This window comes from Nelumbo lutea, chromosome 5 (assembly GCF_056320005.1).
Source record: "Nelumbo lutea isolate HS-2025 chromosome 5, American lotus-T2T, whole genome shotgun sequence".
Taxonomy (NCBI): domain Eukaryota; kingdom Viridiplantae; phylum Streptophyta; class Magnoliopsida; order Proteales; family Nelumbonaceae; genus Nelumbo; species Nelumbo lutea.
In genome coordinates, this window is record NC_142688.1 from 12,641,183 (window position 1) to 12,785,361 (window position 144,179).

The window sequence follows — 144,179 nt, forward strand, 5'->3', positions numbered from 1 at the left end:
TGCTAGGTCGGTAATACTCTATATGAACTATAGAAGTCTGATGCAAAAACAATCATGTATTCATGTATAAGCTTTCATGTTTAAAGTGTCACATTTATTGTTGATGTTATTGATTTTCTATCAAATAATCATATCTGCCCCATAAACGTTGATATTGATTTTCTAGTTCATAGGAATAAATGGTTGTTTAAAGGCTTTGTTCAATTGATATTGTGTAGGGACAAGCTCACTTGCATGCTAGAAAACTATATATAAATTATACGTGCATCTCTAACAACCTCACATGCTAGGACTTAATTAAGCATAGACTGAGTGTGAAATTCCAGTAATAATCAAACCAAAATTTTATTCAGAGGACTTGTTGGTTTATTGCTAACATCTTAAGATCCGTTTTGCCATTATGTCAAGGAGCAACATAGCACTGGGTAAAAAGAACAGGGGAGTGTCATGACACAAATGGATACTGAATCTATGTTTACAGAGATACAAGTGATTGAAAAAATGGATGGAAAGTCACAATCTAGGGATTTAACTGAAAATCTAGAGGAACAAGAATCTGATGTGAAATAAACAAACACCAAGAAATATGAACAAGTCATTAAACAATAGAGATTATATATTGATCAAGCATTTTGCATTTTTTTCAAAATGAAAAAAAAAAAAAGGAGAAGATATTGCTTTCGAGTGATAGCATACACAGACATAGCATACACAAAGATACCATAAACAAAAGGAGAAGAAGGTAAAAATGAATGGAAAAAAAAAACAAGATCTGTTATAGCATCTACAAATAGGTATGACAACGAGTCTATTCGTTTCAACATTCAAATTAAAAAGAAAAACAAAGAAGAAGAAAAATCATGAGAGAGACGAAGAATGTTTAATTTGGAATGGTAAAGGTAAAAACTTGAGAGAGACGAAGGAGAAAAAGGGAGATGGCATACCGGTTGGTGGAGCAAATCAACGGATAATCTTCTTCTTTCCTTGCGGTAGAGCACAACAACAAAGAGCTTCAACGAAGAGCACAGGGCATAGGTGGTGGAGAATAGCAACGGTAAAATGTTTAGGGTAAAAGAAGAAGCATGTGATGCATATTATCAATAAAAAATTGCATAATAGCTGGGGACCAAATTCAACCACAATAAAAATGCGTTGACGAGTTACTGAGTCGTGGCCAGGGCCGGTCCATGATATATTGTGGACTGGTCCCATCCACACCAAACCAAACTCTGTGTTTAGCCCATGGCATGGGCTGAAACGGTCCATCCATGAGATGAACACAGTATTGAATACCACCTTAAATATTCTTTTGGCCAAAAAGATAGGCAGGGAATTGAATGGATTAACTTGTCATACAAAAGTAGCTCTCCCACAACCCAAGCAGTTGGAACCCATCATGAAAGTGGGACTCGCTATGTATGAGATGTGCAATGGGAGATCATGTTGGTAGAGGGTTGGAACATGTTTTATTGGCAGGTGATCCGAATTCTAAGCATTTGGCCCCAATAGTCTATTTATTTGGGGAGGGTGGGAGCCTGGAGTCTGATGAGAAAATGATGGTGGAATAAGACCTCCCTTCTTCAAACTTTCTTCAAAACTCTTGATAATCAACTCCCTGTGTTATGATACCGAAAAATCTTTAACTTTGTTCGAATGGTATGCATTTCCTTGTCAAAATCTTAGAGAATAAGTTGTTTAATCTTTGTTTTGTACAGTGTATTATGTATATTAATCTTATTAATCTGAATAATTTCATGTATCAAGATTAGATGTTGTCAAATTGTACCTTTTATATTCCATCTTTGACTTTTTAGGTATGGATATATAAGGATATGGCAGTCTTTTGGATTTCTCCTCTGTTAGCTTCGTTCGCAGCCTGTGGCAGATTGGTGGTTTAGAGATGTGTTTGTTTTCTTCTGTTAGTGATTTGACCTCACCGTTTTCTCATTTGCTGAAGATCTTTTGATCCTCCTTCATCCATCATCTTATTTTGTTCTCTTGAGAAATAGTTCATGGGTTTTCTGATTGATTTCATTGGCCTTTTTTTGTATCAATTTCTTGATTGAATGAAATACAATGCTTATGAGCGACTTCAAAAAAAAAATTTATTACAATCCTCTAAGCTTTCTGTTGTATATTAATTACTCTCTACTCTTTAGATGGATAGCTAATAAACACTATCCGGTGGCATCCTTCATAGGTGGATAACTGACACTATCATTACATCTTTTTAATTAAGAGATTAATACACTACACAGTGTCTTCGCTACCCTTGAATAATTATATAAGAACTTTGCTTACCACAAAAGGAAAAAAAAAAAAAAACACAAGTACATAAGAACACAAAATACCAAAGAGGGTAGTCTAGTTGGGCAAATTTGTTTTTTCCAAATTTAAAATCAGAAAAAAAATCATATATTGTATTAGGCTATAAGTTGATCACTGAATACAAGCACATAAGTTTCATCTATGCCCTTCTAAATGAAGACTTTCTACTTTTTTCAAATATATATATATATATATATATATATATATATATATATTAAATAAAAAAGAAAAGTAATTGCATTAAAAAAAGAAAAGGGTACAAAAGGCCTAGTGTTAGAGACGAAAACCAGGTTCACCAAAAAGACCGCACCAAGACCGAACACAGGCTAGCAACTAACATACCCACCAAACCATGATCAAGCACCCTCTGACCCCGAAGGACCAACGCCAGAAGACAGGCAACAGCCCGCTACTAAGCCCAACACTCCAAAAGGAAGCAATATAAAAGGCCGAGACCAGTGCCCAAAACTAAGGCCCAGGCCCAATAATTTTATTTTATTTATTTATTGGTTTTGTTGATTTTCTTTCTGTTTGGGCCTGGGATATGTCAGCCCAGATGTGTGATTGACTTTCATTGCCATCCACACATGGGGCCCACTTTTAAATTACCTGAAGAGTCAAAACACGCCAAGATTGTACTTTGGGGTGTTAGAAAATGAGGACGATGATGAAAGTATTCTCTATCTTCAGTCATTGGTGTTGGTGGATTACGGACTGGAAAAAAAAAAAGGAATAAGAACTAAGCTTAACAAGGTTGTCGATGCTTGATGTAATCGTAGGAAAATTGAAAAGTTGAAATCTTCTTGTTGAATTGAATTATTAAGCTTAGTTCCATCTAAGTTGACTGAAACTACAATCAGAGTTGATAGTCCTTTTTGACTATCTCCAGTCAAAAGTGTGCCCTAGAGTTCAGTAACAATTAAACCTCTTCGTGTTTTTCTTTCATTTCTCCGTTGTTTGGTTCATGATAAAAGACGTCATAAGGCAACTATTTTCCAAGACTGAATTGAAAAGGTTTGGAGAGAATAGAAATCAACCTGCTAATAATGCTAGTTTGATTGCATCGAGCTTCTTAGGTTATATTTGGTATCATTGTCGTTTTTACCTACAACGTTTTAGGTTAGTTAAATTAAATTTTAGGAGATTATTTTTTCTACCACAAATTATTTGAATTATTAATACAATATTTGGTATTAGTATTATTTCTTTAGGAAAAGTCAAATTTAGTATTTCTCCTATAAATGTTAACACTCAATCCAATGTCTAAAACATTGCAAGTAGAAGTGGTGGCAATAGTACCAAATGCAACCTTGGTTTCTCTACTATCTGGGCTCATCTTACTAATTTGAACAAAATTTAAACCAGCCCGGCCCATAAACCCAGGTCCGACTTGCACCCCTACTACAAATGGGCCCAGACCAGAGACAGCCCATATTCAGAGCCTATGCCCAAATAATCCCAAACACGCCAAACCACAGAGCTCAGACAAACGCCAAGAACAACAAGAAACACAAACTAACTATATCAAGATGAATCAGACTAATCCCTATTGAAGCCCACCGACAACTTAGATTTTCTGCTGCAGCTTGGAAGATGGTCTAGACTGTCAGAAAAGAAACCAGAAAATGAGATGTTTTAATATTTCATTTCCCAAATTTTACATTTTCTCTTGCCTTTTATTTTGCTCCCATAATTATTGTTACTGATGTAGCTTGATCCATTGGCAACAAGTTTAGAGAAAAGAAGGTTGCTCCACCCTGTTATGAAATTGGGAACTCGAACTTGAGAGCTCAAAGAGGTGAATGGTTTTGGGAGGAAAAGAAAGTTCTTGTGGGGTTGGTTAGAAGGAAGGTTTTCTAAGTTTTTATGGTGCTCGCTTGAAGTTGTTAGGATGCTCAGTGTTTCAGAAGCCGGAGAAGCCTCCGTAAGAGTTTCAAAGGCTGGTGCTTACGTGAGGGTGGAAGGTTCGGGAGTGAAGGAAAGAGAAGTGTGGCTTAGAAAGTATTTGGTGGGGGAGTTCGAGGGAGGAACACCGATGGTTTTGGATCCGTAGAGGGGCGTTAGCAACAATATGGCAGTACAGACAGGACAGAGAAGTTAGACGTTTAGACGAGGGTCGTTGGTTGTTCATCCTAGAGTCCGAGCCAGAGACTAGATGTCTTACAGATCTGGTTTCGATCTGTCTGGGAGGCAGACTTTTACACCTCTTTAGGTGGTCACCAAGTTTGGAGAAGAATTACAGAAACAGGGGAGAGCATTGGTGGAAAGTTCGCTACTATGGCCATCTCTCCATGTCTGGTGTTTTGGGACTTTCAAAGAGATCAGTAACGTCTTAGGAGTTTCCATTGGACTGGCGGAGGAAAATCTATCGTGGAAGGAGATTGAAGCAGTGAAAATGGTGGTCTGGGTTGCTACGCCTCACGAGATCCCCAAAAGGATAACAGTGGAGATCCAAGAAGATCTCTACTTGGTGCAGGTAGTGGTAGAAGGCACGGTGTCTCTAGTCAGTTGACCAAATAGGGATATCCGATGGGCTGCAGTCGAGCAGGATTGTGGGTCAGAAAGGGTGTCGTTAGGGGAGAAAGTTATAAAAGCTCCGAAGAGCAGAGACACACCCCAAATAAGGAGGCACGTCAAGCTTTGAGACAGACCCCAAGAGGTAGATCTCCGTCGATTCGAAGGGGATGATCTCACAGAAAGAAATCTCTGCTGGGGTGGCAAATCTCCCCATCCCGGCCGCCAGAGGGAGATGGGGATTTGACTTTGGTCCCCTTGGAGTCGAAGGAAGACGAAAGGGTGGGTCCCGCTGATGTGTCAGTTTCGATTTTTAATCCTAGCACCGCAGCACGTAGAAGTTTGGGCGGCTTCATGGGCCGGTTGGTTTTGGGGTTTTTGAGCCGGTGTCTGGAGTTTCTGCAGTCTTTAGAGAGAGGGGCCTAGAAGGAGGAGAGTAGAGATAGTTCCTACTAATAATAATCAACCACGTCTCTCTTTTCTGTAAATTTCAAAATTAACGGAGTCCAGACCTTAACGGCAGTTGGACTCCAAAACTTGTCAATTTTCTTTTTACCGCTCTTTTGGGATCCCACTTTCCAAGTTTCTCTTCTCCATTTTCGTTCTACTTTCTCTACTCTCCTTCACAACGAAAGTTCTGCACCAACGTCATCGCGCACTGCCATTGCAATTGAGCCACCGTCATTTGTTTGCGGCAACACCCAGAGTCTTTCTCGACCACTGCTCAATCCCGTTGCCGGAGATCATCATAGGAGAACACTGCCTCTGCGAGCCGAGATACAGGAGTTCGTCCGCTGCAAGCTTTCGGAATCATTCCACCGTTCATTATCGACGTTTATTTCAGCAGTATTTTGACTTAAAGTTTATATATATATATATTCAAAATTTCTTCCTTTTTCCCTCTAACTTCTTGTCTGGAAAAATCTTGCACTGTAAGGTTGTTTTTTTCTTCTAAAATTCCTCATAAATTAAATGATTTATAGACACAAGAATCTTCCATATATGGCGTCTTTTTATAAATGGAAGAAGAAAGTTATATGACTCTCTCTCTCTCTCTGATATATGAGTTGCAAGCACAATGGGTCGGTGGACATTGGAGATGATATTCCATGGCTTGCTAATAATAGAGAGAAGCTTCCCCTAAAACTTGTAATTTGAAGCTGCAAAGGTGTGGTGAGGTTTTGCATTCGATCTTATTATCCCTATTTCTTTCAAAAAGACTTCATTCAACTATGTCTACCTCAATCTAACTCCCTCTTGGGACTTTTACCCAACAATTGAGATGAACTTTGAGATCCAATATAATCATATCGATGTTAAGCACATCTACAAAAACCAGAGGCACTGTAACAACAAGGTAATTTGTGTATATACATCATTCAATTGCTTTTCTTTACAATACTTGAATCCACGAAAATTTGTTAGTGACATTGTGTATTAATAACCAAAAGGTCAATTCATCAGATATTTTTATCTTTATAGTGCCACTAGGTAATTTAGATATTGTTAAGCCTTAACAGGACAAAACATTGCAGAGTGTTTGTTTTTTTATTGAATGACAAAATTTTAAGCTAAGATTTTTTGAATTGGTTACTTATCTAAATAATCAAAAACTTGTTTCCCTTTCCCATGTTTAATCCGCAAACTGCAATATGCCAACAACAACAACAAATATACCAAGTTTTTAAATCCTGTAGAACAGACAATAGAGCTTGTATTATTTGAAGAATAAATTGCAGAAACTAATGAATTCAGAATGGCATCTGTTTCGTTACCCTCTTTCATGGGGTGTTGAATTTTGTATTAAAATGCATATTAAATGGTGTATTGTATAGACACATATAAAAAAAATAAAGAAGTGAAACTCAAAACTCCAGGATTTGAAATTTTGAAATTAAAGAGAGGACGAGGTATAGCAGGAGCAATTGGGATTATGTATGGCCTTCCTTCCGCTAATGTCTAGTTTAGAACAGAACAGACAGAATAGGCCATGCCACCACCTATCCCTATCTTCCTCTTCATCATCGTCAGAGTCACCTGTCATCTCCGTAAGCTCTTCTTCCATGCTCTCCTCCGCCTGGATCCTCCCATCATTACAATTGGCAAAAACCGATCCCAACAATGAAAGAATAATGAAAAAGAAGCCAGTGATCTCCGACGAGGGGAATGAGCGGTGGTCAAGAAAGACTCCGGTTGTTTCTGCAGATGAATGATGGTGTCTCGATTGCATTAGCGGTATGTGATAGTGTTGGTACAGGCGAACTTTGGATGTGAGGAAGAGGGAGAGAGCAGAACAAAAATGAAAATGAAGAAAAACTTGGAAAGCAGGATCCCAAAAGGGCGGTTAAACCAAAATTAATAAGTTTTGAGTCCAGCTGCCGTTAAGGTCTGGACTCCGTTAATTTTGAAATTTACAGAAAAGAGAGACGTGGTTTGTTATCATTGGTAGGGACAGAAAAGTTTCTGTCCCCTGGGGACAGACGATCTCTACTTGAGGCTTTGGGCCCAAGTGTGGAGTCGAGTGATGGACCGGTTTAAAAGATTGGGTGGTCAGGTTCAGAAGGTTGCCCAATCCCGATATCTACAATTTGGAATCGTTTGAGAGAGACCACGGCTCCTAGATGAGCCAAGTTGCACTTCACATTGGCCAGAAACCTGAGAACCATAATTTTAGCTAAGGGAAACGCAAAAAAAGGCAGGGCTGAGGATTTTGTGCAAGAAACATGCTGACTAGAGAGTGTGGTTCTCAGTGGAGTTGGTGAAAAAATCTTTGGGGAATTAGGAGTCAAACTCTTTCCCAACCTTGGAAAAAGGAGAATTGGAGGCGGTCGCCCCAATACTAGTTGAGAGATCAGGAGAGAAATCGATAAAGCCCATGATTATGAGTTTGTGACAGAAGAAGCTTCCCCAGGGCAAAGGGAAGAGTTTGAGTCGCCTGTAGCGGAAAGAGATCTCAGTTCAATAGAATTTTAGGCAGAGAAGGATCTCCAAGTGGCTAAGTCGTTGGGTCTACACGTATGGGACGGGGAAAAGTTTGCGAGAGAGGTTTCCGAAGATTCAAAGAAGAAGTCGAAAAGATACGAGAGAGTAGCAGAAAATTACGAAGGGGCAGACGTTATACCTTAACGGCAGAAGTCGGTAAGGGGCAGAGGGATGGGAGGAAGGGGTAAGGTCAGTGTTTACTTTTGTTTGTAGATGGAAGGCTTGGTTGTTCAATGTATCCATTGATGCTTTACGGGTTTCGAAAGGCTTGATCTTGATGATTTACATGGTGTTTGGAAGTGTGAGTTTTTTTGGGACTGATTTTTAAGAAAAAATGTCCATATTTTCAAGACCCGTTATTTACAAAAAAATGTTTCTGCCATGTAGGCAGTGAATAATACTATGCTATTTGGTAAGGTGATTTTCATCACCGTTTTTCATATATGTGCTAATAAGTAAGCACCACATAGGATATATATCAGTCATGCATTAGTGGGGTCTCGATTTTCGAAACATGCTCGATTTTTTAATAATCGGCTGAACCAAATAATGAGATACATGGGCGTTTGTTGAAACACCTATATAGATCCAACGTGGCACCGTTACTTTTGTAAAACGGCCACAGTTCCAAACATCCCCTTAATTGTTCTTGTTTTTGGTTTTTATTAGTTTCGGAACAGACCTGTTCATGAACCAGGCTCGCGCTGGGCATTTATCAAAATTTGAATGGGCCCAGATCAAAGCCTGAGCCTGATACAGTGTAAATCAGGCCCAAACCCTGTCGCATGAACAAGTCTATTGGGGAGGTTGGTGAAAGGTTCTTGGGTGGTTTCAGATTTGTTGTACCTTTTTTACAGTTCAACCTCGTTTATAAGATACTATTTTCTTTTAATAAATTTTTATTTTGATTCTTCAAAAAAAAAAAACAAGTTTGGAGAAAATGTATGGGAGATGCAGCAATGCATTGTGCTGGCAGCGTGGCATTGCTTGGAACATATTCAAAATTCGGAGGGCCATCAATCTTGCTTCTTTTGTTCCCTCATCAATTCATCAATACTAAAGAGTGCAGTAACAAAGAGGAGACAATAGATTGTTCAAACAGCCCAACCTATTATATTTGGTCTACCCATCTGACCACACCATTCAAACAGACATCGGTCTCACTTGCATCACCATAGTTGGTGATATAAACTCCATGAATTAGTTGCCTATAATAATAGTTGAGTAAGGAAATTAATTGTTGTTTCATGTGTTCGCCAGAATTTACCAAAAAAGTTAGGTGTTTCCTTGGCCGCATCATTTCATTTGTCAGTACTTGATTTACTTTTGTTCCTGATGATATAAGCTTAAATGTGCTTGCATATTTTCTATTAGATATTTCACTAAATCATAATTGGAATTAGGGGTGGTCATGAGTCAAACTTTTCATGAGTTATTTGAATTCAGTTTGTGAAAAACTTGATTCAGCTTGGTTTAAACTGAGCTTTGAACCAAGCTCAATCTAAATAAAACTCGACTCATGAACCTAATCAAACTTTTACATATATACATACATAATATATACTAAATAAAAAAATATTAAACATATAATATATTTATTTTATATTTAATAACTAATTTTTATAATTCTTAATTTTTTATATGTCAAATAAAAAAATATATGTATATTTGTTATTTTTATAAAATGTTTGGCTCACAATTGAGCTCGAGCTCAAACTTATGAGCTTGAACTCGAGCCTAATGGTTTTTTGGTGAGCCGAATTCAAATAACTAGATATTTGGCTCGATTCAGCTCAAATCCACCCCAATCCTTGGGAATAAAAAATAAGCATGAAATAAGAGGTTATTGTAGCCTATAGCATCTAAGTCTAATAGATGTTGAGTTTTATTTTGAAATTTTGAAAAATAAAGAGGGGTAAAATCTACCACAAAAGAGTAATATTGGGTTTTAAAAAATTTTTGTCACATAAAACTTTAACTGACATTAACAGCAAGGGAGGATCCCATCCGTTAATTCTCTGTCCATATATGTTAAAAGCTGACATCATGTGCAGTTCAAGTTTCTTAAAATTTTAATCTTTCCATCTATTACCTCTTTTTTCATATTTGGTTGTGTCTTATACGGAATAAAAGCCTCCCTTCACAGAGTAAACACAATCTTGAACAGATATTCCGATTGTCGACGTCTAACTCACCACTGCAATGGTGTTTCAAAGTGATATGAGACAAAAACCAAACCCGAAGCTATCCGTCGTTGAGATGAAGAAAAGTGGAGGTGCATTTCATTCATTTGAGTAGAAGTCATCAGTCGTTGCAACGACAACACCATCTATTGCTGAAATCATCAATAACGACAATAGAAGAGATGAAAAAGGACAGTCGACGCACAAGAAGCCCAGGATTGTTGATTGTCGGAGCTAAACCGATGGTTCTTGAAATAATAAGAATTCAGTAATAAAAGATTGCTTAACAGAAAATTAAAGCACCATTATTTGTTCATTTGATCATTTGGATCACAAGATGAGCATTGGTTTTCGGAGAGAAGAAAAGTGCCCTTGTGAGATGTTGATCGAGCTCCAATGGCGGCAATTGGATGCAACGGTGATATGAACAACAGTCAAGGTTGAAGATGATGTTTTTGACAGATCTTCTTGTAGCTCTGACAGTCAAAAGACGTATTGAGCTTTTGACATAAGATCTAGGCAGCTCGAAGACAGTTTGGCAGACATATGCCTTTCCATATATTTTTTCGCATCTTTCCATGTGAGATTAAAGCGCGAAAGATGCAGGAAGTTTCATTTGAAGCTTTCCGAAATCAACTCGAAATGGGCTTCTTGCGTTTTTTCAGCACACCATCTTTTGGTGGCTAGATCTTCCATGAGTCAAACGGAAATAGACCAAAAATCGATATTCCCAACTTATAAACAGCCGAAAGTCCGTGCAAAAAAATGCACCAAAAAGGCCCTTAGTCTTTTACCCTAAAAAAATGGTACTTGATCAAACTTTGTAAGGTTTTTTTTTTAATCAAATGATAAAAAGACCAATAATTGATGATGATTTTTTAATTGTCCGGTCTCCGGTGCAGTAACAACGCTAGTGTCTAGTGATGCTCCTCTCTTTCATTCATAAGGTGAGGAAATTGCTTCAATGGATAGGTGTTATGGGCCTAATCTTGTGGAACGCTTAACATCCTCCCAGTCAATTTTAGGGCTATATTCATAGACAGACTCAGATACATGAAATAAATAGAAATTAAGTTACAGTTCTACGAACAATTATAGAGCAGTTAATCTGATTAATTAAATATCCACACACAGACACCAAAAACTGTGCAATCTGACAATAGAACAGAGACACACACTATTTCAAGTTTTAGTATTGAGTGATCTTTCCTGCCGAAGTTTTCTTTCATCAGAGAGCAGTTTAGCGAACCTAGAAGAAATTGAAAAAGAAAAATGATCATTGTTAAAATTCTCTACACATCTCTGAGGTAGCATGCAGAATAAAATAAAGACAAGAGATTGGTCTTACTTCTTGAGAGCTTCCTCATTAGTGCCACCATTTGCAACAGGTTCAGAAAGACCAGTCTCCAAATTGATCCTAGAAACTGGTTTCTTCAACAGTTCCTCTCCCACCTTCACAAGATTCCCCAAGTTTTTCTTGGTAGCAATGTCAACTGAAGCTACAGCACCTGTTAATGTGTCATCCTGGTTTTTCGCATTCAATTAATTAAGAATAACATAATCATCAACTGTCAATGCCAATGACTCTATAAGCCGGATTTATGCAGAAAGAACGTCTATGTGATTAATTACCTGAATCCTAAGATAGTTGCTTTCGGATTTAAGGGCTTGAAAGACCACGGCGATATGAAAATCAACCATATCTGCACCTGCTTGAGTAAACACATCCACTAATGGAGTTGAGCTACCATTAAGAAGCCATCCCATAACGCCCCACTTAGCTGCCATTTTAGCATTGTATTTCATTTCTTTCTTTGGTGAACCAGTCCCTAATGAGATAACTAGAAATCTACAATAGTCCATAGGCTTAATCGGGAAGAAATCTGGATTTTCTCCAAACACCCGTTTGGTCAATTCTCTGATTGCAATCAAAGCCTTAAAGATCGAATTGGGCAAATGTGTTAGTTTAATTAGTACTTGGTCATTTCATTAATAATAAAAACTCTTGCAGTGCGATTACCGGATTATTTGCAGCAACACCACCATCAATAAGGTTGAATTCTCGCACATCCCCATCTTCACCTTCGCTCTTGAAATAATAGGCAGGAAGGTAGGTTGGAGCTGCAGAGGTGGCAATGCAGATGTCTGAGAGTCGAGCATCCATGGCTGATGTTGTCTTGGCCTGCATATGAAAATGCACAATGCCATTTAATTAATGCAAATTTGTGACTATTAACTATTCTCTTCCAGTCTTCCCCTCTCATGCATTTTTTTAAAATATTTAATTTTTTTTTTCCGGACTTAATATAGGGTTACAAGTCGGGTTGCCTGGCTTTAAGAATTTCAATTACATCGGGCTCGGGTTAGGATTTAGGCCCATTGAAAATTTAACAAATTCGCAACCCAACCAATTGCACCCCTAAACTTTATATATAGGAATTGAAACATCCCATGGATGGTTGTTGGTTGACATGGCATTCTTGCCAATCCTTCCTGGATCCCCTGGCCTTGATTGACCGTGTCCATGGTATAACTTTTTGCTCAAACCAGTCCCATGGCCATTTCGTATTTAATTTCTTTTATTTTCTTTGTTTCTATGTTGCATTTGGTTGCACATAAAATAAACCAAAACGAATGGTATCCTTTGAGTATGATATATAATAGGAAAACAAAAGGTTTTCTCAAATTTTCTGATGTTTGGAAATGTCATTTTTTTACAACTAACTCGCATTTAGGACAATGTTTCCAAACATTTCTTATGATGTCATACGCGAAAGGTTCTTAATGTTTCATTAATGAAGGGTATATTTAAGTCCAATGACATCAGTGGACAAAGTATGATGAAGTTTGAATAAGTGGATTTAGAAACCTGAGGATTAAAAGTTAATAATCACTATAATTAGTAAGGTGGATAATGTTATACAAAATATCTAGGTTTTTAACTACATCACATGATCATAACAAAAAAAAAAAGAAATCCATGGCATGTTACAAAATCAATTATTCTCGCCTTCAGTACCAATCAAGGTTTTTAAAACTGAATTGGACAATGAACCGGTTAGGGGTCCGGTTTTCGGGTCGAAGGGTCTGACTGTTTGAACCGAACGAATGGTCTGTTTTGACAAAAAACTAAGAAAATTAAAAAAATATAAACCGGCCAAACTGTTGAACGGTTCAACCGCCTGACTCAACGATTTGCTGACCAAATCAACAGTTTTTGGGGAATTAAACGGTTTGGGGGTAAAACGCCTGATCGGTTCCCTTTTTTGGTCCAACCGTCCGGTCTGGTCCGATTTTGAAAACCATATTACCAACCAACCAAAAAAACCAAGTACATGTTATTGCTAATCTAGTTTGTATATTGCCACTCTCTTAGTATTTTTTCTATCTTAATGAAAATAATATTGACAAACAATTTAGAAGCTATATTCCCCCTTGTCTCTGCAATAAAAGGCTCCGCTTGTAAAGATTGCAAATACAAAACGCTGTGATTTTAATGAACCTTGCATGTTTGTATTTGAACTGAACTTTGTTTGCGTTTGCATTCTTTCCAAGGGAGCCAAAATATATTAAAAGGACATCTGCAACAACCATATCGTGAACATAATCTTCACGTATGAGAGAGAGAGAGAACCTCAAAAGAGGAGAAGATGATTGGCTGGAGTTGCTTGACATCGAAGGTGGGAATGACAACATTGGTGAGGGCTTGGTGCAACCTTGTCTCCCCGAGCTTTTCTCTTAATATGCCATGGAGATACTTCCCATTATATGTGGGCCCTACAAATATTGATCTGAGCGTCTTTGCAACGGAACCAAATATTCCACTGTACGTTGTTTGTGCATAAATCAAAAGAAAGAAACATACAATATATTAGTCATTTCTTTGATCAGTGTTTGATGAATGGATTGAAATAATCTTAGTAGGTGTTGGCACCAGAAGAAGAAGTCTCTCAAAAAACGGCCTCTTATTTGGTATCTTTTTTCCATAAAAAAGTTGCTTCAGCCTATGTCTTAAAAATCGAGAAAGTACGGTCTGAAGCAGTGTATGTTTTCTCATAAAACTACACAGCATTAGTACCAAATAAAGCTATGTAGCAACACCACTTCTAAATAAAAAATAAATGCAGTTTTCTCAAAAAAAACTTTGCTTACAACTCACACATGCCCAACAATGTTTTTATGAGAAAACAGTGTAATGTTCACAATACTGATCCCCAACACCTATATAGCGCTACCTTTAGTACAGCTGAGTACTGACCACATCCGTGGGAAAATTTTAGGGCAGTTGTCAAGGTAGAAGGCTGTGATATCTTGAGCAGCAAATAGAGGACGATTGTTTTCGTTTGGTGCAGTTAACATGGCTGTTATCAGACCCCCTGTGCTCGTCCCTCCAATAACGTCAAAGAAGTCTGCAATTCTTGCATCCTCGCCATCCAATTCCTACAACAAACATACTCGACCGATTAGTTTGCGTTTTCAAACCAATTAAGCTCTCTGCTCATTAATCTCTCTGTAAACTATACCTGAAGTTGTGATTCAAGGAAGGCAAGAATTGTTCCGGGGATGATTCCTCTGATCCCACCTCCATCGATGCTGAGGACGGTGATTAGGTTTCCATAGGTTGGTGGTCGTTGTATCTGAGGAAGGGACGACGTTGTTCTGTCCATATGAGAACGAGATGAAAGACGTGTAAACAGCTAGGCCGAGATATGTGAAGTAATCAGAAAGATGAGATTCCACCAAATTAAAGTGCTGACTATGTTTGCTGCTTAATTTGATCATTTTGATTCATGAACCAACTGCATATTTATAGAGTTGAACAGAAACAATCCCAAACGAACTCTGAGTTGCTGACTACTTATAACGAAATTGGGTTATTTTTTAATGTAATATTAGCTTTGATTAAGATCAAGTTCTTTTGCGTGAGAACTTGTGCTTGCTGGTTTGAAAAGAGTGTAAATATAAATATATATAAATCCATATAAAACATATAAATTAAAATACATAGTTTTGCATTCTACAAATTTATATTTATCCTCCTTTTAAATTGAGCTTAGTACAAATACAAATATATATATTATATAAATATATACAAAAAACAAGGTTTTGCACCTTATATATTTGTATTTATACTCTTTTCAGAATAAGCCTAAATTGCTAATGAACTGACTCATTAATTCTGAGACGTTGCTTTCATGATTCCGTTCATATTTCACTGAACACGATTTCTAGTTCTAGAATCGATCAAATGGCCTTTTCTTTAATTAACACAACTTTTTTCTCCTAATTAACATTCCCAACCAAGGAATATATGACGGTTACATATTTACTTTCCAATATGGCTCCAATCATAATGTATTTAATTATTTGATGATGTTCCAGCCTCAAAAGTTTATAGTGGAAGTAATATATACATGAATCATGCAAAATGCTCACATGCCACAGGATTCGATTCAGTTCTCATAAGACTGTGTTTTTATCATTTGCATAGTTCTTTGTAACCTTGCATTCGGAATATTTCTCTACTTATATGTTATTATTTATGGAAAAATATTTCCAATGCAACTCTGTAAGGAACTGGACTGTGAATACAGTCTTGTGAGGACCAAATCTGATTTCACATGCCACATGTTATATTATGGTGCAAAAAATGGTAATGGAATTTTCCCCAGGCAAAAACTCTTCAATCATGAACATTCAGCCGCACATTAAGAATATCTCCCAATTAATGCATGGAACTATTTCCAATGTGAGGTTGCGTTCAGGACTCCAAGAAAAAAACAACATGAATAGAACAGTGTCTAAATAAAAAGTAAAAAAGGAACGAAGGATTTATCTGAATTCAAACTCCTACCCCTACATTGAGCCAGCTAGAGATAACAAATGTTCTAAGCTTTTTTTAATCCCCTTTTGAATAGCGCATGCAGTACTACACTAATAACCCCATTCTCAAAATCGGTGGTTGTGAGATTCAAATCCGAGTCTAAACCAATTAATATACCAACTGAGCCGGTCATTCTTCCGTTTACCAATACTAGCTGTTATATGTATAAATTTATTAAGGCTCAGTTTGAAAAAAAATACAAATACAAATATATAATATAAATATAATATATATATATATATATAATACAAGATTTTACACTTTTATATTTATATTTACTGAGCCTTTAAGGATTTATTCAGCTGAACTCAAAACCCGATTAAGCCAGACCTAACACCAACCGATGGGGTTGGGTTGAAGCGGGTCCAACCCAATACTGCAGGAAGCATCATATATAGAAGTTGTGTCTGCCTAGAAAAATGGCACGTGGGATAAAGTGGCATACTGGCTAGGAATGCACTGATGACAGTCAGATTATTTCTCCGACCCTAAGCCACGTCTGCTTACTTTCATCTATTTGAAATTTTAAAAGATATACGTCAGATGTCTAACGGCTCGTTTGATATATTTTTTTGAGAAAATCTTCTTGTAGCTCTAATAGTTAAATGGCGCATTAAGTTTTTGATATAAGATCAGGGCAGCCTGAAGATAGTTTGGTAGATGTGCGTCGTTCTATGCATCTGCCTATATCTTTCTACACGAAATTAAAACATGAAAGACACAGAAAACTTCATTTGAAGCTTCTCGAAATGGACTTCTCACATATTTTCGATGCACCGTCTTTTAGTAGCTAAATCTTCCATACCAAATGAAAATATATAAAAAATCAATCTTCTCGATTTGTAAACAACCAAAATACCTTACAAAAAATGCGCCAAACGGGCTTATATCTTTACCAAACTCATTACCCAACTGAAATTCATATTGCACGGAACCTCTAAATCCTAGCAACCTTCTTCTCTTCGTCAACACTTATCTTCATTAATTCTCGTGAAAAGCATGCCTTTGCGCGCTTGCTTACTTTAGTTTCATACGGCACAATGCTTTCTTTAATCTCAGACAAATCATGACACGTGGCAAAGCTGACCACGAGCTATCAGGGTCCAAGTAAAAAATTGATATGATGCATTTACGAATTAAGGAGGTTTTCTTTAATATGAATTGTTTTTCTTGTCGTGAGTTTCAGTGTTTCTTAAAACAAGACAAAAATAATTTGAAAAGCATGTTCTTAGTTAGCTGTAAAATGTGCTTTTTGTAATATGCTTTTTGTCTTCAAAATTAAAACAAGAAAAAATGTGATATTGAATTTCTGATGTGAAAACACATGTTTTTCTTTTAAACTTGAGCCCACACAAAATATTTCATCTTTCATGAATCATGCAATGTCTGTATTCCAGTGAGCAATTATCAGAAATACCATTTCGACTTTTCCTTAATGGGGATGGCAACGGAACATTTTTTTAGGTAGTTATCATATTTTAATTGTAATAATTTTTTAATAAGGCTGCATTTGATTTCGGTGAAAAATCATCTATGTAAATGTTAGTCGATCAGTTTTAAAATTTGAATGGACCACTGGAGTTTTTTTATGTGATAATCAATATAAATGTATTTTGATCATTTATTGTCGATGGAAAAGTTAGCCGATTAGATGATTTACATCAATTTTCGATGTAAACATTACATTGGAAGCAAACGCATAAAAATAGGGACTGTATGTATAGAATTTTACATCAATTTATATTTATACTGAAAATAAATACGTGAAATGCAAATTCACAGTAGAATTTTATGTCGATTTGCATTTACACCGAAAACAAACATAACCTAAAAGAAAAAGCTAAAACACTTTGAGCACATAGGGATGTGCCAGCAATAATACATGATTTGTTTTGTACGTAATTTAAAAAAAAAAAAAAAAAAACAAATTTTAGATATCTTGAACCGATCCATAACCTCTTCTTCCATTAACACAAGGAATTACTTGACGCAGAGTTGACCAAGGAACAGTTAGTTTTCCCCTTCTTGTAAGCTTACAAGTTCCAAATAATATAATTAATATGGTACATTGACCAGATTAAATCGTTTCGGTGACTGCTTTCATTTTCATAACTACTTCAAGCGATTAAACAATTTAAGGGAAGGTTGATTCTTTCAAGTTACAGAAGTGGCAAATGGGAACCTCCATGCACTAAGTTAGGAGACAAAACAACAACATATGCCTAACCTCAATGGACTAGCTTTGGATTGCATCCCATCCAAATCAAAATCAATTTAGACATGGATTGGATGGACCAACAAGACATATTAATGAATCGGACCAATCCAGACTTAATAGTCCAAATTATTTATTGGATTGAATTGGACATGATCCATCCATAATAATTTTATATTGGATCAGGTTGGATTGAGCCAATATCCGGTCCAATGATAGAAGATAGAAGTATAAGTGTCAATGGATCAGGTTTGGTTCATAATTAATCTAAATTAAAACAAATTTGAACAGATTGGACCGTTTAGACCTTGAATTGGACCTGACCAAAATGGTCCAAATATTCTTTGGATTGGATTGGACCTGGTCCATTTGTAATGGACTCACATTGGATTGGATCAAAATCCAACCCAATTGACACTCGTAGCCACATCTAAAGAATCAGTCTACTCCAGATGACTAAGAGAAAGTCTGGTGGTTGAATCATGTCATAAAATGTTGGAGCCAAAAGTTATGGGCTACCTTATATAGCTCATCTTAGGCCCTGTTCGTTTTCCGGAAAATAAGAGGGGGAAAGTGATTTCCATTGACCAATTTTACACCGTTCTTTTTTTCTATAAGAACTGGGTCCCACAATAAAGTTAGTTTCCTTGGGTGTCATTTTACCTAGGTAAATGATACTCATCTCCCAAGTGGGTAACTTTCCCACCTAGGAGAAAAGTTTAAAAAACACAATGGACAAGTTTGCCTATTTTAATATTGACTTTTTATGGATAAGTAACTTTCCCACCTAAGAGAAAAGTTTATAAAACACAATGGTACAAGTGTGTCCATTTTAATAGTGGCTTTTATGGGTAAAAAAGTCATTATGCAACTTACCTGAGAATCAAAAGAACATGGGTAAGTAAACTTACCCAGGTAACTGCTTCCCAAAAAACATTTACTTGGGTAAGTGCACTTACCCGAGTAAGAGACCTTTTGAAGAATGAACAAGACCTTAGTTTGAGAGGAAACTTTTAACCATAAAGATAATACAATTGGCCTAAGATATGAAGTTGCAAGTTGTAAAATCTCATACCAACAAGTCTGAGAAACCTGGTTCAACTTTGAGGTTATCTAGGGTTATGCTATCTTTGTGTTCTATGGTTTTTTGAGAATTCAAATTAGTGTCTTAACCTATGCCATCTTTTAGTTATTTTTTCTATTTTTTTTTTTATCTTTTCATTTGGAACTTGGAGGAGGTGGGGGGATTACATAGAGGGTGTTTGGCAAGTCTTTATAGGTGGTCTTTCAGCCTTTTAAAAATTTTGTTTTTCTCCATATGGCAATGCAAGACAAGAAGCCAAAATACCTATGGCTTAAAAACTCATAGAAGTCCAAAATGACCAAGGATCATTTAACAACTCTTTAGAAGTGTTCTGTGAGAGAGCGAGTGTTCTGTTAGACAACTTTCAAGTGGAGTGAAAATCAAACGAGTTCAAGTCAATAGCACCCCCCAAAGGAGAAACAATGGAAATGGCAGAGAAGGATGACCAAGGAGATTAGCCAAAGATGTTAACCAAAAACACCTAGAAGACAAAGGGTTTATATGCGAAGGTTTTATCGGACAAACCCTTGAACATGTCTGATGTGATTGATTAAATACGAAACATGTGGTGGTGAATTAAGGGATATATGCAAATCGAGAGAGAAAATGAAGATATTCTATGGATATCCTTGTCAAAAGAAAAGGATATGAGAAATATACTAAGGGAGGAGCCGTGGGCAATCAAAGAATACCCGCTCCTGCTAAAAGAACAATCTGGTGATATCCTAGTATCTGAAGTGCAACTGAACTCCATCAAGGCTTGGCTTCGTATCCTAGATGTGCCAATAGCATATAGAACCAAGGAGACAAGGACAATGCTAGAAAAGGCAGCAAGAGAAATCATCGAAGTGAAACTGGAGGAGGAAGGGAAAAAGAAGAAGAAAGTGGTGTGGATGAAGGGCTTGAGAGTTCGGGTAAGGATAGATGTAACAAAACCGCTGGTAATAGGTTCTAAAGGTGTATTGGAAGATGGTAGGGAGAAATAGTTTAAATTCTATGAAAATATTCCTTTATTTTTCTATCGTTGTAGCGTTATAGGTCATGTTAAAAGAAATTGCAAAGAAGTGCTAGCGGATAGATTAGCAAAGCAAAAGCTTAACTAATCAAAGGGGCCAAAGGGCTTCGGTCCATGGATGAGGGCAGAGGTAGGTAGTGAACAGGACCGCTTTCTGAATGCAAAAAAGACAACAATCAAGCAAAGAAGGTCTGATAAGGAAAGTCACTGGAAATAAAACAAGAACCAGGACCCTCCTCTGGAAAAATCAAATGAGAAAGGGGTAGAAAAGACGCAAAGCTCAACAAAATTTCTCCAAGAATAGATAGAGCAAAGGGAACTAAACATAATAAAGGCTCCTATAAAGAGGAGACTATTCGAGGAAGAGGAGGGGATCAATACCACACCGGTAAAATCCAAAAACTTTAACGACAACATCAATGTGATCATGTCATATATAGCTTTTTTTTCAATGAAGGCCTACTTCAACTGAGGAAGATGAAAGTGATTTTTTAGGTTTCAAACCCAGTCAGACTAACTTTACCTATCCAAGGCATATAGTTAGAGAGAAGCAATCGATGGTTAGTTCGATCTTTCACAAGAGACGAATTTTCAATCTTGTGATACAAGACTTACTTGAAAAAGAGGGTGAAGAGGATGGGTTGCGTATTATAGAGATAGGCCAAGCATCTAAATCGATGAACCTATCATATAATGAATCAGAGGCCTTAGTTGAGGTTTTAAATGAAGAGGGGAAAAACGGGTCAAAAAGCAATTTGGACCAAATCACAAGACTATTGCTCCAACCCGCAAACCCAAATCCAAGTCTGAATTTGAATTCCATAAAGTTACCTATAAAGAACTCCAATCTGGGGACTACTACAAGATCAAAAAGGGAAAGAGGAGACTTGACACTAGACAAAGAAGACTCAGGGAACTATCGTTCAAAAAGGAAAAAAGAGTATGATGCAGATCTGTTGAGTATTGAAGGAGAAATATTGAAACTTTTTAACCGCGATATAGATTAGACGTCGTCGGGGTGGAAGCAAACAGGCCTATCAAAACCGGAAAAGATATGTTTTAAGAACTCTCTCAATAAATGTTTTATTGCCCTAATCTATTTTCTAATTTAAACTATTGTCTTCCAATGAAATCAACATCGAATTCAGGGCCTAACTTTACTAAAACTGAATATTTTTCATCTGTGGACATGTTAGAAGATTGTATTAATACAATTGTTCTTCCTGTAAAATATGGAAAAATCAAAATCAATAAATTACTACAAGATGAGGGGTGGACTACTGATAAAAAATGCTTAGGATTGAGGAATAGATGGGGTGTGAAGAAGATAAAAAAGAGAAAAAAGCTAAAAGAATTGTTTCACACAAGATCAATCTTTAATTTAAACAAAAGATCATATCAAATCCTCTATCCTTTTTCAGAGACTAGTTATAGTTTGCTGGATGCTCTTTCCAGGGTTAGAACAAATGCATCTTTATGTTTCCAAAAATGGAGGAGTCAACCTAGAAACACAGAGAGAATCAGTTTTATAAAAAAAAAAAAAAAAAAAAAAAAAAAAAAAAAAAACATGGGCTAAAGCACAAAAGAACTCAAAGAAAAATAAAAATGAGAATAATTATGAGACCAACAATAAGGAAAACTTTAGTAAGAATTATGAGTTAAAGAAACATTTTCTTTGAGAGCTCGTTTGGAGAAAGAGGGTTTGTATGAGTTGCCCTTGAACAACTCCCACAATAGAAATGAAAGCTCTCTACTGGAACTGTCAAGGGTTGGGATCCTCCTTAACGGTTCGAGCAGCGAAAGAGATCTCCAATAATTTAGGGGTATAGATTACTTTTTTTAGTGAGATGAAATGTAGTTTACTCAACTATAGGAGAAATTTTAATTGCTTTTGGGATTGGAATTGTTGGGGTGTCAATTCAATAGGCCTGTTTGGTGGCCTAGCTCTTTGTTGGGAAAAAATGTCAAACTTCAAGTTATAACAGCTAACAATAACCTGATCCATTAAAAAATTGAGGTTATTGATAATAGGTAGTCTTGGTGGTGTACTTTTGTTTATGGAGAGCAAAAAAAAAGCAAAAGATTGAGCTTTGTGGAAAAGCTTTATCAGATAGCAACCAAGTCTGAGGGAGCTTGGTGCTGTCTATGGGAATATGACCTTCAATTTGGATGATAAAGTAGGGGGTAAAGAGCTGAAAGTTGGGCAAATAAGGAAAAATATGAACTTCATGGGGGGTTGGCATTTGAAGGAAATTCAAAGCCAAGGACCAAAGTACACTTGGACCAATAGGAAGGACCAAAATGATCATATAATGGTCAAATTAGATAGGGGCCTTTGTAATCTAGATTGGAAAGAAATTTATCCTGATGCAAGTGTCCTAGTTATTTCAACCTATGGGTTCGATCACCTTTCTATTTGCGTAGGCACTAATCCTATAAATTTTAAAATAAAAAAAACCTTTTAGATTTGAAGAAATGTGGCTTACCCATGATAAACTCTCTGACTTAATCAAAGACACATGAACAAGTCAACGTTCTAATTTGCCAACCAGCTCTATTTCCAAGAAGTGTGAAAGGTTGAGGAAGACTTAGAAAATTGAATAAAGAGGATTTTGGAAAAGCTCATGAGTGGATAGGAAAATTAAAACAGGAGCTAGCAATGGAGCAAAGAAAGGAGGGGTCAAATTACTGTCAGCAAAGAGTGGAGGAGATTGAAACTCAATTAGATTATTGGCTTAAAAGATAAGAAATCATTTGGGCTAGAAGTCAAGAATAAATTAGTTAAAGTATGGAGATAAAAATGTCAAGTTTTTCCACAATGCTACAATCAGAAGAAGAGGGAAGAATAGGATCCTAAAAATTAAGAATGAAACTGGTGAGTGGATGGAAGGGCAAGATCAAATAAAAGTGTTTTTTGTAAATCATTTTAATGGAATTTTCACTTCCTCTACTCCTACAGACATTTCTATTGCCCTTGAAGAAAATATCTGCCTAATAATTGAGGAAAATAACAAGGAGCTTCAAAAGGAAGTCGCAAAAGAGGAGATTAAGAAAGATCTCTTCAAAATGGCCCCTAGGAAAGCTCTTGGGCCGGATGGCTTCCCATATCTCTTCTTTTAGCATTTCTGTGAGGTTATTAAAGCTAATTTGGTGAAACAGGTGTCAAACTTTTTTCAATGAAGGAATCTTAAATAAAATCCTAAACTCCACCTATTCTCAATTTAGGCGAATTAGTTTGTACAATGCATTGTATAAGATAATTGTAAATATTCTGGCTTACAGGATGAAATCACTCCTAAACGAATAGATTATGAGAATCAAAGTGCTTTTATTCCAAACAGAGCGGTTACAGATAACATCCTGATAGCCCATGAAGTAATGCACTTTATGTCTTATACCAAAGCTAAAAATGGGTTCGTGACTGTTAAACTAGATATGAGTAAAGCCTATGATAGGGTGGAATGGGATTTTTTGAAAGCCATAATGGAAAACTAGGGTTAAAAAATAAGTAGATCACTTGGGTCATGACCTGTGTAACTATTGTCTCCTATCAAATCCTAGTGAATGGCTCCCCCTCCAAGAAATTGTATTCATAGAGAGGGCTAAGACAGGGTGACCCCCTCTTACTCGATCTCTTTCTTCTCTGCTCTTATGTGTTTTCAGCCATTTTGAACCAAAAAGTGAATAAGAGTGATTTCTTAAGTAAAAAAATCAATAGACAGGCGCCAACCATTTCTCATTTGTTTTTTGTAGATGATAACTATGTTTTCTCAAAAGCTAATCTTAGATAAACAAGCTCTTTTTTGGATGCCATCTGGGAGCCCATCATCTCTTAGATAAAAAAATAACTCAATCCTTTGAGTATCTTGCTGAAAGAGTGTCAAACAGGACAAAGGGATGAAGATGATCTTTACTATCCAAAGTAGTGAAAGAAGTCCTAATAAAATATGTTCTCACAGCAATCCCTACCTATTGTATGTCTTTCTTTCTTTTACCAAAGAAAGTTTGTAATTTTATAGTTAGGAGTCAAAGAGGATTCTAATGGGGGACAATGAGAAAAAAAGGAAAACAAGGTGGGTTAAGTGGGATCAAATCTGCAAAAACAAATCAAATAGGGGGGGGGGGGGACTAGGATTTTGGGATCCCCTTTCTTTCAACTTGGAGCTTCTAGCAAAGTTAGCCTGGAGGCTTTGCACTAATCATTCTAGTCTTTGGGCAAGGCTTCTCAAAGCCAAATATTTTCAAAATTTTCATTTTCCTTTAAGCTCCCATGAGAAGTAGGCCTTATTGGGGGTGGAGAAGTGTCTTGGTTGGCAGATAAATTTTAAGAGGGGGAGTTTATTGGAAGATAGGTAATAGCCATGAAGTCAACCTATGGGTGATCATTGGATACAAGATCTGGAGGATTTCAAGCCAATGGACCCAAGACTAGTGAATTATTTTGAAGCAAAGGTGGCTGATTTGATTAATCATAATGGAAGAAAAGGAGATGAAAATAAAGTAAATGGCCTTTTTCACTAACTTCATATCTCAAAAAATTTTGAATATAAACCTTCCCTTTAATCCTTGGCCAGATAAGTTAGTGTGGTTAAGAAGCAAAATGGCAAATTCTCAATCAGGTCAGTGTATTTCATAGCAAAAAATAATAGGGAAAATAGTGAAATGTCCCATCCTAACCCTGGTTTTAGAAAAAAATTATGGAACCTGATCTAGAAGGTACTAGCAAAACAAAAAATTAAGCACTTTCTTTGGATGTGTTGTGTGAATGGCTTAGCTATGAAGGAAAATCTAGTTGTAAGGGGTATATTTGAATCAGACACCAGTACAAGATGTGGGAAAGAGGTTGAAACAACTTTGCATGCATTGTTTCTTTGTGATAAAGCTAGATGTACCTGGCTTGGATCAGGTTTGGACATTAACCCAAAAATTGTAAGATCATTTTCTTCTTTTGGGGACGGGTTCAAAAGTTTTGTAACTACTCTGAAGGATGAAAAGATAGAGACCCTAGCAAGCATAGCCCAATATCTTTGGGAAATTTGGAAAATATAAACTTATTCTATTTTGAAAATGAAAATTCATTGTTGTGATATCTAAAATTCACAGGTCAATAGTGGAGAGGTTTCACCTCTGGCAACAGAAATTGGAAAGGATCTTCCAATCTTGAAAGAGTTGTTGAAGCATTCTTGTGGAAACTTTCAAAGCTTGGTTTTATGAAAGTGAATTGTGATGTTGGTTTCATATATGCAAATAAAGCTTCCTTCAGTTTCATTTTGCAGGATCATAGAGGAGGGTGTTGGGGTGCTGATTTTGCACCTATAAAAGCATCCACACCTTTAACAGCAGAAACTAAAGCTCTTTGGGAAGCAGTCACTTTTGTTGATCAGATGGGTATCTTTAAGATTATTTTTGAATCTGATTGTTCAAATTTGGTGAACTTTTTTTTTTTTTTTGTGATCCTAATTCTGAAATCTCCCCATATGTTTGGTTATGCTGCCGTGACATCAAGGAGGTTGCCTTGAGAAGAAACTTCACTTTCTAGTGGTGTTCAAAATGAAGTTGCGCATGTTGCAGCAAAGTGTGGTTTGAAGTCTAGTTTTAAATCGTGTATTTCTATTCCTTTACGTTTATCTGGTGCTATTGTTAAAGAATGTTTAGTTAGCTTGTAAATCGTGGTTCCTTTATGTTTTTAATGAAATATTTTCTTCACCAAAAAAAGACCATGGTAGACTAGGATACATACCAAATGGTCTAAACCTTTTGAGAAAAACCCTGAAAACTCTTTACATCTTTTGGCCATCTAGAATGTCAGAAGGTCTTCCTAAAAGGACTTGGAAAACCGTACCCTAGATTCAAACCTCGACATCGACTGCGTAAAAAAAGTCTGTTGAACCACCGTGGAGATTAAGGAATGTCATCAAAGATTATTGGAACCTATATTCATTTTTGCCTACTAGCGTCTCGTTCATCTATTCATATCGGGAGGCAAACCAAGCTATTGATTGATTGGTGTGGAATGCTTTGACTGATGGGAGTTTTTTTTCTAAATCGTATTCAATGGGATCTAGATTCATTTGTTCGTATGACTTGCGGAGTTGTGCTACCGCTGTCTTATATAGCACCTTTCGACTTACCAAAAATAAAAAAATAAAACAGGCCGGGCATTGATTACATTATGAAATAGTACAAGCCTAGCCCATTTCTACCAAGATACATAATGTAATAATGTAATGTAAGATCCTTGAAGATTAATGGCTGGTGTGCGACAGGCAAACTAACTCGGCCAATCTGGCTTGGATCTTCTCTAGCTTGTTGGATTGCTGGAAGTTTGGATCAGCGTAGAAGAAGTTAGGTCAATATATCCATCTTGGATAAGACATAAGAAGTTTTTAAATACAATCTCTAACATTCCATTCCAGCCAACTAATTGTCAATAATTTTACATGTATTCGTGTATTATGTATTTAAAATTGGGTCATATTTGGGCTGGGTCATGGTGGGCTTGGGCTCGGGCTCGACATAAATATGGAAAATAAACCCTAGGCTTCGGCTAAGTCATAACTCATATTCTGTTTAGAAATTTGGGTTGAATTAGTCCGAGTTAGGTTCGCCCAAATTGCACCCATATGTCTAATCTAAAAGCCCAATTCTGGAAGGGCCAGAAAATTCCGGTTCTAAAACGGAATATTCTTAGGTACTTGGGGTTTCTCTCTCTTGGAAAAACTCGGAAGTAGAATTAATTCCACGATTTTTCTGCCTAAATTGCCCCTGGTCTACAACCTTCCATCTCACATCCACATCGTATGATTTATATCCATCTCCCTCCCGCCTTCTATTTTGTTAGTACACCATCCTTATGGTCTGATATCCCACACGGGAACGCGGCGGAGGAATCGCGAACTACTTCTTCCAACGCCACAACGCTCAGCCTATTTTTGCCGCCAGATGCGCCTGCAATTGCAAATTCAATTCCAATAAGGAGACTACCAGTCCCAGTCCCCAACCGGATGAACAAACTCTTCTCTTCTTCAATGCTTTCTGCCGATCGACGACACGAGGACAACAGATAAAAAAAAGGGATAATTTATCTAATTCTAATTTGAAAGAAAATTCCCAAAGTTAAAAGGCTAACCCAGATGTCTCCTTGTTGATAATCTATCTAACCATGCTCCGTCTATGCACCAGAACCAGTCGTCCCCTCCGCTTCTCCTTTCGCCGCTTCATCTCCTCTTCAATTTCTCGCCATCCTGAAAATCCCACCGAATACCCCAAAGATCTCAAAAATACCCAACATGTCTCCACACCTCCTTCTCCCCCTCCAATCCTTCATCAACCCTACCCACTCTCTCCTGTTCCATCCTCTTCCTTCTCTCGTAAATCCATCTTTGCTCTTTCCGCAACCCTACTTTCCGCCATTATTGCCTCCGCCGCTCTCGTCTCCTCCAACGACGATCGCTTCAAGCATAAAATCGACGATCTCTATGCCGAACTCGAACACTCGGTCCTGCGATCCAACGAGTCCCTCAAGAAGCTCGTCAACAAGATGAAACAGACCGGCGTTGCCGCCTCTGTTCTTTGGAAGTCCTTGAGCTCCGTCTTGTCGTCCGCGAACCACGGGGTTCGCTCCGGTTTTGAACTTAGGGTTGCGGCGCTTCTCGCTGACATCGCTGCCGCCAATGAGAACCGACGGGCGGCGATTGTGGGTGCCGGTGGCGGAGCTGTGGTGGATTGGCTTCTCGAGACGGTTGCTTCGTCGGAAGATAATTGCGCTACACAGGCTGAGTCTGCGAGGGCGCTTGCACACTTGGTTGCTGATCCGAACGTGTGCGAGGCTGTGCTTGGGCGTCCTCACGCTGTTCCCAATCTTCTAAGATTTATATTCTCGTTTCAACCACAACGCTCCAAGAAGGTAAGTTCATTAGCTTTTCTCTTTCTTCTTTTCTGTGTATATGTATTCTTTTTATACATATACCTGGACATCCGTTATATTCTGTTGGACGAGAAGATGAACCTCTATATGTCTATAACAACTATAGATGAATGACTTTCTTCATTAATCATATTTTCCCTAAATACATTATTTTTCTACATAGATCTCGAAGAAATTTAGCTGATTGAAGTTGTCTTTTGAATCTTGCGTATAGACTTCAGACATTAACGAATATTACCGTGTACTGTATACAGACAACCAGTTGGAAATTAAGTTCAGTAAACCTAATTAGATGACACTAGGTGCTTGTTCAGGTTATGATTTCTCATTAATGTAGAGGGTTATTGTGACACTGTGGGTTTCTTTTTGGTTGACCTTATGGATAGTTCTGTTATCTAGTCTGGGTCCATATACATTGAACTTATCTGGTGCAGAAAGCAGCCACCGAAAAATTTGTTTTTCTTTACTTATAAGAAAGGCGGTAGAAATGGTGCTCTATTATTGCCACGTAGCGGAGGTTCCTTGAAATGATGTTTGCTAGGTGAGAAGGGGATCACATTGCAAAACTAATGCCTTCTTTTGGCCCTACCCACCCTACGTCTGTGTGCATAGACAGTGTCTCAGTTGCAATTCAACTTTGCTGAGTATAATCAGAGGACCGTGTCTCCTTAGAAATTAGTTGTAAAAATTTCAATAGTCTTAACACTTATTTTATGCTTTTAGACTTGTAGGAAAGTCATATCTCCTTAATTTAAGACCCCAGAAAAACATCTTTTATCAGTTTCTGTACATATTATAGAAGGCACCATTATCTTTTGCGTGGCATGCTGATGCTGACCATTATCTACATCATAATCACAAACGCTTCATACTTGAAAAATTTTCCCATCTCTATTTTCAGTTGATGGTTCTGGACATGTCTGGGTCATTGATACATTGTTTCCCATGTGAGCCAGCAAACTAGTCGAAGTTCCTTCGATGTTTCTGATGCTTTGAAAGGTAGAAGCATGCTTGTTGCTGCCATCATGGATATTGTGACTTCCAACTGTGATAGCCTAGACAAAATGTCATTCCAGCCATCCCTGCCAGGAAATGCCGATATGAGAGATATTGCAGCAGCCATTGAAGTTATTGAGGAAGGTGGCATGCATTTTGATGAGACTCATGGAAATGATGATAATGACGATGATGGTGAAAAAGGAATTCGTGGCATTGGAATAAAAATTCTTGGTGGTACAACTGTCTTGGGGCTTTCAAGAATAGATGGGTCTGTTACCAATCATCAAGAACCAGTTAGTCATATCCCTAGAAGGCATACATTGCAACAGAATTATAGCAGTTCAATTGTGCAAGGAAATCTGTCCTATGTTTCTGTTCCAGGCCTCTGGGATGATTTGCTGGGTCAACATGTTGCTGTGCCTTTTGCTGCCTGGGCTTTAGCAAATTGGGCATTGGCATCAGAACTTAATCGATCTCATATTCAAGAGCTTGATCAAGATGGGCATGCTGTAATGACAGCCTTGATGGCACCTGAGAGAACTGTCAAATGGCATGGGAGTTTGGTGGCTCGGCTGCTGCTGGAGGACCGTAATTTGCCCTTAATTGATTCTGTTCCTGAGTGGAGTTCCAGTCTTCTTTCTACTGTTTCTCATGCAAGCAAAGCTGAAGACATTCCTTTGGCTCGGGTGGCTTTATCAGCTTTTCTTGTTTCTGTTGAGAGATGTCCTGGTGCCCAGAAAGTTGTAATGGAAAAGGGTCTTCCTCTGATGAGAGAAGCTGCCAAAAAGACAGAAGGCCATAAGCATGTGCAAGAAGCATTGGCAAAGGCTTTGGAATTGCTTTGTACTGGGGACATGCATTTATCACTTGAAGAAGGTCAAAAGTGGTCCGGTATTCTTCTACCTTGGGTTTGCGGAAAATCTTCCTCAGACACTATAAGGTCTTCAGCTTCAAAAATTCTTTCATGCATTCTTGAAGACTATGGGCCATTGTCAATACCAATATCTCAAGGATGGTTAGCTGTTTTGCTGACTGAGATTCTAGGTTCCAGCAAAGTGACATCATTAAAAGGAAGTGCTCAACCTAAAAGCGACAAAGTGAAGGTTCCTTTACATTTATTTATTTATTTTAATTTTTTTTTCATTCATAAGAGAATCATAATCTGATCTTTAAGCTTGTATTTGTCTATAAGTTAGCTAGCCATCTAGAAATGCATCACATCAAATTAAATTTTCAGTTGAAACTCATGGAAGTTCATTGATCTTTTGCAGACCCAAATTGATCAGTCCAATACTCTTTTTGCTGCACAGACTGTGAATCAGTTATCTGGTGCTGTTGTTAATCTAGCAGGAAAGCAGTTGGGAACAACCGTCGGCTCTGTTGATGCATTCCCACTGGCAGATCTTCTTTCACTGGAACCATTTTTGGGTCCATTCAAGAGTATGAAAAAAGAAAGTTTGTCAAAGTTTGATGCTGCAGATTCAGCAGTCGCTACACTGAAGGGCATTAAAGCACTGACTGGACTTTGTGTGGAAGATTCTATATGTCAAAATGAAATAGCTGATATGGGGATCCTATGTTTGCTGAGACGCTTCTTGCTGCAGGATGATTATGAACAACTGGGTGCAAATGAAGCATATGATGCATCAAGGATCCTTGAGTCACAGGAGCGAGGCTCAAATAACCCTGGTGAAAAATCTGCTTTAGATGCTAACGATCCTTCTAGTGTCCGAGTTCCTCCTACAGCTCATATTCGCAAACATGCAGCTCGGTTGCTTACTATCCTTTCTCTTCTTCCAAAGGTTCAGAAAGTCATCATATCAGATGAGACTTGGTGCAAATGGCTTGAGGATTGTGCTAATGGGAAGATCCCTGGTTGCATTGACCTGAAAGTTCAAAGTTATGCTAGGGCAACACTGTTAAATATATTTTGCTCTGAGCAAACAGAGACTAATTCTGTAAATGACAATACCCCTGATATGGGCACTGGGAACCATAGGAATGTGTGCCCCCGTTATGATGACATGGTATTTTTAATCAATCCTGAATTGCCACACTGGAAGTGTCCTGAAAAAACTAATTCAGATGATGCTCAGTGGAAATCTCCACCTACACCAAAGCTGAAGTCTGTTAACAACCCATCTCCCTCATCTCCAAGTCATGATGCAGACGATGTTAATATGTCTAATTCTGTAAATGGATCCAGCAAGTTTTCTGAGTCAGATGCTTCTTCACTGGATGTTGTTTTTGTTCATGGACTGCGTGGCGGTCCTTTTAAGACTTGGCGCATAGCTGAGGACAAGTCCTCAACAACTAGTAAATCTGGTCTTGTAGAGAAAATTGATCAGGAGGCGGGGAAGCAAGGTACATGTTGGCCAAGAGAATGGCTTTCAGCTGACTTTCCTCATGCTCGTCTTTTTACTGTTAAATACAAGGTTTGTGAACTTCAGTGCATTAATGCTCAAAAAGCTATATAAATGAAAAGCTCTTGAGTTTGTTGAATACTAAAATTATCTTCTTTTAGAAAATATTTTTATTCTGATCGATCAAAAAAAAAAAAAGAAAATATTTTTATTCTGGCGAGTGCAATCCTTAATTTTCATTTTCATAGCACCCTAGTAGTTTTAATTTGCAAGGTCGTCTCCAGGTTGGGACCCTCTGATGATCATGTACCATCTAATTAAATGATTCATGCAGACAAATTTGACTCAGTGGTCTGGAGCTAGCCTACCTCTTCAGGTTTGTCCTTCTGCATCATCTATTTGCAATCATCATTTTACATGCTATGTTATATGTTGAACATATGATACTAAGAAACCAACTGAGCTTTGGATGGTCTATCCAGTTTCTAGTTTGATGTTTAGCTGGGCCCTTTGACCATATATTAAACTTGTATTCATTGGATTATATGAGTTAATTCCATTATAAACTTGAGAAATTTTAATTTTTCTGGTCTATTTATGAAAATTTCTTTGCATGATGTACTTTTTGATTCCTTGTAAATTGTAAAATAGCTAGTTCCATGCATCCTAAATTTCTCTCACCTGATTCTTCTTAATTGGGACTGTTATTTGCTAATTGAACCATTAGAAATATGCAGGAAGTCAGCTCAATGCTGCTAAAGAAGCTTGTTGCTGCAGGTATTGGAAATCGACCTGTCATATTTGTTACACACAGGTTTGTATCACAATTAAGACTTCTTTGGTATTAGCATGGTTTACTTGAACCATGGTGTTGTAGTGTCTTCATTTGCATCTGTCCTGCAGTGGATAGTGCTTGTAACCATTCATGTTGCTCTGCTTCCATGGACTTCAGTTGTGGGTTTCCATTGCAGTTACAGTGCAAACAGAACTTGATTTAGGAAGACGTTTAGTTTTATGTTAGTTTTTGGTTCAGTTTGACAATTTATTCATCTGGTTTCATTTTTATGGGAGGTTAAGGTATTTATTACTCTTGGAAAATGTACAGAATACAGGTACAATCTGCATATAACAAGAAGCTACAAAACAGGGAAAACTAGATAGCCTAAAAATGTGCATGAAAGAATTAATATCTTAGCACAAACAAAGGCATCATGTAAAAATAAAGATTGTGGAGCTACTTATCTGAACTCTTCTAATATAGATTTCCACAGGTGCACCATTCCCAGTCCTAACAACCACTTATTCAGGGCTGCTTTTGTTGTTCAGGGTCTAGGTATTTCTTTTTCTCCAGTTCAATTACATTACAACAAACAGGCTTATCTAATAAAGATGCTTTCTCCTGTTGCTTAAGTTTTTGCCATTCCATGCTTGCAAGGCCTCCTAAAGGCCCCTCAGAAGCACCTATCCTGAAATGCCAAGGAAATGAGCCCAAATAGGCATGGTAACACTGCAAGACAGTTACAAGTGATTTGCTGTCTCATCTATATGTTTTCATAACAGAACAGAAAATGTTGAATCAAGTATCGCTCCACATCTTACCAGTTTATCCCTTGTCACAATCCATATTCCATACCATAAATGTATTTATGGACGGAACTGGTGATTCCCAAATCAATTTAAGGAAAAAGAATCTCATGTTCTATAGATTGTAGCTTCCTAAAAGAGGACTGTTAATGTTTTTTGATATCTACAACATCCACTCCCTCAAGGTCATACTTGTCAAGGTGTCGCCTAGGCAGCTGCCTGGGCGTCAACTAGGTGACCAGGTATTTATAAAAAAAAAATACTAGGTGACTAGGTGTCCTTGGCTGAGTGCCTTGCCTAGATGCCTTGTTTATAGGTACCTATCTAGGTGGCTAGGCACCCACTTATGCAACTAAAATGACAAGACAGGTACCTTATTACAATATCATTCATGTTCTTACATCTTATAAATATTAATGTTACTACATTCTATTATATATTTTATATATCCTTTATACTGTGTTTTAAGTTATACCATTGAAATTTAAAAGACCCAAAGGTGTTGAGAAAAAAAAAAGAAATTAATATAATTGCTAATTTGATATGAAATTGCTCTCATACATTTAAATAAAACAGCACCTCCACCCTTTCTCTTTTTTGTCTTTTACTTGCTCTCTGTTTTAACTTTTAAGTTTTATCATATAAAATTATAACCTTTTTTTTATCAGTAAAAATCTTTCATTAATAACAGAGAGATTAAGATACAATAGCTAAAGATTGCATAGGAAATTGCAATCTCCAGCAACCAGTTACAATTCTGCCTAATACAATGAAGATCTATTTGCACCTTGTTTTGCTAGGGTATCCGCCTTCCCATTTGCATCCCTTTTAACCCAACCAAACTGAGGGTTGAACTTCCTTGCAAGTGTGTCAATTTCTCTGAAAATAAACTTGAGCTTCCAAGGTGCTGATGTGATGCTTTTGGCCCAAGAGATGACCAATAGAGAGTCTCCTTCAATTTCTAAGTCTGTTGTTCCTATCTGTTCAACCATCTTTAGACCTTGAAGTAGGGCTAGAGATTCAGCCTGTATTGAGTCACCATAACCTGTTGGTCCAGAGTAGAGTGCCACCACGACACCTAGATAATTTCTAAACATACCCCCTATGCCTGCCCTTCCAGGGTTGCCAAGAGAACTCCCATCAAAATGGAATTTTAATTTGTTCCGTGCTGGTGGCTTCCATTCCATGCTTACAAGAACTTTGGGTACATCTGTTTGTGCTATTTCAGCCCAATTCCTTAGTATCTCATTCGTGGAGTAGTTTCTGAATATCTCCATGGTCTTCACCCAATGTGCAGTTCTGATTTTTATGGCTTCAATAACTTCCTCCATTGTTTTGCTTTTTCCTGAATTTTTTTTTAGGTTTCTTTCCTCCCAAATAGTCCATACTGTAGCTGCTTTCACTGCCTTTCATATACATTTTCCCCTTTTCTTCAGTTGACACAGGAAAGAGGGGCTGAATAGACTTACATCCTATGGGGGAGCCCATCTGCATCCAAAGAGAGAACAAATTACCAGAAGCAAAAGAGCAAGATGTTTACCTTCCAAATAGTAAGTGGGTTAGAGTTTCACCACATCCCAAACAAAGGACACATACATGAGGAGAGAGGCAATTGTTTGGCCTCCTTTTTTGTAGCACATCACAAGTGTTTACCTTCCCTAGGAACACTTCCCAACAGAAAGCTTGTACTTTTGGAGGGATCGGTTTAGTCCAAATTTCTCTCGCTGAGAAGTTCACCCCCATAGGGTTAATATGAGTGAGCAAACCAAAGAAATATGCATAGGAAAATAAACCATCAGAAGTTGGGGACCACACTCTACAATCAGCTATAGATTTGGTCCAAGTAGGCTCTCTCAACTGTTGAAATCAACAGCACTAGAGACTCACTCATTTTCCCTCAACCCTCTTCTAAAGCCAAAATCCCAAGAGATCCCTGATTCTGAAAGCACACCAAACCTGGTAATAAGTTTGTTTTTATAGTTTGATAAAGAGTAGAGGTCTGGGAAATTGAACATAAGAGGCACATCCCCAACCCAAAGGTCTTCCCAGAATAAAACTTTGTTGCCACAACCAACATCAAACCTGATAAATTGAAGAAAAGTTGGATATACCTCAAAGATTGCCTATCAGGGAGAGGATGGAGCTGCATTGGGGGCTAATTTTGCATCCCAGCTGTTATCTGCATCACCATGTAAGCTTTTAATGACCTTGTGCCACAACCTTTCTTCCTCACAAGGGAATCTCCATAGCCATTTCCCTAGGAGGGCCTTGTTTCTCTTTATCAGGTTCCCTATACCTAATCCACCCTGGTCCCTGGGGTAAAATTATAGCCTTTTTTAGTTGTTATTTTGCTATGAAATTGCTCCATAAGTAATTATTATATTAGTATCTTTTTTTGAAAGCATTGTAGATATGCTGGTTTTGAGATGAAATATAATGTTATTAATAAGGAAAATTGTTATTTTCTCCAATTAACTTGCATGTTGAATTGTATATAAAATTAGAGAACTACGAAAAACATAGTTTTTTTTTTTTTTAATTCTTATCGCCTGGGCATTGCTTAGGCACTTCACTACTGCCTAGAATCACCTAGGCACCTTAACAACTATGTTCAAGGTCTTGTAATTCTATCACGGGTTTAACCATTTGACCTGGATGGTTGAATGTCAACCCACCCCACCTGTTGTTTGGATTGATCGGGAATATTAGTTTCACTAGCCTGGTTTGTATCAATGTTTTTGGTATTCTGCTCCATGCTTGGTGCCTGCAAACCTTTTGGGCAGTGAAGGTGGCTTTTTTGCTGATTCAGAAAGACAGACCACTGAACAAATTCTTGGAAGAATTTAACAATGGCGTGAATATTGGTAGAATTTAAGGAAATACATTTGTTGCTTTCTCTCTAGCTCTTTGCTTTGCAGGTGACAGGTCAAGGGCTGTCGTTTTGAAGATGAAAACTGGGGTTCTGGTTCTAAGGCTTTGGAAACAAAAGGTCTTGAAGTAGGGAAGAGGACAAAAGTTGAAGATGGGGGCAATTTGGGACTTAAAGAAAATAATGGTGTGGTGGATGTGTTATTTGATGGCTACGTCAACCAAGAGTTTAATAATAAGAAGCCGAAAGGTTGGTTAGAGTTTTACTGTCTGAGGAGCATTATCGGGAGATGAAATTTTCAAGGTGTGTTGACCCAATAATTGGTAGAAAGGAGAAGCTTGGGCTCCATTTGGAAGGAGTACAAATACAAATATGTAGAGCGGAAAACCTTGTATTTTGTACTATTTTGTATGTACTTGTACTCCTCCCGAACTGAGCCTAAAGAGCTGGGCACAAAGTTAAATGTTTATTCAATAAACTATTTTTGTGGGCGGGACCACTTGTTAATAGAGGTAATAGTGTCCAAACATTAAGGGTTTTAGATTAGATTCATATACATAATTTAGACCGAGAAATCTGTTGGCCCATTCAAGCCTTGAATTTAACAAGGGGTCTCAAAGTGGGCTTAATGAGTTGGGACAAATAATCATTTTGGGCTGATGAGTACTTCAAAGACATGGACTGCAAATGCAGATGGAGATTATGCGATGTGAGCTTTTGTGTTGAGACACAAATAAAGGGAATACAAGTGTACAAGAAAAGGCCACGCCAGCCTTTAAAGAATGTAACTAACAACCAACCACTAGAACAAACTAACTAACAAACTGGACAAGTGGAGAGGCGGGTATAACAGAATTGTAACAGCAGTATACAAATAAGGAAAGGAAGCTAGGAGGGGATTATTGATTTAGTAATACAATCTCTCTCTTTCTCTCTCTCTCTCTCTCTCTCTATCTCTCTCTCTCATTCAGGAGGCAGGCTCCCTCAAAAGAGTCCCTGAGTTAGGCAGTCCCTAACAAGTTGGTATTAGAGCCAAGATGCCAAGCACAAGGTCATCCGCAATGGAGAACAGAGTCGACAACATGGAAGGAGAAATGCAAAGAATATCGGCTGACGTCAAAGAAATCAAAGAAAACTTCGCATCCTTGCTTGAACGACTGGCACAGGCACCACTTGCGTCGAATCAGGAAGAGCGCAGTGACACTGTTGCGGAGGCGTTCATAGGGAGGACTTACAGCCGCTGACAACAGCAGTGAGGAGGGCCCACAAGGGGCCCACAAAGGCGACAACTTATCTTGGCTTATCTTATCTTATCCTTAGTAGTTTTCCTTATCTTCTAGAGTTTGATTTACCTATTAGAAGTAGGAGTCTGTTGATCCTAAAAGTGTGAATTATCCTTATCTGTGAGTATTCGAATTCTATTGGGAGTCTTACCACACCTCTTGTAATCTCCTATTTCAGGAGTTGGAAATTGAGAATAAAGCATTCAGTTTTCAGTCAAGAAAGAGTAGGAGAGTTAGGGTGATCTCTTGAACAAATCACCCTCAGTTCGCCACCATAGGGTTTGCGCGCAAAGGGAGGGGCAAGGGGAAGGTAGGAGTTCTCCCCGTGGACCGACCCGTGACAAGATCCTACGCTAGGGCCCATAAGATTTTGGTATCAGAGCCAAACGTCTTGGGTGACATGGAGCAGCTATCCTCCAGGGTCCATGATTTGGAACACCGACTCGTGGAGAACCACGCGGAAGTAAGAGAAGTCAAGGAAGATATCAGGGAGCTTCGTCGCCTACTCGAGTTATACTTCTCCACCAGGGAGAAGAGCTCTGAAGGGGCGACCACCAGCAATAGCCGCCGCCCAGAATTTGCGAAGGAATTCGGCGAACGATCAATCGCCGCCCCAACAACACCGGTCATACCCAAGTACAGTCGACTGGAATTTCCCTCATACAGCGGCAGCGGCGACCCACTGGGATGGCTGTACCGCTGCGAGCAAATTTTTCGAAATTAGTGCACGGAGGAGAAAGATAAAGTCAGCCTGGCCGCATTCCATATGACAGACGAAGCACAGCTCTGGTTCTACCGGGTAGAGCAGGAGGAACCAGGTCTCAGTTAGGATAAGTTCAAGTCCTACTACCTCCTATGGTTCGGACCTCCATTAACAAGCAATCCATTGGGAGAGTTGATTAACCTCAAACAGACTGGGACTGTAGCTGAGTACCATCGATAATTTCAGACTCTTCTCGCTAGAGCCTCTTCGGTGCGCCCAGACCAGCAGGTGGATATGTTCACCGCTGGGTTAGCCGAACCTCTGAGAGTCGATGTAGAGGTGTAGAGCCCTCCCAACCTGGTCACTGCAATGAACTTAGCCCGCCCCTTCGAGCGCAAGCTACAGATCAATCGAAGGCCCTTCAGCATGGGGCGTCCAACGACTTCTTGGGCAAACCCGAAATCAGCTGGAGGAGGGTCTTCGTTAACAACCAGCAGGGAACAATGACTCCACTCAGGCAACACTTCCAGACTGGCGCCCAACATAGGAAGCAACACAGTAGCACCCCCATCAAACGCTTATCTAGAGAGCAACACAGTAGCACCCCCCATCAAACGCTTATCTAGAGCTAAGATGGCGGAGCGACGGGCAAGAGGTCAATGCTTCAACTGCGACAAGCCGTACTCAGCCGGGCATCGATGCAAGTGGCTGTTCTGCCTCCTGGTTGACGAATTGGAGGAAGACGAGGAGTAGACAACACTAGAACCAGAAATCTCCCTACACGCCATCACCAGAATACATAACTCCCAAGTCATGCAGCTACGGGCACAAGTGGCAGGGAACCCAGTTCGCATTCTGGTGGACTCGGGAAGCACCCACAATTTTATCAGCAAGGAAGCGACACTTCAACTGAAACTGCCAGTGGAGGGCAGACCGCGACTTCAAGTAGCCGTCGCAAATAGGGAGAGGGTTCATAGCCCGGGAATCTGTCGGAACATCCAAATTCAGGTTGAATCAGAACTCTTTTTCGCTGATTTATTTGTACTGCCCCTGGACGAGTTCGATATAGTGCTTGGAGTCAAGTGGCTCATCACTCTAGGTCCTATCCTATGGGACTTCAGTGCCCTAACCATGACTTTCAACCTGAATGGGAGGCAAGTCACCTGGCAAGGAACCACGGTAAGGGCGAAGAGACCGCAGGTACATACTCTCCATGGCAACACCATGCACACCACAGAGATAGAGAGACTTCTCATTGACTTCCCAGACGTGTTTTTCAAACCCAAGGGACTCCCACCCGTCCAGTCGTGTGACCACCGGATTCCTTTAATCCCAGGTTCCGAACCCGTCGTCGTCTGGCCATACTACCCACACCTGCAAAAAGATGAGATAGAAAGACAATGTGCAGAGATGTTGAAACAAGGAATCATCCGCCCCAGCCACTCACCCTTTTCTTCGCCGGTCTTATTGGTACCGAAACAGGACAACACTTGGAGGTTTTGTGTGGATTACAGGGAACTTAACAATAGAACCGTCAAGGACAAGTTTCCAATTCCAGTGGTAGACGAACTACTAGATGAAATCCACGGATCCCAATACTTCTCAAAACTAGATCTCAGATCAGGGTACTTTCGGGTCCGGATGGGCCCTGAGGATGTGGAAAAAACAGCCTTTCGGACGCATCATGGCCACTTCGAATTCTGGTCATGCCATTTGGCCTCACCAACGCTCCCTCCACATTTCAGTCTTTGATGAACAAGGTATTTCGGCCCCACCTCCGTAAATTCATCCTAGTATTTTTCGACGGCATCCTGGTTTACAGTACATCATGGGTGGAGCACGTTCGTCACCTACGAACTGTTCTGGAACTACTGCGCCAACACAAACTCTTCCTAAAGCGGGCCAAGTGTTCATTTGGGGAACGACAGGTACTTTATTTGGGACATGTGATTAGCGGAGAAGGTGTTTCGGTAGATGACTCCAAGATCCAAGCAATTCAAGAGTGGCCCAAACCTTAGTCCATCAAGGCTCTCCGCGGGTTCTTGGGACTCACAGGATATTATCGCAAGTTCATTAAGGATTATGGACTCTTGGCTGCCCCATTGACCAGGATGCTAAAGAAGAACGCATTCCAGTGGGATGAAGCAGCAGACGCCGCCTTCACAACCCTAAGGGATGCACTCTCCTCCACCCCAATGCTGCGGTTACCAAACTTTGACCTAGAATTTACAGTTGAATGTGATGCTTCCAGTATGAGCATTGGAGCGGTACTACAATAGCAAGGGCACCCCGTAGCCTTCTTTAGCCGCAAATTGGCTGACCGGCACCTAAAGCTACTGGCTTACGAGCACGAGTTGATTGGACTAGCCAAGGCCGTACAACACTGGAGGCCATACTTGTGGGGTACACCCTTCGTCGTCAAGACGGACCACTACAGTCTCAAGTGCCTACTAGAGCAGCGGCTTACCACTCCACCCCAACAGCATTGGGCAAGTAAATTGCTCGGGTTTGACTTCCGGGTAGAACACAAGGCAGGGACCTTAAATCGGGCCGCAGATTCACTATCCAGGTGTGACGAAGATGCTATACACCTTTGTGCGATCTTCCGGCCCCGCGTCACCCTATTGGAAAGCATTAGGAGCATGTTGCCCCAATCACCGGAGTGGGGGGACCTGGTTCAAGCGATATAGTCCGGAGCAACCAACCCGAACTGGTCCCTCCACGACGGACTAGTACTATACAAGGGGCGGGTATACCTCTCGACAGATTGTCCATTAATCCCCGCCATCATCTCTAGCATTCATAATGCCACACATGAAGGGGTTCAGAAGACGTTGCACCGCGTCTGCATCGATTTCCATTGGCATGGTATGCGGGCTTCGATTAGGGATTTCATCCATAATTGCTCCATGTGTCAACAACAAAATTGGGAGAATTTACACCTGGTAGGCCTCCTCTAGCCGCTTGCACTCCCAACACAGATCTGGGCTGATATCTCCATGGACTTCATTGAGGGCCTGCCCAAGGTTGGGGGTAAATCAGTTCTATTCGTGGTGGTAGATCGTTTCTCCAAGTATGCTCATTTCATTCCCCTATCCCACCCGTACAACATAGTTTCGGTTGCCCACGTCTTCTTCACACATATTTTTCGCTTGCATGGGCTACCCGAATCCATCATCAGTGACAGGGATCCGGTCTTTACCAACACCTTTTGGAAGGAGCTATTTCGATTGCACGACACGACACTAGCTTTTTCATCCGCCTGCCATCCTCAGACGGACGGACAAACATAGGTCGTAAACCGGACCATAGAGATGTACCTTCACTGTTTTGTGGGCGACCAGCCACGGCGATGGGTGGATTGTCTTCCATGGGTCGAGTACTGCTACAACACAGCCTATCACTCCTCCCTTGGCATGACTCCGTTTCGGGTTGTCTATGGTCGGGATCCCCCCCACCTACTGTCCTACGGACCCGGTTCAACACGGTTGGAAGAAGTCGACCGTAGTCTACAAGATCGCAATGCCCTCCTGGCTGAAGTCACTCTCCGCTTGCAGCAGGCTCAGACACGCATGAAGGATATCTACGACCAGCACCACAGGGACCTAACCTTCGAGCCGGGACAATTCGTGTGGTTGAAGCTCCAACCCTGTCGGCAACATTCTCTCAAAGGCAGATCTCCCCCTAAATTGGTACCCAAGTTTTACGGACCCTTCAAGGTGGTACGACGAATCGGAAAGGTTGCATATCAGCTTGAGCTACCAGAGCACAGCAAACTCCATGATACCTTCCACGTGTCCTTGCTCAAGCCATTTACAGGAACCCCTCCTGATGAGGTACCTCCCCTTCCACCCGTCGGACGACAGACCCATTCTACAACCTCGGGTTCTGGTTCGGTCCCGCGTCAATCGGGGCACCCTTGAAGTCCTAGTGGAGTGGGGACGATCTACCACCAGCTGAGGTCACCTGGATTCCCTGGACTGTTCTGCAAGACGCCTACCCCAATCTCGAGCTTGGGGACAAGCTTGTCGTCCAGGAGGGGTGTAATGTTGCAGAGGCGTTCATAGGGAGGACATACAACCGCCGACAACAGCAGCGAGGAGGGGCCCACAAAGGCGGCAGCTTATCTTGGCTCATCTTATCTTATTCTTAGTAGTTTTCCTTATCTTCTAGAGTTTGATTTACCTATTAGAAGTAGGAGTCTGTTGATCCTAAAAGTGTGAATTATCTTTATCTTTGAGTATTCGAATTCTACTGGGAGTCTTCCCACACCTCTTGTAATCTCTTATTTAAGGAGCTACAAATTGAGAATAAAGAGCATTCAGTTTTCAGTCAAGAAAGAGTGGGAGAGTTAGGGTGATCTCTTGAACAAATCACCCTCAGTTTGCCACCATAGGGTCTGTGCGCAGAGGGAGGGGCAAGGGGAAGGTAGGAGTTCTCCCCGTGGACCGACCCGTGACAAGATCCTACGCTAGGGCCCATAACAGACACCAGTCATCGAAGTGAATCAAGAACAACAAGAATCGAGTTTCCCATCTTCGTAGGGGGAGATCCCACATCCTGGCTTCTGCGAATAGAAAGGTACTTTGATTACCACGACACACAGGGACCTGATCGTGTCCCATTAGCTTTTGCACACCTGGAAGGAGAGGCGATTGTCTGGTATTAGTGGTACCGGCGACGGCACCCAAGAGCCACATGGGCAGACTTCACCGACGCCTTAACCATGCGATTTGGAGTCTCGACCTTTGAGAACTATGATGAAAGCCTCGCTAAGTTACAATAGACCAGCTCCGTCCAAGATTATCATATGGCGTTCGAAAGATTAGCTGTGCGCGTGCAAGGCTGGCCAGAAAACGCGCTTGTCGGCAGTTTTGTTGGTGGACTCAGGGAAGAATTGCGGCTGAAGGTAAAAGCCATGCAACCCATCACCGTTCTTGAAGTAGCAACATTAGCTCGACTACATGAAGACAAACTAAATCGAGCAAGAAGGATTAATCAACCTTTGGGAGTTGCGATCATACCTGGTATATCGAACCCAGAACCAGGTATCTTGGGTAAACCGGAGCCCAGATCAGGAGTAGGAATCACAGGCAAGGACACCAACTCTGGTTCAGGCCCGACTCAACCAAGAGGTTAACCTGGGCTGAGATGCAAGCCCGATGGGAAAAGGGCCTTTGTTATGCATGTGGAGACAAATTCGGGCCGGGCCATCATGTAAGATCCCTCAAGTTTTCTTCCTTCAACCTGAAACCGAATATGTCGAGCTATCAACAGACATTGAAGAGCCAATGGACAACCAAGAATGGGGGCAATGGACAAAGGAATACCCGAAAGTATCCCTGCAAGCCTTGATCAGTCTTGCTTCTTCTCAAACTATGAGAGTAACAGACTGGTACAAGGGCGCCATGTGTCGGTTCTGATAGATAGTGGCAGCACCCTCAATTTTATTACCCAAACATTGGTCAAACAATTAGGGATTCCAGTCCAACCATGTACAACCCTGGTGTGCGACAGTTCGTGCACAAAAACAAGGACATGAGTTCGAGGTAGATCTGCACCCCTTGGAAATCAGTGGAGCAGATGTAGTTCTTGTTCTCGGAGTCCAATGGTTAAGGCAACTAGGGCCAGTGATATGTGATTGGGCCCGCCTCACCATGGATTTTCAAGTGGGCAGCTCACAGGTGCATATTCAAGGGCAGCTGTCCAAGGGTCCATGACCTATTAGTCTCGCCTCCCTAAGGAAACATGCAACAGATCCAGCCCACATCATATTAATGCAGATAGACTTCCATGGGAACGGCCCCATTCTACCCCAAGGAAGCAGATCCGAAGAAGGCCGCACACAACTACAGCAACTACTTCAGAAGTTCTCAGTGATCTTCCAAGAACCTAAGGAACAGATTTCAGGTGGATACACAAAGGGAATCACATCGAACCAGAGGCATTGGTGGTATGGTCAGGTCTCCCAATTGAGGATGCAACTTGGGAACCTTACTTAGATTTACAGAATAGATTTCCACATCTTGACCTTGAGGGCAAGGTTGCTTTCAAGGGAGGAGGAACTATTAAGACACAAATAAAGGGAATACAAGTGTACAAGAAAAGGCCACATCAGCCTTTAAAGATTGTAACTAACAGCCAATCACTAGAAAAAACTAACAAACTGGACAAGTGGAGAGGCGGGTATAACAGAATTGTAACAGCAGTATATAAATAAGGAAAGGAAGCTAGGAGGGGATTATCGATTTGGGAATACAATCTCTCTTTCTTTCTCTCTCTCTCTCTCTCTCTCTCATTCAGGAGGCAGACTCCCTCGAAAGAGTCCCTGAGTTAGGCAGTCCCTAACATTTTGTTGCTGTTGAAGAACGATGGGGGTGAGCTGAGTCTTTGTATGAAGCAAGGTTATCAGCTAAAGATTGATTAAGCATTGAGAGTTTGTATCTGGGATGTAACAAGGGATAACCATGTAAAATTGTCTCCAAATCAAGTTTATTAGGGCTAGAATGTTTCTTATTTCTTCGATCTTGACTAGGGATTCGGTAAGGAGGGTGAAAGTGTGAAAGGGGATAAAGTTGTTGCTAAGAATTTTAAGGAGGTAGTAAAAAGGGATAGTTTTCTGGCAATTCACATAGACAAGGAAGTATGGACCTTGAGGGAGTGGCTAGTGTTGAAGGGGGGTGCAATGAAGAAGAGGGGGAAGACAGGGAGTATGTGGCTATGTGCACTCTAAATTCTACAAAGGGTGTATGTATTAAGTATAGGACCAAACTGTAAGACAATGATGAGAGTGGTGATGAAGAAATTGAGTGTGATAAATTAGATGAGGAAGAGATTGCCATTGACATGACAAATCAAACTGGAAGGTCAATGAATTTGGAGGCAATGGTAAATACTGAAGTGTAGGTGTGCAAATCTCCCAGTTTTGTTTTATTCTTGGAGGGAGGATTATGCCAGGAAAACTTTTAGGCTATGTTTGGTTTGAAGGAAAATACAGGAAAAGGAAGGGAAAGGTAGGGAAACCTTTACAAACCTTGTATATGTTTCCCTGTCTTTCCCTTCCTTTCCCTACCTTTTCCTTAAAACCAAACATAGCCTTAAGGAATTGGAAGAAAAGTTTTGGGAAACCTCCGATGGTAAGGTAGTTAATCTAAATTTAGATTCAGATGTATCTAATCTAAGAAAGGATGGTAATCAGGATAAACTGAATCCATTTCTCTCAGTAGGGAAAGCTGATATAGAGGGTGGAGTTGAAGTTGCAGATATGACTTTTAAGAAGAATGCAGTGTTGGAATTGGAGAGATTGATGATGGCTATAGGATCAGAAGAATTACAAGAAGACTACTAATGCAGTAAATTCAATTCAAAGCGAAAATTTCTTCAGATTGTTCAGGTATTGAAAGTGTTTTCCAGGTTGAAAGTGTTTGTTTGGGGTTGGTCCTGTTAAGAAGGTGAAGAAAGTAAAGAAAATCATCAGAAGTAAATGAGGTCATAATCTGTTGTCAGCAGCATGATTTAATCTTTGTTTGCCTTTTGTGGTGATATGTTGGTGCTTTTTTTCATATTTGTTATTGATAGTATGTTGGGGGGCTGATGTTAATTGTCTTTGTGTTTTGTTTGGCCTGTAGTTGTTGAGATTAATGATTGTTTTTTCTTGTTTTGGGGTTTCTTCTTCTTTCGGCTGACCTCTGGTCACCTTTCTTGTATCTTTCTTTTTTTTTTCATTTTAATAGATTTTATTTTATTACCAAAAAACTATGTGCTATCATTGCATCTATTTCCCAGCCATTTATGGAGGAATCTTGGCTTCCATACAACTGAAGGCAATATCCAGATCAAGGGCTTCTGTTGTTCAAATAGGTACCGCCACCTTGGGAAGCCTCATTAACCCTTCACCTTGTAACTGTGAATAACTATTTTGGGGTTATAGTAGATATTCCCATGGTTTAGGAAGACAAATATGTGGTCTGATTATCTGTTTCTGTAGTGTTTCTGTTTCTGACACAACCCTACAGAAACAGAAAGCACAAAACCTTGTATTTTGTACTATTTTAGTGGGTGGACCACTTGTTAATAGAGGTATTAGTGTCCAAACATTAAGGGTTTTAGATTAAATTCATATACATAATTTAGACCGAGAAATCTGTTGGCCCATTCAAGCTTTGAATTTAACAAGGGGTCTCAAAGTGGGCTCGTTGAGTTGGGACAAATAATCATTTTGGGCTGATGAGTACTTCAAAGACATGGATTGCAAATGTAGGATGGAGATTAGGTGATGTGTGCTTTTGTTGCTGTTGAAGAACGATGGGGGTGAGCCGAGTCTTTGTACGAAGCAAGGTTATCAGCTAAAGATAGATTAAGCATTGAGAGTTTGGATCTGGGATGTAACAAGGGATAACCGTGTAAAATTGTCTCCAGCTCAAGTTTATTAGGGCCAGAGTGTTTCTCATTTCTTCGATCTTGACTAGGGATTCAGTAAGGAGGGTGAAAGTGTGAAAGGGGATAAAGTTGTTGCTAAGAATTTTAAGGAGGTAGTAAGAAGGGATAGTTTTCTGACAATTCACATAGACAAGGAAGTATGGACCTTGAGGGAGTGGCTAGTGTTGAAGGGGGGTGCAATGAAGAAGAGGGAGAAGACAGGGAGTATGTATTAAGTATAGAACCAAACCGTAAGACAATTATGAGAGTGGTGATGAAGAAATTGAGGGTGATAAATTAGATGGGGAAGACAAATATTGTTCCATGCAATAGAATGGAATGACAGAACAAGAGTCATGTAGCTGACCCCATATAGTTGGAACAAGGTTTATTTTATTGTTTATTTTTTAAGCCAAGTAGGAAGTTGGAACAGGGCCTGAATGATGATGATGGTTTCTTTCTGTTTCTGCCTGCATGGACATGTTTCGTTGCATATCATTATGGAGGATAAAGCAAGGAAATGGAACTAATGCCCTGAAACTGGTCCTGATGGCATTATTCCCTACCACAGTACCACTAGAGGGTTCATGATTCTTTAGGTTATTGGTTTTGATTTGCAATAAGCTTGCATGACAAAATCAGTGTTGTGATGTTCTCTGAAATCTGATATAGCATTATCATGTTCATTTGAGTTTTAATTTGCATGTGGTACTGAGGCTTCTTATATCACCAATACTTATTATAAATCTTATTTGCAGCATGGGGGGCCTGGTTGTGAAACAGATGCTGTACCAAGCCAAAGCAAATAATTACAATAAGCTTGTTAGAAACACTATTGGAGTTGTATGTTTTCTTTGGCATAAAACCTAACAATTAGAACTTCCTTGCATGTGTCATTGATATAAGGAGATCTTTACATCATGTATTCATTTTTCAGGTGTTCTATAGCTGTCCACATTTTGGCAGCAAACTTGCAGACATGCCTTGGCGGATGGGCCTTGTATTTCGACCAGCTCCCACTGTTAGTATATCTTTTTCTATGATGTACATCATTTCATGTATAGATAGTTATCTACATTTCTATGATCTCTCCTTCTCATATTGTAGATAGGGGAGCTAAGGAGTGGATCTCCAAGATTAGTGGAGCTTAATGACTTCATTCGCCATCTTCATAACAAAGGGCTACTTGAGGTTCTTAGTTTCAGTGAGGTAACATAGTCTGCATTCAAGATCTCTTTGAAATTCCATATTGCATGGTTGTTAGGCTGATTAAAACTTCGTACAGACCCAGGTAACACCAATTGTGGAAGGTTATGGAGGGTGGGCTTTCCGAATGGAAATTGTACCAATTGAATCAGCATATCCTGGTTTTGGTGAACTCGTTGTAAGTTTTAGATTTTTTATAAGTAAAGGATAAAGGATTAGTTGAAAATAAAATTCATATAGAAAGAAACTGATAAAAAATCATATAGAAAGAATATTACATGGTTAACTCATCAAATTAATTAAATGCTATATGCTTTGCTGCTAATCTGGGCTTTTTTTTAGAATCTTTTCCTTCAGGAGTTTTTAGGTCATGATATATATATATGCTTATGTCATGCTTTTATATCTAGTTTTATGGAGCTAAAGTGTCATTTCTCAAGAGTTGTGGCTTTCCAAGTATACTTGGTAAGAACATAATTATATTCCTATTATATGCATATACTTTTTTAGTATGATATGTTAAAACATACCATTTATATATTTTAGAAGTGAATGCTATAGAATTTTATCTTGAAGTGTCCATGAAGTATCTGGTATCATATTTAGGGCCTGTTCGTTTTTTGGATTTTGAGATGGGGGAAAGTTGGTCAATGGGGAAGAAGATACCTATGTTCTTTTTTCAGATTTATGTGGGATACACGGAAAATTTATTTCCCCTGTTATCACTTACCTGGGTAAGTGATACCCATCTCCCAGGTGGGTAAGTAACTTTCCCACCTGAGGGGAAAGTTGCCAACACTTGGACGGGACGAAATTGCCCCTTTTAATAATGGCTTTTTGTGGCTAAAACAGTTATTGCCTTATTTACCTGGGAAATAAAAGAACATGGCTAAATGCACTTACCCGGGTAAGTCCATCCCTCCTATGTTGGATCACACTGATGATTGAATTTTGAGGTGTCCTCATCCAAGTGTTTCAAATGTAAATACATGGCCAATGGTCTTATGTTACCTGCTCTACTTGCAATATCATGCAACATTCAATAACATGCCTGAATAACATTGGAATGCATTGGTAATTTTTTACAACATCCAGACCTATTTAAGAATTTGAAGAACATAAGTGCTCAACTGGTTGACAAGAAAAGAATATAGTAGACTTAGCTCTGAGAGTGTTGCATTGAGTGTAGAATTACCTGAGTTCAAACTCATGAAGCTCATTTTGAGTTCACACTATACCAGGTCAAGTCCAAGCTGATTTAGCTTAAACCAGCCTGTGTTTGGCAACTTGGGTTTACGGATTAAAGTCAGATTGAATTTTCTGCTTAGTTCTTGGTGGGTTTACTGGCCCCTGTCCTGCTTGAGTTGTAATAATCTAATAATGAGCTTCGAAAATTATTCTGTAGATTCAACTTCCAGCTTATACATCCAAATTAACTAAATAAGATTGGGAGGAACTTGCAACTGTAAACCATGAAAACAGTTCTACATATTTGGCCCCAACCTAAAATTCCAAAATAAGGGCTTGCCCGGTGAATGAGGTTCCTGCCAATGCAGGGTCTGGGGTGGGACAGATGTACACAGCCTTACGCCTGCACATACAGAGAGGCTGCTTCTAAGATTTGTACCCTGGTCACCCAAGTTGCAGTGGAGCAACCCAAACTTCCAAAATAACTAAAGAAAGTAATTGTTTTGAGGGGAGCAGCTTGAGCTTGCTTAGTTAACACCCCCACCCCCACCAAAAGAAAATAAAATAAAATAAAATAAAGTAAAAGGAACGAATTTTTCCATCATCAAATGTCACGCAGCTACTTCATTTTGTGTTCAGCAGACCTATTCTCTATTAGTAGTAAATATTTCATCAATGAAATACAATATGACATCTTGGCATTGCACTTCATCTGTTTGGGGCAGGTTCTGTTAATCTTTCAGAAATTTATCACCTGTCTTAAAAGGTTAAGCCATTCAAGCTGGGAAGCTATTGAATATTTTCAGTGTTTTTGAATTTGTATGAAAATACGTGCTTCTGCTTACATTGTAACTTTTTGTTGATTCTAATTTTGGAACAGGTACTAGAATCAACGGATCATATTAATTCATGCAAGCCAGTCAACCGCGGTGATCCATCTTATGCAGAAGCTTTAGAATTCTTGAAGAAGCTGAAAGCCAACCATACATGAGTATCGATGTGTTTGGTATATAATGAAGAATTGAAGATTCTTTTCCATGAACGTTGTACATAAACTGTTGCATACATGTAGACCTAACATTGAGAGCCTGAGGTTACAACTTACATCTGAGAAAAGAGCACTTGGAAATGGGTATTTTGAAGCAGTAACCTGATTGTTGATGTAAGACTGAATTAGATGTCACAGTGGCTCGAGTACTACCACAACAATTTCAATTTCAGTACCAGGAGACGTAGTAGAAAGAGATAGATAGCTTCTGCGAGTGCCAGGCCTCTCGAGTCTTGCCTTCTTCCTCCCCCACTCATGGGTGGCTTTTGTAAATTGTAATTTATGTATTTTTGGTTCTTATGAATGGAATGGTGGTTCCGGTTCAGCACTTGAGGTCGAGTTTTTAAAAGGTTTTATTTAAATGATGTAATTGTTGACATTTATATGACAAAGCTGAGTTGGAGCCATCCAGCTTAAAAGATGGAGTGGAACAACTCCATGCTTTAAATAAAGATCTTTTTTTTTTTAATATATATTTTGGTTCCAACAACTTCCAGAGGACTTTATGCTAACCCACTTTTTGATTGAATTGACATTAACATTAGATCTTTTTTGCAACTCAAAGAATTTTCAATGGTTCGGAAGTGGGGCTGCAGCTTATTGAATGGTGGGTCCTGTCCTGATCACCTTTAGTTTAGATGACATTAACAATGAATGTTGCTCCCTGGAGAGGTCAAGTTTTGAAGGTTTTTGTGTGGCAACAATTGATGCTAGTTTTTCAGAGAACTCAAGTGGTTTTGGTTTTGTGTTAAGGTCCAGTTCTGGGTCAGTTTTGTTTCCTGTGGAAGATGCAAGGTTGTTTCAGCTGAATTTGCAGAACTTTTGCAATTAGGGAATGCTGTTTAGCAGCTAAAAACATGGGCTTGGTTTTTGTTAAAGTCAAATGTGATGCTGTGAATGTAATAAAGAATCCTTCAGTTTAGTGTTTTTGTTTTGCTCCAGAGGCTTGGCCTTTGTTACAGGATATCTACAGCCTTGCAGGACCAAATGTGGTGTTCAATCATGTGGTGTTCATGCAACTCATGTGTTAGCTGCCAAAGGTTAGGCAGGTTTGGAAGCTGAATGGACTTCCCCTCCTGGATGGCTTCTTCGAGATTTAGATTTTGTCCCCGATGTGGTTTCTTCTGGTTCTGTTTCTTAGTTGCTGTTGCTGTTGTTTGTTTGTGTTTCTTTCCGAATGGACTCGTGTATTTTGAATTACCAATAACAAAATTATGGGACCGACCGAAATTACGGCTTATGTCGACCGTCGTTAAAAATGATGGGTTTTAAACTCTTAAGACATGAACCTTAAATTGTGGAATGTCGTTGTCGACTTGCCGTGAGGCCCGTGACGTTAGCATCTCTCTTCGAGATATTTCTTTGTTTTTGTGGAGGACTGTTTAATTTCTATCTAATAACTCGTCGGCTAAAGTCCAGTATTGTGGTCGTCCTGTTCACTGTTCAGCTCTGCTAGGGTGTAATCCGGTCGGAGTCTAATCTTGGTTGAAGCCTGAACCTGAAGGAAGCTTTCCATTTTAAAAAAGAGCGAATTCAGAGAGAGAGAAAGGGAAGAGGATGCTGTTCTCTGCCTCTCCAGCAACAGCAACGACATTATCAGCCATAACAGGAGTATGTTCTCGTAATTCCTCGTCACGTTTCGTTTCGTTTCCATATGAAGCGGGATTACAATTTCAGGAGACAATAGCGAAGAACCCAAGAAGCAGAAATGGAAATGGGTTCCTCGTCTTTTGTTGCTCTAATTTTTCTATTAATTCCACTTCTACTGCTACGACGACAACGGCGACACCAGCTCCAATTTTGCGCAAGAGGAAAAGATACAGAAAACAGTATCCAGGAGAGAGCAAGGGCATCGTTGAAGAGATGAGGTTTGTCGCCATGAAGCTCCGTAACGATGACGCCAAGAAGAAGAATAGTAGCAATGGCAACGACGATGATACGAATTGTGATGAGGACTCTTCCTCAGAATCTTCACCAGATGATGGGGGGGATACTTGGCAGCCCAGCATGGAAGGATTCCTCAAGTACCTGGTCGATAGCAAAATCGTCTTCCAAACCCTCGACCGCATTGTCGACGAATCCGACCATGTTGCTTGTGAGTTTCCCTTGTCCCTTCTCTACATTCACTAGTTCACTTCTTTTACCTCTTCTTGCAAGTGCTTCTGTATTTCCTTACTTGGCATTGAAATCATTCCTCTTTCTATTTTCCTTCTTATTGGCGGAGGAAACTGAGTTCAGTCTACTCGGTGTTGAATTCAGAAAAGAGATTTCTGGATTTTAGAAAATTCAGAAAACGAAAAATAGTCAATGCATGAACATGGAATTTCGAATATACATATGCAAGGTCCTCGCCATGGTGTGATACTGTTGCACGTACCCCATTTTGGCTTATTTTCCTGCTTTCTACGGGATGAAGGAACCGGTTCTACTTCACTTCATCTGTTACTCCTGCTTCTTTTAACCATTAGAATGGTGACAGTGAACTCACTGAAAGTTTATGTGGCTACCCATTCCTACAGATGCTCACTTCAGAAAAACTGGTCTGGAGCGCACAGAAGGTCTTTTAAAAGATCTAGAGTGGTTCAGCCATCAGGACATTGCCATTCCACAACCTGGTACTCCTGGAGTTTCCTATGCAAAATACCTAGAGGAGCTTGCTGAGAAGAGTGCCCCTTTGTTCCTATGCCACTTCTATAACATATATTTCGCACATATAGCTGGTGGTCAAGTGATAACCAGACAGGTGTGTTTCTGAAACTAACATTTGGTCCCCATGTTTCAACAGTACATGCATGTGGTGATTTTAAGTGTACAATCTGAAATGCATATATTTTGTTTTGTTCAACACTTGTAATTTTACTATTCCATGGCATGTCTAGAACCTTAGAGAATAAAATGTTATTTGGAAGACCAAAAGCAAGATCTACACGTCTCCAAGTGGATAGTGCACCTAACTGGTAAAGATAGGAGAGGGGAAGGGTTGGAGGTGATTCTATAAAAGGGATATGATGTCATCTTCAAGTCTCTACCTGTCACTAGGCTAGTGAAGGTAAATAGGATTGTGCACTCTCATCCTCTGGAAGCACCTCAGATGTTAGATGCTTGACTCATTAGTTGCCAACTCAAAAACCATTGAAGTTAATCTTAATAGCACACATCAGGTTCGGTTCAAGGTCTCAAGATCATTTCAATAGGAAGACAACACCAAAAACAAGTATATAAATCTAACCAATAAAACAAATTATATGAATCCCAGTGAACACCATGTAATGAGATGCCTTTAAGAAGGTTTGCAATGGAAACACCAAAACCTTTGTGGTAATTCTTTTCAATGAGTGATAGCTAGGGTGGAAGCCTGTCACACAAATGCCATCAAATATTTCTCCTCTCAAAATACCCATTAAATGTAATGAAACATTTAGGTAAAGCTTGCTTCCCTTCCTCAACAAGAAGAACATTTCTGCATTTCACTAGGAATTGTTCAAGATATCCAAAGTTCTCTAAAAGACTAGCTTTCTATTGGATGATTCCAATTGTTCAATCATTTTTTTGTGCTTGTCATAATTATTCACCTTCTAATATTCATAAAAAAAAAGCTATTCACCTTCTAATCTGCAAATTCCCCACATACTTTAACTCAGGCTGCAACTTGAGTGGGCTTGGGTTGAGCATTTTCTAAAATTTGAATGGACTTGGCCCAAGGTTCCAGGCCCAATGCTGTGTAAGTTCTTCAGGTCTGGTACCAGATTTGCACCCCTAGGTTTAACTCTAGGAAGCAGTGCAGATTCCCAAACTCAGGAGTGAAAGAAATTAAATGATTTGTCACCTTAGAACACATAATAAAAGGGATTGATTTTGGATAAAAGTATCCTATTTATTTCAACAAGTCACTCCCTCCACATATGATCTCTGAGGCACATGCATCTTTAATGACTCATCAAACAGAGAAGAGGCATCAAGACCTACCATTCCCTTGAACCACTCAGAAAAATGGGAATCACAATTCACAAGGGATACCTGAGGAAAAAAAAGGTAGCATAACTTGAAATAAGAAAGTGTGACAAGAGGAGAGTTATTACCAACAGAAGGCCTTCCAGAATTTTAATTTATTTTTGGATCTACTTACATTTCTCACATCGCCAAAACAAACAAAAATGGAGGCAATAACCTTAGATATCTATGGGAAATGACAGTCCTTTTGATAAATGAATGGTATAGACAGTGGTTCTTGACAAAAAAAAAAAAAAAGAAAAAGAAAAGAAAAGAAAAACCAGAATCATTTCCCATGTAGGCTCCTAGGTTTCTTATTTTGATCATCTTGATACTGAAATCCCAAGAGACTTGATTTGCAGATTCTTCCAGTTTATAAAGGTGATCTTTTCTTGATCCAAGGGGTCATTGCTTGGTCCAACTAGAGACTTGGTCTGCATACAGGCCCTTCCAATACCTGGGGTGGCTGGAGGTAATGGCCTTTTTCATTTTTTTTTTCTTGATTTCCTTCTAGATTAGCTCACACCTTCAGGTTTGTTAAGTTGATCCACCCTAGGCAACCTGTGAGCCTACCACATAAAAGTATCTTTTTTTGTTTGTAAAATACATAAGTATCTAGTATTGAGAAAACCAACAAAATATTTGAACCCTAAAATCATTCTGTTCAAGAAAAGTCGGATTTTTTTCATTATCAACAAGTTTTGTGTTTGGCAAAGTTCACAAATATTGACAGAGCAATGTGAAGATATCTAATCCATCAGGCAAGCTCAATGACAACTGACAAGTGATGGCAATATATTCAAATGTGCCAGCATCTTATTTAACTCTCAAAACTCATGGTGTCATCAACTGTTTATTTATTTATTTATTTTTGATAAGTGGTATAATTGTATTACTAAAGAGTCCCTCAATTGAGGTGTTAAGCATGGGTATTTTTGTATTTCCCAGGAGTCAAAAACTATCAAGCCATACAACTTTTGACTTTTGTAAGGAGTGGATGCACTCACTAATCACAGACACAATTCACATTTAATAGTAAGTATTTAATCTCCATAAAAGAACACACACTATTTTTGATAGTCAAAATGTCTTCAATTGTTGATGCCCTATAAAAAAAGGGACTGATTCGGCACATCTCATTTTTAATAGTCCACATCCTTGTTAAAAAGGTAAAGAAACCACCCCCAGTTATGACAATTCAAATCATGGGTTGTTTTTGTCTTTTAATGCATGTGCTTTTTGATTAATGATTAGAGGTATGCCTTCTCTATAAATAATGAGATGTGCTTAAATCACCATTTGGAAAAAAAAAAGTAAAAAGATTGCAGTAGTGGACTTCAACTCACACTCAAGAAGGCCTTATCCCAACCATATGAGAAAGGCTACAAAAATCATGTTTTTCCATTCCACTCTGTCAAGTGCCATATCCTATTGCAATAATGAACTTGCAACACAAAAACTGTGAACCTAAAGGATTTCGATTTCCAATAACTCAGGTATTTTATTCAAGAAGTTTAATTGTCTAATTATGGTGTTTTCCAAGAATGAATGAAAGTGCATGTACGCTATATATGACTCAAATCATATTTAAATTGTGATAGTTACTGATCCTGATCAGTTGGAATATTGAGATTGATGAGTGAGAAGGCTGGAAAGGACAGAATAAAAAATGAGCACCTTAGAAAGGACTTAGGAGTAACTCAGGTATTTTATACAATAAGTTTCATTGCCTAATTATGGTATTTTCCAAGGTAAATAATAATGAACGCAAGTGCATGTACACTATATATGACTCAAATCATATTTAAATCGGTATAGTTACTCATCCTGATCAGTTGGAATGCTGAGAATGATGAGTGACTCCAATTAGTTGATTGAGATGGTTTACTCTTGTGCATAGATGATCAGTGACTGTAGTATTGAAGGAATGACTTGGTGCAAGTATAGGGCTCTTAAAGAGTAAGGAGAATACCAAAAAAAAAGTTGTGATAGAATAAAAGTGATAAAAAATGATTTAAGGACTTGTAATTTAACAAAAAAAAACATGGCTTTTGATGGAGCACAATGGTGGGACAGGATTTGTGTAGCCAACCCCAAATAGTCGAGATTAAAGCTGGGTTATTGATCAGTTTGGATAAGGTTTTGTTGAATTGAGATCAGTTTGGATGCATGTCCAAAATAGGGTGTACAGACCATCCATGGTAACTCTGAATTGGAGAAAGTGATATATTATATATTGGTCGCATTCCAAAGGCACAGCCATATAAGCATGCCTTTTCATATTTACACATAGTTCAAGTATATTCAACATTTGTCTCTACTATGTTGATAACTACTCTGCAAGAATTAAAGGTCCAGGTCTCATGAGCGAAAGAAATTGTGATCATTATGAAACAACACAGACCAAATCATGCAAATTAGATACCTTGATAAATCAAAGCTTCTTGTTGTTGAACACTGATATTTGTTTTATTCCTTGCTGAATTCTGGTTACCTGAAATATATTCGTCTAATGGAAAAGTTAAGTGTGTATAAGAATACAACATAACATCCATCACACTCTTTGGCTTCTGATGACCTAATATTTTGCCTCTTATTTGTTGATTTCCAAATACCTGAAATGGAATCTTTTAATGGAAAAGTTTGGTATGTGTCCTAAACAAGAATGCAACACATTCTCCAGCAGAGCCAACTTTCAGGAAATGAAATGGTGCTCTTACATAGCTTAACACCTATTTTGTCTTTCTCTAGAAATATATGATTATGATAGAGGTAAACTGGAAAAGAGTCATCTGTTTTACTGGTTTAAAGACTGTTCCTTCAGTCTATCTTGAGTAGAGGTTTAAATATGCAACCATGTCAAAGAAAAAGGTAAACTAAAATATCTTATTCATGTACAACTGGATTTGGTTAAAAAGTAACTCTGATAAAGGGTCATGGATATTGCCTGTCATGTTAATGTTGAATGTCCTGCTCCTCCTGCCCTTACTCCCAATGCTTTCACCATATCTAATCTGATTATCTAGTTTGTGTCTATTCGGCCATGAACATTTCTGAAGACTCTATGCTACAACTCCAACCATCCCATAGCTCAAAATGTTAGGTAGGAGACATGGTTTCTGTATGTACAAGGAAGCATATACCCATTCTTTCTGCATTGTTGCTTGTAGGTTTCAGAGAAGCTTCTGGAAGGGAGAGAATTGGAGTTTTTCAGATGGGAAGGGGATGCACAAGAGTTGTTGAAAGGTGTCAGGGATAAGCTGAACAAGCTTGGAGAGGTAAAGGCCTTGGACAGTTACGTGGATCTGACCTATCACAATCATTGAATTATTTCATTGTGGTTGTTCATAAAAGATAAGTAAATTTAAGATGCATTGGTTAGGGGTGTCCACAGTTCGGTTAACCGAACCTTGGACACTTTTTGCAAACCAAACCAATCCTACCGGTTTTTCAGTTTCTCCAAAGCGATACCACCGGTTAACCAGTCTGTCGGTTTTGGTTTTTAACCGGTTTGGTTCTTCAGTTTTTCGGTTTTTTAAATTCATAATATATATTATATAAATATATGTATAATATTATATTATAAATAATAAATGATATATAATATATTATAAAAATATATAATATATAGTATATTTATAAATAGATTATTATAAATATAATATATGGCATATGTTTAAAATATATATACCGGTCGGTTCGGTTAACCGTCAGTTTTTTCTAGGGCAACCAAAAACCAAACCGATCCTTTGGTTTTTCAAAAATACCAAACTGAAACCTAACCGATCGGTTCGGTTAACCACATTTTCCGGTTTGGTTTTTCAGTTTTTCATGGACACCTCTAGCATTGGCATGTTGATAAAAAACTTTGTTATTGGATTTTTCTTTTGTGTTCTTAGAATTTGTCATATTGCAGCATTGGTCACGAGATGATAAGAACAAATGCTTGAAAGAGGCAGCAAAGTCTTTCCGTTTCTCGGGGCAGATAGTCCGCTTGATCATTTTATAACAGAGCGCTATATTCTAGAGATTTCAAGTTTTTCCAGGTGCAAGCTAACAGCCGATTCTCATTATTTTGAAGGATCTTTCAGCAAGTCCCCTCTTATGGACCAAGGAAAGAGGGACTGAGATACATCTTGCATTGTCATCAGTGTTTTGAAAACCATTGTGAATGTTGTTGTAACTACAAAGATTGCCAGTTCAAGATTCAGTGCCCTGTTGTCATCCTAATTGAACAATCCAAAACTGTGAAAAAATGCAAAGAAAAGGATTAGAGGACCATAGAAAGGATCACTGGATTGAAAACAAAGATTTGGTCATGTAGTTGGGAGATTTTCCAAAAAGGTATGATCTTAATTCATCGTGGCAACTAGGGATAGTGCAGGAAATTCCTTGCACTTCTTCCTTATCACCAAGTCTTAAATATAGCACAAACCTCCTTTTGTACTGCTTCTATATTTTGTAGTTAGGCTCAGTTTGGAAGGAGTACAAATGCAAATATGTAGAGTGCAAAACCTTATATTTTATATGTATTTGCACTTTACATATTTGCATTTATACTCCTTCCAAACTGAGTTAAAAACAATACATACACACACACACACACACACACACATATATAGTGTGTATATATTTCCGTAGGGGGCGCTCTTGTAATTCTACTTATTTTTATTATTAATTGGGTTGCCCTAATATAAAAGCTAATAGCTGGTGCCGCTAGCTATGTGATTTGAATCTCAAAATTTTCTCTTCTCCCTTCTTCTTCTCTTCTTCTCCTTGTCTGATATCTTTAACATGGAAAACAAAAACATGGTACCATAGCGGGTTTTCTGAGGTTAGAAAGAGTGAATAAGTCTTCTCAATCCTTCCTTTTTTTACTTCACCTTGCTGTGGATGAATCTGATCAAGAAGTAGATCAGACTGATCTTAAGGGGATTCTACTAGTCCTCTTCTCTTCTTCCTTGGTCGTGTGTCAATAAACCCTTAAAGGAAGGGAACTCTGGTGCTGTGAATACATATCTTTCTTCTTCTGTGAATCGTGTGATCCTCTCTTGTACCTAGGTTAGTGGGTTTTGGAGGTTTAGATGACCTGAAACTGCTATGTTCTCTTTGAACTGTGAATCGTGTGATCCTGATTTTTTTTTGTACCCAGGTAATTGGGTGGCGTAGGTCAATGACCTGTAACTGTAAGACAGTAGTCAGCTATCCAAGAAAAGTGATGAAAGGGTACATGCAAAGTCGGCATAGCTTCAGAGTTGCCCTCTTTTTGTCTCTGAATTGTCTTTCAGCAGTGTGCAAGCAAGTTTTTCCTATATGTGTGGTATCCCTATAATTTATTCTTGACTGAACTGAATTGGAGATTGAACTGTGGAACTGAGACTGAACTATAATTGAACTGTGGCTAAACTGAATTGTGAATGAATTGTGGCTGAACTGTGACTGATTTTGAATCGAACTGATTTGTGAACCTAAATCTTATAACATGTCTTTTGAAGATTCTATCCTGTCTAGTAGGTCCTCCAATCAAGGTGGAGTGAGTGTGGGACTTAACATGAGTTTTATGCCAAAATATACTAGTTGCAAACTGCCTCTTCTACTTGTAAGTAGGGGGAGAGGACTATCTCATACTACTATTCAGATTTGACCTCAATATGGAAAGAATTAGATCATTATCAAAACATTGATTAGAAGTGTGATGCTAATGTTAAGGCCTTCAAGTCTATGATTTCCCAATAACGGGTCTTTGCCTTCCTCTTGGGGCCGAGCCCTGTATACGAGTCCCTTAGAGTTTAGATATTATGAAATAAAGATCTTCTTTCATTTGAAGAAGTGAATGCTCTAGTACAATCCAAAGAGAGCATGCAGAGTGTGATGAATAGCTCAAGGGGGGAGCAGATTGCCTTAGTGGATAAAGGGAGTGTGGGTGTAGAAGGCAATAATTCCTTTAAGAATGTTGACTTTTAGAAGAGAGTGGACGATAAGGATAAATTATAGTGCATTCATTGCTAGAAGGCCAGACATACTTGAAATACTTGTTCGGACCTCCATGAAAAGCCAAAGTGGGCTTAGGAGTTGTGTAAGAAATCAGACCAGAATAAGAAGTTGGGACAACCGAATCAGAAAAAGTTCAATACAGCAAACTTGGCCTCTCAGGCGCCTTAGTCATCTACTACTATCAAGTAGGACTGCCCATCCGTTGTTGATCCTTAGGAAGATATCATTAATTCTTTCTGTGACCACTTGAATCTTTATGGAAGAGCAATTTGCCAGATGGATTTTGCTCCTCTTGCCTCGACTTCTTTTGCATCTACTTCAAGTAATGGTAATTCTGCCACCACTTTCCATGTGTCTTCCCATTCATCTGATTCTTCTTGGATAATTGATTCTGGAGCCTAAAACTATATAACAGGTAAGTCATTGTTTTCAACCCTATCACTTTTTATTTGGTAGGGACAAAGTGAGATTAGTTGATGGTTCTTTTTTCACCATAGTTAGTCAATGAACCATATCCCTTCTTTTTGGATTTATATTCAAATGTCAAACTTGTTTGTTGAGCAAATATTGTGAAAATCATTTTTCTTTCAGAAATAATAAATCCAATTTTCCTTTCCATATTGTTTATTCTGATGTATGGGGCCCTGTTACTTTGCCATATGAACTTAGCTATAAATATTTCAATACTTATATTGATGAATATTCCAGATATATATGGGTGTATCTCATGCAATTCGGGGATGAAGTACCAAAGATTGTAAAAGATTTTCAATACATGATATTCACTCAATTTTAGACAAAGATCCAAATTTTCTAATCTGACAATATCAATGATTACTTCCACAATGATCTCACGGAGTTCTTTGCTTCGTGTGTGTTTATCCACTATAGCTCTTGTGCCAAAACTCTTCAACAAAATGGAATTGAAAAAAGAAAAAACTATCATCTACTTGAAGTGGCTCATAGGTTATTCATTCATATAAGTGTTCCAAAATGTTTTTGATTGGATGATGTGTTATGTGCTACATATCTCATCGATCGTATGCCATCTCATGTGTTAGGGTACAAGGCCCTTCATCAGCTCCTATTCCATAAGGCTCCCATCTTTTCTATTCCCATTTGTATGTTTGGTTGTCGTTGTTTTGTTCAAAACATGTCTACTATTCATGGTAAACTTGACCTTTGTGCTCTTCCTTGTGTATTCTTGGGCTAGCCTTCTTCTCAAAAGGTTTACCGTTGTTTTGACCCTGTTTATCAAAAATACTATGTTTCTATGGATGCCTTTTTTTTAGAGATTTTTTTTTGTTTCTCCTCATGGGGAGAATAGGGTGGAGGAGAAACGATTTCAAGTGCTACCTCTCCTATTTGATCCTCCCCATTTCGTGTATTTCTCCGTCGCCATAAGGGCCAGTCAGTTGGAAAGATTACCAATGAAAGTTCAAAGTATCGACACGTATTGGCCGATACGTATCATTCCGGGAACTCCTTGATATGCCCTTATAGTGGGTGTATCGGGGTTCTGATCGGTTCAGAGGGTGGATGAGTGGCAGGTAATTGAAACTCTCATTAGCTAGTGTCGATGGACTATGTGTCCTAGATCATCACCACGGCGATCACCCCGGCCCCAAACAACCCGGCTAGGAAATTGCAGAATGACGATTCGCCCTACCTCTGCCTTTGTCTCTGGCTCTGAGATGTATAAGTGTAACCCTTGGACAGCATGTGGTTGACGCAGACATAGATGAATACACCACTAGCCAGTCCCATGGATACGTCATATATCCAATCTGCCACAACGCCCCGTGTTGTGGAATCTATAACAATCCCAATGACCACCCCACTGGGGCTTGATATAGCAAAGGCAAACGCATACGCTACACATGATGAGAGAGGGCGATCAGGGATCATCCGCAGACAGGGCTATTCCCATGCCAGCAGTTGCGGACCGTCCATAAAGCTCTCCAAGCATCGGCCTTTGTCTCTGCAACCCCGATAGCGATGCCTTGGAATACAGAATGGAAACACAATGCCACGATTAACAAGATGTTGTCTCCTAACGAATGAACATTCGCAAGGGATGTATCCACGAAGTCGAAGTGGTCGTCTCTTCTGTTACGAACAACTTGTTGAGGCGTCAGTGCAAGCCAATATCAGTTAGTTGCGTACAACAATATATGATTAATACATAATATATATCCTCCTCACACTCTCTAGACTCCACACTAACCTGAAATTGTGATTGACTTGTTGGTCCGTGGCTGCTAGTGCCGGTGTATTTTCTACTATTAGGCTAAGGTTGAGGCTCAACACCTCCTGTCGGCAACAGAGGAATTAGTACCATATGTTCTCGGTGGAACTGGGAAATAACAAGCAGAGAGATACAACCTCATCAACCATTTCTTTTTCAAACTCTGCCTCTTCTAAAGGTTTCCTCCTTTTTTTTTTCGAAAAATAAGGGAATAAGAACCCAATTTCTGAAATGGTAATGTTTTTATTGATAAGCACTACCGAATTATGGTGGTCGTTTCCGGTCCAAAACAACGGTTTCCTGCTTCCTAAATCCTGGTGGTCGTTTCCGGTCCAATATTGGAGTAAAGTGGATAGGAAGCTCGAAGCTAAGGAGTATGGGGTCTGGCCGTCTGGGAGTCTACCTGGTGACCGGAGCGATCACCGGTACCGAAGATGGAGGCAGAGATCCGATCTCGGGCTAAAACGGGGTCAGAGCCTCCGATTCGAGGTTCAGGGGGCGGGAATATGGGATAAACTCGCAGTTTGCCCGCACGCACGCGAGAAAGCCCCAGTGCGTGCATTGTGTGGGGCGGAGATGCGAACTGGTAAATATGGACTGTCTTGTGATGGATGGGGCAGTCTGCAGGAGTGTCAGATGTGGAAGGGGTGGGGGCCACAAAGATCTTTCGGCTTTATGCGAAATGGGTGGATTCGTCGTCATTCGTGTGGGAGAGCTCTTTACTTGACCCAATTGCCAATTGAACCGTGGTTTTTCTCAACTTGTATTTAGCCTTGGTATGTTTGAGCATTTTCTTTTACTTGTCAATGAAGCCACAAAGGGGTGTTCCGTTGTCAAGCTAAGAAACATAATTAAATGCCAACTAAGAAACCCAGTCCTCCCTTTAACATCAAAAGATTAGATAGATAGACTACCATTTATGTGATTGGACGTTGTCTATATTTATATAATATATAAGAAAACATTCATACACAAGTCAGGGAGTTCGTCGAACCATGCACGGTGGATTTGCTTTGAATTTGATTGCAAATTATAATGACTCAAACCCTACTACTACAATTGGATTCAGATGGTGATGATATGATCCATTCATTTGATGTATTGTGGGCCATGTGGTTGAGCATACATTGGTAAATGCATGTTTATGTTTAACTGTACATTTTCTTGCCGTAAAAAAAAAAAAAAACAACAACAATTGTACATTTTCTTACGTTAGCATTTATTTATTAGCAATTAGATTTAGATAGGAGAGCCCGCCGGCCCCACACTATGGATTGTATGGTTCCAGGTACCGACAGCTAACAAGCTTGCTGGAATTCCAGTCGGCAGACGATAATCAAATCAAAGTGTCACACGTGGTCTGACATGGCCATGTGGGCTCTAATCAGAAATCAGAATCTTTGCCACTTTTTTTTTAATCAGGGGGCTGACACACAGGCAGACAGGTACCTAGGTACGATTTTTGACCATTGGAACACGACCATACATCTCGTTTCGTTTAATTGCTTCTTCATTATTGAATTGAATACTATTAATCTGATACTCTGATATGATATGAGATCCGAATCTCGTCGAAGGCAACTATACAGTATAAATTGCATCAGTTCTGGTAACCCCCCCCCCCCCCCCCCGAGTATTGTCAATGAATCGTTGAATCGTACCTACCTAAGAGGCTAAGAAACGCATGTCCCAGTTTCAAACGGATCTAGGTAGCGGTTGTTTGGTCGAGTGGAGAGCTGTGTGAAATTGCAATAGACTCCCAGCCTCCCAGGGAGGGCCGGAGCAGTAGTGTATATGCAGCTGGATCCAGGGTCCTGGTTCTAAGCTCGGAGGCAGCCTCTAGTGACAGGTGGAGAAGAGAGTGTAGAGGTGGGAGTGGATTTCATCAATGGAAATGATGGAATGGATATGTTAGCACTTAGCACTCTACCCTCACTCCCTCACCCACCCCAATTTGTTTCTTCTATGTCGCCGCTTGCGTCGCATTTGTGTCGCTTCCTTAATCCTTGGTTCTCACTTAATTCTCGGCTTCCCCATTTATTTATGAGACCCACCATCATTATCTTCATTATGAGACCCACCATCAAGGGGGGAGAGAGAGAAAGGCAACCCATTTATTTAATGGGATTTTTATTTATGAAAGAAGAGAATGGATTTAAATTTTTCACGTGTTAAACATAATTCCATGGTTTCGGTGTCGTATGATAAGTCTTTTTAAAAAGATATTCTAACAATTAAATTACAGAAAGAGTAATTGAGCTTTTGGGGTATTGTACTTACAAATCATTAGGGGTGTCAAGGTATTTGAAAAACCCATTAAGATCTAAATGGAATGGATCATGATTCAATTTAAATTCAAATCCTATATTAATTTTTCGGATTCAAATATCTTCATACTTAAAATTTTTGGATGCAATTGGATTAAAAAAATAGGATTCATTTAAAAATCGGATTGAATTTGAATCATCGTCTTATCCATTATCGACTTTTCTTTGTATAAATTACTTTTTTCTTTTTAATAACTTATTAAATTTTATAAACATATGGGTATTCAAATTGAATTGAGATAGATTCGGATATTCGACGTCCTAAATGAATTCGAATTGATATGGGATTGAGATGCCCATTTGCATTCCTAACCCGAATTTCTGCTCATTAAGACATTGGGTTGACTCGAACCCGGTGACCCACTCCAGTCATCGTTCATTGATGAATTCATATTCAGGAGTCAGGACCACCAACACCATTATCAACCCGTTCAGACGACTTCCAAAGACCAGAGTTGATTGCAGAGATTGGACGGTTCGGATGAATCTGAACATTATTTTTGTTCAGAATCCGTACATGCTCACGTGCTGGTCGGAATTTAAACTTATGTTTCTTCTTCTAGACGATACGAGCGTGTTGTTTCGTTTCGGGCCTTTCTTCGGCACTGCGCTCTTTTTCCTTGAAGCGCGTTCCAAGTTCTGACAAAACAAGACAGGCCCCACATGAGTGCAATTTGTTCCATCAATTCCGACTTTGAATTTCGCTCCTTCACTGTGCATTTTATATTTGTACTCTTCTAAAACTGAGCCTTAAGGTTCCATTTGGAAAGAATGCAAGTGACGGTTGATGCATTTATACATTCTGTTTCAGTTTTGTAAATATCTTATCTGGTAATAAGGTATTTATGTAAATGACAACATTTACTTATTACAAAGACGTATTTGCTTTTAAAATGAGAACAAAATATGCATTTAAAAAATGTGCGCAAGTTTTTTTTTTTTTTTTTTCTTTACATTCAAAGCTCATCAATATATGGAAAAAGTGAATTTCAATCTTAGGATTTATGTTTGCATCTACTATCACAAGATAAAAATACAAAATTATCATTATAAATTAAACCAATTTTACATTTTTTATATTTACACCCTCAAACCAAACGGAACATTGGAATTGGAACAAAACAAAAGGAAAAGGGTCATTTTGGGTTTAGAAGTAGAATGGCCGAAAACGGAGTCCACATTCTGTGCACCCGCTGATTGCATTTGGCCACATCGAGCTCGGCGTTGAATGTGTAACAATCAAATTTGGAGGTCCGTCAATTGATTCCGTCTGATTCAATCGGATGACAAAACCCATTCATCTGCCTTCACGAGTTCGAACTCTCCCTCCCTCTTTTCATTTTGAAACCCTAGCATGTTCAAGCTCACCGACGGCTACATTCCAATCGACACCACCGTGAACGATGAAGCCACCAGCGGTGAGGGATAAATCGTTCGAACAAGTGTCCATACGTCTTCTTCCTCTCCATCATTTTCATATGCTTTGCATGCCTGGACCTAAGATGCCCTTTCCATTCCTTCCAGTGGAAAATTCCTTTGTTCTCCTTGTTTCTGCCATATTTCCACTCAACACAGGATGGAGATGGTCGGTAGAGTTTGTCTTCCACCACCCTCTCACTTGACTGACAAGGCATACATCCATGTCCAAATTCTTCTGAGAACAATTAATAACCACCTTGCTTACCATGACCTTCGGCAAAAAAAATAATTACAAAAAATATAGAAAAAAAATCACAACAAAATCAAGACAAACACATTATTGTAGATTATAGACCTTGTGGAAACAAGAGAACTTATAAGTAGTGACCAATCTCACAACCGAAGCGAAATCTCAAATATGTGGAAAACGAAGAAAATTGGGGAAAATGGTAAAAAAAAAAACAAAATCGAGGAACACAAATTCTGAATTCTCGATTGAGAGGGGGGCGGAGCCAACATACAAGATTTGGCATCAAGAAACGTGCTGTTGATGTGTGGGTTGGAAATGTATTTTTTTTATTGAAATCATTGTTGCTGATAAGATATTTCTTGGAGCAACATCAAATTTTTCTGTTTGGTATCAATGCAACGTTTTCAATACTGTTACCTATTATCTATTCTCACATCACTACCACCTCACACCCTGTTGGTAGCAACGAATTGCAGTTCCATGAAACACCAAATTTGGCATTGCTCCAAACCCATGATTTCTTGATTTCTAAAGCGTAATTTAAAGCACTATTTTTTATGGAAAAACAATTCCAAACAAATGCCTGTTTCTTAGAACATCATTTTTTTTTATTTAATGCCATTTTCTGGAGCCAAAAAAAACGCTAGATTTGCTCTCTCTTCCACCACACCCATCAATGCAAAAGGAAAAGGATGAAAAGTATGGCCACGTAACCCTATTTTTAGAATAATATGAGTAACGTGGGAAAATTGATTCCAAAGTCCTATATCTCCAATAAAGCAATCATGGGTCCATCTACATGACGGAAGAAGAATGAAACGTTTCCCACCGGAAAATCCACTCCTAAACCCAAGAAGACATTTCCGTCATCTTGCTGTCTCCGTTGTTGTTCCGATGGTCGCCAACGTTGAAGTCATTAACGCCGTTGACAGTTTTCCTATCTCTATTCCTGAGCATAGTGTGGGTTCGACAACGGCTTACTCCTGCATCCATAGCCGTTGGCCCTTTGCCGAACACAGGAAATCACAATTGAAATGGGAGAGAGCGGTTTAAATCATGTGGACTTCGTGGTGGAGAAACCAATTGCAACCTTGTAGGAATGTTAGTGGAGCTGCTCGTCTGCAACCAAGAATTCACTGAATTTGCAAGGAAGAAGGAGGAGGAAGAGCAGTAACTTACCGTTAATCACTAATTGATCTTTTGCCACCGGTGTCGATTGGTGTTGGTTGCCGATGATCTGGTTACCAGGTTCGGAAGACAGAGAGAGTTTGAATCGAGTTATATCATGAAAAGGAAGACTAAATCGTGTTTTGTGGCCGGTTCAACCAGCGGAACCACGGATAACGGAGAAAGTCTTCATTAATTCGCGGTTAATACTGACGAAATGGCGTGTTCGCCTTTCATTGGTGGGTGCACTCGTCCGATTCACAGAACGCGGATGAAACCAACCGAGTTGACCCCTATCCAAGTACCGCGGTCCACGAGGAGAGTCTTCAATCTAGGCGAGGCAATTAGGCATGGGTTCCCTTTTGTGTTTGACTTTCTTTCATATTTTGACTTACTTTTTAACAACAACCTGTCAACCTCTCTTTGAAATTTCGTGACCTTCTTGCATGTACTCCCACTCAATACATCCGACGGTTAGGATTTTCTACTTACAGAGTTTATTGATAAAAATTGATGCATGATATGATCCCTCAAGAATCAAGATTAAAGACCAATTCCAAATCTAAGAGAATTACCCGTTAGTCAAGTCATAATCAAAACCCGCACATTTCGGAGTTGTTATAAAACAAACGGAGAGATAACGCCAATTCTACTAAAAATTTATAAATTAAAAAAAAATGTATTAAATATAAATTAGCAAAAAAAATTGCAATTAGATATAATATAGAAAAAAATAATGAAAAAGAAAACACAGAGGAGGGGCCAGGGGGTGCTGGGTCATACAAGTGTGGGGTGCACGTCCAATGGACCAGAGAATATAGGCTATATGAGCTTTTCTATCAATTCGCCTGTCTACTTCAATTTACTTTGTTTCTTCTTTACATAAATGTCAAAATGGTTAACAAACAAACAAACAAACAAATTGGGCAACCTAGGAGGGTGGAGATGGATTGGACTAGTACTACTCCTAAGCCATTATCTTTCTTGGTGGAGATTCAAACAGCCCAACTGATAACTGAGCTTCAATTTCTTCTCTCATCTCTGCATTTAATTTCTCTTCTCTTTCAAGTAAAATTTTATTCAACACCCTAAACAAGCCCATACTCTAATTAAATAATTGTATGGCAACAGGAGTAATAATGCCAACAGTGGGCTCTTTTCTTCCCCTTCACTCAACTTAGAGCAGGTTTTCCCACCAAAAAGAGAGAAAAAAGAAAACAACAACTTAGAGCAATGATATCCCCAAAAGAACCAAGTTCTATCCTATGATCCTATCCCATTCCCACCCACCCTTGTGAGCTACAACAAGGTGGGAGAAAAGGATCACCCACCTAAGAGTTGAACTTAATCAGAGCTCTCTTGATAATTAGCTAAAATTCAAATACAAAGTTAATCAGTGGGAGAAGCTAAGGTTTTATTGGTTGAACTTGCTTATATGAGTTAATTTGGAATGAGTTTCTGGGTGACTTGTAGTAAAATAGACAGTCTTTAGCTAATAACAGAGAACTAGAACTGTTATTTCCACCTTGGCATCTTACCCTACTTGTTTGAGTTAGCTGCTAGTAGGAGGCTAAATCCAAGGAATTAAACAAAAGAAAAGGAGACCCAAACCCAATCGGGCTATTTGTAATTTCCTTGCGCAAATTTAATAAATATTTATGAAGCCAAATGCAGGTACAATTCTACATCAGATTATAGACTGAAAGTTCATAATTATATTTATGGATAGTATCTAAAGCAGATAAAACAAAGCGAGAAAGTTGTTTTAATTGTTTTTATGGTTGCTTTTTATTTTGTTTTTATTTTTACATATAGATTTTATTTATGTCACTCTTGTGCGTTGTATCTCGGACCTCGGCATCGGCCTCTATTAATTTAGACTTGTTCTATGTTTGTTTTCCCTGATGGTGGTGATGGTGTTCTGGGTCAGATGACGGGGTTTCGCTACGCAAACGACAACACAACACCATCGACAACAACCATCTCAGGATGGAGAGAAAAGAAAGACAATAAATAATGAAGTAAAATAGATTTAGAGCAACGAAGAAGTCGAGAAGGAAAAGAAATAGCTCAAGACAGAAGCTCCTCTGTCTCTGCCTAATGCTAAGTTGCAGAGAAGAGAAATAGAGTGTGTCTGTGTGTGTGAAAGAGAGAAGAACCTCAACTCCACATGCCCTTTCTACCTTTCAGAAAGGATGGCAGAGGATGTCTGTTTCTTCAGCAAGGTCTGTGTTATATGCAGCTCCTTTATTTCTCTTTTACTTTTTTTTTTCTTTTTTTTCAGAGATTTTGTTTGGGTAAAAGCTGTGAGTTTTCTTGAAAGTTTCCTTTTTTATGTTTTTGTTTATCATTTTCCATCTTCCTTTGCATGATCAACAGTCCAACAGATGGGTTTATACTTGTGTAGAGGATGTGACAGGAGAAAGTTTGCATTTTTTTTCTTCATTTTGTTGAAGAGGATTCAAAACAAAATGAAACCCACATTGCCTTTCTATTATCTTTCTCTGTTGTAGATTTTTATGGGGTGTGGTTAAGATGGAATTTGTAGTTTTTTTTTTTAGTTTGAATTTCTCATGACTTGCAAAAATCATTTTCTGTTACAATGATGATCTGGGCACATGTTTCTTTTTCCTATTTTTTCTTTGCTTAAAAAAGTTTTCTTCTCTAGCCATCTCAGATGGAGGAGTGTGTAACTGGGTTACACCCTTGGGTCATCGTAATAACATCAGAGTTTACTTTTGATTACAGGATGCCCTCATCATAAAGCCCCCCAAGAAATCTCCTTTGGTATTGAGGATGGTAGTGTTAATGTTTGCAATGGTTTGTGGTGTTTATATATGCTCAATCTGTCTAAAACAAATCAACACCCATACAAAGATGGTAAGCGTCCAGGTGATCGATAGGCCTTGTCATGCTTCCGGTATCGAAGAATGGGAAATTCCGTATGTACATTACCCAAAACCCAACACCTATAGCAGGTAATAGAAACATCTTTTCCCAATGTTTGAATTTGTGGTCACTTTTTGGATTTACTCATTTGTTAGTTTTGGTGCATTTAGCAGAGATGAGTGCAAATGCAATCCTGTGCGATTCTTTGCCATCTTGTCGATGCAGAGATCCGGGAGTGGATGGTTTGAAACATTGTTGAACAGCCATATTAACGTAAGCTCAAATGGGGAAATCTTCTCTGCAAAAGACAGGAGGAGTAATGTTTCAGCAATAGTGAAGACACTGGATAAAGTTTATAATCTGGACTGGTTCAGTAGTGCATCCAAGAATGAGTGCTCAGCTGCAGTTGGCTTCAAGTGGATGCTTAATCAGGTGAATTTTTTAATGGAATTTATGATAAAAAAAATCCTATTTTATGAGAGAGAGAGAGATTGCAGCATTTGTTTTGTGTTTCCTCTGTTTTTTACTTGGTCATTTTTTTATACAGAGGTTGACAGTATTCTTCTAGTCTTATGACCTTATCCTTTTACATCTGTTCTTGCTGAGATAGAAGGAAATATTCTGCATATGAAGATTTGGTCCTGAGTTCTTTGGGTATAACTCGTCATGTATCTATATTAATTTTCAAAACAAGGGTGTCTTAAACATGGATAATCAGAGATTTATATACTCAAGTAATGTGAAGACTTTATCATGTTAACCTTGTATTCCACAATGGGGAGGGGGGGGCTGTACTGGATAGTAAAAACCTGTATTTAATAATTTAATTAAAGGTAGTTGTCATAGCCCTATGCTTTAAAGTTGCTGCTTTGTGGCTCGGTTCCTTTTTATAGGCAAAACTTTAATGATATGCACAGAAGAGATTTTAATATGACAGTGCTTCAAGGTGGTAAGAATACTTGCCTGGTGAATTCAGGCTGGCTACATAGAGTCTCAGTGAAAAGATGCTTCATAAAATGACAGTAAAATTGTGCTTAGTTTCTAACATATTAGGTTCAGAAATGAGCATATATACTTTCTTCCTTTGTTAATAGGACACCTCAAAACCAATGGATATAGTCATGCTAACATTGTATCCATACTGATTCTTGTCAATTGGATGACACTTTGCCACATGCCAAGGTAATAATACTACTTTCCCATATGCTAACCGTATTGAAACTGGGAAAAGTTCAAAATTAGTGTTATTTGTTGCCCTTTTGCCATTAACAAAGATCAAAGAGATTTGTTGATTCAGTAAAAATTAGGAACCCTTGCTATTAAGAGAACTGACAGAAGAGGATAGCAATAAAAACAAGACAAGAAAATAGAATACAGCAAACCTGACCATGTCCATGATCAAACGAAAAAGTTAGTCATGTTGTTGAGCCCCTGGCCTTCCCTCCACACCAAGTCTGGTCTCCACAACCCACCTCGAACAAGAGGGTCAGCTAAAGAGTTAGGTGAATGAAGTATCCATCTGAACAGTATTTTTTGTCATATCTGCATCACTAACTAGTAACTACCAATCCTCTTGAAGAGAATGGCTTCTACAATGTATTTAGAAATATATAGAATAAGTAGAATACTTAATCTTCAGTTGCTTGAGTGCACCATTATCTTTATTTGGTTTTCTTCACCATATCGCTGACTTTTTTACTGATGATTTCTTTTCATGTTGAAACGTGCTTAATATTGCTGCCTTTTTGCTGATAAGGATGTGATTTACCTTAACAAGATTTACTCCAATAGATTAATTCCTTTTTTTATCAATACCATGAAAAATTTTATTAAAAAAAGAAATAGATACAGCTTTGGGTAGCCTCAGCTAGCCCATTACAAAGATGGGCATTACAACAAAGGCAAACCAAGAAGTAAATCTTGAAGCATTACAACTGAGCCCCAAAAACATTGTGTCCAATAGACTAATTGTAGATGGTATTGTTTTCTTCTTCACTGGGTATGTGGATAAGCACTAAAAACATGAAAAATATTAGTTTCCTTTGAATAATCTTCTCCCCTTACATCTTTGATATGTTAAACTTAATTTTGGTTAAAAACGGAAAACTAGTTCCAAGCACAAGAACCAACCAATTTGCAATTCAAACATAAAACCTTTGTTATAATTGAGCATAAAAATTGAAAAAAAGTTCTACTTGATTTACTTTCTCCAAGGATATATTCATCATATGTGGCCATACAATTCTATGTTGCGCCATGTTTTATCCATCAACTCTGGTTGCTGTTTTTGATTTTGATGCTTAACTCTAATTTTCCAAGTCTTCTTCCACTTCTATACCAAGGCCATGTCCATAGTATATGTGGGTATTATAGGCTCTATTTGTTATGTTTTGTGAGTGAAAACGTGGATGAAGACATGTGTTGCCATTGCCATTGTCATGACAGGGTGTGATGGAGCATCACCAAGCAATAGTGGAGTACTTCAATAGGAGAGGTGTTTCTGCAATATTCCTCTTCCGAAGAAATCTTCTGCGCAGGATGATTTCAGTTCTCGCAAACTCTTATGATCGAGATGCTAAGCTACTAAATGGGACTCACAAGTCTCATGTGCACTCACTAGATGAGGTCTCTCTCTCTCTCTCTCTCTCTCTCTCTCTTACACACACACACACACACACACACACCCCTGCAAGATCTTGATTCACAATTATTGACTTTTTTTTTGATAATTGACAATTGTTGACTGGTTACAGGCTAAGATACTTGCAAATTACAAGCCCATAATTAATGCCACACTACTGATATCCGATCTGAAGCAAGTGGAGGACACAGCTGCCAAGGCTTTAGAATATTTCAGTAGTACACGCCACACCATTCTTTACTATGAAGATCTTGTAACCAATCATACAGTAAGAAATCCATTATCTGGCATTGCCACTAATCCTCTATTTCTGATGTCAATGTATGCATTACTTTGTATAATGTCATGGTTCCACTCTGTAGTCATTTTCTGTGAACATTTTTTCTGCAGAAGCTGATAGATGTTCAAGAGTTCTTGAGAGTGCCAGAGATGGATCTGAAGAGCCGTCAGGTGAAGATACACAAGGGGACCTTATCAAATCAGGTTGGAAACTGGGATGATGTCCACAAAACATTGAAGGGGACACAGTATGAGAGTTTCCTCCTTGCAGACTATTAAATGTGGTTGACCTCAACACTTGGGTAATGTAAATAACACCTTTCGTTTTTGTTTTTGTTTTTTTTTTTTTTTTTTTTGTCACAAAGAGCAAAGAATAGAATCCCACTCCCTGAAAATTTTGGTCGCGGCAACAGGTTTGATGCTTCCTTTTTTTCTGTTTCCTTCAACGAGTTCAATCCTCCCAATTTACACTGGTTGAGCCCTTTGTTCTTTTCTTTTCTAGTTTTCTTTTGATCTTTTTTTTTCACAGAAGGACGTCATGTAAAATTTAAATTAATCAATCTGAGTGAATATCAAAATCTCAGAAGTGCAATCTCAGTTCTTGCTTGGATCACCTTTTTCTACCAGTTTGCATTATTTTCCGCTTGCCTACTTGAGATATGTAGAATCAAAAATAAGAGGAAAAGCTGGCATTAGATTGCTCAGCCTTTTGGCAGGCTAGGCAAGTTGAAAAACTCGGTTTATTTAACTCTTTTTAATTATTGCGACTCATTTGAGACACCCAAAGTTTATACGCAAGAAATATTCAGACATAATCATATAAGACAAGAATTTGATTTTTTTTTTCTTAATTATCCGGTCTAATATTATGAGTACAACTTCTAGCTCACCATCTTCTTGGCTGAAAAAGTGAAATTTGCAAATGCATTCACAATTTCACATCTACTCAGAAAACCACTTCTTGGCTTACTAGCAAATTATAAATTTGGTTCCATGCACCAGAGTAATGAAGAACAATCTGTTTCAGAAAACTTTGCATGCAGTACGAGATATATATTTTCCTGGGTCGTCGATTTTAAAACCTTACTAAATTATGCACCTAACATGGTGGTCAATTAGGTGCCGAAGTGCCATTGGCATTAATAAGCAAAAGGTCAAAGCTGGCATCTCTGATTATGAAGCCAACCAAACCATAGAGGTCAGAATAAAACCAGCCGTTTCGGCCTTTTCCCACAATACGCTCAATGAGCATGAGGAGTCGAGTCGGAACTTGGAATGCCTTGCAAGTCACAACTTGTATCAATGCACAAAAGAAGCGTTTGATGGATCAAAGGAAATCCACCGTCGTACCTAAACCCATGGCATTTGCGTGCAAAATTGCATCAGATCAGATGGAAGAAATCATGTCAGAAGTGTTAATAGAACAAAGATGTATGAGTATGACTGCACGTCAACTACGTACCATATAAGATGAAACTAGTAGACTGTTGAGTTGAGCCTTGCATTCTTTAGTTGCTGAAAATCTAGAGGCAAAACTTCATTTGTGGTGGAAATAGAAGGGTTGGGCCTGACCCAAATACATTATGTTACATTGTTAGGACTTTCTCTATTATGTATGCTCTAGTTTAGTTTGCTGCTCAACTTTCGTATACTCCATTGGCATTTTTCTATAGTGGATTTCTACTCCATCTGTGTGCTCTATTTTTACCATCTTTATGATCTCTGTTTTATTTTCTTTTTTTGCACCATTAGAATCTGTATTTCTGGGTTTTACGTAACACTACGTTACATGGTTAAGGACTTAAGGCAACACATATCCGCGTCCTTTACATTACCCAGGTACCCATGTCCATCAAAAGCATGGCATAATACATCTGTTTTCAAACGTATTGTTACGATAAATAATATCATATTATCAATATTTTGAACCTTATTGCACGTTATAAAGATGTCTGAAGCTAATAGGCACTTCTACCAAAAAAAATACTAGTAGGTAGAAACAAAATCTTGATTCTTGAAAGCTTTAATTGAAAATTGAAATGGATTCCATTCCACATGACTTCTAAACCACACAAACCAAGTGAATTCCTAATTGTGAACATAAATCAGACTGTCCATCATCCTTGTCAAGTTGTCACACCATGTGAGGCCAATCCCATTAATGTTCTGTTTCTGGGAACGCCCCTTGACGTCCTTTATTACTAAAAAACGACACACTAAGATTTTTTTCATCTAGATTCCACAACTGCACAGATAAGGAATTTCAGCGTGAGAATGAGGCAGCCCGGGAAGAAACCTGGCCTCTTGAATTTACTCCTTTATCATTTCTTTTGAATGAATGTAAGTTACAAAATTGATACAATCTAAATGGTGAAGTGACCGAATACCAACCACTCTATCAATCAGTTTGGCATACAGGAGTAGTTTTTTGAATAACAAAATGGTCTACAATTCGAACAGTAGAAATTGGGTCCTGTGACACAGCAGTTGCACTCCACTTGCTAGGAAACTTCCTCAGATGGCTCAGTTGTTGTCTTGGCTCCTGATCCCAGTCCGGATCTAGTTTCCATTCCTTTGGAACCTGCAAATAAAGATGAATTAGCCATATTTGAAATTCTGATCCAACAGGAATTCTTCTGGAACCTGCAAATGGAGCTAAACCAGCCAGATTTGAAACCCTCAACTGCCAACTGTCACCAGCAATTACTAATGATTTGAAACTCAAGTTAATTGCAGCTGAAGTTCCTTTTTTTGACAAGATCCAGCTCCACTGCTACATGATTAACCTAAAATAGTGCTGGGGCAAGGTGATGAAGTTGGGGCATAAGTCAATTCTCAGAAACCTTGCAACATTTTAAGAAGTCTACTTAAATTTTCTATTGTTAGGTGCTCCAAGTGGTCCAAGCAGATTATTACCTTATCAACAGCAAGGGTGAATACTTCAAGGTCACCATCATGGGTGACATGGCAACGGGTGAATGCCTTGTAATTTGCAATACGGAGTGATGAGAAGGCTTCATCAAAGTGAATCTGGAGCCAATTTATACAGATGTACAAGTAGCTTCCAAACACCAAGGAGACCACAGGAGTTGAGAATACCCAGAAGTAAAGGAAGACGGAAGCATAGTAAATGATGGCACCCCCACGGGAGAGCGACTCCATCCCCTTCTTGCAGATGTTGCTCCTAGTTACAGCCATTACCTGAAAAATGATCCCGCATTTATTTTAATATGTTTAATAGAAGTACCTTGAGAAAAAGTTTCTGGAATGAGAGAAGCATGCCCACCTCTGGAACATCAAATGCAGACATCAGATACTTTATACATGCTGGGTAAAGGCCAAATGTCCATTGCTCTATACGAATACGGAGACCAGTTGGGTCCGGGAAGTGCTCACTCTCAACTGATCGGTACCATTCGTATAAAGTGTGATATCCTGGATCAGATTTCTTACTTGTTAGCATCTTAAAATCAAAAGTTCATTGGCAGCATTTTTATATGCTAGAGTAGCTGAAAATTACACTACTAAATTTCCAGGTATATGTCCCACGTACATACATACGTACATACATATATTTATGAGTTACCATTTTAATAATACAGTTGATTGAATACAGATTATTCTGGTATCATGTCTTTCTGGTGGGCTACACATTCCCCCCATCTACAACCCTCCCAACGATAATGATGGGATTTTATTTCTGAAAATTAGTATAGGTTATTTAGGACATTTTTTTAAGATTGTTCATAGTGATATGAGAAAAGCTTGTAATGCATTCTGCTAACCTGACCTGACACGGCCCTCTATCCAGACTTTGGGATTGGCAGTGTAAGACAAGAAGGGCAAAGGATAGGCCAAAATGGACAAGGGTTGAAATAGTGAGAAATAAATTGAGGGCCCATAATTTAACAATGGGCATGGCACTGAACAAAGTGGAATGGTATAACAGGAGTCATGTAGTTAAACCCATATAGTTGGGACAAGGCTTTGTTTAGTTTGAGTTCTTTCACCCAAGGTTGTATTTAGTTGAACGTAACTAAAATATATGAAAATGAAGGAGTTACTTGGAAGGGTTCAGCTATGATACCAGAAAGATGTGATACCAGAAAAACTTGTAACCAATCAACCGGTATCATAGAAGTGATAACCAAACAGGTAATATTTATCAAAATTCACAAGGGGGTCACATCTTGCCAGTAGCATAGAGTTTCCCTACTTGGAAAATGATAATCAACAGAAAATGAATCATCCTCCTAATCTAATGATGTTTGACCAGAGGGAAAAAAAAAACTAAATGATCATGGATGTTGGGAGATTTGAATAGAGAGAACCCTGGGTCCAGAAATATGACTTGTTGAAGGCTTGCCACAACTACTACTCACTTTTTGGTAAACATTTCTTTTCAATTGTCATTTTATGTGCAACCAAAAACCATAAAGTAGAAATTTCTGTGGAAATAAATTGTTTTCCTTCATCTCAGGCCCAAGTATCCAACTAAACAGAGCCTAAATGAAAATTGATATTTCCATGAAATATTCTTGTACCTGTATGTCAAGTCTAAAGCTAATAGTCATACCAAAGCTACAAGATCCCAATACTTAGTCATACAATGCATTTTAACAGAAAAAAAAAAGAAAAAAAATGATGGCATTTATGCTTTCTAGATCTGACTATACATGAAATATATAAGCATTACAACTCCGTGAGAGAGATGAAACAGTGCTAAACAGAAGAATAAAAGATACATGTGGGATAATACAAACATACTGAAACAGACACAAATGCATACCTGATGTTGCTAGTAATCGATGGCGGATACATGTTTCAATACCCAATTCTAACAGCAACATGAGAATAAGTGCTGCAGCCATGTGTGCAGAAACATGAAGAATCCCAATTATTGCCCGCTTCTTTCTTGACACTTTTGATGGGACAAAAATAAATGCTGTGAATAGTAATAGCAGGGTTCCTATTAAAGACACATATGAATGTTCTAGAATATATATAAATGCTTGCCAGACTGTGCTAAAGAAACTCTTCAGATGACCAGAAAATGAATCATCCTGTAGGATGTGGTCAAGCTGACACTGTAAAGTACAGAAAGGAAAATGTTAATTATCTCCACATAGTTACTTATTAGTAACAAAGTCCATAAGACTAACTAATCTCTAATTGAGAAGTAATGGTACATGGACCCTCAGTTACCCCTTGTTTTTTTTGGTAAAAAAGACATCACTTACCTGGATACTTTTAAAATGGTTGATTCCCACACTGAACGCTTCAAATTCTAGTTTAAAATACATGTTCAACACTTACTGACTTCTCCATGCCATCTCTTTAGACATTAAATAAGATTACAGACATGGCAAGCCCGCAAAACTTGGAAGAACTCAAGGAGTTAAAAGAGAACAACTCTTCTAGGATCCTAGAAAGCAGAACCAAACCTGGGAGGAATAATTAGAAACTTGGTATAAAATTCACCTGTGGAAACATTGAGAAGACCAATACAAAGTATATGATGCCACCAATAATGTCAAACTGCCAATTCTTCTTCCGGAATTTCAAAATATTTCCCAGAGCAATCTAAACAGATGTATAAAAACAATGCATTACTTCCAGAACAAAATACAACTAGAAAACAGTACATTAGTAAAAGGTTTACATTATTGTAATTGATGAACAAAAAAGAAGGTTATCAAACTTTCCTGAAATGGAGATAGCTACCAAACTTACCCTGCTTGAATCTTCAAAGGAAGGATAAGCAGCTTTGCTTTCATAGGATGTTCCACAGAATTTGTTAAAGTTACTAAAAACATGAGTAGGGTGTAAGAATGCCCCACCACAACCATTGACAAGTAAATGCTGTACATGAACAGGCTTGTCTGATGGAATAGATGAATGGCGCATGTAATGGTGCAGATCCCCAGCCATTCGAAGCTTACACCTCCCCTTCAGATAGTCATGGATTAAGTGAGAGACATTCTTTCCAGAAGTATCATTCCAGTACCAATCAAGAAGCCAATTGGGCTCATGTGTCATAATGATCACACAGTCATTCTCTCCAATCTGAAGTACACTTTCAACAGTTTATAATCGACCGATATAAACAAACCACATAATTCATGAATTATGTTAGCAGAAATTATTCACATTTCTTTTTGAAAAGGTAGTGAATATGTATTAGTGTAGCACGTGTTACAAGTTGATGGAGCTAGATGAGCTAAGCAGTAGGCACAGATGAAAAAGGACATGGGTTCTGGTGAGAAATGGGCCCATGATTTAACAATAGATATGAAACTAAACAGAACAGAGTGGCATAACAGGATTCATGTAGCTGACACCATATAGTGGGGACAAAGCTAAGATGATGATGTATTAAAAGGAAGATTACACTATCTACACTGAGATTACTAATGAGATTTACCTCAACAGAAATCATCAAGAAAAACATTGAAACACTTAACATTGCTTTGGTTTTTGTCTTCTAGAATAATGTCCATATTAGCAGAATTGCAATGCAAGCACAACTAAACAACGATATTAGACTAATAGGGGTACAAAACCTCAGACAACAATTCCTCAAACACCATGCTAATCAGTCCACCCAATAATATCTCCGCAATTTTGGACAATAAAGAGGTAGCTTGGCAAAAAGTTTATTGAAAGCACATATTTAAGTAGAAATTCTCACTGGGATATTAATATTGCAGCCACAAGTTACCAATAGTGCAGAGTTGAGTTGAAAACTGAAAAAGTGGGAGTTAAACAGAAGAACGAAGGTTTATCGAAGGTTTCTTGATGGAGAAGAATGAAGGATTCACAACAACTGGAAAATGGAGAAAAGTGATTACAGCCGAGAGAAAAGGATTCTTGATGGAAGAAATTGCATACCAAAAGAATCTTACGATAAAGATAAGGGAAGGAAGAAGAGGAACGATACTGTTGGTGGGTGAAGCTGTATCATGGTTCCAGAGCATCCTGGACGGAGCAGTACATGTAAGTTGGGGTAGGCCATGGAAGAGTCCCCTTAGGCAGTTAAGGAGGGAGTATTTTGCTGAGAGAAAGAGAAACTCCAATGGCTGGTAAGTTGTTCTGGAGGAAAGTTTTGAGCAGAGAAAAAAACAGAAGATCATCATACCAGTGGACAACAGTCTGCAAGGCTGGAGTACGATAGCAAACGAACTTCACCGGAGAATGGCTGTGAGAAAGAAGGAAGAGATAAAGGAACCAGAAAAAATGACAGCAATACTGGGAAAGGAAGAAATGACAGAGAAGGAAGCAATTAGAGAGGCTGGGGTTAGAAGAAAATGAAGAAAATACTGATTCAATGGTGGTATCTCTAACAATACCGGAACCAAAGATCTTATTGGAGAAGGAGAAAAGAAGTTGGGTGCGAATAATCTTGTCGGCAAAGAAGGAAGTAAACAACTGGAAAGGCTTACTCAAGGAGGTGACTTCCAAGGTTGGTACTCCTCATACTGTGATATACTAATCCCCTTCAATGACAGAAAAGCTGTAATGGAAGAGGAGGGAAGGGAGATATTGGACTTCAAAACTGTAGAAACAAGTGAGGGACCTGTAACAAGTGAAAACTGGTGTCCATCGGCTAATGAAGTAACAATGGGCGATGGGGGCTTCAAGCTGAAGCTTCTAGGTTTGCCTTTTCATCTATGGCAAAAATCCACTCTCCAAAAAATAGTGACAGCTTTGGATGGTGCTCTCCTATCCTTCAAGACGGTGGGCTTGAGAGCAGTGAACTTGAAAGTCGCTGGTGTGAAACCTGAGAAGGTTCCAAGATCCATCAATCTGTATACTGGTGCCCATCGGCTAATGAAGTAACAATGGGCGATGGGAGCTTCAAGCTGAAGCTTCTAGGTTTGCCTTTTCATCTATGGAAAAAAACCACTCTCTAAAAAATAGTAACAGCTTTGGATGGTGCTCTCCTATCCTTCAAGACGGTGGTCTTGAGAGCAGTGAACTTGAAAGTCGCTGGTGTGAAACCTGAAAAGGCTCAAAGATCCATCAATCTGTATGCAAACGGCTACTGGTACAAAATCTAGGTAGTATCAGAAGTTGAAGTGTCGCTCTGGTATGGAAGGTCGAAGCTTGAAGACGACAGTAACGTGGCAAAGTGGGTTACAATTGGCGATGAACATGGAAAGAAAAGTGGACACGTGTGCAGACTTGGGAAGGAAAACTTTTCTGGGAATGAAGACGTTCCCACTTTGGAAGCTGAATGGCCAGAACCAAATATTCGGCCATTTAAAGAAAAGTTTCAAATTATTTTGAATCCAAAAAATCTGAGGGCCATTCTTTCGCAGAGGTAGTCAAAGGGGTGACCCGGTCGGACCAAGGGCTGGGTCCACCCAGAGGAGAAAAACTTGTTTATAGGTTCTGGTCTGACCCAACTGGCGTCCTAGTGGATCAACTGAGGTCCAACCGGGGGAGTGGTCCATATATTTTACTCGACTCAAGTGACACCTTTAAAGTTCACGTGAGTCGGGTCCACTTGGGTGCAATTGAGGTCCACCCTTGAAGGTCACGTCAGCACTGTTTCAGCCGAAGAAACAGTGCTGACGTGAAGAGAAAATTACAGTGGATCCCAGTATCCAAATCTGATGCAGTGAACCAAGGAAAGTTGGGAGAAGAACACCCAAATCCGAGGTATTTCAGAGGCGGAAGAGAGGAGCATGAAGAGGACGATGGCTGGGTTCACTGCGAATCCTCAGTCAATGAATACGAACCAGAATCTGAAACAGAGAGTGACAGCTTTGGGGAAGATATGATGGAGAAAGAAGACATGGAGGACATGCTTAGCGCAGCTGCTGAACTGTTCGTTGGAGAACATAAGGATTTAACCTCTAATAAAAAATATCCTAATAATGGTGGAATGCTGGAGGATGCAGAGTACAATTTGGAGGATAAAAGGGAAAACGGTGTACCAGAAAGAGGAAATCCAAGTCAGAGAATGAACAGTGAGAAAGGAATGGGTAAGATAATATCAATCAATATCCAAACTTCGAACAAAGACGTAACAGAGGAGGATAAACAACACAGCGATGGAAGTAGTTGTGAGTTCGAATCAGGTTCAGAAAATTCCTCGCGAAATTATATTCTGGGAGTGAATTGTTAAGTCCAGATCAGTGTCGAATCTACTTCAAACTCAGGTCCAGGTATGTCTGTGCCTTTGGGTTTTGATACTAACTCTAGCTCTAGTCTTGCTGCTTGTACTCCAGGCTCCAGAGCTGCTTCCTTACCATTTGCCCATGATGAAATTGAGACACAAGAGAAAGAGCAGAGAGGGGAGAAAAAGAAGGAAAGCGAAAGTGCGGATAGAGGGTGTAAAGATACTGGAGAAGAGATGGATTACAGAAAGTGAAGGGACAGAAGAGAAGGAATCAGAGGAGTCTGAATTGGAAGAAGCAGAAGAAGACTTGTTGGCTGAATTTGTAGGAAAATTGGGATGTAAAATAAGAAATCTGAATGAGCTGAAAATATACCTTAAGAATAGAAAAGAAGGGAAGGTGAGAAAAAAAAGATGAGTGAAGTTGAAATGCTGAAGCAAGATGTGGAAGGGGATAAGAAAATCAATGAGAGAATGGGCAGGGGTAGGAAAGGAGAAAAATAGGAAGAAAGCAGGTTAGGGATGGAATAAGAAGACAATATGAAGATCGTGAGTTGGAATGTGAGAGAATTGGGGAATGCAAGAAAGAGGATGTTAATAAAGGAGCTACTGAGAAAAGAAAATCCAGATATACTCCTAATTCAGGAATCTAAGCTCATGATATTTAATAGTAGGTGGGCCAAAAGTGTATGGAGAGCAAACGGCATCAGTTGGGCAATGAGTCCCTCAAGGGGAACTTCCGGAGGAATAGTGACTTTGTGGAAAAATGAAGCTGTTGAAAGAGTTGAATAATTGATTGGAAAATTCTCAGTTTCTGTTAAATTCAAACAGGTAGGCGATGGTTTTGAATAGGTATTAACTAATGTATATGGCCCCAATGGATACAGGCAGAGGAGTGAGTTGTGGGAAGAGCAAGGAGACATAAGAGGATTATGGGAAGGCCCTTGGTGCTTAGGAGGGGATTTTAATGTAATTAGATTCACTGAGGAGTGTAACAAGATGCGACAAAGAAATACTACAAGTATGAAGAAATTTAACGAGTTTATCAATGTTTTTGAGCTCAAAGAATTGAATCTGTCTCATAGCCGGTTAACTTGGTCAAATCTCCAAGCTGATCCAATTTGTTCAAAATTAGACAGATTTTTGTTTACTAATGATTGGGAAGAATATTGGGGAGATCTGATGTCAAGGACACTGCCTAGGGTCACCTCTAATCATTGGCCAGTTTTGATTAATAAGGTGAATCCTAGGAATAGAGGGCCTATCCCATTCAGATTCGAGAACATGTGGTTATCCCATCCAGGTTTTAAAGAGAAAGTGAAAGAATGGTGGGTAGCAAGTGATCCAAGGGCTAACTGGGAGGGTATGAAATTTCAGTGGAAGTTGAAGGAGTTGAAAATCAAAATCAAAGAATGGAATATTCTCCAATTTGGGAGGCTTGAGGAAAGAAAACAACAGTTGATGCATCGGATTGAGGAGCTAGATGCAAAAGAAGAAACACAAAATATTTGGGTTAAGGAAAAAATTAGTTGGAGGATGTTCTCTTCAAAGAAGAAATTAGCTGGAGACAGAAGTCCAGACATAAGTGGGTAAAGGAGGGAGAATAGAAACACAAAATTTTTTCATGCTGTGGCCAATGGCAGGAGGAAGAAGAATTTGATATCCAAGCTAGTGATAAATGATGCAATATTGACTTAGCATGAAGAGATTGAAGGAGCCTTTGTGGACCATTCTAAATCAATCTTTAGAAGGCCTATGTCAAGTAGATTACAGATTGAGGGTTTGGAGTGGCCAAAACTACCGGAAGAGTCAAATCTTTAGAAGGCCTATGTCAAGTAGATTACAGATTGAGGGTTTGGAGTGGCCAAGACTACCGGAAGAGTCAAGGGTGTGGTTAGAGAGAAGCTTCGAATTGGAAGAAATAAGGGTAGCCATATTTTCAATGAATAGATCTAAAGCACCTGGTCTTGATGGTTTTACGATGGCTTTCTATCAAGACTGCTGGGAGATTCTGAAGGATGACATCCAAAAAGTGTTTTCTGAATTCTTTGAAAGGGGGGTGATTAATCCAGGCCTCAATTCCACATTCTTGGCTCTGATCCCAAAAAAGGGAGATGCCTGTCACCCCAAAGAGTCCAAACCCATTAGCTTGGTACACAGCCTTTATAAAATCATTGCTAAGGTGCTTTCTCGAAGGATTAGAGAAGTCCTATCTTTAATAATTTCCCCAAATCAGGGTGCCTTTGTGAAGAGTAGACAAATTGTGGATCAAATCCTGATTGCAAACAAAACTGTGGAAGACTTTAAAAGAAGTGGGAAGAAGGGGTTAGTGTGCAAATTGGATCTTGAAAAGGCATATGATATGATGGATTGGTCACTTCTACTGGAAGTATTAGAGTCCTTTGGATTTGGGTAGAAATGGTGCAAGTGGGTGAAAGGATGTATTAGGACTTTCCACTATTCCATCTTAGTGAATGGGAGGGTGGTAGATCATTTCCAAGCTACCAGGGGTATCAAGCAAAGAGACCCCCTTTCTCCTTTCCTGTTTACTCTAATTGCTGAAGTCCTAGGAAAACTCATTGAGAGAGCAAACTCTAGAAATTTGGTGAAAAGTCGGAGGGTAGGAAAGAATAAGGTCCCAGTAACACATTTACAGTTTGTTGATGACAATTCTTTTTTGTAGTGGGGAGGAGGTGAGCTGGGTGAGTAACCTAAAGCAAGCGATCAATGTTTTTGAAAAGGTAACTAATCTTAAAGTTAAATTGGACAAGAGCTGTGTGATTGGCATTAATTTGAGTGAAAGTGAGGTGGAAGATAGGGCCCACACTTTGGGATATGAGATCGCACAATGGCCATTGATCTATTTGGGGCTGCCACTAGGGGATAACCCAAGTAAAAAGAGTTTCTGGAACCCGGTGATTGAGAAATTCACTAAGAGGTTAGCATCTTGGAAGAAAAACTACCTATCCATGGGAGGCAAAATTACTCTGATCAAATCTACATTGGCAAATCTGCCAATGTACTTTTTGTCGATGTTTAAAATGCCTGAGGAATTTGTGGGATTTTGGAGAAATTAATAAGAGACTTCTTATGGGAACCAGGAGAGGAGAAAAAAGATCATAGGGTTAGGTGGGATATAGTTACCAAGACCAAAAATGATGGCGGGCTTGTTTTAGGTAATTTGCAGGAAAAAAAAATGAAGCTCTGTTGGGGAAATGGCTTTGGAGATTAACTTTGGAAAGGGATAAATTATGGGCTCAAGTGGTCTTAAGTATTCATGGGCAAGCGGCAAATGGCTGGGACTCTAGAGCTTCAGTTAGGGCTACGAGAGCTTCTCCTTGGAAACCAATTCATGTCATCCTTCCTTCTTTCCTTCCTCTAATCAGTATGATATGTGCTTTGGTAATCTTGTGAAATTTTGGGATCATGTTTGGGCGGGAGACATTCTGCTAAAGGAGCTCTTCTCGTCTTTGTATTCTTTATCACGTTTTAAAAATGAGCCAATCTCCACTTTCTTGGCCTCTTCTAGTTCATCCATTGATTGGAATTTGGGTTTTAGAAGGGCCCTTAGAGACCCGGAATTGAACCTCATTGCTGACCTGCTAAAAATCCTTGAGGGGTGACTATCGATCCACTCAAGAGGGATAGTAGGATTTGGACTCCTTCTCCTTCGGGTGTCTTCTCATGTTCATCATTGTTCAAAGTATTGGCTCATTCCCCACCTGTCTTTGGAATCCCTTTTCCAGTTCTAGAAGTGTAGGCTAGACCAATTCCTCCCAAAGTTAGTTCATTTTGTTGGGAAATTTTCCTTGAAAAAATACTTGCGACTTACTTCAAAGAAAAAGGCCTAATTGGTGTTTATCCCCACACTGGTGCATTCTTTGTAAGAAGAATGGTGAGAATTATTATCACTTACTGGTTTCTTGTCCATTTGTTTCAGAAATCTGGTGTTGGTTTTTCTATCTTTTTGGATGCAGGTGGACCCCTCCCTCAAATGTACAAAGCCTATTCCATTCTACTACTGTTAGGGGGCTGAAGAGAGGGAAAATTCTATGGAGATGTGTAAGATCAGCTGTATGTTGGACAGTTTGGGAGGAAAGGAACCAATGGACCTTTCATGGGAAAGAAAGAAATAAAGGTGTAATTATTGAATTAATTTCCATAAGGGTGATTCAGTGGGCTAAGACTTTGCACATTTTTGAAAACCATTCAGAAGGAGATATCATCAGGAAGTGGAAAGAAGTGGCTTGGTCAGTTCCAAGGAAGAATGTAATTCACCCAATTTGATCCCCACCAGCTTCAGGGTTCACTAAATTAAACTTTGATGGAAGCAGCGAAGGAAATCCAGGTCTGTCGGGTATAGGGGGAGCCTTCAGGGATGATGAAGGTCGAATTATCGCATTGTATTCGGGTCCTATTGGCTGGGGGGACTCTCTTAGAGCCGAAATATTGGCTGTTATGGAAGGGTTAAAAAGAGCTCGAGAATTAAATATCAGAAGCCTGATAGTGGAAGGTGATTCTAATTTGACTATCAACTGGTTAATGAAAGATCATTCTAGTTTGTGGAAGTTTCTGAATGAAAAGAAGAAAATTAGATATCTCATACAAAATATGGAAGTCAAATTTCAGTGGACTAAGAGGTGTGCCAATTCCTTGGCAGATTCATTGGCTAAACAAGGGATGGGAAGATATAATCTGTTCTGGGCAATATTGTAATCTGAAATGTTCTCTTGGGAGGGTTAAGAGTTTTTACCCCTCCCTTTGTATTTTTCTATATTAATATCTCTGAATAAAAGTATTTGTTATTTATCAAAAAAAAAAAATAGTGCAGAGTTGAGTTTTGACCAACTCTTAAGATCAACAAGAAACCATGGTCATCATTGCAGGAAAGGGAAACAGAATGAGTTCCCAGATAACATTTTTCCTGATAGTATACAGTAAAGAACATTCAAGATCTCTATCAGATGGCTACTTCCAAATGATTTGATGGAAGAGTTTCCGCAAATGTTATGACATGGCAGTGGAGCAGCTTGTTTGATCTCCTACATTTAGATGATGAACCACAAATTGGAAGTTGGCCAATTCATTGAGCCTCTGGGTCATCAGAAACACATAACTCCTTTCAAGTTTCAATCATAGACCCATCTTTTGTTCAGAGTGGGTACATGCTGTTTGCTTTTCTAGACTCTTTCCCTGCCTTTTTTATGTGACTTGCCTTTCTAGACAAAATGTTATCAACCTGATTCCTAGAAGGCTTCATATACGTGTGCTAGACATTCGAAGCAACAAACAAATCAGTTAATCATCTTAGTTGCTGCAAGTTTACATCTAACATGCAGAAACATTTCTCTTGAAACTGAATGAGCATAGCCGCATTCCCTATGGTGGTCATGACCTTGTTAGTTTAAGCTTTTAGCAAAAAAAAGGGTAATTTTGTGGCACTGTTGCCTTTGCACAATTTTGGTCGATTTATAACAAAAGAATGCTGTCATTTTTATGAAACAGGTTTGGCCTTTGAGAAGAACATAGATAAACAATTCTAGTTTTTTATTTTTTTTGGTTAATAATACTGAATAATTTTGAAGGATTTTCACTACTACACTTTTATGTTCAATTAATTTTTTTCAACAACATTTGATCCCTCTTGAAATTTGCCCCCATCTCACTATGGAACTTCCATCCACTTACCAAAAGAAAATAACACAATAATACCAGACAGTCATATACTTCTCCAACATATGGTAAATTTAAACAGACCTGCGTCAGTTGCAATGTTGGCTGAATTGCACCAAAACCACTGAGTCTCTAATCCTTTTGTACAAATTGGTGCCATAACAACCTTATGTATGTATGTATGTATGTGTGTGTGTGTGTGTATCAAACTAGCCCTAAGACATGGAAAAGAAAAAACTAATTATTCCAGAGAAGACTTACACAGTAAATATACAGCAACAATGTATCACATTAAAAATGAATGCCTAGGACATTTGCTTGTACATCTAATGTACATCTCCCCACCCCCCACCCCGGTTGCCTCCTTTTGAATGAATAGTAGCCTTTTTCTAAAGAAAAAGAAAAAGAAGAAAAAAGAATGCCTATGATACAGGAAATTGCTGTAAAATAACATCAATTCATCCATTCATGTTAAAGATGCAAAAGAAATTCAGTGCATCTATACACTGCACAGCCACCTTGTTAAAGAGCTAAACAGTACCAAATGAAAACCATGGGTATTACCTTTTCTTTGGTTAGCTCTGAGAAGAATTTGAATTGGTACACATCGATGTCACCATGAAGAGCTTGGTCAAGACCAAATATCCACCACCCTTTAGGGAGTTGCAAAGCAAAGTAACTCTTCTTCTGAGGCATAAACCACCCACCCAACCAGCTTTTGTGACATATATACCTCATAAAAGTATGTAGTCCATCAAACCAATCTGCAAGAAACAGAAACCTAACAGGATTAGCATTACATCAATAATCTTTACAAACACCAAAGGATGAGTTAAATATCAGTTGAGAGATATAATTAATCAAACAATGACGCATAGATCAACTGACTAAAAAAGAAAAACATTTGCTAATAAAAAATCCATATAAATTTGTTTCGAGTAAATAAAGGCAATGAGCTAACACTAACCATGATTTCCAGGTATTATGAAACACTGAGGTCCCTCATAGCACTTCAGTTGAGACACTGAACAAGGTAACTCTGGCTTGTTTACTGCTATATGATCCAGTTTATACCAAGATGGAGGCTGGAGAGCATATTGAAAAGGGCGAAAAAGACGTTTCTCATAATTAAATGCAGAAGGATTAGGGTATCTGCAAAAGGCAGTGCTAAATTAGCTTCATGGTTAGAAAATGCAAGGATGTAAATACCACAGAAGCAGTGCAACTCAGTCAATCTAGTCAAAAATAAATAAATAAATAGCTTGACTGACAAATTGCTTCACCTGAAGCAAGGCACTTTCACTTTCACCATGACAAGCCTAAGGTGCCTGAGGTACTCACTTAACTAAAGCTATGGAACCCTCCAATCTCACCTTTTTTTTGCTCTCTATTTTTCTTCCCTTTCCTTTGTTTTTCTCCGGTGCTTGTGCATACATAGATATGATTACATTTATATGTTTATTTGTGTTTTTTCATCAGTAACAGATAAGAAACATTTTATTAATGGAGAGATAAAGCCGAGTAAAATGAAAAGGTTACATCAGAAACACAGAATGAATGAGGGCTAGTCACTATTCTACACTTACCCATGCCAAAGAATGAAAAACATGGCCCTTAACCAGGTGAATTAGGCCCCCAGTACAAAGATGGTCTAGTTGTCACTTTCCTTATCTTGACCATTATTTTATTTGTGCTTAAACATGTACAATCTTTGGGGGAAAATATAATCACCTTCGCTGACCTTTTTTGTCAATTTCACAAACAACCATTGAGGTTTCTGGAATATGCAGTAACTTCCCTTCTGGTTTGTAGAAAAAAAGCACATACCGCCTCTTCTGTCAACTTTCTATCATATGAAGTGACAAAATCACAGAAGATACAAAACTGATATTTCTCAAAAGAACATATTTTTCCTTAATAGATTAGTTTTCCCTCTATTATCTTTTTTTGGATCTTATTTTTCCCTCTGTGTGTATGTGCCGTGTGCACATACATACATACATACATACATACAACTATATATGTATTCAGACTTCAGACTTCAAACACATACAATTATGAATACATACAACTCAAACCCCCAAATGTTATTCAGACTTCAAATGCTTTGGAACATTTCTTTTTTAACATTTTGCATTGACGATTTTCTGATGCAGGCCTAAACTCAGATTAAGAAACTGTTGTTGGGGTCCTTCCTTTTAAGGTTTTTTGTTTCTTTTCCTTGATCTGGGAGAAGATGGCAATGTACCAGGCGGTGGTTCACATGGTTGTGAGGAGAGTTGGGAAGATGATTGAAAGGATGATGGTGTTGGCAAGCCTAGTAGGGACGTTTGTGGGGAAAGATTTTGAAGAGGATAAGGTTGAAATTTGAGCAGCTCTCATATGGGGTAGGAGAGAGTGATGGGTGTGAGGAAGTTAAATGGAGGGTTGTTTCTGTTTATGTTCTACGATAGAGAAACAGCAGAGAGGATTTTGGAGTCAGAAAATTTGAAAGTGAGGGATTGCAATCTTTGGTTAATCTGGTTGTTCCTGGTGGAAGGGGCAATTAGTGAAGCTGAAGCAAGAAGAAGACAAGAGCTGTCGTTAGGAGTGGTGGGTATCCCTCTTCACGCCTAGAGCATACTTACCTTTAAGGAGACTGGGGACAGCTTTGGAAGACTTTTAAAATATGATGATAGGAAAAGGACTTGGGAAAGGACGGATATGGCTAGATTATTGGTGGAAGTGGTAGAGGCTGCTGATATTCCAAACAAGCTGGAGCTTCCGTTTGTATGGGGAAGCTATGAATTGAGAACAGTTGCAGATGGGGAGAAGGGGACTTTCTTGAGGGCAGATTCGAAATATTATTGTGGAGAGGTTGATTTAGACAAGCTGGACCTCTGAGGGAAGAACCAGAGATTCAGAACTGAGAAGAGGGAGTTGAAAAGTCGACAGAGAAGGAAAATGATGAGGTGGCACTTTCAAAGGGAAAAATGGAAGTTCAGAGGAAGAATTCAATGTGGAATCACAATGAGAGGGACACATGGAGGGTGAGGGTGTGGTGAGAGTGGAACCCAAAGAGTCAACTGAAATGTTTTTGAAATTGTAAGGGAAACAACAATAGCGGGTTTCAAGGAGTTGAGAGCCTGAACGAGGACCACTTTAAGAAGAAAAATACAAGAGTTTAAAAGGAATAAGCGATGGGCGAAGTTAAGGGTCTTGACAAGGGTGTTATAGGAAAAGGATAGAAAAGAATTAAGGGGCCAAGGATTTTGAACAACAGAAAGGTTACTGGTAAAAGGGCTTTCAAAGGAGAAGGTCTGGTTTGTTATGAGATATGAGAAAGGGAGGAAAAAGAAGATGATGTTGAAGAAGAGGGAGAATGGGAAGGGATACCACAGTGAAGACAACGCAAATAGCAACCAGTGGAGGACATTGCAGGTGAAAATGACGTAGCTGGTTCAAGGGGCACTGGGGTGAGTTCAAATCAGCCCCCCACAACGTCCCACAGCACATCCCCACTGTGTATTGAGAACATCTCTTGATGATGACATCATCATTTCTGAGATTACCATCAGGAGATGTTCCCAATACATGGCGGGGATGTGCTGTGGGACATTGTGGGGGGCTGATTTGGTCTCCGCTGGGATGCAGGTTCAGTCGAAGGAGGTAGGTGGTTCAATAGGGGGTGAGAACCCTTGCCTTCTAGTACGTTACAAGTAATCCAAATCAAGTCATAGCAAGTCAGGAGGAGGTGAGGGTGAGGGTGGAGAAGACATTGGAGAAAGCTAGGGAGGTTGAATACTTGAACCAGAGAAGGGGACGGGTGACGTGAATGACAGTGTTAAGTCTACATAGGGGTGAGGTAAGTCCAGTTTTTGTGCCTCATAGTGTTGATTTGGGTGAACCTAGGAAAGAAGTGATGAAGGAAAAGAAGGGGGAAATGGAGGTGAGGCTAGGGGAGTTTATTAGAATCGGAAATGTCCTATTGGGTTGAAAGGGTAGTCTTCAAAGTAGAGTGTACAATCAAAAGATGAGGCTTGTCATGGCATATCTAGAGGCATTGGTGATAAGTTGGAAGGGGTGGGAGAAGGGGAAGAGTTTGGTGAGGCTGAAGGGGGGGGGGGAGGGAGGGAGGAAGGAGAAGGCTAAGGTGAAGGGATTGTAGAAAATGGGAAATGTAATATTGGAGAGAGAGGTGGTGGTGGGAAAACCACTTGGGTTGTTTTTCTGAGTGGAGAAGGCTTCACAAGGAAAGCCATTGAACATTTTTGAAAAAAGTATAAGAGAGGAAGAGAACAAAAAGAAGGTAAGAGTTGAGGGGAGTGAGGTTTGGGATGGGGGAAAAGTTCAAGAAGAAACCTTTGAAGGGGAAGAGTAAGGGGTTTGGTGTTTGGGGGGATTGAGTGGGGTAGAGGGTTGTGCAGTTAGGGATGAAGCTGCTGAGTTGGAACGTAAGGGATATGAGGGAGGAAAGAAGGCTTGTGGTGATGATATTTTAAAAAAATAGAAACCAAAAATGGTGTTATTACAAGAGACAGTTGCAGAGTTTTGATATGAGATTAGAAAATTATGGTTCTAGCAGTGGAGAGTGGCTGCAGTTAAATGTGGAGGACTTTTCTGGGGGCTTGGTAATTTTGTGGGAATATTGAGAAGCTGGTAGCCTCCATTGGCGAGACAGTGGCAGATTGCCACATTGGGTGATGGTCCTTCCAGATTTTGCTCAAGTAAACAGAGTAGGTTTTTTTTTTGAGAAGAGATAAGCATGATTCCAATAGAGAAGAAAAAACCTCTGTACAACCAGAAGATGTAAAACGGAGAGAAACAAAAAGAAACATAGACCACAATCTCTTGTGTTTACAAAAAAGATTTTCAAAATAAAAAAGAGAGCTATAACATGATCTATCCAAATGGAACTGAGCTGCTAACCAAGAGAACAGTTTGCCCACTATTTTCTGGCACACTGCCTCAGCTTTACGAACTTTATTCTGAAAAAACCCTTGAGTGAGTTTATTTATTTTATTTTATTTTTTTTTGATAAAACCCTTGAGTTCCTTTCTTGCCATACAACCCAGAACACTGCTCCTGGAATCATTTGCCAAATTGCTTTTCCTTTCTTACTCAGTCCTTTGATCCGCCAGCCTTTCAAAAGGTTTTCAATAGATGCTGGATAGCATCCATTGAGAGCAAAGATCTTAAAAACTCTCACCCAAATGCCATAAGTTAAATTACAATGCAATAGCAAATGATTGACAGATCCTCCTACCCTGTTACATAAGACACATTTTTCTGAATCAAACATCACTCCTTTGATCCGCCAGCCTTTCAAAAGGTTTTCAATAGATGCTGGATAGCATCCATTGAGAGCAAAGATCTTAAAAACTCTCACCCAAATGCCATAAGTTAAATTACAATGCAATAGCAAATGATTGACAGATCCTCCTACCCTGTTACATAAGACACATTTTTCTGAATCAAACATCACTCCTCTAATTAACAGGTTGTCCTTAGTGAGGATCTTATTCAGATAGGCAGACCAGACAAAGAAAGCCACCTTTGAGGGAATACATTTTTCTTTTTTTCTTTTTCTTTTTTTTTTTTTGCTGGTTAGTGTGTTCTGAGGTGTTTACCTTGACACCTTTCAGATTGTAACTTTTTTTTCCTCGATAATAGCTATTCCTTTATCACTGATAGTCTGATATAAGGATTAAGGTATCATAATGATTTTTCTATGATTAATTGCATTCGAACAATACTCAGAAAATGACATAAAATAGCATGCCTTATATTACTTGGTAGATCAAGCACTAGTGTTAGGTAAAATATTTTTCCCTTTTCTTCTTTTTCTGTAAAAAGCATAAAACAGAAGGAAGGACCAGCTTACGCAAGATCCCCTCCAATAAGAAGTAAGTCTCCACGTGATAGGACACGCACAGAATTGCAATGACAGAGCTGAAGGGAAGGTTGAGCAAGCAGACGAGCAACAGAATAGGACGAGTTTCCACCATCTCCTGTATCAGCCATGAAATCAAACCACAGTTCTTCCCTTTCACTAAAATGGTCATATAAAAGATCACCCTCTTCAACTCCATGTTCAACCTTGCTCATTGCAGCCTGAGCATAATGCAACTTTTGAAATTTAAACTTTATCCAAATAATAAGGCTATCCCATATACACAAACAAGAGATAATAATATGTTTCAGGCTTTCAGTAAAAAGAAGCTCATAAAAAACATAAGCTTTGCAATATAGCACATATATGCAGATAGCAACATGCTTCGGCAAACAAATAAAATAATCATAGACATTTCAATAAGAGATATATGGACTTTTTCCAATTACTAAGTGATTCAAGTCAAATAAGAATGATAGGATGATTGCAGTATAACACTAATTTTGAATTGCCAAGGGAAAAACAAAGCGAAGTACAAGAAATTTCTGTCATAAATCTTTTTTTAATAAAAGAAGAAAAACTTTATTCATAAAAAAAAAAGAGAGAGATTACAAGGCAAAACTACAGGTGATGAGAAATCACCCAAAAGACAAAGCAACAAACAGCAAGTCCAAAACAGAAGAAAAAACATACAGAGGACATCAATTTCTCCCAATATCAATCATCATTGCATTCCCAAAGCCAGACTCAAACGACTCTGCTGTCCCCATCAAACTCTGGAAGAATCAGGACCCATTCCATAATCCTGTTGCAAATTCTAGAAGCAAGATGATCATGAGATTTGTATTCGTCTTCAAATATTCTACGTAGTGTTTTTTTTCCATAGCTCCCAACAGACTACGAAAGGCACACAGCTCCATATAATATTTTCTTTCCTATCCATTCAAAACTGGCCAGCAAGCAAAGTTTTCAACCGAAGATCCTGGGTTCAACATATCCTTTCTGAAAACCAAGAAAGAGAAACCACAAATAATTTTTGCATAACAACAGCCAAAACAGAGATGAAGCACATTCTCATCCTCTAGAAGACAGAGTCAAAGACAGCTTCTTCCTGCCAAATGGATGCCCCTACTCTTGATATGATCTTGTGTAAGAATGCTATCCAATGTCACAAGCCAGGCAAATGTTCCACCCTAAGAGGGATAGGATAGCCCCAACCCCTTTCACAACTTTGTAGTCTGTTTTTGGATATGATTGTTTGGAGAGGTTGCAGAGCATGCCTCTCCATGGCATATTTGTATCTGTTTTCTACATTTTCTAATAAAATTTTTTTCAATTATAAAAAAAAAAAAAAAAACCTTTCACAACTTCCCTTTCTACTTGATTCCTTGCCAAAGCATTGTAGAAAGATTTCACAGTGGACATTCCTTTACTACTTTCCTTCCACCATTTTGAATCAGCTCTTTCTTTTTTTCGATCAATAACACTTTCATTAAATCATCAATAGAAGATTTACAAGGGGAAGACAAACACACTTATCTTCCAAGAGCAACAAAGGACCTCAAGAAAAGGAAAAAGAAAAGAAAAAAAACACTAAAGTTACAGCTTAGCCCAAAACAGTGAATCCCATTCTGCCCCTTGTTTAGCTAAACCATCAGCTAGGGAATTAGCCGATCTTTTAACCCAGCATATCTTAACTTCCATCTCCCGCATATCTTTTAACCCAGCATATCTTAAATTTCCTCCTCTCATTGTTGTACTTCCATAAGCCATTGTTTTCTTTACTCAGCCACCCTATCACCACCTCTGAATCCCCTTCAATTATGAGTTTCCTGATAATCAACTCCTTAGCTTTTTGGACTCCTTCCATAACTGCAAAGATCTCAGTTCTAAGGGAGTCACCCACTCCAATTGGGCCTGAGAAATGGCAGAAATAACCCCATTCTCATCCCTAAAAACACCCCCAATCCCCAATTGTCCCGGATTTCCCCTACTACACCCATCAAAATTTAATTTCAAGAATCCAATAGGTGGAGGGGTCCAAGACACACTCATTACTGACTTGGTCTGTGTGCAATTTGCAATTTCACCCCACTTCCTCAACATGTCATCCACAGTGTAATCTGTGAACAGCTCCAAAGATTTCAGCCATTGTACAGCCCTAATATATATGATAGCCCTCAGATCTGCTGCTCCTCTCTCAGCTTCTGAGAATATCCTGGAATTTCTTCCCAAAGTGTCCAACATACTGCAGCCCTTAGTCCTCTCCACATAGTCCTTCCCCTTTTTATCTGCCACCTAAAAAAAGAAGGGGAAAAAAGGCCCTGGAAGTCTGATGGAGGATTCCAGCTACATCCAAATAGGGAGAAAGCCCAATCCCAAATTGACCTTGCAAGATGGCAAGACACCAATAGGTGAAACCAATCTCCCCATCCGCTTTACAAAGAACACACCAATGAGGTGACAAGCAAGTATTGGGTCTCTTCTTTTGGAATAGATCACCAGTGTTGATTCTTTCCAGATAGGCTTCCCAACAAAAACTACCAACCCTAGGAGGTATTGCTCTGCACCAAACCCATCAACAGGGAAAGGGGGGAAAGTAGGATTGGTGGACTGACTTAAGACTTTGAAGAATGAAGCACAAGAAAAGATGCCATTGGGGGTAGGTGTCCAAATTCTAGAATCCGCCCTAGTGAGGTCTAAGACAACGTTATCAAGAAGTGCAGTAAGGCTCGAAATACTGTCGAATTCTGAGTCTCTCAAATCCCTTCTTAGACCCAAGTTCCACCCAATCCCAGAAGTGGAAGAGGATGGGGTGGTGAAAGATGAGATTGGCTCATTTTTCAAATCAAATAGAGCATACAAAGAAGGAAACTGATCCTTTAGAGGGACACTCCCCACCCAGATTTGTTCCCAAAATTTTATGGACTTACTGGAATTCAAATCATACCTGATATTAGGGGAGAATACTGGTAGCAGGTCATGAATGGCTTTCCAAGGAGAATTTCTTGTGATCCTAGCTCTGATTCCAACGTCCCATCCATTGTGCTCCAGCCCATGTATACTTTCCACTATTCTAGCCCATAGCTTCTCCTTCTCCACTGGGAACCTCCACAACTACTTTCCCAAAAGAGCCATATTCCTTCTAATATTCCCAAGCCCCAAACCACTACAAGTCTTACTCCTACACACTATCTCCCAGCTAACTCTATGATCCTTCTTCTCCTCTCCCGGTTCCCACATGAAATCTCTCATCAGTTTCTCCGATCTGTTAGAAACCTTCACTGGGATTTTAAACACCGACAGGAAAAAGATGGGTAAGTTAGCAAGCGTGGCCTTAATTAGTGTAATTCTCCACCAAGAGAAAGGTAGTTCTTTTTCCAGGATACCAGTCTTTTTTCAAACCTTTTCACCACCGGGTTCCAAAAGCTCTCCTAATGACAACCCTAAGTAGTTCAAAGGCCACCCTGAGACTTCATACCCCAACACTTCAGCACTCTCCCTGATCTCTCCCTCCTCCATATTCACCCCCACAAAACAGCTTTTCCCAAGGTTAACCTTCAAGTTGGACATTTGCTCAAACAATTGTATCACTGACTTCAAGTTCCTGATAAAACTCACATTACCGCCTTCACAAAACATAATCATGTCATTAGTAAACTGTAAATGAGTGAGGGGGGTTTCCACCCTCCCAACTCTCCAACCTCTAAGGAGCCCCCTAGAAGCTGCTTTGTAAATCAGTTTCCCCAGTACCTCCGCAATTAGAATGAACAAGAAAGGAGAGTGGGGGTCTCCTTGTCTTATACCCCTACTAGCTGGAAAGAAATCTACCATTGTCCCATTCACTAGCACTGAATAATTGACAATTCCAAAAACAACCCATGATCCACTTACACCATCTAGCCCCAAACCCAAATTTAGTCAAAAGTTTCCTCAAGAAATCCCAGTCCACCAAGTCATAATCATTTTCCAAGTCCAACTTACAGACCACTCCCTTCTTCTTATTCCTCTTAAAGTTCTCCACACTCTCATTAACAATTAAAATCTGATCAGTAATTTGTCTTCCACTCACAAAAGCTCCTTGATAATGTGCAATGATATCTGGCAATACCTCCTTCAGCCTCAAAGACAACACTTTTGCAATGATCTTATACAAGCTATTTACCAAGCTAATTGGCCTAAAATCCTTCGGGTGGGATGCATCTTTCTTTTTTGGAATTAAGGCTATAAATGTAGAATTCATACTCGGATTGACAATTCCTCTCTAGAAAAACTCCTCAAACACCTGCAAAAGATCTTTAAAAATATTCCAACAATCCTGATAAAAAGCCATTGTGTACCCATCCGGCCCTGGAGCTTTTGTTCTATCCATAAAAAACGCAACCTCCTTGATCTCTTTCAAATTAAAGCTTCTTTCCAACCTTCTCCTGTTCTCCACCCCTACATCTAGAAAATCCAATCCTTCTACCCACACCTTTCTACTCACAAACCTTCTTAGAATGGACTTGAAGTGCTCCACACAGGCCCCGGCTATCTCCTCTTGTTGTATCAACTCAACTTCATCTACTACCAATTTGGAAATAAAGTTCTTCCTTCCTGCCATTTGTCAAGGAGTGGAAATACCTAGTGTTTCTGTCTCCCTCTTGCAACCATTTACACCGAGATTTTTGCCTCCAGCTAATTTCCTCCTTGTGCAGGCAGTCCTCTAACTGTCTTCTCAAACCTCTCCTGGGTTCATTGTCTTCCTCTCCAAATTCTCCCCTTTCTTCTTTAGAGTCAAGGCTTTCAAGTTGATCCATTAGAGCTTCCTTTCTTTCTTCTATCCTCCCAAACTCCACCAAATTCCACTCCTTGATTTTTGCTTTCAAGAATTGTAGTTTCTTATGGAATCTCATCCCCTCCCATTCCACCATTGGGTTACACTCATACCACCACTCCCTCACTTTGTTAGTAAACCCTGGATGAAGTAACCACATATTTTCAAATCTAAAGGGGGTAGGACCTCCACACCTTCTTTCCTCCTTACATAACACTATGGGCCAATGATCCAAGGTCATCCTTGGGAGAGCTCTAGAAGCCAAGGTTCCCCAATGTTTTTCCCAATCCAAAGAGAACAGGAATCTATCCAGCTTAGAGCAAATGGGTCTAGATTGGAGATTTGACCATGTAAATGTCTTATGGGCTAGGGGAATCTCTTTAAGCTCTTTCCAAGTTTAATTCTGCCATATGAATCATGGTAAGAAGATTAACACATTCATTCAATTCCCTATCAAGGAGAGGCCTTCTAAACTTTGAGAACCACACTACCACGCCTTGAATAATTTCATAACATGGGGCAATTGAAATATTTCTTCTACTCAGTCTAAACATTGAAAGAAACAATCATCCTCCCAAAACCTAATGTGTTCTCCATTCCCAACATTGAAAGAAACAAAATTTAAAAAGGTTGAACAAAAAGTCATTATCCCCTCTGAGGACTATAATTTTCCCGGTAAAAGAAGTATGGGGTAAACCAATCCCTCCGAGGACTAGAGTTTTTGTTGGAAAGTCATCTTGGAAAGATGTAATACTTGTGACCTACTCCAAAGAAAAAGGCCTAATTGGTGCTTGTCTCCAAACTGGTGCGTCCTGTGAAAGGCTAATGGCAAAAGCCCCTACCACTTATAATTTCTTGCCCTTTTGGTTCTGATATTTGGGAATGGTTTATGGCTTTATTTGTTTATAGGTGGATCCCTCCTCCAAGTATACAAGGCTTGTTTGCTGCTTCTTTCTTTAGGTGGCCAAAGAAAGGGGGTAAAATCGTGTGGAGATGTGTGAGAGCTGCCATGTGTTGGACTCTATGGGAGGAAAGGAATTCAAGGACATTTTTTTCCAAAAAGGGAAGGAAGAAAGAAGATATCATTGAAGTTATAACAGTTAATGTGGTGGAATGGCTAAAATCTTTGGATCTGTTTGGTGATGTCTCCACGAGTATGCTGCTTAACAGTTGGAAGGAGGTGGCAAATTCTGCACCAGCTCACTCAACTGCGTGTCCTCTGTGATCAGTGGTCACCACTAGCTTCTGGTTTTATAAAGTTAAACCTTGGTGGTGGTAGTGAGGGCAATCCAGGACCTTCAGGAGTAGGAGGTTCTTCAGAGATGAAAATGGGAAGGTGGCCGCAATGTACTCAGGTCCCATTGGGGTTGGTTACTCTTAGAGCTATGATGTACGCTTTAATGGAAGGATTAAGGAAGGCAAAGGAGCTCAATATTCAAAAGCTAGTTGTCAAAGGAGACTCAAAGCTGGTTTTAAACTGGTTAGGGAAGGACAGTGGACTCTGGAAATATGCCAATGAGAGGAAGGAGGTTAAGTGGTTATCCAGGGGGTTGGAAGTTCAGTTTCATTGGGTGAAGAGAACTGCAAATGCCTTTGCAGATACATTGGCAAAGCAGGGGTGGGAAGGGATCAAATATTTTGGGCTAATTTGTAATATCTTCTTCTTGTTCTCTTGGGGAGAGTAAAGTCATTTTATCTCTCTCTGGAGTGCTGTATGTAATCCTGTTTTCCAATACTAATATAACTTTCTGTTATTGATAAAAAAAAAAAGTCATTATCCCCTTCCAAATACAAACTCCATATGAAGATTTTTAACCTCTCTCGAATCCCACCCAAAATTCATTGCCATAAATATTGATTAAATAATTGCTCCACAATGGAAATTATCTCAAAAGATGTTGTGCAAAGTGTTTCAGACCTTTACAAGTAAAAATTCAACAAACTCCAAAGTGGGGTAAGAGTAGGAACATAATATTGTGAACAGAGGGCTTCTACATAGTGTTTTTAGATCTTATCCTATTGTATTAGTCTAGGCCTGATACCATGTGATGTGACCCAACAAGATCAAGACTCGTAGGGTTCAGACATTAAGAGATAACTGAAAAGCACAAAACATAAGGGGTGTAGTCAGATGAATGAATCCCAACCCCCCCAAAGAATTATCTTTTTCAATAGGCAATATATGTACAATTTCAAAAGTATACAAAATAAAATAAAATTAATTAATTAAAGAGTAATACAGTTTATCAGGCCTAAACTAATACAATAGAATAAGATAAAAAAATTGATGTTCAAAATCTCTAACAAATACTCAAAATTAAGGAAATTTAAAGTACTGCTATTCAATAATTAGCATGCATATAAATTTCTCAAAGATCATTCCATATGTTTAATATCCTATTTAATAATAATATAATAACAATTGTACTGAATCCTGTTCCACCATTGAATTCTATTTAGAACAACATTAGACCATATCTTGTCAATCCTAGTTAATAAATCACAGTTAATACATCTTATCCTTTTTGTCAAGGTCCCTGTTACTCCCTCCTTTCTATTCACAGTAATACAATAACTGTCATTAAAATAAGTGTTTGTGTATCTGTTCTAGAGATTCTTCTTTCTCAGGGAAGCCCAGGCATATAGTTAAAGCTGGGTTTTCTAAGCTTTATACGTTTATACTTACAACGAGAAGAAAATAAGAAATTGCTAAAATGGATATAACTCAGCATACCTGCATCATACGCATATCAAAACGACCAACAAATACAGTTACAGATACAAGAAGGTCAAAAACAGTCTTGAATAGATCAGTAGATGTCCTGCAACATATTGTTATCAGCACCAGAAGGGTTATTAGTGGCATGAGAATTGTTGATGATGCTCTCTCTTTGTTTTCAAAGATAATCAGAATCAAGGAATACATACCCTGAATACCAAGGAACCATGTCTAGAAAATCAGGTTTCAACTGTTTTTTCTTCAACTTCTCATATTCGTCAACTGACAAGGGATGAGTAAGGGCCCATCTGTAAATTTCAAAGATCACGAACTTAGAAGTAAAACTGAAACTGTTAAAAGAATATGGTGTCAGAATTAATTGGTATAGGCTTGGAGCAATGAGCAATCATACACTTGATGGTTTTGAAGGAGAAAAAAAATGATGTATTAGATTACATATCATCTCATTACAGGAAAACATCCATCTGCAAATCCTGACCTTTTTCTAGACCACATACAGGATAGTCAAAGCCAATCTACTTGATAGTCCAATCAGGATGAATTTGCAGCTGGGTACTTTTTAGGTTAGAAAGTTGACTGACTACCAGTGTAAGCATAAACCTTGTCATGATCTTTTAAGTCTGAAAAAGTCATAAAGACATAAGAAATTATAATACTTGACATAATTTTAGAACCGATCAAAACATACCCTGTAGATCGTTCCACCACATAATTGGCAATATAAAGAACAATAAATGTGGCCCATAATGAATATATGGGAGAGATTTCATCTGAAGGACCAGCACACGATCCATTGCAAGCTAACTGAAAAACATTGAGAACAGTAACGTGAACAGAAAATATACTCTGAAACCCCTAGTTCAAAGGCAAAGATCATGTAAAGTAAAAGTTTGATCCATTATACCTCCCCATAGATAACCCACTTGGACAAAAATGGGTAATCACTGGCAGACCCAACTGGAGCAAACCAGGATGAGCAAACTTGATCCTTCAACTCATTCATATCAAGTAACTTTGCTAGCCATGCATTTCTATCTTCTTTCTTCCAAAAGGAAAACCAACTAGAATGTTTCCTTTCAAAAGTTTTTTCTCTCAAGATAGCGCGGTTGCCACAGTGGCTATAAAATACACAGCAGGCTATACTTATGACCTGCATAATGATGAAGAGATAGGATCATAATCGCCAGTAGAAGCATAAAGATAGAAAAACATAGAACAATAACAGCAAAGTGCTAGACAAAACTTCAAAACTTACTGCACAGTTTTGTATAATAGCCCAGATCGCTGGCCGTTTTCCTGCCACCCGAGCAACAAGTCCAATATACCATAGTCCGAGAAATAAAATATGGAAAACAAGAAGAAACAAAATAGATGAGACATATATTGTCAAAAACAGAGATAGGTTCATTCTCAAATCCACTCCCATTGATTGAAAACTGGGAAGATGATACAGGGCCGCAACTAAGATCCAAGTAATATACCTAGGAAGAAATTAAATTCTAAAGTTAGAAACATCCAACAGGACCAACACTACCATTGAATTGATCCTGTTAAGCTATAGACTAGAATAAGAATAACCTAAGAACCAAATGAATAGCAGACAATGATGGGCATGAGAGAAAATTACATACCATCTACTGAAGTTTGAATAGCTTGGTTTAATTGTCTTCCCTATAAATGGAGATGAAAAGAAGTAGAAAAATCCAAGTAAGCAAGCATACATTGACCACCATTTAATGTTGTTATCCAACTTCTGGATCAGACTATGCATGCTATCAGATGATATAAAGAACAGACACCCCACAACTACAGCAATTATAGCATGGCGGGAATGCTCATGTGGATATGGATATGCTGGAGTCAGAATCATCCTGACCCTCTCCATTTTGAGGTTATCCAGTAAACCAAGAGACTGCTTATTGGAGCCCATCAAACACTGTCACAGCCGTTCACATTGCATAACTTGCTTCAAATGCTTGCAAATGAAATAAACCTGGTAGGGCGCACATCTAGCATAGAGAAAAGCTCCCGGACCTTGATTTGGAATTCGGATATAGAATCTATAAAAGAATAATTTTGCACATCAGTAAGAATGAGAGGTGTTGACTGTTGAGATTACAGTTCCACCCACGGATGCCAAAATTTAGAATAGCATAATAATAAGAACTGTACTACTCCTTATGTCCGTTAAATTTCAAATTCATTTATTGGAAATGGCATAGACTATTCATAACTGATTGATAATTGTTAAACATATTTGGATCTACATCAATGACAACGTAACTAAGAATACAATATTACAGTACCTGGTGGATTCATGGAAAACAGAGTAACTCTTATCTTCTCCCAATCTTCAAGAACATAAGAAGAGGAAGATCCACAAGAATACTATTTTTTTCTCCAATACTATGTTTTGAGCCTCTATTTTCATGATAAGATGAGTTAGAATGCCTTTGTATTGCCACGTTACTAAACCAAGCTATATCTTCCTTTTACGGATTGATGCCATATAAAAAGGTTAAATGCACCATGTACAACGTTGCGCACTTGCACTCCGAATGTTACTCAACTAACGACCAGAATGTTGTAAAGAAGATTAAGTATTAACACTACCAGATAGGCACAAACTTTTTGTAGCAATTTCAGATAATGATTGTGGGAGTCCTTCCTTCAATTAAAACGGTTCAAAGCATTTAAGCACTGAGAAGAGTTCAGCCTAGGGACTAAGGTTGAAATTCAGAAAGTGTTTGGACTTTGGAGCATGTAATAACTAATAACCCATGGAAAAAAACCAAGGTCCAGAACACCAGAAGGCCAGAACTAGCATTAGGGTTCTCTTCCAATGTTAAACTTTCTAGGCCAGACAACCCCCCCCCCCACAAAAAAAAAAAGAGTGTGTATATAGAAAATAAGGGAGAAAAGAACAAAAAGTAAAGACAGAGGAAGCTTCAAATTCCAAATTGATGGTTGGAAGAAACAACCTATCTACTTGAATCCAGCAACATGCAATTGAATACTGCAACCAATATATAACACCAAAAAATAAATGAAAATATGAGAGACAGAGAGAGAGACCTGAATGAGAGAAGAATGGATAGATTCCGGGAGGAAGTCAGAGGAAGGGAGTAGCCGTGAGCTTCAATTAAAAGAAAATGGGAGTTCCCTTCCCTCCCGGAGCGGCTTGGCATCTCTCTCCGTGGGCCGTGACGTATGTTCTCAGAGCGGCTTCGCACATTCTCCCCCGCCCCACACGGCCCCACCCATGTTCGCTTCCAATTCTCAACCCATTCCCCCACCCCAACTCCTTTTCTTTTCTCATTTTGTCATTCCCCGAGTTTCCCTCGTCCATGTCCACCGTGTGCCATTTTCTCATTTTGTAAGTGGTAGGTGGCCCGCCAATCAGGTCTACGCAACCTCGGATTATTCGCGTTCTGTGTCCCCACTTGATATAGATTTCGGATGGGTGGGTCGAAATTTTTAATCCATATAATCTAACGTTTGGGATCACAGTCAATCGTACAGGAGTAGCTGAACACACAGACAGGCCGTCTATCAAACCGATGAAATAGAGATATTGCTGACTGTTACAACCGTTTTCATTTCTGTTGTTGACCTGACTAATGAGTTATTAGTGACCACCGAACGGTTTCTTCTGATTTTCATTTTAAATCAACTGGATTAATTAACGGGAAAATGTGGAAAAGATATAGTATGGAAAGAGTTTTGACCAATCAAAATTTATTCATGAATTTTAATAAATAATACCTAATTAGTTACTATATTTATAATTTCAATTGATTGGTTAGATACTTTTTGGATATCATATCTTTTTCATATCATAGTCAAACTTTTAATTAACAATTACTTTTCTTTTTCATGTTATTTGTTTTTGAAACTCGGCTGTAGGGCCAAGTTTTATAAGAATTTAGCTTTAGTTCAGCAAAATCCGTTCAAGTAGCCTTTGCTGTCTTTCATTGATAATATTTTCTTACTTGTATACTTTATTTGGTGTAAGATATTTCCAATGTAAAGTTGTAAAAGGCTGTTGCAAAGTATGGGTATGGATTTATATTAATAGAAGCCGATCTCTAAGAAAAAATTTTCAATTAGTATATATAATTTGGGCATAGTGCCACTTTGGTCACATTTGTGATGTGGGATGTATCTACGTGATATGTGTAAAGAATCAATCAGTATTTGAACTATAAAATGCAATAATTTAGTATTTGAACCGCCCACTTGGATCCCTGTAAAGAATGAATACACGTGAAAAACACTGCCTATGTTTCACACTCAAATCGGAATTATCGGATGCACACCGCCCAGTTGGCCGGTTCGTTTATTATTTTAGTATGAACCGGGGTCAAGTTTTTGTATTTTTGGTAGTAGTGAAATGTGAAACACGTGGAAATCTACAGGTATACGTGGAACACGCTTTTGGAAGCTTTAAATTCTTTCATTAGAGTTCACATTTATGATGACAACAATTTCATGATAGTGGGACTTAATTCGTGCTTAAATATGAGTCTGGATCTATTCCTCACACAGACCTCATAGGCACATCCCACCAAGCCACCATATATGGGACACGGTGGGATGTGCCTGTGAGGTAAGTGCGAGGTACATCCTATGAGAAGTATATCCCAATTCTTTAGTCTATGTTTGACTTGGGAGTTGAGAGACCTTCTAACCCTCTATCAACTTGATTTAACACGATACATCTCACCATGAGATTAGGACCTACCATAAAAGTGGGACCCTACCATGTATGAGATGTGTGGTGTGAGATCATGTAGGTAGAGGGTTGGAACATGTTTTGTTGTTAGGTGATTCGTATTCATAGTTTTGTGGGCATTTATTGAAAAAGCGCTGCCCCATCAGTGCCAAATAGGCATTTGAGTTTTTTGTGTATGAAACCACTATTTGGTTTCAATGTTTATCAAATAAATAATAAAAAATGGAAATATATTGATTTATGTGCATGAGGCATTAGGGGAATTTCATATTCGTACTTAAGCTGAGGTGGAAAGTAACTTTATAGGGTATCTGAAACACTCAGACAAACAATAAAAACATTATACATTTAGGCAATGTTTGATTTCGTGGGCGTTTATTGAAAAAACACCACCACATCAGCGCCACATAGGCATTGGCGTTTATTGCATTCGAAGCAAATTGAAACAACTGTTTGGTTTCACTATTTATCAAATAAATAATAGAAAACTTAAACGCTTTGATTTTTGTGCATGGATATTAATCTGAGGTGGAGAGTGAAAAATGTTTAAAGTTAAGCTCAACCAAACAACAAAAACAATAAACATTTAAAGTGAAAAAGTAAAAATAAACAACATGTCTATAAATGCCCACGAAACCAAACACATACTTAAAGTGATTTTTTCAAATAAACATTTAAAACAATAAATGCTTCATCCATAAACACCCACAAAACCAAATACATACTTAAATATCAATCGTTTTTGGAGTTGGCATTGTTTGTTTTGAAAAAATCTGATTGCACGATATTCACATGTTGATGGTGCACAATCCGGTCATTCCTAGCTGGCACTTACGTGGCTCCTGAAAGGTACCTAAGATGGAGAAGAAGAAGATTCCCTGGGGGCTTGCCCGGCGGGAACACTCCGATGTTTAAGTTAGTATTCAGTAGGAGAAGCAAGGAGAAGATGAAGGCTAAGAGTGCAGATAGCGCGAGGGTTGAAGATGGTACCTCCATTCCTTGATACTAGCTCCTTATAAGATAAATCCATTGTATCATGCCCACTAGCCTCTAACAAGGCGGATATAACTGCCATTGTCAGCCTGCCGTAGCTGTTACTGGCGGGACTGAGGTGGCACACGCGGGGTCGTCGCCGCAGTGTACGTGCCTGTCAGGTGTAAGGCACCCTCTGAAGGTGGCAGACACGACACTGTCTGACGAGGGATATGGTTGTTGTTCCCATATTTGTCGGGTATGGTGGTCAACAGGAGGTCTTCCTGCGATGTGCCGGACTACCCTCCCGAGAGCTACCTTGTGCCGGGCTATCTCGTAAGCAGCAAGCTGCCTGTGGAAAGCTTAAGTCGAGGTGTCTGGCCCGAGGTGTCTTTACCTTGGGGTATCTATAGGCGGATCGGTGTATTCCTGTCTGGGAGTGGTCCGAGATCCACTAGGAGGAGCTCGGGTATTAGGAAAGGTCAGAGGGGGCCCGAGCTCAGAGGTAACTCGGGGTGCCTTAGCCCCCGGGGTGGCGGTGCAGGTTAGGCGGCTCCCAGCGAGTAGTCTATCCCGTCGATTTGTCGGACTGAACTCGGTGTGACTTTCCCAACGAGTTGTGGCTATGTTGTCACGCTGAGTCATCGCTTGAGCAAGGTCACGCCAATGTGTACCCGTGCTACGAGGTCAGACCAAATCGTCCTCCATCAATTGCCCCCACTCCCCGTGCTGGGGACGGGGCCCCAGCATGAGGAGTTAATGGTTTGTTGGGTGGATTTGGCTCAGTTCTCACGCCGCGATGTTGGGCGGTTTAGTAGTTGGACGGGTTGGATATTTGGTTTGCGCGGAGGGAAAAACTCATGTCTCGTGCAATTCACGCATGGACGTCACACGCTTTATGCTGCGCAGACGCCAAAAAATGCGCTAAACTAAATTTGCCTTGAGAGTCCCGCAATCGATTTCTTTGAGGTTCGTTGGATTGATCCAATCTTGACAGTTGGCTACCGGGCCCCGTGGCTATAAATAGTGGGATTCTGGCCATTTTCCTTCGTCGCTAAGTGTTTTTCGCCTTTAGCTCGCGTCTGAAGTCTCCAACTCGGTTTCGTCTCTTTCTGGTGAGTCCCCGAGTCTTCCTTCTTTTCTTATTTCTTAGTTCGTTCTTCCTTATGTCTAGTGGGGGTAGTTTCTCGGACAGAACCAAGGCAGGTACCTCGGGTCATGGTGATCCTGTTGTTGCCCGACCTTCCCACAAGGCACGAGCAACCTCGGGTAAACTGGCGTCCACCTCTCATCAAGGTCAGAAGCCAGACCAGTTCGTGATCTTCAGGGAACAACTCTTCGGTGGGCTTCGTCTCCCTCTTCACCTCCTTATCCCCGAGGTGTTGGGGCGTTTCAGCATCACGCTGGATCGGCTTCACCCCAATTCCATTCGGAATTTGGTGGGAACCATTTCCCTCTGTCACGAACGGAAGTTCTCTTTGGACGCAGACATACTCTACTCCATACTGCTAATAAAAAAGAGTGCCTCTAGCGCTCCCCCCGAGCATGGGCAGGTCTACTACTTGTCTCCTTGCCCAGGCTTCAAGTTGCTGCATAAGTTCCCGAGCAAGGTCCCAGCCTGGAAGTGGGACTATTTTGTGGTCCGGGCCAGCACGGGTGGACCTTCTTTACTAGCTGGAGGGTGGCCACCCAGGCTACCAGCATCGCCCTCAACCAGCAGACGTGGGAGACCTTCCACTCGTGGGCTCAGGCTGAGCTCGATCATCGGAAGTACATCACCGAAGAGAAGCTCGTTCAGGCCGGTTTGACCCGGGTAGGTCTATTTCTATCTTTTGGTGTTTTTCTCTTATTTGCTTGGTGTCTTCGGGTTTACTGACGCCAATTTTGCTGCAAATCCCATGGACAAGGAAGAAAGGATTACGGCTCCTAGGCTCCTCAACCAAATGAAAAAGAGAAAGAAGCGAGCTGCCAAGAAGGCTCGTGTGGAGTCGCCGAGGGCTCCCTCCCCCAAGCCCAATCATCCCCGGGTTCCCACTCCTGAGCCCGAGCTCAACAATGCCCCTCCAGTGATAGATATGGAGGGTGATTTTCCACCCCAAAAGCCTGAGGCTGCGGAGCAGTTGGTGGAAAAGCCAACCGGGGATGCCGCTGAGGCTTCGAGTTCTACTAGGGCAGCTGTCGAGGCCACCGAAGAGTTGGCTCATCGCGTTACAGATGCAGTGGCGTCCAGTTCAGGGACTGGAGAGGAGGAGGAGTCCGTCTTGGGTCCCGAGGTCAGCCTTGATCGAAGCAAAAGGGGCGTCATCAATGCAGAGGTCGTGAGTTGGGTCGAACTCTCCTCAGGTCAGCTCGAGGGCCGCGCTACAACCCATATCATGGTGGTAAGTTCGTATTCTGTAAGCCAACACTTTATCCCCCCCCCCTTTTTTTACTGACCAGTTTCCTTCTACTAGGTGAACACTGTTGTGCACACCTTGACTTTCCAATCTGGCAAACACCTGAGGCGCGCTTTGGCTGCTGAGGAGTCATCCCGCTTGGCTCATGCCAAGCTGAAGGCAACACAGGACAAGGTCCATCAGTTGGAGAGTGCTACCGCTGCTCAGAGGAGCTTGAATGACGCCATGGCATTAGAGAGGGAGGAGCTGGCCCGTGAACGAGACAGGCTAAAGGTTGAGGTGAACGGGCTCCGAGTTGGTCAGGAAGCCTTGAAGCTCGAGGTGGAAAGCCTCAAAATGGCTCAGAAGGCTTCGCAGCTTGAGATGCAGGCCCTCAAGGGAGCCAAGGAGGCCTTGGAGCACGAGGTGGAGTCTCTTAAGGCCGATATTAAGGAGAAGACGGAGATCTTCGACGATGCTCTGAAGCAGACCAAGGTTCAATCCGTCATCGACTACGTCAAGTCGTCGAGGTTCGATAACATAATGTCAAAGGCCTACCGCAGGGGGTTCAAGCTCGGCCGGTGGTGGATAAGGTGGTGCTTTCACTTCTTTCAACATCACAGATGACATGGCATGCCGAGTCGTGGATGACCTAGACTCTGAAAATGATTGTGGCAATGGGGAGGTTGACGCTACCGATCTGACTGATTCTTCCGAGGAGACCCCTGAAGAAGCCCCGAGTAAGGCTGATGAGCCTCCCAAATAGTCAGGTGCTCCTTTTATTCTGGACCTGCAAGCTCAATTTCCTTCTCTTTTGTACTGAACATATTTAGGTAATGAAATTTATGTAATGGAGCTTATGTAATGACGAATTTTTTTGCAGAGTGTTTGTGCAATTTACTTTTGCCAAAATGATTGTTTCACCCCAAGCTATTAACCTATTGAGTTAGAATCCCGAAGAGGGTGTTCCTTAACTGCCATCACCCTGAATTGTCTCCTAATACTTAGTAGGGGTGATGTGACAGGGCACATCGAGGTGAGTGACACAGTAGGGCATATGCCAACCTGTCTTCATCTGGGTTAGGTGGACACCGGTTGTCCCTACTGAGTTCAACCTGCGATACACCAGGGCGGGCTATGCACCGTAGGGTTTACACCCGAGCTACCTATGCCTTGGGTATTTAAGGTGCTTAGCCTATGCTGTTAAGGAGGCCAGGTCTTATGTAGTGCCAAGGTGTTGGTTAGCTCGGTTCCTTAGCCCATCAGCTGGGGGTGACTTGTGGTCTGCCCTTGAAGTTCGCCCACATCATGGAGACGATGGGTCTTATTGCGCCGAGGTCATGTTACCTTGGTATTTTGGCCCTTAAGTTGACAATATTCCATGCCCGAGGTACATGTTTTCCTTCGAGGGTCTCGAGCTCGTACCTTCCTTTCTCGAACACTTGTTTCACTCGATAAGGCCCTTTCTCAATTGGACCCGAGCTTGCCAGCGTCGGGTTCAAGTACCATGACTTTACGAAGGACCAAGTCGCCAACGCGGAGGTTTCGCTTCTTGACCCTGGTGTTATAGTACCGGGCTACTCTCTACTGGTAGGTTGCGGTCCTGATGTACGCGAGGTCCCTTACTTCATTAAGTAGATCGAGTTTGGTACGCAACTCATCTTCGTTCGTCTGATCACTGTATGCTCAGCGTAGGTACTTCGATCTCTGCAGGGATAACTGCTTCGGTGCCGTAGGTGAGGTTGAAGGGGTTTCTCCCGTGGCAGTCTTCTCCATGGTCCGGTAGGCCCATAGAACACTAGGTAGCTCATCTGCCCACAACACTTTAGCTCGGTCTAACTGTGCCTTCAGTCCGCGGAGGATGGCTCTGTTTGTAACTTCTGCCTGATCGTTTGCTTGAGGGTGTGCGACTGAGGTAAAGTTCTATTGGGTCTCCATGTCTTGGCACCAGTCTTGGAATTTGATGTCCTTGAATTGCTTGTCGTTGTCAGAAATCAGTACCCGAGGTAACCCGAAGCGGCACACGATGTTCTTCCAAAAGAAGTTTTGGATGTTCTGGTTGTGATCGTTACAAGGGGTTCAGCCTCTACCCACTTGGTGAAGTAATCCTTTACTACTACTAAGAACTTCCTCCCACCCGTCGCTAGCGGGAATGGCCCGAGTAGATCGATGCCCCATTGTGCGAAGGCCCACAGGCTGGTGAGATACTTGAGGCCAGCAGCGGGTTGGTGGTGAATATTGGCGTGCTTTTGGCATTTGTCACATTTTCTAACGAGCTCAATGGCATATGCCTTCATCGTTGACCAATAAGACCCCCGTCGAAGTGCCTTTTGGGTGAGGGCCCTGCCCCCAAGTGTCCGCTGCACAGACCCTCATGAGTGTCACGGAGTACGAGTTCGGCTTCGGTAGGTCGCAAGCAGCGCAGGTAGAGAAGCGTGTAAGATCTCCGGTATAGCCGTTCTTCTATCATGACATATTCGGATGCCTGGCGCTGCACCCTTCTGGCTGTATTGTGATCTGCAGGGAGGGTCCCATGTAGCAAGAAGCTCGCGAGCGGGTCAATCCAGCTCGACTCTGCTTAAACGATGGGAGCGACCTCCTCTCCCCCCCCCCCAAGATTGCTAGGCCAAGGCAGGTCCTCTATGTACACAGTTCTCATGGTGATGTCGTTGGTGCTGGCTAACCTGGATAGGGCATCGGCCTCAACGTTCTCCGAGCTAGGGATTTGTCTGATGAAGTATGACTGGAAGTTTAGCAGAGCCTCTTTGACTTTGGCTAAGTAGGTGACCATGGTAGGCCCGCGAGCTTCATGCTCGCCAGTAACCTGGTTGACCACGAGTTGGGAGTCGTTGCAGATAACGATTTGGCTTTTACTTCTCTAGCTAAGGCTAGTCCGGCTATCAACGCCTCATATTCCACTTCGTTGCTAGATGTCGCAAACTCGAAGCGTAGCGCGTACTCCAGTTTTGTGCCACTTAGGCCGTACAGGACTATTCCGGCTCCGTTGTTGGTTCGAGGAGCCATCTACGTGAAGGATCTAGGGCTCCTAATCCCAACTCGCACTTGGCCAAACTAGGAGAGATGCTACACTGGATGCTACCTCACGGGGCTTGGGCTCAATCGACCTGGGAGCTTCAGGCTCGCCCGAACTGGGGACCTCGTGCTCAACCGGTTTGGGAATTTCGGAACTGAATGTGCATTTGGGATGAAATCTGCTAAGTCTTGAGCCTTAACGACAGTTCGAGGCTTGTACTAGAGGTCGTACTCGCTGAGCTCAACGGCCCACTTCGTCAACCGACCAGAGACCTCGGGCTTAAGTAAGACTTGCCTTAGAGGTTTGTCGGTGAGGACGATAACAGTGTGAGCTTGAAAGTACGGGCGGAGCTTCTGAGCTGCAATTACCAGAATGCAAGTCTTGTATTAATTCATGCGAAAATTGAGTTTTGACGACTATGTCGTCTACATAACATTCTACTTTACTGCCAATTAGTGGCGCAAACAACTTATTTACAAGCCTTTGAAAGGTTGCCCTTGCATTTTTCAACCCAAAGGGCATAACCTTGTAACAGTATAGACCAACTCCATGATGAAGGCAGTCTTTTCTTCGTCCACCGGGTCCATCTTGATTTGGTTATAGCCCGAATAGGTGTCTAAGAAACTCAGCAACTCGTGCCCTGAGGTCGCATCCACCAAACAGTCAATTTTGGGGAGTGGGAAGCAGTCTTTCGGGCATGCTCAATTTAGGTCGGTGTAGTTGACGCACATGCGCCACTTGCCGTTAGCCTTCTTTACCAGAACGGGGTTGGCTACCCAGCTCGGGTAGTGGACTTCTCTTATGAAGTCAGCTGCGATGAGCTTCTCGACCTCCTCGTTGACCGCTTTCCACCACTCCGGGGATAGGTTGTTTTTCTTCTGTCTAACGAGCCTAACTACAGGATCAATATTCATCTTGTGAGCTATAAGGTTAGGGTCTATACCGGGCATCTCTACCACGGACCATGCAAAAACATATAAATTTTGAAGTAAGAAACTTACCAGTTCAGATCGTAGGGGTTCCTGGATCGAAGCACCGATCTTAAGCGTTCGAGCTGGGTCTACGGCTGAGGTCGGAACAGTGATTGTTTCTTCTATGGGTGCAGCTCGTTCTTCGCCTTGCTTTGTAGGTCATTCCAGTTTAAGGTCGTCGGCCACCTTGGTCTTTTCCTTTAGGGCGGCGACATAGCATTTGCGGGACTCGATCTGGTCGCCCCGCGCTACCCCCACACCGAAGTCTGTAGGGAACTTCATTGCCAAATGATAAGTGGAGACCACCACCCGTAGGACATGGGTGATCGACCGACCTATTATGGCATTGTATGGGGAAGGGGTCGCGACCACCAGGAAGTCGTGGTTGAGTCTGACTATGCAGGGCCATGTGTCGACTTCCACAGGTACTGTCACTTTCCTAAGGGGCTTGACTTCTTCTCCGCTGAAGCCCACCAAAGGAGTGTTCGCGGGCTTCAAGTCACTTCCCTGCAATTGAAGCTGGTTGAACGCGACTTTGAAGAGAATATCTGTCGAGCTGCCCGAGTCAACGAGTATGCGCCTGACTTCAAAGTCATTGATCCTCAGCTTTATCACAAGCGTGTCATCGCGAGGGTAATGGACCCCTCGCACATCATCTTCTGTGAAGAAATTTGACTCTTCTTTCTTCGGCCGCTTCGGAGGATTCTGTTCTTCCCGAGCAGCTTCATGAATTGACGTCTGAGCTGCCGTTGAAGTACAACCCGTGACAATCGAGCCTCCCACTATCACGTAGATGGTGCCCCGAACTGGCCTCTCTTCTAGAGGTTGCTTTTGCGACTGTTCGGCCGGCCTGCTGCTGGACTCAGGAGCGTCCTTACCGTGCTCCCCTCACCGACCTGTGTTTATTACTATCATTATTATTATTTTGTACAAAGTTCCTTAGATATCCATGACGGATGAGCTCCTCTATCTCGTCGCGGAGGTTCTTACAATTTTCGGTACTGTGACTGTGATCTCAGTGAAAACTATAGTACAAGTTCTTATTTCTCTCATTGGAATTCCCCCTCAAACGGGGTGCCCACTTCACATACGGGGCGTCCTTGATCGCCATCAGGATTTCGGCCCGCTTCGCGTTCAGTGGAGTGTAATCAGTTTGGTACTATGACTGACCCGGCTTTGCCCCCCCGAGCTACATCTTTTTTCTTTCGGCTATCCCCTTGACTGGGAGGCTCTCCTTCCCTTTTTCTCTTCTCGGGCGCACCTTCGCCCTTCTGGTTGATCTCTTCCTCCATTACTATAAATCTATTCGCGAGCTTAAGGAATTTGGTTATGGTCGTCGGTTGGTTGACGACCATGTGCCATTTGAACTCTTTATGCGTCACGTTTTTCTTGGCCTCTGCGAGGCGCACGGCGGGGTCCAGGCGTGGTATCTGCATGCACGCATCATTGAACTACTTGATATAGCCTCAGATGGACTCTCCCTCTCTCTGCACTATGTTGAAGAGGCTTTCTTCAGTTAGCGGACACCGGTTGCTGGTGACGAAGTGGGACGTGAAGGCTTACGCGAACTGCGCCCAACTTCTTATTGATCTGGGTGCCAGTTCTGGTACCATGTGTGGGCTACTCCTCTGAAAGTGGTGGAGAAGGCCACACACATGCACGACTCACTGGCTCTCGCCAGATGCATCTGCAACTGGAAGGCATCTACGTGGTCATTTGGGTCAAACGACCTGTCATACTTGTCAAGAGGGGGAGCTTGAAGTCTTTAGGCATTGGGACTGCTAGGAGTTCGGAAGACAGGGGGATGGAACTGAAAGGAGGGGAGCCTTAACTTCACCTAAGCTTACCTCTTCTCACCTCTGTGCTGTCAATAATGGTGTGTGCAGGAAGTAGCTCAGGCCGCTGGTGATGGCTGCGGACAGAGGGATCCTGCTTGGAGCCTGTGGCCAGGATCTCAAACCGGTTCCCTAGGAACGGGGTATCGGGCTTTGAGGGTGGAGGCGATGTGGACCTGGCGAGCTGAGGTCCTCCCGACCTGACTGCCCGCGGCGAGACTGGAGTGGCCAGTCTTTCTTGTCTGCCGCGGGAGGAGGCTTAGCTCTTAGGAGGGTTCTGAGGGGCCTCCCCTTGGTGAGAAAGGTGCTCCTCCTGGCGGTGAGACCTAGTCCACGGTGAGGCTGGGTGCTGAGGAGGGAGTTGTGGCTGCTGAAGCTGAGGTTGAGGCAGCTAAGGGAATTGCTGCTGATACTGGTACTAGAAGATGTGGTGCAACACTTGCTGCTGATAAAGCTGGTGTTGCTGGAGCTACTGCAATTGGGCTTGCATGGCCCGCATGCACTGCATTAGATCATTGAGTTGGCTCTGGTTGGTCGCCAGAGAGATGATAGTTGGTTCAGCAAAGGTCATTTCAACCGAGGAAGGCAGGGGAACACCCACAGGCGCCGTTGCTAGCGGTGTGTTCAGGCTGGGGACAACGTCCACCGAGAGGGGAACGGTGAACTGCCCAATGCAGACCGTGGGGACCCGGGGTTGTTCCCTGGAATTACCCATCTCCATGCTTCGTCCAACGTTGCTTGAGGAAGCCATGAGTGTCGAGTTTTCAGAGAAGGAAGAACGGCGAAGGTTTAGAGGAAGGCTTTTAGAAGCGTTTCCCACAGACGATGCCAAATGATAGTTCGCAATCCAGTCACTCCTAGCTGGCACTTACGTGGCTCCTGAAAGGTACCTGAGATGGAGAAGAAGAAGAATCCCTGGGGGCTTGCTTGATGAGAACACTCCGATGCTTAAGTTAGTATTCAGTAGGAGAAGCAAGGAGAAGATGAAGGCTAAGAGTGCAGATAGCGCAAGGGTAGAAGATGGTACCTCCATTCCTTGATACTAGCTCCTTATAACAGAAATCCGTTGTATTAGGCCCACTGGCCTCTGATAGGGTGGGTAGAACCGCCACGATCAGCCTGTCGTAGCCGTTATTGGCGGGACTGAGGTGGCACGCGCGGGACCGTCGCCATAGTGTACGTGCCTATTAGGTGTAAGGCACCCTCTGAAAGTGTCAGACACGACGCTGTCTGACGAGGGATATGGCTGTTGTTCCCAGATTTATCGGGTATGGTGGTTAGCAGGAGGTCTTCCTGCGATGTGCCGGACTACCCTCCCGCGAGCTACCCTATGTCGGGCTATCTCGTAAGTGGCAAGCTGCCTGTGGCAAGCTAATTCGAGGTGTCTTTACCTCGGGGTATCTATAGGCAAATCGGTGTGTTCCTATCTGGGAGTGGTCCGAGATCCACTAGGAGGAGCTCAGGTATTAGGAAAGGTTAGGGGGGCCCTGAGCTCGGAGGTAGCTCGGGATGCCTTAGCCCCCGGGATGGCGGTGCAGGTTAGGCGGCTCCTGGTGAGTAGTATATCCCGTCGATTTGTCGGACTGAACTCTGTGTGACTTTCCCACCGAATTGCGATTGTGCTGTCACATTGAGTCATCGCTTGAGAAAGGTCACGCCAACGTATACCCGTGCAACGAGATCAGGACAAATCGTCCTCCATCACATGTATTTATGGTGTTGACTTAACTAGTGACTACCAAATAGTCTTTATTTCATTTTAAAACAATGGAATAATTAACAATTTTGACATTATTCATAGTTCATGAGACCAAGTGAATTGTCTACAAAATTTAATGTATAATTGTTCGTTTAGGTCCTATTTGGTTTGCATGAATACGAGTCTGAAATCAAAATTGGAATGAGTCATTCGAGATCCAATTATTTGGTTGGGCAGAATCGGATCTCATTCTCATTCTTGGTGGAATGACATCCCTCGCTCCTCCGCTGTGAATGAAATCCTGTTCCAATTTTTTCCAATTCCCATTCTGATTCCTAATCGAACCAAACAGGAATAGACCATTGTGATTCCAATTTTGAATGATATATTTTGATTCCAACTGAGAACACCAAAGGGATTATTAGTATTGTTACAATTTGTCAATGTACGGATCTCTTACACTCAATCTTTGTGTATGGATGCATTTTCAATGTCATATCTCACACAACACATTGGGATATGTGTAATATTTTTTTTAGGGTTTCTAGCAGATAAGACAACTTTTTGTCTCGAATATCAATAAAAGATATTATTTTTATAAAATAACAAAAATGAAGTAACTTTTTTTTGAAAAAATATGCAATGACACTGTTCATCCTCTCCCTATTCATCCGAATACACTGACTTGATGAACAACTCAAGCAGGGATCATGATGGTGAATCCAGGCCGAGCAGGGCACAGGCAGCTTTCTCCTTCGCGATTGTTGTTCCGGTGTTGAGAGCTCTCACCAGGGGCACAGACAGTGACACCGTTCTCTTGAAGGGCTGACACATTGTGGATTAGTATCTGAAAAGGCATTCTGCAATGCATCCACAGTGGTTGTTAACTCATCAGTCTCATAAATCCCTGTCGCGGCTGGAGGATGTTGATGTTGAGGGTCACTAGCATGAGCCTCAGCCTGAGATCCATCACTTGCAAATACAATCTCTTAGATTTTTTTTTTAAATGGGAATGTTTGTCCAAACTAGTTGAGCCTTGAGAGGGCCGAGCGTTAGAATCCTCTAAAACATCTATCTATCTTTCTGTCAAGAGTCTTCGAATGGTAGAGAATTCCAACTACTGTCCCCTGTTTCCTTCTTTCTGTTGGATTTTAATCTCATAAGAGATTAAATCCAATGGGTTTGATTGGTCAATTACATGAGAAATTGCACCTGTACACTTGTTTGAAAAAATCAGTTTTTCTCTTACAAAACCCAATTTTGAACTTGTCCCACATTGGAAAATTATAAGTTTTGTTTTCAATATTTCAATAAGAGCTAATTTACACTCCTTAGAATTAGTAGAGGAGAGTATGGGGATTCGATACCACGCAACGCGCGCGCACGCATGTGTGCACGTGTGTGTGGCGCAATGAGGCGTATTTTGCTCGCACCCGCGTGGCTTGCGATGGGTGGCTCTGGTTTTGGTACGTTGATGACCATTGATCACCATTGATGAGATCAACGGTCACGATTCGATCGGGTGTGATCAAGAGGCACAATTCAAAGTTAACAGTCACCAACTGTTAACAACTTTTTAAACAGTCACAATGGTTGAAATTGTGACTGTTCAAGGTGCCTTCTCTAAACCAGCACCTACCTTTTCCTCATACCTCTTCACAAGTTATTTAAGGAGCATGAATCAGACTCCAAATACACAATTTCGAAATTCACTATCTCTCTCTCTCTCTCTCAGTCCGGCCTGCTACAGTCTCACAGAAGGTTTCTTTGGAGACTCTTCAACTTTGCTGGTTGCAGATTCTCGCCCAAGGCTCTGTTGTATCCTGGGAACGAATTTGCCTATAACCCAACAGCAAACTCAGTAAAACTGAGTGGGGGCAAATAACGTTCTAAAGACAGTGTCTTCAGACGCGCCTCAGAGCTTCTCCTCCTAAGTTACAGTGACCCCATCTTCCCAACACTTTCTTACTTTATAAGTTTTGCATTTGCTTTTAATTAATGACAAAAAGAAAAAGTAAAATAAGAAATAAGAAGAAAAGAAAAGTTATACCTAGATCAATCAATCTTACCTTGAAGATGCACTCCGAGTGTTGGAACTAGAGGGAGCTGCATCGTTGTCGTACTTGGGTTGGAGCTAGGGAGTTGGAAGAAGTCACTCCCACTCCTGGGTCTTTTTCCTCTACTCTGTATCACAGGGCTGCTCGGTAGAGTTGGAGAAAACGCGATCGGGTTGGTTAGCATTGTTGCGACTTGAGAGTCCACTGGATTGCTGAATACTCTGTAGCGAGAGTCCGATGCAAATACAGGGCACTTGGGAAGAGGAAGACGATGAACAATATGTCCTTCTTTGATATTTTTCAAAAAAAAGTTATCTTATTTTTGTTATTTTATAAAAATATTATCTTTTATTGATATTAAAGGCAAAAAGTTGCCCTTATCTGCTAGAACCACCTTTTTTTAAGCCTCATAAGGTGAATTCATCAAGTGCCCAAATTAATATCATTAGTAAATATAATCCTATAGGAAAAAAGTTGTAGAGCCTAAGTATACATAGACGGAAAAACAAGACAAGAACATGACAGGTGATCTTGTGAACCACCTTGTTTGTTGATGTAAGGGAAAATACAAAAGAGCACCGAGGAAGATTAGAACAAAGAGCATTACAATCTATCAAATTGTTGCAGACTTGCCAAGGCAGAATAAGGTTCTCCTCCAACAGAGTTTGTATAATAGTTGAAGAATCTCCCTGAAAAACTACAATAGAAAGCTGGAGTTCCAAAGAAAATCTAATACTCTATAGAATAGCTAAGGATTCAACTTCTATTGCATACATTTAGCATTCTTTTTTGCTTTGTAGGAAAATATCATGATATGATGATTACCGATAACAATGCCTACATTGGCACACAAGTCAAGAGTGGCTCCATCAAAGTTCACTTTCCACATGGTTTATAAGAGGTTGCAACTACAGATGCATAAGCTCATACCTAAGTTCAGATTGAATGAAAACTATCTTTTACGTTATCATAGTTTGGACAAGGCGGCCATAGAGGTTCAACTCACCTATTCGAGCTCGGTTTGTGAAAAGTTCAATTTGGCTTGGTTTAAACCGAGTTTTGAGTCGAGTTCAAGCCCACTATATAGGCTCATTTGCTAATCGAGATGAGTTCAATCATAATAAAACTCGGCTCATGAGGCTTATGAGTCTAATCGAGCATTTACAAACATACATACATAGCTCAAACTTATGAGCTTTTGATTCAAGCCAAATTCAAGCTCAAGTCTCTAATTCGAACCGAGCTTGAGCCTTATTAGCAAATTGAGCTCGAATAACTACATATTGGGTTAGGCTCAACTCAAATCCACCCTCACCCAATCATCAAGTAAGTTTGTACATTGTGTGAAAAAAAATATCTATATATTCTTAAATCATGTAACATAGACGTTGTTAAACTAAAATATTTATTTCGTGTGCTTATATACTATTTTTCATTCTTTTTTTTATTTATTTATTAGGGTTCAATCAATACATACACCGCTAAATGTTGTATTAAACCCTCAAAGACTTCAAAACCTAAAGCAATGAGGAATAACTTAAAATTTTGTCTAATCAAGTAAATCAACAAATTTTCTTTTCTTCTTTTCATATAACAAAAATATGGGTTCAGACCCTATATTTTTTATTATTTTTTATGTATTATTTTTCTTATCATGAACATGTTGATTTTCTATACTTTAACATGGAGTTTATACTTTTCTTATGAAAATTATGGATAATTATAAGAGAAAATAGTTATGGATATGTTTTTTACTTAAGTAGGTGTTTGGCATCGGTGTTGGGAACAACGCGCCGTTTTTTTTCATAAAAATGGTATTAGATATGTGGAGTTGTAAGTAGAAAATGATGCTTATTTTTTTATTTGGAATCGGTGCTGCCATATAGGCATTTTTTAAGAAAAAAACATTGGTTTTGTTTGGTACCAATGCTGACAGTAACAACGTTTTCAACATTGATCTATATTATTCAACGTCCAAGATGATGCGACATCATTACACCGCTAGCAACAACAAGTTGTTTTTTCAAAAACATTGAATTTGGCATTACTCTAGACCACACTTTCTCAATTTCCAAGGCATGGTTTGGAGTATGTTTTTTTATGGAAAAACGGCACCAAACAAGAAGGCATTGTTTGAAGCACCGCTTTCTCTAATTTGGTGCCTACATGGCCCTGTTTTTCTCAAAAGAATGGCATTGAAGCCAAACATCACCTAAAAAATCCACCGGCTAGGTGCGACAAAGGGGCCCTTGTCGCCTAGCTCGCCTTGACACCTTAAACCATGTACATTATATTTTTAAAATTTAAATAAAATAATGAAATAAATAATTGATCGTCTAGCTTGAAAAAAAAGGACGTAAAGTAACAAGTGGAACAAAAAAGTTCCAAAACAAAAGCAAAACCCCAAATGCCATTACGATTTACGACTACGCACAAAAGACTAAAAAAAAAAACAAAAAAAAAATGCCATTAATAAGTCACAAGAGCAGGATTTATTTGCAAAAAGCTCTCATGTTTTCTTCTTCACAAGGGACCAAAGATGGAAAAGGAGGGAAGAAACAAATTATCATGATTACCAAAATAATTTTCCATAATTGCCTTCAAATGGAGAAGTTCTAATAAGCAAAAACAGTGGCGGTGTGAGAACATTGAAAGGGGAGTTGCCCATGGCGATAGGGGATGACTTTAACTAATTGAGAAGAAACCATCAAAGGCAAATGACTAAAATTAGAACGAAGACAAATGGATTTTGACGAATCCAATATTCTCAGGTTCTTGGCTTATTGCTAGACTTCATAAGGATAAGGATAGAACATAAAGTTTTTTGAATTTTGTGGTTATGGCATCTATATATTTCGAAGAGTGGAACACATTTCATCTTATCTGTATCATCTTTTTATTGAAATGCTATATAATAATCTATTTTGTCAATAAATTAGACGTTTGGGTTGACTATTAAGTCTGTATGTACTTTGTACCTGACAATTTTATATGTTGATAATGATAGGAATAATGTATTCAATATTTTATATAAAATTTATGTATTTTTTTTTATAATTTGTTTTTCACTATTAATCAGATGTAGATTGCAAAATTTGAATATGATTATGTAATCACTTTAAATTGGGTTACAAAGTTTTGGGTAGAGGCTTGGCACGACACAACACGACCCAGCCTGTAGCCCGACCCAACACAGTACATATATATATATATATTTTATATAATATTATATAAATAATAATAATAATAATAATATATAGTATAATATATTAATAAAATTAATATTTTTTAATTTTATTATACTAATTTATTTAATTATTGTATATATAAGCAATTGTATACACAAAATTCATATAAAATTTAAATTTTAAGTTTTTGTCAATTTTTTTTAATAAATAGCTTTGGCCCGATGCACAACCCAACTTGACCCAAGGCTCGGCCCACGGTCCAACCCAGCCCGTAGCACGACACAGCACGACCCACTTTACACCTCTAGTTTTGGGTATCATTGGCATACTTACTTATTTGGCTGGACTCTTCTTTTTTTTTTTTAATGTTTTATCTTCTTAGTGTATATTTTTTGTTTATTTATCAAAACAATGTAAGATTTAAATAGGAGGAATTGAATGAGGTGAAAAGTGTAGTTCAAACTACATTTTAAACATTGCAATTAAATAGGCATTAAATTCAAAAAATAAGTGTTTTAGTCAAAATAAAGTTCCACAATATTTTTAATAGTAGTGTAAGTATGGAGTTATAGATGTGTTCAATTTTTTCTATAATTTTTTATTTCTCTATGTGTAAAAATAGTACTATTATTTACAATTATTTTTTGTTCAATATGTTAAATATATGGGATTATACATGTGTCCGATGGTTTTTTTGTAAAATTTATGTATTTTTTATTTTTGTTTTTTTAATATTTTATTAAGTTTTAATATTTAATTATGACATTAAAGGTTGACGGATTTGACCCAAAAGCTGAAATATTGATCTTTGTTAAATAGGAAAATAGTTTCATTTTTGGTTAATTTTAGATTATGTATTTCATTTTCATCATTAATAAAAATAATTATTGTTTATTACACTTATTTTTTTTTTTAATTTGATTAATAAAAATATCATAAATGTGTCTATTTTTTCTATATTTTTGTAATTTTTATATTTATTTCTATTTAAAAATTTTATTATCTAACTATGACTTCATGGGTTGGCCAATTTGCTTTGGATAGTTGAATTGTTTAGTCATCACTTGGATAAATAATGATTTTGTTTTTGAGTAAATTTTAAAACACATGGGTTTATATGTTAAAAATATTGGACATAGATCTAATTAGTAACATTTATTAGTGAAAAATTAACTTAAATATGGGATTTGATAAGAGAAAATGGAAGTTAATGCCTTAAATAAGAGAGTTAATAAGAGTTGATTAAATGAGGTAAAAAGCATTAATTGAAATTACATTTTCAACCTTCATAATTAGATATGGATTATATAACAAATGTGGGCATTTTAGTCAAAAAAATTCACACCCTCATTCGTATTTTTTATAATAGTATAGATTTCTTGATGAGATAATCTTAATGGCATTTGGGGGTTTATTCTTTCTTTTGCAATTTTTTTTTTGTTTCATCTTCCTCTACTATCAAAATAGATGGTCAATGCCCCCCATTTCAAATTTTCTTTTATTATTTTAAAGTGTTAAAAAATAATGTGAGAGAAAATAATGGAGAGGAAGGTGTTCTTTAATAAGATACAAAAATGTATATATGTTAGTATTGTGCTAGATATGACATGCAACATGATGTAATCGTTTCTGGTCACGTACCATTTTTTGTGATATATAAATTTTTTGGCTAAGTACCTCGTTATTTGACCCGGTGGTGACATGCCTTGGTGATGAGCTACTTGGTGGCGAACTGCCTGGTGGAGAACTGCTTGGGGGTGAACTGCTTGGTGGCGAGCTCCCTGGTGGCGAACTGCCTGGTAGCGAACTGCCTGGTGGCGAACTGCCTGGTAGCGAACTGCTTGGTGGCGAACTGCCTGGTGATGAACTGCCTGGTGGCGAACTCCCTGGTGACGAACTTCCTGGCGACGAACCGCCTGGTGACGAACTGCCTGGTGACGAACTGACTGGTGGTGAACTCCCTGGTGACGAACTCCCTGGTGACGAATTGCCTGGCGGTGAACTCCCTGGTGGCAAACTGCCTGGTGGCGAACTGCCTGGGGGCGAACTGCCTAGTGGTGAACTCCCTGGTGGAGAGCTACCTGGTGGCGAGCTCCCTACTAGGCGGCTTGTGACTCAGAGAATGGTGGAGCTCCCTGGTGCAGCACAACCTGACTGCCCTCTACTTGAGGTGGTCTTCTTTCCTTTGTAGGCAGTGGGAGCTGAAAGGCCTGCGAGAACTCTATCTTTTCCTCCTCTTTGTAGGCGGTGGGAGCTGAGGGACCTGCGAGAATTAAATCATAGGACCCGTATTTTCTCGACGGGGGCTCTCCGATGCCTAAGTTAGCACTCTGATTGTAGAGAGCTTTGAAGATGATATTGGAGAAACGAGAGAGCTAGAGAGCAAGGATTACCTCTATTTTTTCCATCCTTTCCCCCCCCTCCCCTTTGGGGGGTGAGGTCTTTATATACTGGAGTCCTCGCGGGTTAAGTGGGTGAAAAGCCTCCAAACGGTAAGACTCATCACATCCCGTCAGAATCGGGGTACGGTGGTGAACTCTTCGAGGTCGTTAGGTTGGCGTTTGTGTCAGGCGGCCAGGTCGGTGCATGGGCTAGGTTGTCAGGGCAGCGCCTGCGTCAGTTGGCGGGTTGGTGTCTGGGCCAGGTTGTCAGGTCGGCGCATGTGTCAGTCGGTGGGTTGGTGTCTGGGCCAGGTTGTCGGGTCGGCGCATGTGTCAGTCGGTGGGTCGGTGTCTGGCCCAGGTTGTCAGGTCGACGCCTGTGTCAGTCGGCGGGTCGGTGTTTGGGCCAGGTTGTCAGGCAGGAGATCTTCCTATGATACGCCAAACTACTCTTCTGTACCGAGCTAAGTTACCGAGTTCGCGGGGTATGCCGTTAAGGTTCATCGGTGGGCATCTTGTGGGTTGCAAGGTTGGATCATGTGCCAGGGTGATCCGGCCAGTTCGCGCAGGCCGCGCCAGGTCGCGCGCAGGCTGCGCCAGGCCGTGTGCAAGCCGTCCGTAGGCCGTGTGCAGGTCGCGCAGGCCAACCAGATAGGTGCCCGGGTGGGACACTAACTTGGTAAGTTGTTGCTTGGGTGTTTGCCTAGTTGTCACTAGGTGCCACGTGTCGCAATTTCACTCGAGGGCCAAATCAGCCCTCATCACAACACTATGATTAAAAGTGCATATAGGCATACAACCATATAAAAAGGCCCCATTTGGTGCATCTTTTCATGTGGACTATTGGCTGTTTGGAAGCCTGACAGCCTTCATTTTGGTCCTTTCTCGTTTAGTTGGGAAAAGATCAAGCCGCCAAAAGATGATGCCTCAAAAAGACTTGTGAAACTTGTTTTGGGATATTTTTAGGAAGCTCCAAATGGAGTTTTTTGACTTTTTTTCATTGTGTCTTTGTGTAGAAAGACATGTGCAAAGATGCACCTTAGCCAAATGATCTTTAAGTTGTTAAGATCTTAATACAAAAGCTCACAAATGCCTACATCATGCTAACATATATATTGCAATGTTTCATCAGAAAATGACTACACTACCAAATGCATACAGCATATTAAAAGAAATTGCATCTACATCATATTGAAAAAACTTTGTTTTGGAAACTCGTACAACTAAGTTTTACAAATTGAGTTTCCAATGTTCAAACAATGAACCAACATACCAAATACCGTCTATACAATTTTCATGTTTCATATTCTTTTTTTTTTTTTTTTTTTTTTTTATGTCCAATGGCACTAATTCACTCATCTTGATTTCAAAATCAGCCGATCGCCTTCAATGAGGAAAAAAAAGAAGGATCCTTTGCAAATCTCAATCTTAGACTATGAATGAGCTTCCACTTCCAAAGCTGAGCATTTTTAGATTAGTATGGCTTCCGAAAATAATTCATATATAAAATGAGAATCAACGTTTTCGAACTGCTGTTGATCTGGATGGTCGAACCGTTCGGCTTGGGAACCGTCCAGGCAACTGGTTCTATTTTATTCAGAACCTTAAATATGGTAAAAAACTGTTGAAAAAGTTTGACTTGGGCAGTCAAACTGTCGATCCGTTCAACGGTTTTTAATCTTTTTTTATTTTTATTTTTAATTTTACTGTTAGAATAAACTATTAATTCAAACCAAACGATCAAACCATTAACCTAAAAATCAATGGCCAGAACGATTCCATTTCTGAATCATTTTGTAAAACGTTGATGAGAACCAGAATTAATCTCTTAGGATGGTTTCTTGAATCCTACTCCATGAACAAGGTCACCCACCATACCATCTACATTGATCTTGATGATCACACAAACATCCGCAGGTTTAAGTGTTTAACACCATTAAGAAAAGTTTGCTCAAATATCAAGCGATAGCGGACCCACCAAATGAACCATGATGGCACTAAAGCAAGAAGAAAAGGACCTATCATGCCTTCATGCTTAGCATCTTGGCCCCACCACTCTGCAATATATGCTTTTAGTGGAAAAATATCAGCAGATAAATTTAGAGCTGAACCAAACCATCAAGGTCTAACACAAAGGCAGTCGATCAATAGATGCTCTAACGATTTAGAAGCTTGAACTCAGTAACGAAACTACCAAACGATCCCTACGATATAGACTCTTCAATAACCATCAATATAAATCAACTGAGCAACCATCTCACAAGTGCTCTACCCTCTAGGGGTGCAAATCATCAGGTTGCCCATGTTGATTTATGGTGAGGTGCAAATCATATTTTGCTTCTATTTTCACTTTGCAATTATAATTGCAGTATTTAAATTATACTCTTTAGATCTTGGCCACGGAAATTAAGAAAACAAAATATGATTTAATATCAGTAACTAGCAATTTTTAAATAGGCGAGATGGAATGGAAAGTTGATGAACACGTTGGTTGTTGGGCTCCCTCGTCCTGCTAGTAATGGGTCAGTTTACATTAGGTCTCAACCCGTCTATGTAAAAGTAGGCCAAACGTGAGGTAATTTTTTACAGACCGAGTTGTCCTGGATGGGCTTAATAAGTTTTTAAGGGGGCGCTCCTTTTTTCGATTTTGAGAGGGGGTAAGTTGGTTAATGGGACTTTGCTTTCTATTGACCATTAATTTCATGTTCTTTTTTTCAGATTTATGTGGGGGTGAGTGATACTCATCTCTTAGGCGGGTAAATAACTTTTCCACCTAGGGGGGAAGTTGCCAATACTTGAATGGGACAAAAATTTCTCTTTCAATAATGGAATTTTATGGATAAAATGGTCATTGTCTTATTTACATGAGAAATAAAACTTACCTAGATAACTGCATTGTTTTATGGATAAGTGTTTCACAGGAAAAACTTACCTAGGTAACTAACTGCATTTACCCAAGTAATTAACTTACCAAAACTGCAGTTGCATGGAATTCCCATACTGGCTCATTTGCATTCCCATACTTGCCACCAATGCAAATGAAATTGCACAGAAAACAAACCAGAGCCTAGCTCTGTTGAATATATCTTCTTGACTCTTGAGCTGCCTTTACAAGACGATTTGAACACCCTTAAAGGAAAAATACAATATCACCCGGGCCCAGCTTGCACCACTTATTTTGGAGATCACATCTCTGCCCCACAGCACATCCTCGCCATGTATTGGGAAGATCTCCCGATGATGAACATCAGGACTGGTACTATCACCTAGAGATATTCTCAATATATGGCGGGAATGTGCTGTAGGGCATTGTGGGGCGGAGATGTGAACTCCTTATTTTGGACTGGGCTTTGACAAGGTCCAGATCAGCTCAGCAACTATTTAGGATGGGCCTCAGGTTGGCACGAACTGACAAAACAAAACCTATATAACACTTGATATATACATGTTATAGCCTATAGGTGTTGGTTGAGTTGGACCTTCGTCAGAGTCTGGATTAGTTGGAGAGACCGGGCAAAAGGTCCAACCAACCCACGAACCTGATCCCACCCAACCCGAAAAAGTGAGTTAAGTCCTCTAAGTCACCTATTTCCATACCAACATTCGGACGGTTGAACTGTTTAAATCATTTGAATCAGACGATTAAATCCATTTTTTTATATAAAAAGCCTGTTGATTTACTCAAAGACAAAGTGATTCAGGCGGTTGAACCATAGACCCATCTGAAATGTGGGTCATCTCTGACTTGTAAAGAATACATAGACCCGACCCGAATATCAAGTCTGGAGACAATCATGCAAACAACAAACCAGGCTGGACAACCCAAGCCAAAGCGGACCAGGGGCTTTAAGGTGAGGTCAGGTGGCTTGTTAAATGTAAACTGTAAATTTGTTGGCCCACATGTGGGTGTGGGGTGCAAGTTTGGGCTAGGGTGAAATTAAAGGAGCTTCGTCCAAGCGCTATTACATACTTGCATACTAGTAGGGTGAGAGAAGTGGTGCAAAGCGTTTGGCTGCAATGATGAAACAAGAGAAGGACATAGAAGAATTGGCACTGTAATGATGAAGCAAGGGAAAGAAAAATATGGAAGAATTGAAGGGATCCCGTCACATGTTCCCCCCCGTTCAGGGAATCAAAAGATTCTGAATCCACCATTAGAGATCCCTGCACATGATCCATGTTCAGGGGGGATCAGAAGATTCAGAATCCACCAATTGGGGCTCCCTGAACATGTTCTCATGTTCAGAGGTTGAGAAGATTCAGAACCAATCCACCATAAAATTAGAATGGTCCCATCCTCCTTGAGTTTGGCTGAGCAGAAAAAAAGGCAGCTTGGAAACAAATATAACAAGTTGCCCCACTTGGGTATGTCTGCGTGTGACTGCGAGGGATTTAGACCCTTTTACTGCTCTGCTGGCCCCAGAGAATGAACAACAAGAACTTCCCATTTATTTTATTTTCCATACATCTCAACATTTCCTACTAAACCAAACATACAAGGTATTTTCCCACTGTAAATTTGCCATTATTTATGTAATGTGTGGGGGATTTCATAACTGAGTCCCCATCTGTTACGTTTTTTTTTTTAAATTTACACTAACCTTACAGTACATCTCAACCATGCATCGGGAACATCTTTACAATTAATACACGGTAAGATATTCCTGTGGGATCGTGTGAGGTGTGCTCTGCTCTGTGGCAAACAAATCCCAATTCTTTGTAGTTGGTATTGGCTAATCTGCCCGCCTCAACGTGGGTGGAACCGTGGCCGAGTTACTTCTGGCCAGGTTATTGTGCAAACCCTAGTTCTTCTCTTCCTACGTCCAACCTCTACCCCACCCCAGCAAGTCAATTGAAAATCCAACAAATAGAAGGGTGGAAACGAGGGCATTTGTGCAAAGTTATATATGCTTGCCAATGAGTGCCGCATTAGACATCTACTACTTTACATTTGGGCACGCTTAATGGGCTCTCCATTTCGCTACTACTTGGAGGTGTCTGCCAATTGTCCCATTTGATTTCCCTACTGCTTCTCCAAATTTACAGCTTTAATAATAATAATAATAATAATAATAATAATAGAGAAAAAGCTTGAAATTGAATAAAATATGGTTCCCACTCCACAAAACTTTGGCTTTTACAACATACTCTTCACTTAATTTTTGCTCAGGGGATGATGTGGCTGGGGTTATATAAATCTGGCGTTTTATTACCAAAAAAAAAAAAAAAGCTGAAATTGAAATTGAAAAGGACACTCACAGTCACAGATAGTATATTTATGTGTAGTGGGTCGACCACAAAAAGTATAATTATTTGTAGTGGGTGGACCAAACGAATCCCAATGCCTTGGTTCATGTGATCATCGGGACTTGAGTGTGCCAACTTTGTCTTCAACACATCTGTGTCGCATAAGGAATTATAAAAGGTTTAATTTACGTACTACAGGCAATTAATATAGAAGCCCTACAGTATATTCAGATGCTTAATTATATAACTGTGAGTATTGAGTTGTTGAGATGATTCAAATTAAAGAGATAATTAACAACATAATTAAACATTTAAACGCTATTACATTCATTATTCCATCAGAGTTTTACTGTCACTTTGATCATATTTAAATTAAAGGAATTACTATATTTTTATGAGAAATTATCATAAAATTGAAGTTTGATAAAATTATTACCCTCTTTAAATAACAGTCCATTTTATGGCTAGCTTTTTCATATATTTTGAATCTTAGGCTCTGTTTGGAAAGAGTGTAAATAAAAATATGACAAATAACACAGTCTTACCAAACGGAGCCTTGCGTATACAAATTTGGTATATTTATATATTATTAATATCAAATAATACAAGCTAGTTCAAAAAGAAGCTAAGCTATACCCCCTCTCTAGCTATTTGTGACAGTCTTTTAAAAGCTTACAATTACAAACCCACTGTTGAAGTTTAGTTTTACTGGGTAGTAGAAGCGTTAGTGTTCCTCTGGAAATTTTATATTCTTGCTTGCTATAACTTAGGAACCACATTTTCCATTCTCTAGCTAGCACTATAAATACCCAAGCAGGCCTCAGGTTTATAGCACCTCAATTGCCTCAACTCACCCTCCCTGCCTCGATCCTTCTCCTTCTCACTCCCTCTCCTCTAGCTCTTGCTTACTTGCTAGCTGTCCCAAAGTCCCAATGGCCAACGTCAAGTCTGTCTTAACATGTGTTTCTCTTCTCCTACTTGTGTTCTCTCATGAACTCCGCTCTATCGAGGGAAGGCATTTGAGCTTTGCCCAGAAAAAGGAGTCGCCCAACAAGAGATCCGCTGTAATAAACACTCAGAGCAGCCCAACAGAAAACACCACTTCTCGTAGTGAAACCACAACTAGAATGGTGGCGTCCATAGACGCCTCCGGATCGCCTTTAGCCGGCCAACCTGAAAATTCTCAAGCTGCATTATTGGCACCATCATCCGATAATAACATTACAGACTTCCGACCCACAACCCCTGGTCACAGCCCTGGTGTTGGCCACTCTCATGGAGGAAACTAATCAGCTGCGTTAATGAATGGATGGCCGCTATTAGAACCAGCTAGCTGTTTACCTGCAGCTTATGAACTATATAATATAATGCATGATGATGCAAATATATTTAGTGGTTGTTGGTATTGTTGTTCTTCGTAGGCCTATATATATATATATTTCTGCTGTTACTGTCGTTACTGTAATCTCTTTCTTTCTTTCTTATTTTTCTGGTCTAGCATCCAAATGTGTAGTCTATTTGTGTATTATTGAAACTGTTTATGTATTTGTACATGTTATTATAAAATAGTATGTGGATTGTGATTTATGGGTGTAACATGACCTCATGCTCTTGCTTCATATCCCATTGCACGTTGAGTGGCACCGGAGTCTTCCTGGTTATTATTAGAAAATGCGTGAGTAGGTGACCCAACCCAACTTAATTATCAACTCTAACCAACGAGCACGTTGGTTACTAGAGGACACTACGTACAACAGAATTTCCATCCAACTTGTTAATTAATTTGTATTTATGGCTGCCTTTTAATTTCTTCCCATTTTTCGATTTCTTCACTTCGGGTTCTGTAAAACCTTTTTTTTTTTTGGGTTTGGTATTCTTTTCAGCGATACATACAAGAAAGAAATGCTACGTACGCTTAACTAACACAGGTAAAAGAGATAATTGATGAGGGATGAAAAGTTGTTTTATTGACTGATAGACAACACAACACAGAGATAAATATGTACAGAGTGAGCTACGTATATACTCTACCAACAGGGGATAGCTCTTCTCAATCTCAACTACTATGACGTAGTTGAGAGTTACAGAGACCAGCGCAGGAATTGAAATCCCATTCTTGGGGATGTCCATATTCCTGCACTCTGGCCGGCATCGCAAGCAAGCCTTTTGGATTTGGACGACTGTTGCTCGCTTGTTTAATTATTGAGATATTCTGCGGCAAGTCGTTTTCATGAAAATATCTTGGTACGATGTCTTCGTAATCGTCGATCATGATCGTCTCAAGCTTCTAAGCTCACCTTGACGTAAACGTGTGTTCTGCTGAGACAAGCTGATAAATCTAGAGATTGTAACAGTTATAAAATAAGGGAAAATTGTGATCATATTCTATACTTTGACTTGAGTTTAGTCCCTAAACTTTAAAATGCCACAATTCGGTATTTGGTGTTAACTCACCGTCAGTCAAGGCATCATTTGAGATCAAATACAATTTAAATAATTTCATAATGTCAAATAACCCTTATGATAATATTGGGACCATTTTACCCTTTTTTTTTCATTTTACCCTATTCCCCTCTCTCTTCGATCTGTGTTGAACGACAGAGGAGAGGTGGCGTTATCTAACCGACCGTTTCAGCAACTTCAAGCATTCCTGCTTTGCACATTCCATGTATTAGGCAGTTGTATATCTTAATAGTTTGTTCAAATGCACTACACTCAAGAGTTTTAAATAGTTCCATTATTGCCGCAAAGAGTTCCTTAGCCTCCCTCATCTATGGAACCATCATCTCCTCAAAGAGCTGTAAACAACCACATCAAGATAAATCCTCCTACCCATCATCTCTGCAAAGAGTTCCTTAGCCTCATCTATGGAACCATGCCATCAATAACCATATTGTACGTAACAACGTTAGGCTTAAACCTTCCACCACCAACAGTTCCATTCACCATTTCTCTGTGCAAATTCAGTGCTAGGGCTGTGTTTCTTCACCTACATAATCCATTAATCAGAGTCCCATATGTGATTATACGGTGGGCATGCAGCCCTGCTCAATCATTTTTTGGAAGACCTGAGCAGCTTCATTGATCCGATTCTCCGTGCACGTCCCCTTAATCAGAGAAGTGAAAGTGAAAGTGTTGGGGCCGTAACCTCGTTTCAGAATTTCCCCGAAAACTGCTAAACCGGATGGAACATGACTAGAGTTACAACAACAATTTAATAGAGTGTTTAGCGTAATGAAATCGGGAGAGATGCCGATTGGCTTCAATTTTCTGTAGAGAGAAACAACAACTAAGTAGTTCTTGATCTTGGAAATTGCACCTAAGACATGATTGAATATCCTAATGGGAGGCGGGGGATGCACGAGAAGCATTTGATTAAAGAACCCAACTGCATAATTTAGATGGATATTTCCAGATTTGCACTTATCCTTGAAATTTTTTATTTCTGTTTGATCTAAATTATGGGAGGAAGAGTATTCTGTTGTAGTTTCGGAGGTAGAACCAGAAACAACAGGCGGCGGGGGGTTTGTGAACAAAGATGAAAGTTTGCCTCCCTCCGAAGTCGTCACATCTCAAAGAGTTATGATGTAGTAGAAGAAGCTGAAACTCTCAACACCATTTAGAACGGAAGTAGCGCTATATCACTTGAAAACTGATGTTCACTTCACTATGGGGATGTACCATGCTGTAACTGCTGTTGAGGAATGAATGAGCAGTTAAGGACGGAACAACACCAGTGCTCTTCGGAAGGTTAGAGTAGTGAACTGTGGTTCCCGCTCGCAGAGAGGTTATTTTAGTGGAGGTTATTTTTGTCATTTCGAAAATGACTCGAACTTCATTATAGAAATGAGACTCTTTTTAAGTACGGGATTGTCATAGGGTCCTGAGAGAGAAATTTTCCTTAGAAAAAGCTATTTATAACAGGGAAGAAAGAAAACTGTTATAGTACCAGAAAAGAATCCAAGAGAGATTCCAATGCAAAAGGGAAGATTCTCTCTTCTTCTGTATAAAGCTGAGCGGGGGTTAATAGCTAAATATTAAAATAACGACCAACAGTTGACAAAGCTTGTGCACTACAGCACAGCACATGTGTACATCACAGAGAACAATGAGCAAAAGCTCTCTGTTCCATTCTTGTTCTTTATTTCTCAAGCTCAATGTTTGAGAGAGAGAGGTGTGTGTGTTCCTTGGCTTGAGGAGCCAACGGAGCATGGTAATTATTATTTTATTTTGTCTAAAAGCTAGCTTTCTTTACAATTTCTGGTGCCTTTAAACTTTCCTTTTGTATGCATTTGTTGAATTAAATAACTCAGCGCATTAATTTTTAATTTTTATTATTATTATTTTTTGTCTGAAACAGGGACAAAGAAGAGTGCACCGTCGGTTGGCACATTTGACTTGACTCCTGTAGTTGACCACTACTCAAAAAGTATGGCAATATGGCACACTAGTATATATGATTTCAAGATTCTGTTTGGACAGAATGGGTTTGGAATCTTATATATGTAATAACCAAAAATTGCTGATCGCCATCTCTACATAACCCTATATACATATTAAATGTGTTAGTTTATTAGGCTCAGTTAGTTTGCAGTCAGAATTTTATTTTCACTAGTGTAAAATTAATGCAAGCAAGCGAGAAGGCTGATTAATTTACTTTTGATTCAGATTTCACTTTTATCTTATTTGTGAAAACTAGAATGATGTGGTCCCCACCTCCATTGAATGAGAATATATAGAGGTAGGAAGAGGGTTATTTAATTGTTTTGGAGTGGTGGAAGAAGCAAGATGACGCAATTAATCTTCACTTTAGGCTCCATTTGTTTGCATACAAATGCTGAACCAGGGTAGTTATGTATCCCGGTTTTCATCTGCGAGCATTTGTTTGATATGTAAAAAAGTAGTGATTATCAGATCGAAAATGTATTTTCTGACACATTTGTACTTTGAGAAGAGAGTATTATTGTACTTATCTTTTGGATACAGTTTTGTGTTCTTTTGATAATTAACTTTTTTATTAAAGTTAAGGCATTGGAGCATAAGATAGTTGGAGCATTTAATGATGGGCTCACACCTTGCACCAATTTCAAACAAACAAGAGGTTTAAAATGTGAACCATATTTGCATTCATAAATTGAAAAAAAAAGGTAAACATGCAATACACATATAAAGAATTGATGTAGGAAGAAGGTGGTATTAGTTTTGCATCAATTTTTCGGATACAAAATTTGTACTCAATGGATGCAATTGGACAAAAAGTACAAATTTCATATCAAGTAAGAGTACTGAGCATAATTACAAACAACTGCATGAAAAGCTGAATTGGGTGTGAATTTTGTATCTCATTCAGATTTACACAGCAAACAAACAGAGCCACAATTATTGTTGTTGTTGTTATTTGATAATTAATAATACAGCCCTTTATTGTATATATGCTTAGATTAATTAATAATGAAAGAATCGGGTATTAGATTAATTAACTTGTATATATGCTTAGAATAGAGAATTGATATGTGGCAAGTTGAGGTGGCTATCCAATTGGGTTCAGGAATTTCTGTCACTTCAAATTCTCGCCATTTGGCAATAATTCCAACTTCCAAGTATTTCTTTATAGAGATTTACCAAGTTTTTCTTTTTCATTTTTTTTCCATCGAGAAAGGGTTTACCTGAAAAGCTGAGCTTTATGTTCAGGCAATAAACGGTGTTCTCATAAATTAATTTTTGATTATCATCTTTTAATTTAGCAACCCACCCAAATACAAGTAGAAGTGGATATAATCGACCATGAGGCAACAGAGAGAGAGAGAGAGAGAGAGAGAGAGAGAGAGAGAGAGGGATCTTTCATCTCACACAAAAAATTTATGGCAGCGTTCAAAATACATGCATTAAATACATTTGCACAACCAATTCGGTCTCTCAGATAGATTCTGTATTGCAGCAGGTAAGAAACTCTAAACACTCATTAATACATATAGATAAGGAAAATATATACACACAGATGTTTATACATGTGGATCTACAATTCTCTTTTGATCAGAATGACCAACTCCGGGACTGTGACCCGGTCTCGTGGGTCGAAAAAATTCTCTGCATCCTTCAGCATCCCCACCAACCTTTCGGCATTTCCAACACTCTTGTTTGTTCTCTATATTCAAACGCCTGCCCTCTGTATAAACAATTTCATCACGACAGAAAAACAATACAAGTAGGAAGATGCAAATATGGATGAGCTTGTGCTTGGCCATTTTTGTGTCTGTGTGTCTCTCTCTTGATCTCTTTGTGTGTGTGGATGAGAGACAGAGAGACAGAGAGGAGGAGAGATGATTCTATCCAACCTCGACTTCTTGGATATTTATGGTGTTTGATAGAATACAATCAAAGGTTCTGAACCAAGGATGCGATGGACATGAAAAAAAGGAATTTGAATTCGGACGGTTCTCAATAATTCATTCATGTAAGGTCTATCAAGTCAAGCCCCCTTCATTGACAGAACACTGTATGCGTATCTTGACGTGATTGTGAGCATGTCTCCATATTCCAACTATTTTCCTTTCCGTAATTCCCAGGTGACCTCCGTGCTGGGTTAATCGGCAAGTTTAGCGGCAGCCCGGCCTACCTCTTTTGCACTTGTGTCGGGCTGTCAATGGTTCAAGTATCCCATATAACCAAACCCACACCGAATTGAAGCAATTATTTTGCTTCTGTTTCTGTGGTTTTGTCCCATTTAATTAATAATTGGGTCAAAACCAGTTCTTACCATCCAATACCCAAACAGATTATATAATCAATAGAGTTCAGTTGCGGATGTATCATAGATTTTGTCTAAAATATATAGAGGCCTCCTGGTTTCTTTGTAAATTTTGTCTAAAGGGTGAATTTTATAAATAGATAAATTTTGTTAAAAACACTTATTTTATTGGCACATAAACAGTAGTATTTTACTATCGATTGTGATTAATAATTAATTGATTCCGTTCGGGTCTGTTTAATTTATGATTAATAATCGGTCCATGACTGAAAAATTAAATCCTTAGACCCGACCCATTAACACAGCTATACAGACTTGGGAAAAGTGTAGAACATAATTCAGTATCCGTGATCAGTATGAACATAACAAAGAAACTAAAGGAAAAAGGTGAGCCAGGTTGGTCTAGCGAATTTTCATCAGGCCACCACCACCACCACCACCACCGGAATCCATCAAAAAGATGGGGATTTGATCGTACGTGCCACTTGCAAAGGTATAGTATTTTATATGAATGGTTTGTATGCGAACTCAGTATCGATTTGGTGGACAATTCCAAGTGAAACATCTTTCTGGTGTTTTGTTTTGGACTATGGTGCCTTTTTTTTTTTTTTGTTTAGTTTATGGCAAATTGAAGCTGTTAGAGATTAGAATACTGCTAGATGGATTATTAGTTTATTACCTGGTCGAAGAAAAGCGCGAACGAGATTCCTTGGCGAGAGAACCATCAAATCAAACGAAATCTTCCTTGGCCATTGGAATGGGACTTTTCGACGTTTATATATATATAAATGGGGAGCGCCAAGCCTTTTCTTTTTTGGTCTGTCTCTCGCCTCCTCCATCCACCTCTGTCGGCAGTCCAGGTCCCACTCCGGCAGAGAAATTATACTAAAGGTCGCCAACCTTTTCACTTTCGATGGCGCCGGAGGAAAGTTCCTCAACACGAGGAGCCAATCAGAGGTTTTGGACCATTTTGGTTGAGACTTGAGAGTGGGGGGAGGGAGAAAAGGAAGGAAACAGCTAAGGAAATAGAGACTAGCTAGAGAGTCAATATAACGCACCAAGTTATAATGTCTGATAAAAAAAGGAAGCACGTCGATTGCAGTGTTGTTTGGTCTGGAGAGTCATGATAGCCTCATCGCACGGCCTTATGTGAACCACCCGGCCCTCAACGACTGATCCGTATATACGTGGGTGGACTGGAGATTGATAACCAAGTGGCCATTAATTGCTGCATAGAACAGGCGAGAGCCAATATTAAATATTAATTAACTGGTGTCTGGTGGTATAATTTGAGCTACGGAAAAGGGAATTAATAAACCTTAATTTCCCACACCACTAGCTATAGCTATGCATGGTTTGTGCAACAAGCATGCACCCATCGATAATGGGTAAAGCAGTGAATGGGTCCAACTATTTTGGGTTTGTTTTTGACCTGGGCTCTCATATGTTGAGCCTCACTTTTTTCTTTGTAACCCTAAATTATTTAACCCAAGTGGACAATTGCCACGCACACATAAAAGTTTTAATGAGGTCCACTTGTATACAAGTGTAGGTGGAAATGGAAATTACCTAAAGCAAAGGAAATTTCCTCCCAATGTGAAATTACTCTTCAAAAGCAGAGTGAGAAGGCGGGCCGGGGAATGTAAATCTTGACCTTAATTACGAGTTACAAAGAAAAAAAAAGTTGAAAGAAGCAAACATCAGCATTTCACAAGCCTGAAATAGTCCGGGACCGGGATGCCAGTTTTATCAATGAAAAAGTTAATTAGGGAGATGTCTTTCAGAATATCTCTAGCTAGTAGAGTTAAAATTCGTTTAGTTGGCAGGTTCCTCTAGGCTCTAGTGGTAATGTCAAGCAGCCGCACCTTGTTGCTTATATTCTCAGAATTCATGACAATCATACATACAAAAGAAACACCAGATTCCTGACCTATATACATCCAACTCCTTAATCCTCCATGCCATTAGGTCTCATCAGAACCAGCCAATATACTAGCCTTTGCCCAAACTTAATTCCAATTCCAACTCATCTATATATATGCACAGCAGCTTAGAAAATTTTTCTTTTGTTTCTGATTTTTTGATTTATTTTATTCTATGTCATTTTTTAAATAACCAATGAGATGTTCTCATTCCCCATAAAAAAAAACAAATTCTCTCTCAATCTCTCTCTCTCTCCCTCTCTCTCTCTTTCTCTCTCTAACATTCCTAACATTAATAATCTTTTCTCCTAAACTATTTCCCCCACTTTCTCATAAATTCTCTCTAATTTCTATTTATCTCCTAAATTATCTCTAATTCCTATTTATCCTCTCTCCCACTTTTTATCTATGTCTATTTATAGAAAATTTTAATTAAAAAATTTAAGAATTATTTAAATAATCTAACAAAATTATATAATAACTTTAAAATATTTATTAAAATGACAAACAAATAATTATAACAGATTTAATAATATTCATATTATAAACAATTTTATACTTTTACATAATTCATCATGAAATTATGTATTAACAATATAAACTATGATTTTATGATTTTTTGGATATTTCAATTTAAATGTTGTTCAAATAATAATAATTAAAATTAAAAGAATAAAATATTATTTTAATATTTCAATAACTAAATATATTAAATAAGAAAATATTAAAAATAGATAAATAATTATATAACCAAATATTCAACATTATGTAAAAACTTTAAAATAAATAAATCAAATAATGAAAATTTTTAAATATTTTACATATTATTTAAATAACTAAAATTTTTAAATAACAAAATATTTAAAAAAAAGAATGTAATAATAAATTATAGTTTTATGGATTATTAAATTCAATAAATAATTAATATTTTAAATTTAAATAATGATATTATATAAATAAATAATATTGTAAATAACAAATTTCACTTATATCAATTAATAATTATAGAAAATAATTTTCAAAAAAAATTATAAATTTAAAATCTTAATATATATTTCTTATATTTTTATATATACTAAAATTAGTATTTATTGTATTTTCAGTAATTATTTATTATTTTTTATGATAAATATACCAATAATTATATATAATTTTACTTTTGTTTCGTTGTTTAACATAAAAACTTCATTAATAATTGGAGACTAAATTATTGCAATTTAACTTTTCAAATTTAATTTGTTGTACTTATTGTATTTATTATATTTTTGTTATAATTTATTGATTAATATTTATTAGAGATTACACTGATTATTGACTAATTTAATATATATATTTTAGTATTTATTGTATTTTTATTATTTATTTATTATATTTTCATTATCAATATATATTCAATAGTTATGTAATTTTGCTATAAATTTTCAATAATTATTGGAGATTAAAATGTTGTTATTTATTATAGACTAGACTATTAATTTAGCTGAAATTATGAGGGTTCATGGGTTGGTTTGGTTCAGTTGTAGGTTGTTTGGCCAATCAAATCGACCTGGTTAGGTTGGGGAGTTGGTCACCCGAAATCAACTGACCATTAGTGAAAATCAGCCAACTTGGGTTGTATCAATTTGGGTTGATTTTTGGTTTGGTTGGTTGGTTTAAAAGATTTAAACCTAAAAATTAAATTAAATTAAAAAAATTATAATGGCATTATTAAAAAATTTTAATTGGTTTATAAATGGTCAAAGCGAAATTGATCCAACTTGGTCGACTTGGTTGGTTTTATGAGTTTGATGAACAACCATAGTTAAAATTAATTATTGTTATTTTTGTATTATAAAAAATTGATTAAAAGTATTATACAAGATATAAATAATTATTAATTATTTAAAAGTTAAAAATATAAAACAATTGTATATTCTTATGTGTTTTTATTGTTTAGCTTCCACTTAACAAATCCTTTTCATCGCATGGGTTCCCACTAGTATATATATTAAAACAAGGAAGTCTACACATTTTTTCTTTTTCTTTTTAAATATTTTTAATTGTTTAATCCATGTCATTTTTAAACTACCAATTAGAAACTCTACTTTTCCAAAAGAAATAAACTTCCTAAAATCTTTCTCTCTCTCCAACGTTCCAATAACCTAAATAATCTAATATCCTAAAATTTCTCCACCACAACCTCCCCCACTATCCCCAACTTTCTCCTAAGCCATCTCTAATTAGTATAGAGTTTCTCTCCTAAATTATCTCTAATTCTTATTTATGTTCTCCCCCACTTTTTATCAACATTTATCTAAAGAAAGTTTGAATAAAAAAATTTAAGAATTATTTAAATATTCTAACAAAATTATATAATAACTATAGAATATTTAGTAAAAGGACAAAAAAAAATTATAACCGATTTAATAATATTCATATTATTAATAATTATATATTTTTTACAAAATTCATCATGAAATTATGTACAAATAATATAAATTATGATTTTCTGGATTATTCAATCTAAATGTTATTCAAATAATAAAAATCTAACATAAAAAATGAAACATTATTTAAATATTTCAATAACTAAATACCTTCAATAACAAAATATTGAAATTAATATCATAAATCAATTAATAATATATTTCAAATAGTTACTGAATAACTTTCAATTATAATAAATAGATTAAGATTTTAAATATTTAGTTAAATAACTAAATATTTTAAATAACGAAATATTTAACATAAACTAGATTTTAAATAGCTAAAATAACAAAATTATGTATTAATAGTACTATAATTTTTTGATTATTAAATTCAACAAGTAATTAATATTTAAAATTTAAATAATGATATTATTTCACTAAATAAATAATATTGTAAATAACTAATTTCTTTTATACCAATTAATGATTCTAGAAATTCAAAAAAAATTTGTTTATCAATAATAATTTTAGAAACATAAGCTTTATTTATTATATATTTATCCATACTAAAATTAATATTTATTGTATTTCAGTAATTATTTATTGTTTTTTGTAATAAATATATTTTCAATAGTTATTGGAGTTTAAACTACTATTATTTAGAGTTTTTAATTTAATTTGTTGTGTGTTTTCGCTATAATTTTTTAATAATTATGGGAGATTAAACTATGGTTCACAGGTTGGTTCAGTTCAGTTGTAGGTTGTTTGGCCAACCAAATCGACCTTGTCAGGTTGGGGGGTTGGTCACTCATGTTATATCGGTTTGGTCGAATCGTTCAAAAGATTTAAATTTAAAAGTTTACAATGGCATTATTAAAAAAAATTAAAAATTAAATTTATAATATAAACTATTTTAGCCTAAGTAATATTGGAATTTTCCCACTTTTCCATATTAAAAAATATAAAACAGTAATATATCTATGGTCGAGTCGTTTGATTTCAGTCAGTTTACAAATGGCCCAAGAGAAATTGATCCAACCTAGTCAAATTGGGAAATTATTGAACCAAAGTCTACTGTAAATACTAGAAAATCGAGTTGGTCAGTGGTCAGTTTCATTAGTTTGATTCGGAATGACAACGAGGTGGGGTAGGGACGAGGGTTGAGGAGCCTCTCCCCATCCCTATCCCCGCAAAAATCCCCATCCCCGCTAATGGGGACAAACTTGTCCACATCCCCATCTCCACGGGGATCCCCACTCCCCGTGATTCTTTATAATGCTAACCATTATGTTTTTATTTTTATTTTATTTAAAAATAAAAATAAAATAATTAAAATTTGCAATATTATAAAAGATTCAAACATATTCAATCATATTTTTAAAAATATTAGCATATAAACATATGTGTACATATATACATATATAAACGTATGCGCATATATACATATATATTAGTGGGGATCCCTTGGGGTGGGGATTGGGGTCCACGCGGGGCAAGGATGCTCTCCCCATCCCTGCCAATAGGGATGAAAATTTCCCCATCTCCATCCCCATGGGGGGAAAATCATCCCCATCTCCGCCCCATTTGTAGTAGATAAACAACATTGTCTAAAATTAATTATTGTTTTTTTGTATTGTAAGAAAATTATTAAAAATAGTATGTAAAATATAAATGATTATTAGTTATTATATAAAATAATTGTATACTCTTACATGTTTCTATTGCTTATCTTTAACTTAACAAATCCCGTGCATCGCACGAGTCCCACTAATTTGATTAATCAAACAAGAGCCTCAGCTAAATAGTAGACATGCTCAATTTAATGCTTATCTCCTTTAGACATTGTTTTCAAAACCGGACCGGACTGGATGGTCGGATCGAAAAAACCGGGAACCTGATTGGGTTCCGTTTTCCTGCAAAGCCGCTTTTTCCCTGAAAACCATTGATTTTGGTCAGCAAACCGCTGAACCAGCCGGTTCACTGTTCGAACGATTTTGACCATTTTCCAATTTTTTTTTGTCAGAACAGACAGGCCGTTTGAATTGATCGATCAAACCATTCAAACCAATAACCAGACCCCTGACCGATTCAATCACCAGTTCGTTTTTAAAAACCATGCCTTTAGATATTATAAAAGGCCATTACCCACAATGTTGGTCCCAAGTCCCAACAACTATCTGGGGTCTTCGTAGAACAAAATTAAATATCATCTTAACTCTCTTCATATTTCCTGTGTTAAAAGATTGAGGTACACGATACCAATGTGTATGTTATCACAAAACTTTAGTACTTCAACATTTGTTAATCCCTGCTTTATAGTTTCTGAGCTGGGTTTCATATAAGACTGCGTGTTTACAGAAACGTTTTCAAGTTTAATTATAGTTAGGATTTCTAAAGATTTTGCGAAATCAAAACATTGCTTAGGGTTTAATAATTCTTCATAGCACAGATCAATTGATTAACACTTGGGCAATTGGCTGAGAAAATATTTTTTTTTTTCTAGAAATTAAGTGTATTTTGTACATAATCACTTCAATTATCACATTTTTAGTGCTTAAGGATCTGTTTGTTTGCAACTATTAACCAAGTAAAAATTTTGAACCTGGTCCAGAGTTGCATACTTTTTTCTTGGTAACCAGGATTGGCACTCTACCTAATACCACATTTGCACATTTTGTAGATCTGCACTAATTAGCTTGCAATGCAAAATTTGCAATACCTTCTTCCTACTTTGATTCTCTTTTTTATAAAGCGGAGACCACATCATTTTTATTTTCTATTTCACTTCTCCCAAACATAAAAACAAAACTTAACCCTTCCCCCAACCTTGATTCCTTTTCATATAAGCCTCAGTTTGGTAAGAGTATGAATACAAATATATACAGTGCAAATACATAAAAAATATAAGGTTTTGCGCTCTACATATTTGTATTTGTACACCTTCCAAACTAAGCCTAAAGGGAGAATCATATTATCTTACTTATATTTAGCTATGACAAATAAACAAAACAAAGTTAAATAAAAGTAAACCAGAAACATTCAAACAATTTAAATTCCCATGCATTTGCACCACAAACATGCAAGGTTCAAAATTTTGATATGATACATCCCATGACGTATCGGTGGCTTTACGATACACCCCGTATTGTATCAATAACTTCACAATATGCCTATTTAAAGGGGTTTCGGGAACCACTCTTTTTTAATAAAAAATATAGTTAAAAATATGCCCAAAAACTAAATTAAAAAAAAAAACTAAAAAAATTATAAAAATGTATTATTTTAAGTATTAATACGCCCCTATCGATGCACAGGAGCCGAGGAACGTATCGATATTTTGAACCTTACAAACATGGAGCATTAAGGTCTTTCCAAAGTGAGCCCA

The 144,179-nt window shown here is 39.2% G+C and overlaps 5 protein-coding genes and 1 long non-coding RNA gene across 21 annotated transcripts; 3 read left to right on the forward strand and 3 right to left on the reverse strand.

Moving 5' to 3' along the window:
• Positions 1–10,996: 10,996 nt before the first annotated feature.
• On the reverse strand, positions 10,997–14,840 carry LOC148850409 (patatin-like protein 2). Of its 2 annotated transcripts, none has more exons than XR_016099854.1 (7): positions 14,531–14,818; positions 14,266–14,447; positions 13,642–13,831; positions 12,028–12,189; positions 11,640–11,942; positions 11,356–11,515; positions 10,997–11,256 (listed from the first exon to the last, which is right to left on the reverse strand). XR_016099854.1 is itself a non-coding variant. In XM_088947526.1 (7 exons), the coding sequence occupies exons 1-7, from the start codon at positions 14,672–14,674 to the stop codon at positions 11,190–11,192; spliced, it is 1,224 nt and encodes a 407-aa protein (XP_088803652.1). In that variant the 5' UTR covers positions 14,675–14,840; the 3' UTR covers positions 10,997–11,189. The 2 variants fall into 2 exon arrangements, 1 of the variants encoding a protein (XP_088803652.1); XM_088947526.1 differs by having other exon boundaries at positions 11,356–11,531; positions 14,531–14,840.
• A 12,323-nt stretch (positions 14,841–27,163) lies between these two features.
• LOC148850410 (alpha/beta-Hydrolases superfamily protein) lies at positions 27,164–50,266 on the forward strand. 9 transcript variants are annotated; one of them, XM_088945961.1, is made up of 12 exons: positions 27,164–28,111; positions 29,089–30,234; positions 30,403–31,566; positions 31,829–31,870; positions 32,232–32,308; positions 47,110–47,194; positions 47,289–47,372; positions 47,459–47,560; positions 47,637–47,735; positions 47,968–48,022; positions 49,471–49,511; positions 49,626–50,266. In XM_088945961.1, exons 1-11 carry the CDS (start codon positions 27,368–27,370, stop codon positions 49,506–49,508), a joined length of 3,636 nt encoding a protein of 1,211 aa, XP_088802087.1. In that variant the 5' UTR covers positions 27,164–27,367; the 3' UTR covers positions 49,509–49,511; positions 49,626–50,266. The 9 variants fall into 9 exon arrangements, 5 of the variants coding, with proteins under 5 accessions (XP_088802087.1, XP_088802088.1, XP_088802085.1 ...); XM_088945962.1 differs by lacking the exon at positions 49,471–49,511; XM_088945959.1 differs by lacking the exons at positions 47,968–48,022; positions 49,471–49,511.
• Positions 50,267–50,298: 32 nt separating this feature from the next.
• On the forward strand, positions 50,299–58,198 carry HO2 (heme oxygenase 2). Of its 6 annotated transcripts, XR_016099472.1 has the most exons (6): positions 51,178–51,888; positions 52,313–52,536; positions 54,146–54,255; positions 54,732–54,818; positions 56,954–57,061; positions 57,700–58,198. XR_016099472.1 is itself a non-coding variant. In XM_088945966.1 (4 exons), the coding sequence occupies exons 1-4, from the start codon at positions 51,351–51,353 to the stop codon at positions 57,714–57,716; spliced, it is 903 nt and encodes a 300-aa protein (XP_088802092.1). In that variant the 5' UTR covers positions 50,299–51,350; the 3' UTR covers positions 57,717–58,198. The 6 variants fall into 6 exon arrangements, 2 of the variants coding, with proteins under 2 accessions (XP_088802092.1, XP_088802091.1); XR_016099473.1 differs by lacking the exon at positions 54,732–54,818 and having other exon boundaries at positions 56,954–57,077; XR_016099471.1 differs by lacking the exon at positions 54,732–54,818.
• A 7,177-nt stretch (positions 58,199–65,375) lies between these two features.
• LOC148850412 (uncharacterized) lies at positions 65,376–67,333 on the reverse strand. The gene is made up of 2 exons (XR_016098994.1): positions 67,201–67,333; positions 65,376–66,042 (listed from the first exon to the last, which is right to left on the reverse strand). It is a non-coding gene; the product is annotated as an uncharacterized LOC148850412 (long non-coding RNA).
• A 1,383-nt stretch (positions 67,334–68,716) lies between these two features.
• LOC148850413 (uncharacterized) lies at positions 68,717–73,594 on the forward strand. Of its 2 annotated transcripts, XM_088942556.1 has the most exons (7): positions 68,717–68,862; positions 69,119–69,413; positions 69,937–70,166; positions 70,251–70,509; positions 72,523–72,702; positions 72,831–72,986; positions 73,109–73,594. In XM_088942556.1, exons 2-7 carry the CDS (start codon positions 69,384–69,386, stop codon positions 73,274–73,276), a joined length of 1,023 nt encoding a protein of 340 aa, XP_088798682.1. In that variant the 5' UTR covers positions 68,717–68,862; positions 69,119–69,383; the 3' UTR covers positions 73,277–73,594. The 2 variants fall into 2 exon arrangements, with proteins under 2 accessions (XP_088798682.1, XP_088798681.1); XM_088942555.1 differs by lacking the exon at positions 68,717–68,862 and having other exon boundaries at positions 69,000–69,413; positions 70,248–70,509.
• Positions 73,595–75,440: 1,846 nt separating this feature from the next.
• On the reverse strand, positions 75,441–104,571 carry LOC148850414 (uncharacterized). The gene is given in 17 exon segments (XM_088946622.1): positions 75,441–75,578; positions 75,914–76,093; positions 76,096–76,198; positions 76,284–76,432; positions 77,787–78,084; positions 78,479–78,580; positions 78,731–79,063; positions 88,359–88,558; positions 88,762–88,946; positions 93,658–93,887; positions 101,217–101,304; positions 101,411–101,509; positions 101,911–102,026; positions 102,127–102,372; positions 102,478–102,703; positions 102,854–103,282; positions 104,298–104,571. Coding segments are annotated over 15 exon segments (2,751 nt in total). The 5' UTR covers positions 103,153–103,282; positions 104,298–104,571; the 3' UTR covers positions 75,441–75,578; positions 75,914–76,016.
• Positions 104,572–144,179: the final 39,608 nt, after the last annotated feature.

What these genes read in the sequence shown, in the direction of transcription:
- LOC148850409 (XM_088947526.1), bottom strand. Translation starts at nt 14,674, where the DNA reads ATGGACAGAACAACGTCGTCCCTTCCTCAGATACAACGACCACCAACC. An exon ending in GTGTTGCTGCAAATAATCCG is followed by an intron (nt 11,943 to 12,027) that starts GTAATCGCACTG and finishes TCGATCTTTAAG; the next exon opens with GCTTTGATTGCAATCAGAGA. An exon ending in AATGAGGAAGCTCTCAAGAA is followed by an intron (nt 11,257 to 11,355) that starts GTAAGACCAATC and finishes AATTTCTTCTAG; the next exon opens with GTTCGCTAAACTGCTCTCTG.
- LOC148850410 (XM_088945959.1), top strand. Translation starts at nt 27,368, where the DNA reads ATGCTCCGTCTATGCACCAGAACCAGTCGTCCCCTCCGCTTCTCCTTT. An exon ending in AACCACAACGCTCCAAGAAG is followed by an intron (nt 28,112 to 29,088) that starts GTAAGTTCATTA and finishes CATGTGAGCCAG; the next exon opens with CAAACTAGTCGAAGTTCCTT. An exon ending in CTAAAAGCGACAAAGTGAAG is followed by an intron (nt 30,235 to 30,402) that starts GTTCCTTTACAT and finishes GATCTTTTGCAG; the next exon opens with ACCCAAATTGATCAGTCCAA.
- HO2 (XM_088945965.1), top strand. Translation starts at nt 51,351, where the DNA reads ATGCTGTTCTCTGCCTCTCCAGCAACAGCAACGACATTATCAGCCATA. An exon ending in GTCAAGTGATAACCAGACAG is followed by an intron (nt 52,537 to 56,953) that starts GTGTGTTTCTGA and finishes TGTTGCTTGTAG; the next exon opens with GTTTCAGAGAAGCTTCTGGA. An exon ending in AGCTGAACAAGCTTGGAGAG is followed by an intron (nt 57,062 to 57,699) that starts GTAAAGGCCTTG and finishes GTCATATTGCAG; the next exon opens with CATTGGTCACGAGATGATAA.
- LOC148850413 (XM_088942555.1), top strand. Translation starts at nt 69,384, where the DNA reads ATGGCAGAGGATGTCTGTTTCTTCAGCAAG. An exon ending in ATGTCTGTTTCTTCAGCAAG is followed by an intron (nt 69,414 to 69,936) that starts GTCTGTGTTATA and finishes TTTTGATTACAG; the next exon opens with GATGCCCTCATCATAAAGCC. An exon ending in ATGTGCACTCACTAGATGAG is followed by an intron (nt 72,703 to 72,830) that starts GTCTCTCTCTCT and finishes GACTGGTTACAG; the next exon opens with GCTAAGATACTTGCAAATTA.